Here is a 144,179-nt window from a genome sequence, read left to right on the forward strand (position 1 = left end):
CCACAAGGTTCTGTGCTTGGACCGATTCTATTTACCCTATATATGCTTCCTTTAGGAAATATTATTAGGAAACACTCTATAAACATTCATTGTTTTGCGGATGATACCCAATTATATCTATTGATCAAGCCAGATGAAACTAACCAGTTAGCTAAACTTCAAGCATGCCTTAAGGACATAAAGACCTGGATGACCTGAAATTTTTTGATGTTAAACTCTGACAAAACTGAAGTTATTGTACTTGGCCCCAAACACCTCTGAGACACATTATCTAAAGATATAGTTACTCTAGATGGTATTGCCCTGGCCTCCAGCACCACCGTAAGGAACCACAGAGTTATCTTTGATCAGGATTTATCCTTTGACTCCCTAATGAAACAAACTTCAAGGACTGTCTTCATTCACCTACCAAACATTGCAAAAATCAGGCACATACTGACTCAAAATGATGCCGAAAAACTAGTCAGTGCATTTGTTACTTCTAGGTTGGACTATTGCAATTCCTTATTATCTGGCTGCCTGAATAAGTCCCTTAAGGCTCTCCAGTTGATCCAGAATGCTGCAGTATGTGTACTGACAAGAAGTAGGAAAAGAGATCATATTTCTCCAATATTAGCTTCTCTGCACTGACTCCCTGTAAAATCCAGAATAGAATTTTAAATCCTTCTCCTCACCTACAAAGCTCTTAATGGTCAGGCACCATCATATCTTAAAGAGCTCATAATACCATATTACCCAACTAGAACACTGTGCTCCCAGAATGCAGGGTTACTTGAGTCTCCAAAAGTAGAATGGGAGCCAGAGCCTTCAGTTATCAAGCTCCTCTCCTGTGGAATCAGATACCAATTTGGGTTCGGGAGGCAGACCATCTCCACATTAAAGAGTAGGCTTAAGACTTTCCTCTCTGATAAAGGAAGTTTTTTTCTTGCCACTGTAGCCAAATGCTTGCTCATGGTGGGATTTGTTGGGTCTCTGTAAATAATATTATAAAGAGTACGGTCTAGACCTGCTTTATAGGAAAAGTGCAATGAGATAACCTCTGTTATGAATTGGCGCTATACAAATAAAATTGAATTTAATTAAATTAATGATAATAATAATAAAGACTAATAATAATATGATTAATAATAATATTTGTAGTAGGGGTTGTCGAGCAGGAACATGGGAGCAGTAGGTGGCCCTCAATCAGTGATCTAGACTCTACAGCTCCGGAGGCAGAAATACTGTACCTGCAAAAAGCAACAGGAAAGAGGAGAGAGATGAGAAAGCACAAAACTACGGGAGAGAGAAGATGTGTAGTTAGTAACAGGCATTAATGGAATAAGAATGCGTACAGATGAAGAGGGAGAGAAGGAGTACATCATGGGGAGTCTCCCGGGAGTCTAGAACTATAGCAGCATAACTAAGAGATGGTTCTGATCTGTGTTAGTTCAATCAACTCTGAGTATGTTCATTCTGAGTTAAGCATGTCCATAAGGACTATAAAAATCCATCATCAATGGAGCACTGATACTACGATTCACCATAGCAAACAGCAAGAAAAAGAGGTCGTCCTACTTCACCCAACTGGAATTAGAAGTTTTAATAACTGCTTATGGCGAGTATGAGCACATTTTCAGGAAAAAAAGCTACACAGCCACAGAGGCAAAGGAGAGAGAGTTGACGTGGGAGAAAATTGCTGCCAAAGGGACTGATATTTGGACAAAGCTTTACTTACCATGTTCAAATCTGTTGCTCACGGTACACTCACGATACATTTGTGCCGAGCCGGGCCACTTGGCTTCAACATTGGAAATCATGTGTTGCATCACATATGATGTTAAGGACCTTGCTCAAGGGCACCTCAGTGGTAATAGTAAGCGAGGTGCAAGTGCTGCTTTTTCACTTTTCCCACCCAGATTTATCCTGTTCAATCCAGGGATTGAACTGATGACCCCCCGGTCAAAAGCTTGCTTCTCAAACCTTTAGGACACTACTGCCAGCTGCTGGACCTCCTCCTGTCCCTCCAATTACTATCTAAAGCCTTAAGTCTTATGTTACAGTTGCTTATAGTTGCTTACGAATTTGTTACTTACATATTAAATTGTGAAACGTTAATGGTTATCAGTTTGTTAATTTATATTTTTCATACAGTATGTTTCAGTGTATAATAATTTTATATATATTAATAATATTTTCATAGTTTGAAGAAACATAAGCTATATTATTGATATTATACTGTACTGTATCAAGTCCAATACAGCCAAGAAATGAGAGAAAAGGAGTAGTATCTAGCAATTTGTTCAAGTCAAGTTTTGTTGTACAGCCCAATCTCAAATGTATCTTCACACAAACTCTACTGAACCACCGTATGAACTCTGTTTGCGGTCCCATTCTCAGCTATGGAGGGCTCTCCACATAAAGGGGAGGGTATAAACAAACAGGTTATCTGTTGAGCACTCTCACCTCTCTCCAACGTGAGGTTGTCAATAGAAACCTTCCTCCATCCAGCTGTTGTATTAACTGTATTATTGGCTGTAAAATAAAATCTTGCAACTGCACTATACATTTTATAATGGACATTTGTGTTGTGATATTTAAACAAATCATCTGCCAACAAACTGCCTTCCTCGCTGGTTTTTAATGGGACATACATTTGTGTGTCATCTGCAGAACAATGGTACTGGATTTTGTGTTTATTTATGATCTGTCCCAGTGGTAGCATATATATATACAGAACAACAAGGGGCCAAGGATGGACCCTTGGGGAACACTGAAGAGGAGGCATTACCACATTGACCACTGAGAAAGTCCTGTTTGATAAATAGGATTTGTGGGTCTGTCAGTGTGCCTGGCCAGCTGGCTAGCTAGCAACCCACACAGGCGCTAGCTTGCTGTCGCGGCAGTTTGTGGAGCTTCTCTCTGCTGCTTTGGTGCTACGGGAACAAAAACGTGAGCTGCCGTGGATGAGTTGCTCTCCTCGTGGGCCTGTCCAGTTCGTAGTGCCGGTTAGAATCATAGCTAGGCTAGCGTAGGGGGTATGTCTACAGATGACTCTTCTTCCAGTACAGACTGTGGTACCATCAGCTCATGTGAGGGAATCTAGTAACTAGTAACTGTACTGCAGCAGATCTGTAAAAAGGAATCCGCAATGTGAGGTGCAAATTGGACAAAATTCCACAAATAAATAGGAGCAAAGTCACACGAGGTCCACAAGCTGACAGGAAGCAATCTACAAATGTGAAAAACCCGTTTCACATGTAAAAATGGATCCACAAATGTGTAAATATCACTTTACATGTATTTGTTGTGGTAAAACTATTTACATTTGTAAAACCTATATCATTTTTATGTGAAATTTTTTTACAGAGTAAGTTTTTACAGAGTAAGTTATGCATATTTGCAAATCGCTCTCTATTTTTGTGGATATGACTTTACACAACACAAATAAAAAAATACATGTTCATGGGGGTCATGGTACACATGTGTGGATTGTCTTCTGTTACAGCTAATAAAGTCAAATAAAAACTTAGATAGATTGGAGACTGAGAGAGGGTGAAAGTCTGCTGTGGAGGCTGGGTGTTATAAACACCAGAAAGTCCCATAATTAAAAATAAATTAAAGCAGCAGACAAAAAGTCAACATGATATGTAGCTAAGTACAAGGAAACACATTAATATATGGATTTTCAAATTGGAAATTGAAACATTTTTAATGAAAGTTAAAGCCATATATGGTAATATCATATGGAAAGCTGCTGTGAAAGTTTGATGAAAAAGGTGTTTTGAGAAGAGACTTAAACGAAGACACTGACTCAGACAACTTAATTTCTTCGGGCAAGTTGTTCCAGAGCCTCGGTGCCCTGATAGCAAAAGCTGTGTCCCTCTTAGTTTTCATCCTGGACTCAGGAACAGACAGAAGACCCCTGCCCGAAGATCTCAAACTACTTGAAGGTTCAAAGCAGGTCTAGACCGTACTCTATATAATATATATTCCCCAGCGTTTTGATACGGACGGAATGAATAAGGAAATTAAACAGTGTGTCTGGCTCTGGAAGAGGGAGGAGACATAGAAAAACTCAGGGTTTGTTGAAGAAAACCTGCCAGCGAGCAGGCTAGGTCAGTTACCATGGTAGCCGATACAGAGTTTAAGTGACCTCTCTTTCTGGAACTGAAAACCCTGAGTTTCCCTCAGAGTTTTCAATAAACCTGAGACTTAAATGATCTAACATAAATTAGCTTGTACACCACTGCCACAGCTAGCCAACATAAACGTTAGCAAAGTGTGGGTAACACCAGTAAGTAAGCAAGCACAGCACACTCACCTGGAGATGACAATGAAGAACCCGATCCTGAATCACGACCTTTGGGTTAAATAAAGATGCTCCACCTTGTCTTTCACCTCCTGGTAGAAGCGAGCTTGTTTTCTCCTGTTGTACAATGACTCTTGTTCAGCCTTCTTCCAGCAGCTTACAGACTCTAGTTCCGTCAGCTCATGTGAGCTGCTGGTGTATCTAGTAACTGCACCTCAATTTACAGATTATTTTTGTAGGTCTGCTGTGGCATGAAATAAGAGGGAAGTCACAAATGTCATGTGGCACAAGCTGACAGGAAGCAATCCACAAATGTGCAAAACCCGTTGATCCATGTAAAAATGGATCCACAAATGCTTATATATATCACTTTGTGGATAGTGAGATATTTGTGTATTATGGTATATTTGTGGATTTTTTTTCTACAGATTGCTGCGGTACAAATTGGACAAAAATCCACAAACGTGCAAAACCCATTTTGTGTGTAAAAATGGATCCACAAATGTGTATAAATCACTTAACATGTATTTGTTGTGGTGAAACTGTTTACATTTGTAAAATCTATAACATTTTTATGAAATTAAAATACGTTTTTACGGAGTAAGTTATACATATTTGCAAATCGCTCCGTATTTTTATGACTTTACACAACACAAATTTTAAAATACATGTTTGTGGATAGTGAAATATTTGTGTATTATGGTACACATTTGTGGATTATCTTCTGTGGGTTACAAATAATAAAGTCCAATAAAAACTTTCATATCTCTGACCCCCATCTCCACCACCAACTGATGCACTCTGAGCTGCGCTGGACGATCTGTCCATTCTCTCTCTCCCTCCCTCTCTCACCGATTGTAGCTTTGTGTATATTTTGTGCGTCTGTCTCAGTTTGACTGCGGTCAAAGCAGACGTTGTGTTGTCATTGTCACTACGTTATCATGTTTTCCTAAACTTGGTGAACTCATAGAAATCTTTTGTCTTAAAATCAAGAGCTGAATACACGCAGACAAATGCAAATTCAATGAACAGAAGGTCATCGGTGTATTTTCCTTGTATGTTATTCCTACATCCAAATATTCTGAAACGTTGACAGACTTTGGCAGATCAGCCGGGTGCATTACCTCAGCTCAGCAGCCTCCAGAACCAAAGACCATCACTTTACCGTCAAACCTGATAGGAATACATGGAGAAAGTAAATCACTAGCTGTAATTCGAGGTAGGTTAACGGCGAGGTGAGAGTAAAATAAATATTGGCTAATGGCTACAGTTTCTGCAAGGTAACTGATAGGCTATAAAAGGTATACAGACTGATGGAAGAATGGACATTAAGTGTATGGGCAGCTATCCTGATCCATTTATTTGTGAGGACACTGAGGTCCACAATGACATTCATCCTGATACATTAAATTCAATTAAATTTTATTTATATAGTGCCAATTCATAACAGAAGTTATCTCATTGCACTAACCCTATTGAGCAGGTCTAGACCGTACTCTTATTTACAGAGACCCAGCAAATCCCACCATGAGCAAGCATTTGGCAACAGTGGCAAGGAAAAACTTCCTTTTAACAGGCAGAAACCTCGGGCAGAACCAGACTCAATGGTGGGTGGCCATCCGCTGCTGCCATGTTGGGTTTTGAGAGACAGAGAGAGAGACCCCTTTTCCTGGGGTCAGAAATGACACTTGCAGTGTGTGGTGCTTGTACTATCCTATTCCCTAAGGCACAACATGACTGCATGTGCCATGGAGGACTTCCTAAAACATTTTAGTACACTTTTACCATGTAACAACCTTTTGCCACAGTCTCTCCACCTATTCAGGAAGATTTTTGAAGCTCCATCTGATTCACTCATTCTGTAAAGAATGCAATGTCTATCTTCTAAAAGGAACCATAGAGTACCCAGAGTTTCGTTTAGGGTATGATGAACATGAAAACTTTGGAAAGGGGAACGAGAATCAACATACACAGCCCACATGTCGAAGTGTTCTTGGGCAAGACACTGAACCCCAAATTGCTCCCGAAGGCTGTGCCTTCGGTGTGTGTGAATGATTAGTTGCTTTCTTTGGATTGTTGAGCAGTAAGCGCCTGCCATCAGTGTATGAATGTGTGTGAATGTGATACAGTGCCTTGCGAAAGTATTCGGCCCCCTTGAACTTTGCGACCTTTTGCCACATTTCAGGCTTCAAACATAAAGATATGAAACTAATTTTTTGTGAAGAAACAACAAGTGGGACACAATCATGAAGTGGAACGAAATTTATTGGATATTTCAAACTTTAACAAATCAAAAACTGAGAAATTGGGCGTGCAAAATTATTCAGCCCCCTTAAGTTAATACTTTGTAGCGCCACCTTTTGCTGCGATTACAGCTGTAAGTCGCTTGGGGTATGTCTCTATCAGTTTTGCACATCGAGAGACTGAAATTTTTGCCAGGTCTGGACTTTGACATTCTAACACCTGGATGTTTATTTTTGAACCATTCCATTGTAGATTTTGCTTTATGTTTTGGATCATTGTCTTGTTGGAAGACAAATCTCCGTCCCAGTCTCAGGTCTTTTGCAGCCTCCATCAGGTTTTCTTCCAGAATGGTCCTGTATTTGGCTCCATCCATCTTCCCATCAATTTTAACCATCTTCCCTGTCCCTGCCGAAGAAAAGCAGGCCCAAACCATGATGCTGCCACCACCATGTTTGACAGTGGGGATGGTGTGTTCAGGGTGATGAGCTGTGTTGCTTTTACGCCAAACATAACATTTTGCATTGTTGCCAAAAACTTCAATTTTGGTTTCATCTGACCGGAGCACCTTCTTCCACATGTTTGGTGTGTCTCCCAGGTGGCTTGTGGCAAACTTTAAACGACACTTTTTATGAATATCTTTAAGAAATGGCTTTCTTCATGCCACTCTTCCATAAAGGCCAGATTTGTGCAGTATATGACTGATTGTTGTCCTATGAATAGAATCTCCCACCTCAGCTGTAGATCTCTGCAGTTCATCCAGAGTGATCATGGGCCTCTTGGCTGCATCTCTTCTCTTTGTATGAGCAGAAAGTTTAGAGGGACGGCCAGGTCTTGGTAGATTTGCAGTGGTCTGATACTCCTTCCATTTCAATATTATCGCTTGCACAGTGCTCCTTGGGATGTTTAAAGCTTGGGAAATCTTTTTGTATCCAAATCCGGCTTTAAACTTCTCCACAACAGTATCTCGGACCTGCCTGGTGTGTTCCTTGTTCTTCATGATGCTCTCTGCGCTTTAAACGGACCTCTGAGACTATCACAGTGCAGGTGCATTTATACAGAGACTTGATTACACACAGGTGGATTCTATTTATCATCATTAGTCATTTAGGTCAACATTGGATCATTCAGAGATCCTCACTGAACTTCTGGAGAGAGTTTGCTGCACTGAAAGTAAAGGGGCTGAATAATTTTGCACGCCCAATTTTTTGATTTGTTAAAAAAGTTTGAAATATTCAATAAATTTCGTTCCACTTCATGATTGTGTCCCACTTGTTGTTGATTCTTCACAAAAAATTACAGTTTCATATCTTTATGTTTGAAGACTGAAATGTGGCAAAAGGTCGCAAAGTTCAAGGGGGCCGAATACTTTCGCAAGGCACTGTATGTAGTGTGAAGCGCTTTGAGTAGTCGGATGACTAGAAAGGCAAAGTACAATCCATTTACCATTCCCTTGCAATATGTTTTGCGTTACAACGCAATATTTTGCGTTCTCTCGCAATACTTTTCTTCTTCCATTCCTTCTGAGTCATATGTCTACAGTATTTGTAATGGAAGGTAGTTTTTTTAATTTATGAATTTTTGTTTGTTGTGTTTTTAGTGTGCTGAAATTGTAATTGTATTTTATTGCAAACTGATTGTGAAAATGTATTGTAATTTTTTTGTGAACATTAAATTGTAGTTCAAACAAACCTGTATTAAATGTTTTAAACAGTTTGATTGTGATAGGTATGAATATATTTAAGAGATTAATCCTTAACAGGCAAACTCAAAGACATAGAATATATTCCAGAGTTTTTAGGAAAATCCCCTAAATTTGGTTCACAGTTATTTACAACCACCGCATGCATCCGATCAAAGATGAAGGAGATGCTTATAGTCTGTTCAAATCTTTAATTCTGATTACTGGAAGTGTGGTTTTGATTCATTCATGCACAGCCAACCAGCTACTCAAAACGACAAAGGAGCCACACTACAACCAGAGCTTGCACTACACCATACACTACACTGAATATCCCTCTAAGGTGATTATTTCTTATTGGTTAACAGAAAACATGAGGAGCCAATCACAGAATTTAATGCTGAAACTTCTGGAGCATAGCCAATTAGTTATTAAATAAGGAATAAGGGTCCTATTGGTAATTCTTGTAAAAATGAATAAAAGTCTTCTAAGATGTTTAAAATATACAGTGGTGTGATTTCTTATTTTTTTGCATGTTTGTCACACTTAAATGTTTCAGATCATCAAACTAATTTAAATATTAGTCAAAGATAACACAAGTAAACACAAAATGCAGTTTTTAAATGAAGGTTGTTATTATTATGGGAAAACAAAATCCAAACCTACATGGCCCTGTGTGAAAAAGTGATTGCCCCCTAAAACTAATAACTGGTTGGGCCACCCTTAGCAGCAACAACTGCAATCAAGCGTTTGCAAACACTTTTTCACACCACTGTATGTAAGATCCAATAGGGGGAAAAAAACAGATTTCCAATAGGACTGTGAAAATCCTACAAGAACCAAAATTTTTTCTTATAAAGGGCAGAAAAAAGCCTTATAGGATGTTTTGAAATGTATAGGATTCCTAAGGGATTTTTTTGGAACCAAAGAAATTTTTAGAAAACTTAATGGATTCTATTAGAAAAGATGAAAATGCTATAGGACTTTTTGACTAGGCCAAACGGTATAATTTTACTGACTAGGCAACTGTGCAAATAAACCCTTTTTTGACAGCATACTTTACTTAACGTGTTCGTGTCCTGAGATGTGCCGCACTTTGACTCAAAGTGCTCTTTCTATGAGAACTGTCAGTGATGGTTAGTATTTGAACTGAAAAAAGGAACGTTTATGGTGCGCTGTCTCTCAGCGGGCCATATCCTGTGCCCATCAGACTGGCACATACGGGTACTTTGCAAAACGTCCCCCTTTTGGGGGATAGAAAACCTAAGATTTAATAGATGGCAATGTAATATGACGTGTGTTTGGGTTACAATTTTGATAAGTTTGTATACAATCCTTTCATATTAAACAAGTCTTTGTTTTATAGACATGTCTAATAATGATTTTGTGACCTTGGTGCGCGTCCTGCATGCCTGCCAATTGCTATTGGCCCGAGTCTTTCTAGATGTGGGCCACATACATCATGCTCAACATGGTCCGATTTTGGTTATCCAGTACTTAGCCCCTGGATGTATCATTAGAACTGGATACTGGACCCCAAAATGGTTCCTATTCATTCCAATGAGAATTGCTCGCCTGGTGCATTCGCTAAAAATATTTTCTAGCTTTCGGGTTTACTCCCGCTGGCGCCACCCACAAGTTCCCACTCGGCCCATAGACTTGACATAGACATTATGATGACGTCACATAGAAAGAGTCATAATTGACCTTGTTTGCAGTTTGAGGTGTCCTGTCAACAGTTTTACAGACGTCTCTTTTATAATGATTATATAGGGTAAAATGCTTTATGGGCCACAAGGGGATTTTTCGTTGCACTAACATGAGTGGCCACTGGAAAAAATTGGAAGCAAGGCTGTATCCAGGTCTTATTATACATCCATGACTCAGCCGCACCTGTTACTCCAGCTACACTGCTAGCTGGGTTCTTCATACAAACAATATTTATGGGAGCTGGACTCCCCTGAAAGAGACATGAGCACCCCAGAAAGCTTCATTTGAGAAATTTAGGGAGAGTTCTAAAATATTGTTATTTGGTGCCACTGGTTTATTTCTGTATAAATTTATATTGTCCTGTATATTTAGGTTCCTGAAATAAATAAAAGGCTAACAGTAAAGCACTTGACAACGTGCATGTTTATTGAGCATAACAATTTCCGATCATTTGTGTCTAAGAAACACAATGCTGTCTATTCCTGCTGTGGCCATCCATGTGTGGGGGAGCATGCTCAAAATTGTCATGGGATGCAACCTGCAACCTAGGTCTGGTCTGTTTAACAAAGTAACGCAAACCATTGCCTGTCCACGGTGAATAATTTTTCTCTTTCTTTGTTATCCCAGGCTAAATCTGTATAAATTTAAATGTATTGATAGGATATTTTTGCATGTAGGCACGTGCATTCATGTATGTGTGTGCATGTACAGTACCCTCCCACCCCTCACCCCTGAAAATTAGGGCTCCCCTGAAAGTGCTGATTAATGAATTGTTCTTGCATTCAGACATGCATGAGATACTGTTAATTTTTCTTCATGTATGAACTAATGCTTTTTCTTATTTTATATTATCTGCTGTCAGTTGCCTTCAGAGAGGAGATGCATTTGTACCAAGAACTTATTTTACTGATGTGGTTTGTTGCTATTGCTGATGTCATGTTGTTCATTTTGTTGTTTCTGTACTGTAGCACTTACTGTATGTATTTTATGTATCAATATGAGTGCAACACAATAAGGTCAAGTCTCTTATAAATATGCAGTGGTTGCTTTATTCCAGTATTTTCTTTTTTACTACAATAGAAGAAAGTAATTAAGATTTATACCCTGTATATACATGATCATTCTTTGAGAAATTGTTGGAAAAAAGAGAAAATCCTACCAAATAAATCACATATCTCATTCAATAAGAATCCCGCTTCACAAAAAAGCATGATGATTTTGTTCCCATCACGTACCAGCTAACCACTATCAAAATCTACCAAAACCATGAGCTTGTCTGAATCTGAATCATCCTCACAAAATCACAAATGTATTGTTTGTTGACGTCACCACATGTGTTGGCTTAGTAAATTATAAAATGCAGTTGACCAATTGCTGAAGCACAAAAGTGTGTGTGTGTGTGTGTGTGTGTGTGTGTTAGAAGGGGTTGATGCGGAGTCCTGTTCCCAGAGGGGAGAAGGGGTTGACTTTTGCCCACATTAGAGCATCATTAAGGGAGATCGCTGATTTACCGTCCTCCAGCCAAAACACTGGACCCTGCACATTAACACAAAAGAGAATCATGAGATAAGTCACAAGTTGTCAAGACTAATAAAACAAAGAAACACACACCTGTATTCTGTGTCCAGTGAAACAGGACAGTTGAACATCTGAGTGGCTCGGCAGATTGGAGCCTGTCACATAATCAGCACCACACAAGACTAATGCAGCTGAGAGAGAGGAAACATGTTTTACTGGTTAATGATTGCACATAATATGTATTCACTATCATCAGGTTTCACCAAATAGATAGTCCATAAATATTTATGGAGCCTAGCATGATAATACTTCATTCTGCATCCTCTGCTCCTTCATTCATTTATCCCTCTAAGCCACACTCCATCCAATCAGAGAGCCACTTATACACACAGTAGCCAATCACTAATCAGCATACTCTTTATCACCCAAATTAGCTGCACCTGAGGTTCACTACCTCCAGCTCTTGATGCTGATGCCACAATCAGACCATCCCCAGTATCAACAACCCACCTAAGTCTGGGGTTTGTGTTGCAGATCCCAGATGAAGTCTACACCAAAATTTAAAATATGTTTCATGAGCAGTGTTCTTTTTCCATAAACTTCCCAGATGAACTATGTTTAGAGCTGATATTTTTACCAGAGCCTGTTGGCTGGATTCTCCTCTCAAGGCAGCTGAACTCTTCTCTTTGACACTCTGATGGAGGACTGTTTGAAAACAGACAGAGATACAGTTGTGATGCTGTGTACATGCACATAAGCAATGTACATGTATTATAGTGATAACAACAGTCACTGTTAGTGGAACTATGCCAGTGAATTTAAACATGGTAGTATGCACATAGATGTAGATCTATATTAAATGTGTGAGTGCTGGACATATTTCCACCTACAACAGAACATCCAGGAGGTTGGCAGCAAAGGCAATAATGCCTCAGACATCTATATTTGATTCCATTAATCGCCTGGGTCTCCCTCTATCCTTCTTTGGGAAAGGATGTAGAGATCAAAGTTCGGCCACAATGTTACTGCGACTCTCCTGTATACAAAGCCTACACGCTAACTCTGGCCATTTGAAGTCTCTTTCCCACACACAAGGTTCTTGTGCAATGAAGTCTGATAGTAGCCTGTCAAGATGCTCTAGCTTCATTGATATTAACAAAGCTGCACAACACTCTGAGCTCCTCCGTGGTGCACTTAACAAGATTTAAGCCATGTCTGCCTTCTCTCATAATGGGCAACGTGAGATCGCTGGTGAATAAAATGGACGAGCTAACAGCGTTAGCCCGGAGTCAGACGGAGTTCCGTGAGTGTAATTTGATGTGCTTCTCAGAGACATGGCTACACCAGGATATCCCGGACCATAACGTTTCCATCAACGGCTTTCAGACTGTTCGGGCCGACAGGGATCACACCGGGAGCGGTAAGCGGAAAGGCGGCGGGCTTGCTGTTCTGGTTAACAACAGATGGTGTAACCCTGGTCACATTACTATCTCACATGCCATAGTTGTGGCTGTTTACATCCCCCCCTCTGCTAACCCGGCATCGGCGTGCAACGCCATTCACACTGCCATAGCACAACTCCAGACTCAACACCCGAGTGCACTCATATTAATCTCGGGTGACTTCAACCATGTCAGTGTTTCAACAACACTGACTAATTTCACCCAGTATGTGAGTTGTCCTACTAGAGAGGAGAGGACACTAGAGGACGCATACAGCTCTTCCCCCCTCCCCCCCGGGTAGGTCAGACCACAACCTGGTTTACCTCAAACCCTGCTATGTGTCTCTGGTTAAAAGGCAGCCTGCAACCACAAGGACAGTGTAGAGATGGTGGGAGGAGGCCTATGAGACACTGCAGGAATGTTTTGAGGTGACAAACTGGGATGTACTCTGTGAGCCTCATGGAGAGGACATTGATGGGCTCACTGAGTGCATCACTGGCTACATTAACTTTTGTGTGGACTGCAATGTCCCAACTAAGATGGTCTATTGTTACCCGAATAACAAACCGTGGGTAACAAAGGACATCAAAGACACCCTGAATGCCAAGAGGAGGGCCTTTCCTGATGGTAATAGGAAGGAGGTGAGGGCAATCCAGGCCGACCTGAAGGTGAAGATCAGGGAGACTAAGGAGAAGTACAGGAGGAAGCTGGAGTGGAAACTCCAGCAGAACAACATGAGAGAGGTCTGGAGCGGCATGAAGAGCATCACTGGCTTCAGACCGACTGGCAGCAGAGGAGTTGAAGGTAGCTTGGACAGGGCCAATGAACTTAATCTGATTCGACACACCGGCTCCTGCTCATCCCCCCTCTAACCCAGCTGCTGTCGGCCCTCAAGCTCCTCTGAGTACTCTGCTCCCCCCTCTCCACCAGGCTAACGGCCCTCTTCAGACTGACGATCTTCCTGCTTAACCGCATCCACACTCACCTGGACAAGCAGGCAAGCACGGTGAGGATCATGTTTTTTTACTTCTCCAGTGCTTTCAACACCATCCGGCCTGCCCTGCTGGGTGAGAAGCTGGCAGCGATGCAGGTGGATGCCCCCCTTGTGTCCTGGATTGTGGACTACCTGACTGGCAGACCACAGCACGTGCGCCTGCAGCACTGTGTGTCGGACAGCGTGGTCAGCAACATTGGGGCCCCTCAGGAGACTGTCCTCTCTCCCTTCCTCTTCACCATCTACACCATGGACTTCAGCTACCACAAAGAGTCCTGCCACCTTCAGAAGTTTTCTGATGACTCTGCCGTGGTGGGTAGCGGACACCAACAGACTCAACAAACTGATCCGTAAGGCCAGTGACATTGTGGGGGTGGAGCTGGACTCTCTGGCGGTGGTGTCAGAGAGGAGGATGCTGGCCAAACTACATGCCATCTTGGACAGTCTCTCCCACCCACTCCATGACGTGCTGGTCAAACAAAGGAGTACCTTCAGCGGAAGACTCATCCCCCCAAAAAGCACCACAGAGCGCCAAGTCATTCCTGCCTGTGGCCATCAAACTCTTTAACTCCTCCCTCTAAGTGTTAGTCTGTATGACCCTAAGTCATTAAACTGGACATTGATCATTACATCTCTGCAATACTTGAAATAATTGTGCAATATCCTATGTTAATACTCCGCTGCAATATTCTAGTTTTTCCTATTTATTGATATTGATATTTATTCATACCTCTATTACTGCTGTGCAATTTCCACCGTCTCATAATAATCTTAATAGGCTACACTTAACTTGACAGTACATGCACTACTACTTATTATTTATGTTGTTACATTGTATTATTATACCGTATTATCATTATCAACTGGTAAACCCACTTTGTACTTCACACTTATTTTATTTTATACTTATACCCACCTGGTAATTTATTTTCTGACCTGTATTATAGTGTATTGGATTATATTTTTTGCTAGTATTTTCCTGTGTGCACTGACGTAAAGGTGAGCTGCTGTAACAAAGAGTTACCCTTTGGGGATCAATAAAGTATTTCTGATTCTGATTCTGAACATGAGGTTTGATCCAGTGTCTCCTCATCAACAAGTCCTTGATACCTCAAAAAGTTTATCTTCAGTCACCAGATCTGTCAGTCAGGCAGCAACATGACCATCTTCAGGGCAGGAATTATACCAAGGCCAAACGGCCAGTGCCAAGGATGCCCTGGAGTGTGGCCATAATGCTCCTTCTAAAATGAACTACCCACGGGCCAGTTTGGCATGCCCTGTTTTGAACTGGCCGTTGTGCCCTTAAAATTAAGTTGCAGATTTCCTCATTTAAAACTACATGCAACGCAGCAAATAAACTTGCATTTCCCAGTGTCTCTGTCATCACACTGGACATCAACAATAAACATTTACAGCTAACCTGCTAGCTAACATTAGCTAACAATTAAGGTTATGTGATAAGCACAAACAGCTAAACACTGTACTGTACTGTGTTAAGTATTAAAACACATGTTTTAAAGTTTACCAGGATATTGCTGCATAGTGTTAGCAAACTACGAACGTACATAGAGGTTATATCTTTTTCTGAGATCTGATGGGTTGCTACTTTTTCAGCGTGATGCCATGAAAGGAGCGCTCATATGGTATTTTTTCCCTGATAATGCTAACATTACATTGTGAATAACAAATACGTGTCGAAATCATAGAAATACACCTTGCTGTCAAAAAATCTTTTTCTTACGGTCTGCGCATATGTCTCTCCAAAACCAAACAGGAAGCAGCAAACCGGGTAGTTAGTCTGGTAACGGCCGAAAAACTCCTCAAATACTGTCTCACTCACACACACGCACAATAGACAGTAAATTAACAGTGTTAATAAGTCTGTGTTTAATTCGGTGTGTGTCTGATCCACCAACCATCTCATTCCCATGGTCTTTTCCCACTAAAATAGCGCAACTAACCAACTGGTAGCAAGTCATTTTTGTGACTGCTCCTATGAGCTCAGATTTAAATGCTAATTGTTGCAAGGGTGTTGAAACTTGTTCAGGTTAATTTTTATCTCCCTTAGCCTATTTATAGACTTTATTTCATTCATATTTCATTAAAATATAACAATACCAATTAACAATTGTTCACATTTTTAAAAAATCAGTCCGACAGCATTTTGTGGAAAAGTAAAAAATTCAGTGTACAGTTTAAATAAACTCAGTACTGTGTTTCAATACACTGAATCCTAATTGTTGATTGTATCCTGTTTTGTCTTCATAAGATCATAATTTCACTTGTTATTGCACCATTGGTTTTGGCCTTGGTGCCCTACATTTTGCCTGCGATGCCCCAATAAATATGTATTTATCAAAGGCCTTGCCCTAAAAATGACTTAATTCCAGGCCTGTCTCTTTGTCATCACTAAGGACAGCACATTCATCTCCCCAGAAGTCATTCAGCTGTTTTTCATGTATCTTAAGTCAGCTTAACTCTCTCCTCTCCTGTGTTGCCTTAGTAACTAGCCTCATCATGGCCAGCTGAGACTAGGCATGATTACAATGCAGAGTCATGACTGTGACTCATCACAGTCATGACCTCCTCAGTGTCCCTCTCTTCACCATCTGCCTCTTTAGCATCATTGCATCATTTCCAGTAGATAGATGAAGAGGACTCTATGTCACCATTTTCCTCTTTAAACCTCTTATCACACTTGGCCCAATGGGTATTAATTTGTATGTTTTTTACAATATTTTACTTCATGGTGTTGTTAATAACATTCAATTGTAATAACATTATCTTTGTGTGTCTGTGTGTGTGTCTGTTTAACCTACTTGCTGTTACTTTGTGTGCAGGCCCGCCAGGCATCCAGCTCCACAGACAGCTGCTCAATCTTCAGAGGAACACACACCTCCCTCCGCTTCAACAACTGACTGAGAAACAGAAACAAAAACACAGTATTTGGACTGACTTACAAAATGTTAATCCAATTTCAACCAGATTATGGCAATTATCTAGTAAAGAAATATTGAATAAGAAGCTTGACGTCAGACTTCAAATTATCATTGCAAAACAGAGAGCCCATTTGATGCCCTTGAATTAAATAATTATAGAATTAATTATAATGTGTGTATACACACACACACACACAGTTGTTTGTCTACCTGGTGTATTCGTAGAGTGCTGGTACAATGCTGGTGTACTGTCTTCTAATGGCCAGCAGACCTCCAATATAACCATGCAGGATCAACAGCTCACTGCGGGCACTACGCACACACACACACACACAGACCAGGATGATGATCAAGTGCAGAATAACAGCATAATAGAAAATAATTAAAATAAATATTAATACTAATACTAATACTAAAGTAATAAATGTTCTCACTCAGTCAACTTGGCCATGATGAGGCGATCAGTTCTGATGTAACTCATCAGGTCCAGGACTGGCTGAACACTATCCACCCTCCAATCAGATCCAGTAAGCTGTTCTGGAGTAAAATTAAATAGAGTTTCTGATTAATCAATGCTTTATAAAGACAGAATTTTTGATTATTTTCTTCAGTTTGACACTGGTTGCAATACACAAGTAAGAATTAAGAAGTTATAAATGTTTTAACTAACTTAGTAACTTTATTGGATATGCATATATCGCAGTAGTCAACAGCTTTGATGAATGTTTTGATTGTAATTCACTGCATTTTACATCCTATTAATCAGAAAGTGCAGATTTTTAGGGCCTTCATAAAGATTGGCTTGGAAACTGGTCATTCATAGATTAAACTTGTAACTGCACCAGCATGCAGGAGAACCATAAAATGGCTACATTTAACTATGAATATAGTATAATATTCATAATAAAAATAAAATATTGCGTCATTCAATGTGATAATACTATATGTGATAATAGTATTGGAAAAAACTTTTTTTTTCAATCACACCAACTAATGGCATGTCAGAATCTTACTTTTAGAACACTCAACATGCACATATTTAGTGGGGTTAGGAAAGTGAACAAGCAAAAGGGAAAATGGTATCAGTGCCAGTGAATGTCACCAGGTCCAATATTTTGGCTTGTTTTCTCTCTGAACTCCAAGCTACCATGTCAAATGCAAACATTTAAATATTGCCAACTGTTTCATGTTAAAGGTCATTTGAATGAAGTCATGTCATCATATTTAAAGACATTGCAGACATTATGTTAGGTAGTTAACCACACACACACAATGAAACTGAGTTATCAATACCTTTAACGTGATCTATCCCTATCCGAAGGGCATTCTCGGGTTCAGAGCTCAGCAGGTGGAATTTAACTGCTGAAAACAAATCTCCTTCACACATTGCTGCTTCTGCCAAGGCCTTACACTCCTCTAATGAAGGGAGACCACACTTGAATGACAAACAACACATAATCATAGTCATTATAATCATATCATCAATATCATCAATGTCCCTCCATTCCATTTAATCCAAAACATGTCTTAGATTTAACTTAATGATTGCCTACTCACTCTTTCATGTAATTGGTTGATTTCAGCGGCATTTCCTGGGTAAAATGCACACAGCTTAGCCAATAAAATGTGGTTGTCAGGAATCATTCGCAGTAGGTCAGCTGAGAGCTCCCTAAATATAAACACGGTGAAAATAAGTCCTGCTTTGCATGGACTAGACCTTAGAAGCAGCCACTTTAGGTGTGTTGTTGTGCACTGTAACCCTAGTTCTACAAGTACAGGTGGAACCCTCTAACTTTAGCTCCCTGCTCATCTACAATCACTGAAATTGATAAATGCAGAGGTGAATTTTGGCTGATTTATAAAGTCTAAGCTGAAAATAAGTTGCCGCTCATCCCTACTGACAGCTATATATGTAAAATTCTGTGCCCTGCTCCACAGACATGAGTGCCTATAGTGGTGGTCACCTGTGCTCAAAGAACTAGGGTTTCAATGCATAGCTTTCAAAATCAGGGGCATGTGTCATGATGCAAAGTCAAACATAGCCTGAAACCAGTTTTTACAGCTGGCTTAACAGAAAAACCAAATAATGGCAATCTCAGTTAACTTGTCACATGAAGATGGTTATCAGCTAGTTGGATATGAGCACATAGTGGGGTTTGCAACATGAAAAGATCAAGATCAAATTATTTAAAAGAAGAAAAAAGCAAATATAAGTACAACACTTAAAAGGACAAATTAGCATTACGATGCCAAAACTGGACCAGTATTATTTTGGATTACTTTCAAGATTCAAGAATAATAAAAAGTATACACTAACTGGACATGCATGGATGGAGACGTACCATGTAGGTGTGATCATGTACTTCCTGGCCAAGAGTTCAAGGCAGTACGCGGTGCTCTGATTGGCCGCCTCTCCTAGGACGATACCCACACATGCAGCCAACTCCAGCTCATTACCTCGGATCAGACTAGACATGGCTAACTAAAAACATAGCATACACACATTTCAGACACATTTTTAAAATCATTTTTTTATTATTATTATCACAATGCGTATACAAACAAATGCAAAAATAGTGTATATAACTAATAGTGACGGGCTAAGACTCTGGTGTGTACCTTGATGTTGTCCACAGCTAGGTGGCAGCATGCTGCCAGGACAGAGCATCCATCCTGGAAGTACCACTCAGCTAGTTCATTACATACCTTATGGAGGAGTCTGGCCAGAAAAAAAGCAAATAAAGCCAGGGATTGTGATCCAAACATATTAGCTCAGAAATATTCTGGGATTCATTTCAGAAAGCATTCAAATTAACCTAAAATTTATTAGCAAGGATGCCAAGCTTCTTTTGTTTTCTACAAGACTTTGAGTGAAGAGGTGTTGCTAATCACATTTCTAGGTATGATGCTCTTTTTTAGATACTATAATTGGTTGATCCATTTCTCCACATTACTTTTTTAGTCATTCAGAGAGCACACAAGGGAACATACTCAATAATCACACAAATATTAGGTTGTAAATATTATGTGTGATCCAGATTGAAGATTGGGATGGATACAGTGTATTTAGTCATATTTTGGCAAACATGAGTGTTCGGCGCATATGGATGGGCAAACGAGAAGTTGATTATGCTGCAGGACTTAAACTACACAGTAACTTCTGTGTGGTTTAAGTGGGCATTTTGACTTTTTCCACTGTGAAACCTAATCACTGTTGGAATTAATTGGAAATGACATAAAACCAAGCTGACTACAGCTTCTGTTCTCCTTGATTGAGAACTACAAATTTTTTGGATTGTGGTTGGATAATGTTTTGATAGTACAGCTTTCAATTTAATTTTTGTTTCTCATGACAGCCTTAATGCTGCAGTGTTTTTCCACGCTGAAAAGAATAACTTGTCAAAAGTAACCCCTAATAATATTGTTCATAAATTTACAGATCTGTATCTGTAACTGTGTATCAGATTTGTGCAGCTGATTTTGGTTAAAAGTTAGTTTCAAGTTCAGTTCAACTTATACAAGAAAGGTAAATCAATAACAGAACATTATCATTGGTGTGTGTGTGTGTGTGTGTTTGCTTTACCTCTGGTATTGCTGCCTGTTATCCACATTATTAGTGGTGTGGTTGACTGGGGAGCTTTGAGGTACACAAATGTTCCCTTCACACGCTCCCTAAAAATAAAGAATATTATTATGAATTATTTTTCATCATTTCTGATCAATATTACCACAACCATCAAAATGACTGTTCAAGTATTTCCTTACCTCTATGTCTTTGTCTCCCATTACTTATTTATCCACCCCTCCTCCTCATGCATCCATCTGGAACCATTTAAGATCTACCATTCATCCGCCCCTAAAGAAAACTACTCTGTTACCTGTCATCTCATTACTCCACCAGTGTCTTTATCCCGTCCCTCTCTGTACCTGTGCTATTATTAAGGCTTCTAGCAGTTGTCCTCTGCCAGTGAAGAAAGTTACAAGTTTTTTTATGTCTCCTGTGGCGATGCAGTATGGGATAGTGTCATCATTATCCTCAGCTATCAGCTGGTCAGCTCTCCTGCGACATGAGCACATTAAAATGACATATACAAATAACAGATTATACTTAAACATAAATAACATGCAACACATAAAGATTTATCATTTGTGTTTTTGTTGTGTTAATATAATCCCAGTTAAAATCAGACAGTAAGAATATAACAATACAAACACTGAAAGAGCTTTGACGTTTGCTTACGAACACTCCTGAAAAAAGAGACGTTCATGTGGACTGCATGGGTATCTGACTCTGTTGTACACCATTTGCAGCAAAAACATTCTGCATTTGTTACATTTATTGATTTTTTTATGATTTATTATCTAAAGTTATTAAGGGACTGATCTGCTGCATAATCAGCAGCTGTTGTTTTTTTTCTCTCCCTTTTTTCTCTCTTGCTTTAAAGTAAATTCTGAGCTACCCTTGCCACACAAAATCTATGTTACTGTAAAAGGTCTTCAGAGTAGAGTGTCCTTGGGGAAAATTTTGATTCACACAAATCAGTAACACTTTACAATACGGTACACAAAATAGTGAGTACTTACTATGGAACGAGTGAGAAACGAATCACGAACAAACTGATAATTAATGAATTGTTAATAAGTAGTTAGTGAATAACTCCGAATGGAGGACTATATAGTAGATAATGATGATTTACTAGAGAACTGACTGGGATATACTATATTAATAAATCATCAGGTAATGATTACTTCATAAATATCTGTGAAAAGATCATACTATCCACTTTCTTCATGAGTCGTTCCTGATTAACTCTGAACCAGCTGGTGAACGGCACAAAAGTAGTAATGACGCTAACGCTATAATGCTAACTGATGTCATGCTCAATTCAATTCAATTCAATTCAATTTTATTTATATAGCGCCAATTCATAACAGAAGTTATCTCATCGCGCTTTTCCTATAGAGCAGGTCTAGACCGAACTCTTTATAATATTAATTACAGAGACCCAACAAATCCCACCATGAGCAAGCATTTGGCGACAGTGGCAAGAAAAAACTTCCTTTTAACAGGCAGAAACCTCGGGCAGAACCAGACTCAATGGTGGGCCATCCACCGCTGCCGTGTTAGGTTTTGAGAGAGAGAGAGAGAGAGAGAGAGAGAGAGAGAGAGAGAGAGAGAGAGAGAGAGGGGGAGGGGTTTGGGGGAAGGGGATAGGGTTAGGGAGGCACATTGCAAAGACCACGTAGAATTTATTTTTTTTGTGGTGTTATTAAGGCAAGGGTTAAATCGATCGTACAAAATGATCTTGTTAATGTCGTCGCAGTGAGACAAAACGGGTTATTTTTCAGCGTTTTTTTCAGATGAAACGGGCAGGCACACTGAACTGCAGGCTGCAGAGACTAGTGTGTTTACCCCTGCGACCAGCAGCCCTCTTCCTATGTCTCCTGCTGAAACACACAAATGCTGTATTTTGCACATTTTTATTTCTGCAGATTAATATAAATAGTTGTGGAACCAAATGTGTGTATAGTGGCTGTTCTTGTATCTAAAAACAATGAAAGGAAATTACGCACACTGTCTCGCTTATTGCTGAAATGTTTAATTAATGGACAGGTAATAATTAAGTAATGATTCAGTACTCAGTAACCACTCAGTATGATGCATCACTTTACTTGAAGGGCCACAAAAACAGTAAGCGATCGTACGATAATGATATACTCAGTATGATGTGTCACCTTACTCGAAGGGACACAAAAACAGTAACTAATGTTGAAGTAATTAGTAATTAATGAGTCGTTTGTGCCATTCACTGGCTGGTTCAGAGTTAATCAGGAAAGACGAAGATGAAAAGAAAAGAAAGGAAGAAGAAAAGATGAAGAAAATGGTCAGTATGATCAATTCACAGATATTTATGAAGTAATCATTACCTGATGAGTCATTAATATAGTATATCCCAGTCAGTTCTCTAGTAAATCATCATTATCTATTATATAGTCCTCCATTCGGAGTTATTCACTAACTACTTATTAACAATTCATTAATTATCAGATTGTTTGTGACTCATTTCTCACTAATCATGGCTGCACTCTATTTAGGTGTGCCAGTTTCAGGGTGTGTGCATGCTGGCTCATTGGCTCTGCTTAATGGGACACTGAATGGAAAGTAGCCATCGTTAAAGGGATAGTTCGGGTTTTGTAAAAATCGGTTGTATGAGGTACTTATCGATAGTCAGTGTATTACCTACAGTATATGGGGTTTTTTGGGGGGTCACATTTCTGCAGCCTAATATTGCTTTTTGCACCTGCCGCGGTGTCCACAGCTCTTTTTATTTATTGTTGGTCATTTGTATTAAATTGTCTGAGTTTTGTCCTCTTTTCTGGTTAATTCTGGTTAATTTGGTTAACTATATAGAGGAAGGCCAGTGTATATTTCTAATTGATAATCAGTAGTATGCAGAGGCTGCAAAATCTGTCTATACATCAATGGAATTTATTGTTGGTTTGGACATAAGGGCTCGGTGGCCGTGATGTTGTTCTACTAGTGTTTTTGGATTGACATTTAATGCAATTGTAGCCTAAAGGTGTTCTTCAATTTAATAGTAGCATCATATATCATCAATAATTTCCAAAATATAACACAGTAACATTTACTCAGAGTACAATTTAACTGACTTACTTTTTACTTTTATCTAAGTAAATTTTACTAAAGTACTTTTACTAGATTAAAATTTCTTTAAAGTAACATTACTTTTACTTGAGTATAATATTCTAAAACTCTTTCCATCTCTGGCTACAATAGCTGCTAGACTCAGATACAGATTGAAGTACAGTATATGAGTCTGAATGGCAAGCCAGTGGCTAGCTATCTGGATAATTGCTCCTTCCTAGAACGTAAGGCATTGTGCTGAAATTTCCCTGACCATTATCAGGGACAGTGGCTAACACTATATCCATAAAAACATAGATTTCTGCACTGGGTTGCACCAGCTACATATAAGTTTGCTTCTAAGTTAGGGTGTAAAGTCGACGCTAGAGGCTTAGTAACTACTAGTTAGTTTGTAACTAAATCAGCAACTAAAATCAATTGCACCACAATTACTTGGGTAACTAGTTGGACATAAAGTCATAACTAAGGCAAGTGGCCAACCAAAGATAGAGTTCCATCATCATGGTTACCGTGCGCATTCGCTTTCTGGCTGGCATGAGCCACTTGGCATCGTAGCACATTGTAGTAAGTTAGATTGATATTGAAATATGATATCAATAAATTAGGTACTGGATTACTGTGTTGCAAAATGTGTTTTTTATGTTGAAAAACTGCAGTTTTACCATTAGTAAGTGTGTGTGTAGGGGGGCACCAAATCTTAATCTCGCCTAGGGCAACAAAATGGCTAGAGCCAGCCCTGCACAAAATATTTGCTGTATTTCACTTTTATTGTTATAAAGCTGAAAAAAACTAACTTAAACATGGCTTACCTCTGCATGAGTTTCTTCCAGTACTTCATGGAGACTCCTGGGGCCACAGATAATGCTTTCTCCCACTGAAAGAATGATAATAATTCTCACATTAGCTTAAGTTACATTTTCATTATAATAATTTTCTCTCTTTTCATTTCTGTCTTTTTCTGTGACCAAATATACTTCAAGCTATAATTGACTGGTTGACTCTCCATAACCTCTTCAAACTCCTCTACACTTGGCTTTTGTCTCTGCAGCTGCTGTATGCTGTATGTCTGGTATTCCTGTCTGCCCCTGCTGTAACTCTCCAGTCTGTCAGAACTCTACATGCCTATGCTATCTCATTTCAACTTCTGTCACCTCCACTTTCCACTTGCCAGCTCTTGGGTTTCCATTTTGCTGGCTTCACTGGCTCCATGATGGCAGAACAAAAATGGAGGTATAGCTATCAGTAACATGAGTGTTTTGACAACTGCTGTAAAACTTTGCTTGGTTTAGAGCTTTTGTTTTTAGTATAATACACTTTAATTTGCATTTGACATGGACAAAAGGACAAAAAAGGGACTAAGGTGGAGCCAGACAATGATTAAAGAACATGTTAAATACAACATTAAAATAAATTTAAATAAATATTAAAATGGTCAAAGTCATGGGCAGGATCAGTACCAACACAACTAATCGAGTGTTTGAGTCACATGCACAACATTAGAGAGAAATTACTACACTCACACCTGCACACATACACAGACACTCCGTACCTGTCCCAGCTCCACCATTAATTCACAGTATCGTTGAATCTGTCCCAGTCTCAGATGAATGTCTGCTGCTTCTTTAAGCCTCTCCTCTTTACTGGGAGCTCCAATACCTCCTCCAAATTTAGACATCTTGACTATAGTGAGTTCCTGGGCTTCAGACTGAAAGAAAATAGAACAAATGGAAGAGAAACAAAAGTGAAATGAAGTATAAGACACTTGTGAAACCCAAATACCTCCTGTCTGAAACATCTTAAATGGACTTTGGTTGAATAGAGCAGAAGAAAATTGAAAATATTAGGAAAGGAATTAGTACTCATGTAGTCTGTAAATAAAATGGATAGTTAGCGTGTGGATTAGGGTTAGCTAGAAAGCCAAATTCCATCTGCAGTTGCTGGGCAGGTAGTACAAAAAAGCAGGTTTGAATTATTATAAATATTAACTGTGAAGAGTCAGGATATTTATCCTAGAGATAGACATAAATGGCATGAGTGGATTTCCATTCAAATCGTGTGTTTTTTAAACAATGTGAACCAAATGCAGTCTGTATTTATTATCATAAGCTTTCATTCTATTTATTCAATGTATGTTCTGTAATTTCTGTATTTACTGTGCTTTTCCTTATTTCTGGCCAGGTTACTCTTCAAGAGGTTTTTTTTAGATTAGTGAGGCTTATCTGCATAAAGGTTTAATAAATAAATAAAAATCTAGTGACATGCATGTAGGGAAAAAGTAGTGTGTTGTCTCAATTCATAAATCTTATGATCATTCTACTCATGCCTTTTTGTGGTAGTGTCATAGTGTAGTTCTCTATTTATGCCTTCGTTGGTGCAGCTGTTTGTACTTGACTGTATAAATCATTAGTGGGATGAAAAACAAGCAGGCTAATAACATTGTTTACAAAGAGTGCGTATTTTCCTATTTAGGGGAAGAAATCGCTGCACTTAGTTAGTTCTCCTTGAGTGATTCAGGGACTCAGAGCTACTTACTGTTTTAAACTTGAGCAGGTGTTTCATGTGCATCACTCCCTTGCTGTAGCTGGCTGGTAGCAATGAGTCGTCCTGGCCGTTAATGACTGACACCAAGTCCCATAGGTTATTGCTGCCTCCTGGAGGCTGGGTCAGGATAAAGTACACACAAATATGTTCAGAAACACACAAACGCATGTGCAGAATGCACACTCACACAAAGAAAACAAATAAGAAACATTGATTAATTGATGGAAAACTGTGTTCAATGTAGTTGATTACATGTTGCCATATTTCCAAGCATTTCATTGATTTTTCTAGCAGTCTAAATGTGTATGTAATAATGCACCAATTTATGTGTCTGCTGTTGGGTGTTTTGCAGGATCTGTGAGACACAAGTTGGACCTATTAGATTGATTCTACAAGGTGCCGCAGCTTATTAAAGCATATTTAAATGTATGTATCATTCTGACATGTATATATCAATACTACAAATTGTATTCCACCATATGCAGGGAGCAATGAAATGAATGAAATAAATGAATTAAGCTTTACAGAGTGAAAATACACACAGTGAGTTGGAAAAAGTGGTTGGAAACACACTTGTACACTTTTTGCTAAGTATTTATTGTTAAAATTAAAACGGGAAATTCTTAATACATGCTTGTGTTTAAGTGTAATACCATAGAGCTCTTCTCTCTGACTATTAATCTCAAGAGAAATAAAAGGTGGGCCTCTATTTACATGCTATTTTTAGTAAAGAGAACCTGTATTAAGACCTTTTCTCTGTGTTTGATTTGCATTTCCTTTAAGTAAACATCAAATAAAGGGTGTGAAGGAGAGAGCCTTTTGTTGACTCACCTTCCAATTGTATTCCCAAGTCAAACAGTTAAAATGAGCTTCATGTAGAATCAACAAAGCTACACTTATGGTTAAAACCTAGTATATCTACATGAGTAGAGTAATGTCAGTTAACCTAATGAGAGTGTATGGGCACAATCTACATAAAGATAGTTTGTTCTTGGCTATGAAAGCTACCATACATGTGAACATTAAGAAAGCTGCTATCACTATGATATCAAATACATGTAACATTTTACAAGCTTTTGTAAATATAGCTAATCTGTCATTGCTTGGAAATTACAACACTTTTATCTGTAGGGATTTTTGAAGAAAAGACTGAAGTTCCACCTAAAGTCCAGAAGAGGGAGACAAAAGCTATGCTAATTATGCTCCCTCATTTCCTTACTGTCCTGCAGCCTCCGACACATTAATCAACCAAATAGTATAAAATATATAGCGTGCCAGCAGCAGAGAGAACCTTAACAAATGGTTTGCAAACAAGACATTCGGATATATTTCAGTTTTATACCTGCATTTGTAAACTGATTCCTTTGTAGTGAACTATAGAAGTAAAGTGTACATACAAACATACTACTTGTGTGTATACCTAATCTTAGGCAAAATCATTTCCTAGCTAGTGTTCCTAGTGTGTTGCGTACTGTGAGATGAAGTGCTGAAAATGCAGACACAGACAGAGCATGGAGAAACAGTCAACAACTGTGTCTACAAACATAAAGGTTCCCACTGATTTAGGTGCCATATCATTACATTACATCACCAATGATAAATAAGCATTCAAAATGTAGTTACCAAAAAGCACTCAGAGAACCAGCGTAGCTTCTTGGCCCTGATGTCTAAGCTCAGTTTATCCAACTCCTGCTTAATGTCTCGAGACACTTTACCACAGAGCAGCGGCAGTGAGCCAGGAACCATAGCTGTGTCTGCAAAGACACATAACCAGCATGGTTAAATGAGGTTTTACAACAGAACGGCTTAAAATAGAACAGATTAGGAGTCTGTTCTTACCTGTGTTTCCTATTATCTTTTCCAAAGGCTGGTCAGTAAGGATGTTTAGCAGCAGTGGAGAGATGAGGGGTGTGAGAGACCACAGCCTCACTGTACTGTCTCTGCTACAGCTGGCCATGGTGAACGGACGACTCTGATGACATGCTAAACCTACAGACACGCACAGTTTGGTAAATACGTGTCATAATAGAAAGAATGGGGTAGTATGGTTAGGCTATGGTTCCATCATCTATGTCGCTAAGCATGTAATAACAAAAGCAAATAAGCAAAATAACTGACTGCAATGTACCATGCCTTTCTAAAACCAATAAAAATTGTTTACTGTATGTTGCATACAATTTAAGTCTACAGCAGTTCATATTTATTTAACTTCAATCAACTTAATTTTGCGTAACTTTCATGCATTGCGTTTTCAGTGAATGACCTCATTCATTACACACTATACTTGACACCCATCATGTATCTGCAGTATTAATAGTCTAGTAGCTTGTTCTTCTTATGGTTCTGTCTTACCATAGACATCAGCTCCGTGGTCATAGACTGTATCTAGACAGGTGCCATCTCTTGTGTCCCACACTCTGATTGTATAATCCCAAGAACCTACAAAATAATACAACATTTTACTACTTAAATACAACACACTCTGACAGTATAATCCCTATAATATGAAGTTGCAGGTCTTCTCAGAAGTACTATATGAGTGGTAAACCTAAAACTTAAAAGTGAAATCATTATCATCATTCATTTGCTCCAAAAAACTTGCAGAGGAGACATGTATTTGCTGATATAGTTTTTCCCTTCAGCTGCCACTAGATGTTACTAAAGAGCCATATTTTTCTGTGAGCACCTTTAACATTACTGGTGGTGTCAGGAGGTGTCATAATAGTGTAACTTTTCAATAATTTTAATTCATCAGCTACTTATTTCCCTGTCAAATCTTACATGACATTTTAGAGTAGACAGTAGAGTATTGAACTAAATAATGTCGACTCAATCAAAATATTTTAGACTTGGACCCCATCTTCCATATCAATCAGTTGATGGTGATAAAAATCTTACTGAGAAGTTTCTTGACAGCAGAGGTACTTGCTTCTTGCTTGCCTCTGTACATATCTCTAATACAATTCCAAGGGGCCAGTTGGTACTCCAAGAATAAACCTCAAACCCACCAACTTTGTAAGGCATTGCTAAACTGGTGACAGCTGTCATGTCACTGAAAAGCTAAAATATCTAAATAAATATTGGCACAAACGTATGCTGGTTATATGATTAGACAGAGAGTCAATATGTTGAAACACACATTGCCTTGGTACTAATGTAGTGTATTTTTTAAATATGTTGGCCAGTTCAGACATACACTGACAAGCAAGAACACAAGTAGCTCAACAGTGTAGTCAATGATAACATATTGATCACAAAACGAAAAAATAAAAGAAGATAATTGGCAAATCAAACACTGCTTTAGTGACATTACCTGAAATGAGGAGGTACGGAACCTCTGTGTTCCACATCAAGCCTCTGACTGGAGCTGTATGACCACTCAGCACATTGATACACGCATCCTGTGTGTAGTCCCAAATACGAACAGTACTGCACAGACAAGACACACAGGGATTTCTCTTTGAATTCATTTGAAATGATTACTTACTTAATGGCCTAATCCTTGTTTTCTTCACCATATAAAATGCAAGTATATTCACATATGCAACTGTAGAGTTCAAATCATAAATGATAAATCATTATTTTGTGAGTTTATCAACAGATCATAATAAAAAGTAAAGGCCTGTTGTCTTGCTGTGCTAAACATTACTGATGTAAATACACCTTAACAGCATCTGAAATAATGAAATATCTTAGACTTGGTTGTTGTCTAAAGTTAGTCCCTGTAAAATACCTATCAATCAATTTCAAGAGTGATAGCAGGTTCTAATCGTGTGTTTTGAATTTTGGTGGTGGAGTGACACTTTTGAATCAGGGATTGGTAATTAAAGTTACCAATTCCATTTAGAGTTTTAAGAAGACACATAAATTACATATGTTTCATATTGGCCAATCAATCTCTACATGCTGTTAAAACACAATGTTCACATTTTGTAATTCACACATTTACTATATATGCATTAACTTAATATTCTTGTCTGTCTGTATTACCCCTAGCTCTCTGTGTCTGCACTCACCCATCATCTGATCCAGAACACAGTATTCCCTCTCTGAGTGGGGACCAGCGAACATGGAATACTTTAGCTAAGTGCCCAGTGAAGACCTTCAGAGGCTGATCAGAGCTGGTGGCCAGGTAGTACACACGGACATTTTTATCCTCACAGCCTGTTGCTATCATATCCCTAGAAAGAGAGAGAAAGAGGCAGGTCACTTAGCAACTACCAGATGACACAACACATTTATTTTTGACAGCATGCTAGAACATATTTTTGACAGTGCTAGAACATCATTATAGACATGGTTGGAACTGGTGTGATTTTGCATTGACAGTAATTTTGTACTTGGTCCACTCACACTAACTGTTCACTTCATGTGTGTCATGTGATACTCCTCTTGCTCTGTTCTAGGCTATCTCCCTCATATTTCCTCTCTGTTCTCCTCTCCCACATACACTTATCTCTTTCTCACAAAATCAAATTTGTTACAATTAAACAAAAGACAGAGGTGCTGACCACATTTTTTTACCTACGTTACCTGTTTTTGTTTTTTTTGCTTCACTTGTATTAGCCTTTTTTATAATCCTGCTTTGTTTTGTCTTGTAATTGTGTTTTAATATGTTGTTTTGGTTGAAAATAAGTTTGTTTTTTTAAAAGTGTTGTCTTTCAGGCCCAGATGTATATAAACTGTTCAAATAAGTGAAATAGGTAAAGCAATAATTAATAGGTCTGTCATATGTAGTCAGTTGCAGCATGAGGTGACTGTCTAATACATTGGTTACCCCACTGAAAAAAATGGTAGATAAATTGCGGTCTTACTTGTTGTTCTGGCTCCAATCACAACCAAACACAGCTGCAGGATGTTTGTACTTATGGAGGATTTTCCCATCAATGGTCCGGATAATACTGTTGTCAAAACAATATAAAACATGTAAGACTCTCTATGAAGGACAAATAATATGCTTTTTTCATAACAAAACAAACTCTTCTCAGAATAGAGGTCTATTAGGGAAGATGAGGACTTACCAGAATCCGTCTCCACTACAGGTAGCAATCCTCTTAGAATCCTTATGGCTCCATGATATACAGAATATACCATTCTTACCATGCTGAAGGAAGACAGAGAGGTCATCACTGCAGACACAATCATACCATTCGTCATTTTTAATAAGTTTGAGTCACATGTTTCACTAAAGGGTAGTTGGCAAGGATAGCATAACTAGTATGGAAACAACACGTGTTTTTTTCAAATTGTCAGTACAAAAAAAGGGGGAGATAGCAGCCATATTTTAACTTATTATTTGATGAAGCTAAGTGATACACAGGTGATTTTCTTACATAAATGATACACGGAATCACTTTTAAAGTTGTTTTGTACTGAAAGTCAAAGTAACCTCATTAAAGCGAGTGATTATCTTTCCTTTCCTGACATCCCAAATGAACGCTCCATTACGAGACGTCGCCCCTGCAATGCAGTTCAGGTCTCCTTCAAAACGCACACATAGACAGAAAGGTCATAACTTTCACATGAGCAACAGATGATACACTTTATTGAGATATTGCTGTTGGGATGGGACTAGAAGTCTTTTGTACTATATACCTGACCAGTTTGTGTATGTACTTGCCTTATGTGGGCTGGGATGTTTATGTTGTGTTTAGGTTGCATTCATGTATGTTTGAATCACCTACAGTGTTTTGTAAGTGATTTTACAAGTCATTCCTCAGTTCTTCCTGGTTGCACACACAGATTTGTGTGTGTAGTGTATGCGTGCTTGTGTGTGTGTGTATGTGTGGAGGTGGAGTTAATCTACCTGGAGCCCAGGACAGGGAGTAGACCACTCCTTCATTGCCGGGGGAGGTGTAAACAGCTGTTAGCGTGTTTGTGTCCCAGATTTTGATGGTTCCATCAAAACTAGCTGTGGCCAGCAGGTTGGGATCATCTGGCTTAAATTTACAGTCGAAGATAGTCTCTACATGACCCTGGAATACAATACAATATAAAAACAGAGAGAAATAGCAAAGAAATCATAAGTACACAGTACAAGGCATTTTCTTTTATTGGTTTGTTTATTCAGTTATGTGTAAGCATGTGCAGGCTGTTGACTTTACAAAGGATGTTATAGAATACCAAGTCTCGTAGGAAGTCCCACTTCTTGGCCCCCATGTCATAGAGTCCCACCCCTCCATCCATGAAACAGCACACAGCATGGCCTGGAGGCAGAGAGAAGGACCGGTTCTGTGTAAGGGTTGGGGGAGGTACCGCCTCACTAGTGGAACTGGTGTGCTGACTTTTACTGGGAGAACAGGAACTCTGAGCTGTAGAGAGAATGGAGAGAGTCAAAGAAAGGAGAAAATATCTGGTTTGTTATTGTAGAAATCTTAAAGAAGATAAAACTTACATTTCTTAGCAGTCAGTCTCAACCTTATTTCAGGGACAGTGTTGCTGAGCTAATCAAATGAAGCCTTACAAGAGCAGAAGTACTACTCCTCAGTGTTTGAATGGCTGCATCATACCCAGACATTTTAAAAAAACATTATCAGATTTTCAATCTCCTTGTTGTTCTTTGGTGGCTGACACACACACAGCTGTCCTTGAGAACCACAAATCTATTGGATGTGGATTTTGTGTCAAACTTACACTTGTAAGAATGTACTTTGGCACAAGATTTTGATACCAACCTGAAAATAGAACCCCAGCAACTGTTTATACCACATTTGTAAGTCCAAGAGGTTTTATTCTAAATTTTACCTTTCTTGGCAAGAGGGGAGTTGAGGACATGCAAAGCATGAAATCCGGTCTTTTTCAGTTTAAAGCTGTCCAAAGGAGTGGAGCGAGACACATTCCATACCCTCAACACTCCAACCTGGGAGTCTGAGAGACAGACAAAGACAAATCAGTTAAAACATTTCAAGGGTCTCTTCCATAATGCAAATGTGTTTAATATTTTTCTTGGTCAGTAAACTTGTCCTCTGGGCATGGGTGGTATTAATATGAACTCAATCTACTATCTTAAAGCCCTATAATACTAGGTAAGAATTATTGTGGTTTTAGGAAGCCAAATGTACTCATTAATATGCAAGTAAGAATGCATCTTTACATAGACAGATGGTACTGTGGCAACAACAGGTCCCACATACCAGCTGGCTGGTATGTTGGAGGTTGAAAGGCAAGTCTAACTTGTAGCGGTAAACAAATCAAGGCAGAAGGGAACCCAGATCATACACACATCCCACACAGAAATACACAGTCTTTACCTCCGGTGATGAACATGCCTGGTGCAGAGGGGACCCAGGCCAGACACTGAACTGATGCAGCAGCTGAGGGGAAGCAGAAGGACGTGATACAAGCCAAGGCCTCACTGTCCACCAGCCTGATACCATTATGGAGGTTAGACACTGTGACAGAGAGAATGTGTTTATCATTTAGTATCTGTAGTTGTAATTATAGTCAGAGATTTTGTAATAGCCAATAACTGAGTGGGTTACATAAATAGACCCAGATTAAGTGTTTTAATTACTAGCATGTGGTTTTATGGTACTAACTTGTAATTACTCAGCAAACACTGACAATAACTGTACCATACAATAAAAAGCTACTTTATTGTTATATTCTGTTTATTATTGTAAGTATTTTTTTCTCTTTTTAAATTCAAATCACTCCAGCTAACAAAATCTTGGTGATGTTGTTAATATTTTGTCCAACCTAGTAAATAGTCAGTTGACAAAAGGTCCCATTCCAAAGCACTGACTGGGTCCTCTTCATCTGTCCCCTCTAATGAATCTGGACGCAACACATGCTTCTGGCTTTTACTCCCTAAACAAGAGAGGACAATTAATGAGGATGTGTGTATTTGCAGGTACATGTCTCTGCTTATGGAACATGAAGAGAAGAGTAGGGTTAGACATGCATATGTTATTCAGTAGTTAGGCTCAGAGTATATGGCTCCAGGTAATGAATGTAAGTCAAAGAAATGTCCCAAGAAATGCACAAATGCATGTGTAGGAATATGTTTTAATTTAATTTTTAATGAGTTGAGTAAAACATCCGTACCTGGCTGAAAAATAGACAAACTTCCGTCTGTGTGTCCAAACACCAGTTTGCCCTTCTTGGTAGGGTGCCACCTGAAGAGACAGATATCAGACAGGAAGGAGTGGGCTTCTTTATGCACTGTGACCCCACGGTCAGGACCTCCATAGACCCAGATATACAGCGGACCACGCTGGGAGACAAACGCCACTCCGTCAGATGAGTTCCAGCACCAACTGACTGACGTAGGGACACCTGGGAAAGAAGAGGAGATATTGTGATACTTTATTGGAGGGGAGGACATTGCAAAAATCTAACCTTAAACACTCCAATGTGCCAATAAAACCTGGTGTAGATCATCCATCGACCTTTAGTATTGTCCAGTCTTGCTACAGCCTTTTGTTCTGCTACGTTCCATATGATGAGCAGATTATCAGCAGAGGCTGACGCAAACAGATCAGGGTTGTCGGGACACCAGCTGATGGCTGTTATGGTCTTCTTGTGTTCTGACATGATGGACCTCAACTTAAATTCATTGTACTGCTGGTCCAACTACAACAAGGAGACAGAGAGAGTGACAAGGAATTTTAAAAAGGGAACAGCTGATTTTGTCCTGTAATGGGTTAAACATAAATTCTGTGGTGACGTGATTTTATGAAATCTCTGTTCATTGAAAGATTTTGGAGGTTTAGTTCAGTGATTCAGTTCTGTCCAGAACTGTAGGCACCTCAAACAAAAGGACTTAACCAAGAAAGGCTGTAGCGTATTGTGTTTGAATGCTTTAAATAATTCTGTTTGAAGATATGCATTTTTATCCCATTACTGCATGTTACTAACTCGACATCTTCTCTCTCCCGTAGTTCTGTGCTTTCTCGTTTCTCTCCTCTCTCCTTCTGTCGCTTTCAGCAGGTATTTCTGCCTCCGGAGCTGCAGAGTCTGGATCTGTGGATGTGGGCCACCTGCTGCCCCCATGTTCCTGCTCGACAACTGCTACTACAGTTGTTGTTATTGGCTCTGTTACTGATGCTGACATTATTCTTTCTATAGCTGTCAATCCTATTATTACTAATTTATTAATATTAACACTACAATTACTATTCTACTATATTAAAAAATAATAATAATAATTCTACGTGGTCTTTGCATTGTGCCTCCCTAACCCTATCCCTTCCCCCAAACCCCTCCCCTCTCTCTCTTTCAAAACCTAACACGGCAGTGGCGGATGGCCTCCCACCATTGAGTCTGGTTCTGTCCAAGGTTTCTGCCTGTTAAAAGGAAGTTTTTTCTTGCCACTGTCGCCAAATGCTTGCTCATGGTGGGATTTGTTGGGTCTCTGTAATTAATATTATAAAGAGTACAGTCTAGACCTGCTCTATAGGAAAAGTGCAATGAGATAACTTCTGTTATGAATTAGCACTATATAAATAAAATTGAATTGAACTGAATTGCCCTATGTGATAGGATATTTCTACCTTCGGAGCTGCAGAGACTGGATCTGTGGTTGTGGGCCACTTGCTGTACCCGTGTTCCTGCTCGACAACTGCTACTACAGTTGTTGTTATTGGCTTTGTTACTATTACTGTCATTTTTATTCCTATAGCTGTCATTCCTATTGTTATTATTATTAATTTATTAATATTACCACTACAATTACATTATTAATATTTTTAAAAAATTCTAGGTGGTATTTGGATTGTGCCTCCTCTCTCTCTCTCTAGTAAGGTCTAGACCTGCTCTCTAGGAAAAGTGCAATGAGATAACTTCTGTTATGAATTGGCGCTATATAAATAAAATTGAATTGAATTTGGATACATCGCACTGTGTATAATTATATTGTACAAGGTTCGCAGTAGCCAGACCCAAACATTTTGGTTTATTGCCAATGGGTACCATGTGTATGTGTACACTGTATTAGGTCAACCATTCATAGTTTGTCAGTGACTTCACATTTCCCATGACAAGAGATGAACGTTAAGAGGTGAGTCAAACACTGTCAATAACAGTAAAATAACAAGAGGTACAATATGTGAGAGCTGCTCCAGCAGGTAACCACTAGCACATAATGCCATCTTATATTTAAGCATTCGCCACCCTCATGAATACACATACACACACACACACACAAAGTTCACCTGGTAGATGTATATAGCCAAAGTAGCACAGTAGGCGAAGCGGTCTGCACTAGCAGCACACACATCTTTATTCCAGGGCTGACAGCCTGCTGCCAGCAAGCCCACCTGCTTCACCTTGGCCATCCTCACCTAGAGACACACAAACACATGCAGACACTAACTATGTTATATTTAAGTAATTTTACAAATCCAAAGATTAATCTTTAATTTAGCTTTTAGTAATATGTTCTTTGTATTTTTATATTCTGTTCAATGTTATTAAGTGGCTATGACTTTGTAGACAAGCAAGCATTGAACTCAGATGTAAATGAATAAATGAATGGCAGTAATTTTGATTTTTGCAAATAACTTACTATTTCTAACAAGGTAACACTCACAACATACTAACATACTACGGAGATCCACAGGTTGAAGAGGATAAGATGATTAAAGAGAAAGAGACATGCAGAGAGGATTGAATTAATCTCTGCTGTGATTGGCTAAGACTGCTGCTTATCTACTGACTGAACTGACTAGTGACTCAGCGTACATTATGTCTGAATGGTGGTACTGTACTCATTGTAGCAACTACACATCCTCAAAACAAGAGTCTTAAAAAGACCCTTGTAGAAAATATAGGTTTTTTGTATTAATTAGTTATCTTTGTGATTTTCTCTTTGACTAAGACAATCGTTAAACCAATTCCTTTGTATCTGCAGGGTGTTTCTGAAGTATCTTCATTAAAGATGCTCTTAGAAATGATAAAATATTAATAAGTAAGAGTGTCTTAAACCTGAAGGAAGAACTGTGACCTTGATATATTTGTTCATTCCATTTCATTTTATAGACTTTTAAAATAAAAGGGGTTTTGAGGCATCATGAGTAATTATCTGTAAAGGGATGGTTCACCCAAATCTCAACTGAAAGAAGGGAAACAGGGGAGCCAGGATTTTCTATCAAAGATAATCTTCAAAAACCTGTTGACCAGTTAGCCTGTAACCTCTTCCTGTAAGGTGCAAATTGGCTGATTTACATATAAATTTCTCTGGCGGCCAAAATGCTACTGTCTTGATTTTTTTATTTCTGTTTCCATGTCTTTTTCCATTTTCTTGTAGGGTTTGAATTTAGTTCTTCTCTGATAGAGAATTTATAATGACCAAGAGACGTCTTACACAGGAGCACAGCTTCAGCCTCTTTATCAGTCAAAGAGCCTTATAATGAATTCAGTAATGCTATGTGTGAATAAACCAGCCTGTTAGGTTCTGCCTCTCTCTCTCTCACACGCACACACAGGCACACAGTCAGCACCTTGGACATAAGTAGGTGTGTAAATGGTTGGTGTCAGGGAAATGGCTACTTTCTCAGCAAAATCAAGCCAAGAAAATGGCTTATATTCAAAATCTGGCGGGCTCAATTATTTTCTTCTTTTGAACAATTAGATATTTTTCACAGCAGACATTTTGACTTACTATAGCAGGAAAAACACAGCTGGAACTACTAACTTTAACGATGGCTCTGTTGGGTAGGGTATGTGATTCTGGAGAAATCCAATACCATGACAAATACCATGATATAGAACGAACAAAGACACAAGTAAAATAACTAACGTTAGCTAGGTTGTGGGTTAGCAAACTGTCCCTACAGTTGCTGCTGTGAAGCTAACAGCCAGAGAGGACGAGACGGTTTCCCAGAGCCAGCACAGCAGCTCCAGACAGCGATGCTCACAACTCTCCTGCTGCTACAGCTAACATCACAACAACAGCACAGCTTGGCTAACTAGAAAGTCAGCTGAATGTGCGTGGGCAAGTCCTTTAACTTTACCTGACACACAAATCATAGCTGGAATGGCTGGAATAGTGTTGTGTGGCTCGGTCCGAGTCACTTTGTTCTTTTCCCATTTACAGAGCCAGGACCGTGTACAAACACCAAGTTTTTTTTCAGCACACACACACAGCTAGCGGATCCTGAGGAGATATTTGCTGAATTTGACAAAAAGACGTGTATTGTATTCGAATCGCATACCCCACCTTTAAATGTCCATCCCTGGACCACCTAAATGAAATACAGTCTTGCTACATCAGTGCTTTTCCTGCTTTGACATGTCGAAATGTCTGCCTTGCAAAAGGTCTATTAAAACTAAATGTGTTCCCTGGAGACCAATCAAGACATATTTCAAAGGGGTTATTCTCTAGGTAGTAGATTAGCTCACACTCACCCAGCAAAAACAGAATGAAACAGTATAAAGATACAGTCATGAAAAGACGTGTTGCTTGCTATTTTAAAATAACTTGTCTCTTAAAATTGTACACATACTCAGATAAGACAATAGTGTTGTCCAGCTCCTATGGTTAGTCATCATTAGCCTGACACAGGTCGCCAACTCGGGTGATTAAATTTCCGGTGACCACGGTTTGGTTAATTTTCAGGTGAAATTGGTGTTTAACACACTAAGCAAAATTTGGTTGAAAGGTGAAAGTTGTGTTACACGTCTACGTTACATGTAACCGTTGTTTCAACTGTATTTCACTGATTTATTTGAGTTCATAAAGGATCCGGTTTAAATCCATACGCCAGACACAGGCAAATCACTAGAACCGGGCGCACTTGGTGTTGATATAGACTAGACAACAGAAGAGGCATTCGCTTAGCACGAAACTGTTATTAACACAAAAACCTCGTTTCAGAAATGATAATAATAACACAATAGCCTAAAACAAATGCTCGTCTGAACCACCGTTAAATCAATAGGCTAAGCCTGTTTGTAAGCAACTAACTAGCTATTTTTATCACCCAAATTGTTGCCACCACTCGCTAATCAGAAGCGGTTTGGCGCTTAATTTATGTCTGTTTCCTATTATTTTTCAAGAATATGTAGATGACATCAACAGGTTTCAGCAATCCGTGTGGAAACTGTTTGTTATTGACACTTCGAGTGTCGCAGATGTGGTCCGTCAGAACACCACAGGGCGGTGGGTTGGTGATGACAAACATGCATTCAGCAGGATTGTACATCTGTGTTTTGTGTGCCATCGCTGTTGATTTATATTACCATGCTAGGCAGCTGATGTGTATCTGTGTTTTGATTCTTACCGTCAGATGTCAGCTGGCTCGTGCACAACGGACAGCTCCCAGGTGCTGAAATACTCCCTGCTCACCTTCCTCCGCGTGAGGTGGGCCGTAACTGCGGCAGTGATCGCTCCGTGGGAATAATCATTTTAGTCCGCTATTGGCTGTCCGTAGTGTCAGTAAGACCGATTCTGCTGTGTAAATGCAGAAATGTGTGAGTGTGAGTCTCCTCCACTACATCCATGGTTTCCTCTCATTACTCTGTTCAACATGATGTATGATTATATTAGTGTGATCCAGCCATGGTTAATTTCCCTGGATCAAGACTTTGTATCTGGAGCAGATTTATCCTTGAGTCGTATTTGTTATTTTGCAATGCAGTCAGAATATTTCAACCAATTTTCAATTTGAATAAACGTGTTGAAAAGCGTTGTAGAAAAGATCTTGTAACAAGAAAGAATAAGGCGGGTTGCTGCACTAATTCTTGAAACAAGTCAAATTACGTTGAAATATTGGCATTGGGATTTCTTTCACTCTTTATGATAAAATAAACATTTAAGCTAAGGACTCAATTCCAGACTAAAATTGGTTGATAAGAGTAAGATTTTTTTCACTGAACAATGAATGATATTCTATAAGTTCATCATATTTATTAAGAATAATCTATAAATGTATTGCAGTAAGAAGTACATAACTTCCTTCTGAAATGGAATGTGGTAGAAATATACTGTACAGAAGCAGAAAATGGACATACTCAAGTAAAGTACCTCAAAATTAAGTAAATGAATTTAACAGCCACTCCTGAGTCCAAGATAAGATACTTGTGTCATGATGACTTGTGACAACTTCAAAGTAATTGTTTCAGGATTTTCGACCCTTGCCTCAGTAAAAATAAAATAAAGTTAATAGAAGTCACCACACAGGATCTGGTGTCTTATTTGCGTCCTAAAACCTAGAGCATAACATATGAACATTTGCAGCATATCTGACCGATTATGCCCTTGAGCAAGTTTACCTGTATCATGTTACCATTAAGCAAGACGCTGTGCTTTAGACCTTATACATAGTATATAATGACCCGGTTAAGAAATGCCTCCCTCCCCAAGATATCCAAAATCCATAGTTAGAAACTATCACAAAAAAAAAAAATTAAGAGCCCACACACTATCAATATACAAAATTTTATTACAAAAAGAAAAATCGTTCTACATGAAAGTTTTCAAAGTTCCACATTAAAAATGGCTGCAAACATTTTTAATCAAACTACAGATAACCCCTGGTAGTAAAATGACAGTGAAGAAACAGCACCACTAAACCGAAAACATAAGCAGTGCCTCCAGAAACAATACATTTTTATTTTATTAAAAAAAAACAAAACAAAACAAAAAAAACGTTACTGATTTGCTGCTGTCCACTGCCTGTACAGGAGTTTCAGTCCATTGTATTATCACAGGAAATTCATATCTGGTTGCCAATTTACATAAACAAGGTTCTAAGATGTAACAAACCCAAATTCAGCAGAAAAAACAGTTTCTTAAAAAAAAATAATAATAATCATAAGGGGACTAAGTGACAAAATAAAAACTAAATCCCTGAATTTGAAAAAAGGAACACAGGTCTGGTATCCTACAGGAGGCAGACCAACAGGGACAGCAGGCTATACTGTTGTAATCACCCACACACACACAAAAAAATAAAAATAAAACGAACAGGAGTTAAGCTGAACAATGCATCGCAAAATTCACATCCTTTAACATATAAACCGCTTAATCGTCATCCTCATCATCTTCGTCATCCTCTTCCTCATCATCCTCATCCTCTTCATCATCATCATCATCGTCAACTGGTTCTGCTTTCTTGGCAGCGGGCCTGCCTGGGCCACCCTTCTTACCAGTATCACTCTTACCTGAACCACATCTGGCTCGATAGGCAGCAACATCCTACAAAGAGGGAAAATTGATATACCGCTTCATACCACATAACACTGTCAGAAGTTTTAATATACTAAAACCTTGGATATAGCAAGACTGTAGTTTAATGTTACTTGAATTTGTTGGCAACCATTTTTAGCCAGAGCTGGTTGGGTCTTTTTGTGGGATTTGTCAAATGTCAGACGTATCCTTTTAATGTACAGTCGCTTTGCCCTGCTGGTACTATGCAAAAATACCAGGCAACATACCTTCTCATATTTTTCCTTCAGTTTGGCAGCCTTGGCCTCATAGGGAGCCTTGTCTTTGGGACTCTGTGTAGACCACAACTCGCCAAGCTTCTTGGCAATGTCACCAATGGAGATACCAGGATTCTCTTCCTTGATCCTGGGACGGTGATCAGAGCAGAACACGAAGAACGCAGAACTGGAGAAAAAGGGGATGGGTTAATGCCAGAAAGCTTTCCTGCATAAAGTAGCTAGAATTCAAATCTGATAAAAACACTTTAACTTGTTTGTTTTTAAAACCCTACATGGGGCCAGTGTGGTGAAGTTTAAAGACTTACGGCGCCCTTTTGGGTGCATTGGGGTCCTTCTTCTTTTTGCCCTTCGCAGTACCTTTAGGAGGGACATACGTTTTCATCTCTCTGTCATAACGGACCTTGTCGTTCTTAGCCATCTCCTCGAACTTCACCTTCTCCTTGGCTGACATGGTCTACAAAGCAGAAACCAATGAGTTCAGTAAATGGCTCAAAATTCTGATTCTCCTAAAAATATTGTATACTTCCAGAAGTCTTCCTGTATCAAATACATACACTTGCATTTCAAGTTGCATTTATTGAGAATAAATGTGTAACATAACATGATACTCTTCCACATAAACAATGTCCTTTCAAGTACTTCATTCCCTTTGCACTTAACTATAGGAAAGTGCAAATGACCATGATAAGGACTGAAAGTATGGATGTATAATTAGAACTGGATACCAGACCCAAAAAACAGCACCTATTCATTCCTATGGGAACTGCTTGCCTAGCACATACAGCAAGCTCGGGTTTTACGGCTCACTGAATGAGCACTAGTGTTTCGACCAATTGCCCTGCCTCAGAGTACCCACTTGGCCCATATACTTCACACTGTGATAACGTCACAGATTTTTAAGTCATTTTTCTCAGCTTGAGGGACTTTTACAAACCTCCATGGAACAAAACTTAATAGAGAGTTAGAATTGACCTTGTTTGCAGTTCAAGGTGTCACGTCAGTTTTACAGAAGTATTTTATAATGATGGCCTATGGGGGAAAAAGCTTTTTAGGGACTCAGGAATTTTTTGTTGCAATACCATGAGTGGCCACTGGAATAAAATTGGAAGCAAACGCTGAGCGTTTTAATAATACACCCATGCACCCCATAGTTACATTAAAATAAATGCCACCCAGATAAAAAATTGCTGGTTCTGTTTCTTTACAGAGACAATTACAAATACATTTCAGTCAAACGCAAACCCTTAAATCTTAAGTTAAAAGAAACTGCCAACTCACCCTCCATCTCTCAGAGCATTTCTTGGAAAACTCTGCAAAGCTTACACTGGTCCCTGGGTGTTTCTTTTTGTGCTCTTCACGGCAGGTCGCAACAAAGAAAGCATAGGAGGAGGTTTTTCCTCTTGGCTTATTTGGGTCCTTTGTCATGGCTGCAATTGATCTAGAAATAATGACAAAAAACAAGACATGAAACGAGCAGTATAATGTAAAAAAGTTAGACCTAACCTTACTCTAGCTTGTATCAGCATAATAACCAAACTTAACACATACGTGTTTTCAGTTTAGTTCATGTCGCCCCAAGCAAATATTCAAACATTTTTCATCGTTGGTGTATTACAAGTAACGTTACTGTAGCACAAAATACGGCAAGCAGGTGCCCAAAAGTGTTTTAAGGCTCTAATCGGATTTCTGCTTCTCTGGGACAAAAAGACGCGACTCCATTTTGTATCTTCCCGCCTAAACTTAAATGCGCCAAAAGCTTAACCAGCAAAGTAACCTAATATCCATTACTTTAACTTCATACAACTGCCAGGCTGCCTTTAATTACAGTGCAACTAACCACGAGAGTGGGTCTAAACCAAATGGCGACTTCATTCAATCTTTAAATGTGAGAGCTACCGTCTTGTAGCAGGCTAAGCTACCAAACCAAATGGCGTTTGAACTGCATGTTGCGCACTAAGCACACAGCAGTAAACTAACACTACCTGTGTCACAGTATCGAAAGAGACCAAAAACTTCACCGTTTGTAGTTTGGATTAACTAGAATCCGACGGGTTTCCTCACATAGACATTGTGGAGACGTTGTGATTTGCGCTAAGTTAACATACAAAGGACTTAATTCATTAATAGGCTGTAGCTGGTAGATATGGACAAAAAGGACATTTGGTCATCGTAGACATTACACCAAAATACCGAAGAAAACACCGGTGACTTCTAAAACCAAATTAACTAAGTACAATTACAAAAACGGCGGCGCCTTACCTGTTCTCAACAAGACAAGTTGTAAACGACTGAATGAGGAAGAAAACGCAACTGTTTTGTCACTGTCTGCGAAGCCGAACTAACTTGACTAGAAGTACTTCCATGACTCCTCCCAGCCATCATTGGATTGGCCAGATTTATGTATTTAAATTTGAACGTAGGTCACAAGAAAGAGGCGTCCCTGTGATTGGTTGACTTCTGTGAGAGCAAGACATCATGTTTGTATGAGTTATCTGTATGCTGATTGGTTGAACTGGGCTTTTAAACATACGGCGCGAAAAGTCTTTTGTTTGCTCGGAGTCAAAATATGTTTATCTGTTGATGTGTTGGGGGTTTGAGTACGTTTTAGCCGTTTGTTTTCTAGATGAGACTGACAGTAGCAAAAACAACTATAGGACCGTATTGTATTTCGTTTCATTCAACAAACTGCATTACAAAGAGACAACTCAAACTGCCCTTGCTAGGTTAGGTCAAAACCAAAACTTAAATGACTATTTGTACTCGCATCTAATATTTGAGAAATTAGATTAATAATGACAACTACTATAAGTTAGCAGTTTTGACTGAATATACAATATCCCAATATAAAGTGCAATAGAAGACTGTGTGATGTACAAACTCATCATAGTCAAAAATAGGCCTGCCACCTTTTCATATTAAGACATACCAAATAAAGTATAGTATACTTTCTAAACCAAACCAAATATTAAAGCAATGAGCTCTTTTGAAAAAGTTCAGTTTTGCAAGGTACCTTGAAGCACTAAAACTGCATGGGAGCAATGACAGAAACATGTGCTGTTTTTTCTTCATAGGCAGGGACATGTACAATGTTAAAATAGCAGAAAAAAATAATTAATGTACACAACAATGTGTAGAGTTCTTCATCAATGAACTACATAATGTAACTTGTATAATTTACTGATGAATCAAGCAGCAACAGGTATAGGTTGCATAATATGTCTGGTAAAAACAAAAATTCACAATCATGTCCAAGAGCTTAATTTTGTCACCTGGCAATATTGATAGGTAGGCCTATTGTTCCACTTAGTGTTTTCTTTGCTGCACATTATTCATTTCCAGAGTTTGAAGATCTTTAGGTTTTCTTTAGGTTGTTTCTTTTCTTTTTCTTCACATCTTTTGCATTTAGATGATTAAATGAAGGGATCCTTGTTAATGGAGGAATTTTTCACTTTAGCTCAGCTTAATCCTGGTGGTAATTGTGACCGGTGTATACCATAAACTGAGAAGGCTGCATGCTGAATCAGCAGTAAAATAAGTTCAGTCTTGTGTTAATGCCTTAAAAAGTGAGAGGATGGATGCATGGAGGTTTGTGAGAGAATGGCCTATGCCAGTGCTGATCTATTTCTAAGCAGGTTTGTTTTGATAACATGGTAGTACATTCCTATTCTCTACAATCATAAGTGAATGAATCACCGTAGTGGTGCATGCTTAAAAAAGGTTTTAATCCTGCAACAAAGGACTAAAAGGACCTCTGCCGGCAAGTCTTCAATGGTAGGTGGTAGCAACACAAACCACAGACAGCCAACACATTAAATGTGAATGTAAACATTTTCATCAACGTACAGAAATTCCCTGTTAGTAAAATGACTTTCAAAACACATTTTAACATTTAAATAACGGGCAAATGCGGAACAAAGTCAACTTCAAATAAAATCACTAAAAAGAAAACAAAATAGATAAACCAAGTGCACCTATCTGTTCAATACAATCACCTGGTCCAAATGGAAGTCAGAAAGGAGTTTTGGAAGAAATGGCAGGATTGGTCACAGGAACATCATGCACCTTTAGACAGGAGCCTGGACAAGTTGAAGAATGCAAAAAGATTGTGTTGAGTGACTCCAATGGAGTCTTCTCCAGCATCCAGAGAACCAGCTCCAAATTCCTGTACTTATGAAGAATGTAACTGGGTGGGCACATATGTTAATGCTACAATAGGAACACAATTAAATTAAGTATTAATTATTAATTATCAAAATGGCTCATGGTTCCACACCAAATGAAAACTTGAAAAAAATCCTGCACAGCAAATTACTCCTCAGTGGGGTCATGCCAGATTTGCCTAACTAAAATAAAATGTTTATGAATTCTGAATATAGTTTTAGATTTTTTTATGTGGGTGCATCTCCACTACTGTTTTGGCAGAGTATACACAGACCTGATGCTCCTCTTTCATCGCTTTAGTTCGTACGACCTGTTTTAACCCCTTTTGGTAGACTGGTGTCTCATGGTTGATTGGCTGTGGTGATGGTCTCATTCAGTGTGATTACATGCACTTATGTAACCGTGTAACTACTGTCGGTAATCTGATGTAAATGAGAAACCCAGTTTCCTTAATTAGGGTAAGTAGTTGGAGTGGATTGTGTGTGATCTATCCATTGTCTTTAGGTCACCCATGCATATACAGTGGTGTGCAAAAGTGTTTGCCCCCTTCCTGATTTCTTATTTTTTTGCATGTTTGTCTCACTTAAATGTTTCAGATAATCAAACAAATTTAAATATTAGGCAAAGATATCACAAGTAAACACAAAATGCAGTTTTTAAATGAAGGTTGTTATTATTAAGGGAAAACAAATTCCAAACCTACATGGCCCTGTGTGAAAAAGTGATTGCCCCCTAAACCTAATAACTGGTTGGGCCACCCTTAGCAGCAACAACTGCAATCAAGCTTTTGCGATAACTTGCAGTGAGTCTTTTACAGCGCTGTGGAGGAATTTTGGCCGACTCATCTTTGCAGAATTGTTGTAATTCAGCCACATTGGAGTGGCTGAAATGAAGACTTTGGAGTGGCCTAGTCAAAGTCCTGACCTGAATCCTATTGAGATACTGTGGCATGACCTTAAAAAGGCAGTTCATGCTCGAAGACCCTCCAATGTGGCTGAATTACAACAATTGTGCAAAGATGAGTCGGCCAAAATTCCTCCACAGAGCTGTAAAAGACTCATTGAAAGTTATCGCAAACGCTTGATTGCAGTTGTTGCTGCTAAGGGTGGCCCAACCAGTCATTAGGTTTAGGGGGCAATCACTTTTTCACACAGGGCCATGTAGGTTTGGAATTTGGTTTCCCTCAATAACAACAACCTTCATTTAAAATCTGCATTTTGTGTTTACTTGTGTTATCTTGGCCTAATATTTAAATTTGTTTGATGATCTGAAACATTTAAGTGTGACAAACATGCAAAAAAATAAGAAATCAGGAAGGGGGCAACCACTTTTTCACACCACTGTGGTAGATGGGTTATTTTTCTGGAGGGCTTGAGGGTGGGTTTCAAAGAAAAACTTCAGCACCTTTGTTGGGGCTAATGGTTTGTTGCAAATCTATCCCCCACAAAGTTAAGCACTCCAAGTCAATACAACAACATTAACAACATAACAGCAGGCTATTCTACAACACCACAAAGTAAAGTAAAAGTAAAGCAACCATAGAGTCGAACCATTCACTTTTCTTATCTTATTCTTATCTAAAACGTCCTTAAGAAAAAACTAAACAATAAGCTACAGGAAGCCAGTAATAATACGTTTTTCAGGACACATTTTTGATACCGGTTTTAATCCTACATTATATCTAATGGTAAAAAATGAAAAAAAAAAGATGAGACAGTTAGATGAGAAGATCAATACCACTATCTTGTTAGGGCTGTACAGAGCTGGAGCAGCTGGTTACCTTAGCTTAGAATAAAGACTGGAAGCAGGGGGAAAAATGCTAACCTGGCAACAACTCTTAGTCTTACTAATTTGCACAGTGTAGCTAGTTAATCCGCACACAGTGTAAAAACAACAATTTTAAAAGTAATTACTCACTGTACGCAATTTCTTGTCGAACAACAGTTTACCCATCTGCTGAGAACTTTGTACAGAGCCAAGCTAACTATTTCCCCCTGTTTCCAGTCTCCTGGCTTTAACTCTATACTTATAAGTGTATTTCCCAAAATGTTTAACTATTTGTTTAAAGGAATAATGAAGAAAAACATACACTTAGTGGCCACTTTATTAGGTACAAATGTAAAATCTAATGCAATCCAATACAACAGCTCAGCCATAAATTTACCTTTAGTTAGAAATATTGTTCAGTTTTGATTGACACAGTCAGATAGGTGTTAATTCAACTATAAGTTTATTATTGAGGTTGTAGTTAGCAGTGATGCTGTATTGGACTGCATCATATTGAGAGGTGTTTCGGTTTTTCCAACCCCATTTACAAAGGGGGTAAAATATTAGAAATACATTTCAATATAATGCAGTCCAGTACAATGCTGCCACCATTCTCCATTGAATAGTCTGTCATAGGATTTGACCTATCTCTGAAATAAATTTTCCTCTATCTCTACTGTTAATGAAAAGCTTATAGGCTATGCATGTCCTTCTAGACACGCATGAAACCTATCCAAGACATCAATGCTCTTTTCTATCTCATTACAAATGGTAGTGTGTGATAGAGCTGGACAATATTTTAAGCTAAGACTAATCAGCCTTTGATAAATGCCAATAAATTTACACAAACCAGTACAAACCATTCTATAATTTAACATTATTGAGACTGTTCATTAGACATTCTTAGATATCCAACCTTTCAGTCACAATCAGGGCATACACATTTTTAGACAACGATGGAATTAAAATATATATCTACAGTCAAAATAATCAGATTCTGGCTAAATAGTATGGTACGGATGTACTGTTACACATATCAATGTTGTTTTTTCCTGCTTCCTAAACATAATGTGTAGAACTTTTCTTCACATATTCTCCAATTCCCAAACCAGAAAAGACATTGACATAGACAACAATGAAGTGCATGGTCAATTGGAAATGATTATTTATTTTTTTCTATTAAAACAACAAAAGTGAAATAAATGTTTCTTTGTGTTGAAATTACTGATAGAGATGAAAAATTCTGTCTTGCCTTAGGCCTATTTCACTATTTACCTCCATACCTCCACAATTTTTCTGGCATTTTAGATATGATGGATAGAATCAGTGCAATTCTCAAACAAGCTTTAGGTGCTCATTGATCATTCTTGAACTGTATTTAGCTTTAAAATGTCTGTTGTTAAGAATGCTGAACTGCATGGACTGTAAAAACCAAACATGGTCAGGTGTTGTACTGTCATTTTGGTCCAGGGAAAACTGCCTCAGCCCAGTCTGTAGTCAAAAGTGGCAGGGTCACATGCAGCATTTTTTTCTCTTAATACCACACTTTCCACTTCAGCTTGCAGGTCAATCAGTTCGATTTGTAGAGATCCAATATCTGCCCACTACGAGGTTTGCTTATCCTCCTCTAAAAATGTCATGAGAAGAAAGAGATTCAGAATGAAGATGAGTGGGAAGTTCCTATTCCTACATTGTCTGTATGAACTTCACATGAGAGAAAACCTCTCTCTCCCCAAATGTGTTGTTTCACACCTGGAAATTGTGTACAGTCCCTTTGGAGATCCGCCTTGCAAATGTCCATGTGCAGTCCAAGACTGGACAGCTGCTATCAAATCACATGCTGAGTTCTTCTTTCCTCCCTAGCTTTAAGTTGAGGTCACTAAGATGTGATGTGATGTCAACCATTAAGGTCATAATATCAAATTTTCTCTCATCTTACGAAAATATAACAAAATGTGTGACCTAGTGATATATGTATGTATATATGTTGTGACATGTGATAATACACTCCTTTACAATTTCTCTATCAGTAAACAGCTTTATATGTTGCCCCAGAATTCACTGTATCCTCATCTAAAACAGCTTTGCACGCTGTTGAGCTGTGAAGAAGAGGCTTTAGTTTCATGTTGACTCTAGACAAAGCTCGGTCAGACACAACGGAACATCGATGATCTAGGATTGGCGGTTGGCATAAACTGGTTTGTGACTGGATCGGGATGGCAACTCAGGTAGAAAATGATGAAGATGATATGGAGTTTGATGACTGGACTCCGGTTTATAGAGGAAGAGGGAGAGGTAAAGTAAAGATGAGACAAGAAGAGGGGGTAAGGGCATCTGCCAGCCAGAGCAGTAAAAGAAGCTTAGAGGAGAACAGTTCCGGGTTGTTTGCAGGAAGGTGGAGAGAGAGGAATTTAAAATAATACTTAAATTCAGGAGGGAAGATGAGCAGTCAAGATGTTAATGAACTAAATAATTCTGTTTGTGAAGCCATTCTAGGGGCAGCAAAGCAAATGATTCAAAGGAAAGGAGGTAAGCATAAAAGGAAAATTGTACCGTGGTGGACAAAGGAATGTGAAAATGTAATAAAATCACAAAATAAAGCTTTTAAAATGTTAAAAAGAACTCACAATTTTCAGAATCTTATTCAATATAAAAGGTTGCAAGCTAAGGTAAGGAAAACAATTAAGAATGCAAAGAAGCAGTTTTGGAGGAAGTTTTGTAACTCAGTAGGAAGAGAAACAGAAATTGCTAAAATATGGGGAATGATAAAAAGAATGAAAGGAGGTTAAAAGAGAATATGGATATCCAGTATTGATGGACAATGGAACTACAGCGGTGACAGACGAGCAGAAAGCAGAGATGTTGGCACAAACTTTTGTTAAAATTCACAGTTCTAATAATAATAGTGAAGAAGGGCAAAGACAATAGATGAAAATAAGGAACTATTACAGAAAGATGAAGATACCAATGATTTAACAAATATACCATTCACAAAGGCAGAACTGAATCGTGCTCTCAGGAAAACCAAGATGTCAACACCGGGGAAAGATCAGATATGTTACACCATGATAAATCATCTTAGTGAATCATCGAAGGACATCCTACTGGAACTATATAATAAGGTTTGGGAGAAGGGAAAATTGCCACAAGTCTGGAAAGAAGCTGTTGTAGTTCTGATACGTAAGGCCGGAAAAGATTGCATAAACCCAGGGAATTATAGGCCTATTGCCTTAACCTTCAATGTATGCAAAATAATGGAGAGAATGATAAATGTAAGGTTGACATATTATATGGAAAGCAAAGGCTATGATTTAAAATATCAGAGTGGATTCAGAAGAGGCAGAAATACCATGGACCCTGCTTTATGTTTAGAACATGCGCAGATTAATTGGGAGTAGCCATCTTTTTTGATATAGAGAAGGCTTATGATCTGATGTGGAAGGAAGGATTATTAATTAGCTAAGTAAATTAGGGGTTAAAGGCCTGATGTATAGGTGGATCAAAGACTTTTAATATGGAAGATCAATTCAGATAAAAATAAGTGTTATTCAGGAAATGTTTTTGTTGAAAATGAAACTCCTCAAGGGAGTATATTGAGTCCATTGTTATTTTCTATTATGATAAATGATGTTTTTCTGAATTTGGATGCTCTCTTTTTGCGGATGATGGGGCAATATGGAAAAGAGGTAGGAATTTGAAATTTAGTGTGAAGAAAATAAAGGAGGCTATTGTTAGACTAGAAGAATGGTCATTTAAGTGGGGATTTAAGTTCTCAGTAGAGAACAAAGACAATGTTCTTTACACGGAAAAGAAAGGACAGTAATTTAAAATTAAGAGTATATAATCAAGAATTGGAGAGAGTGAAACAATTAAAATTTCTGGGGTTGTGGTTTGATGAAAATCACATGGGCAGTACATATTCAGAAGGTAATTGACAAGTGTAAAAAAGTATTAAATGTAATGAGATGTCTGGTGGGAAGTGAATGGGGGCAGAGAGCTCAGCATTGAAAACCATCTACATAGGATTAATAAGATCAGTATTAGATTATGGGTGTGTAGCGTTTGGATCTGCAGCAAGTACATTTCTCAGAAAGCTAGACAACATTCAATATCAGGCTTTAAGACTATGTTCAGGTGCCATCAGAACAACCCCAACATCAGCATTACAATCAGAAATGGGAGAAATGCCACTGGAATTAAGGAGAGCACAGCTATCGTTAAATTACTAGGTTAATTTAAAAGGACATAAGGAAGATCATCCTAACGCAAGATACACTAAAACCCTGTTGGGAAAAGGAGAGGAGAGAAACAAAAAGTTTTGGATGGACAATTGAGCAGAAAGCAAGAGAACTAGGAATAACTGAAATAAACATTAGTCCATCAGTACCACTCCCAGTAATACACCCTTGGATACTCCCTGACCCGACTGTAGATCTCACATGGCTTGGTAAAAAGAACAAAGATAATACAGACATATATAGAAAGCATATACCACAGTTACGTGAAAATGTATACAGATGCTTCGAAGAACCTAGCTAACAAAATTGGTATTTCATTCATAGTTCCAGATTTCAACATTAAAATTGGGAAACGAATCAGTGATGGAGTATCGGTGTATACAGGGGAGATGCTGGCAATTTTGTTAGCATTGCAATAGGTGGAAGATGTGAGACCTTTGAGAGCAGTAATATGCTCTGATTCTAGCTCATCATTAATCAGCTTGAAGCACAGCCATTCAGACAGCAGGCTAAATATGACATTTGTATGGATACCAGCACATATAGGAATCAAAGGAAATGAAATAGCTGACAAGTATGCAAAGGAAGCCGCAGAAACGAATCACATTGACGGTACAGTACCCCTTAGTAAAATGGAAATGAAAACCATAGTTAAGGATAAGTTGAAAGAAAGGTGGGAAGAAGAGAGAACAGGAAGGTGGTTATACAACATTCAAAGGAAAGTAGGTGTGATGAGGAAAACAGGGAGAACCAGCAGAGAGGAAACAATAATATCCAGGCTACGGTTTGGGCACACATTATACAGGAAGATGTACATTCTGTGACCAAGAAGAAACTGTAGAACATGTTATGATTTACTGTCCAAAATATGATGCTGAGAGAAGAGAATTGACACTGAACCTTAAAGAAATAAAGATGAGGTTTGATTTACGAGATCTTTTACAAAGAAGTTCTAGAGAGAAGTGTTATATATTGTTGTTTCATTATCTTAGGAGAACAAATTTGATAGAAAGAATATAGATATGGTGTGATTAGTTATATAAGTTATTTATTTATTTATTGTTGTTTTGGATTTATCTCAGTTTATTTTCTTTTATTTAATTATTAGTGAAGGTATGGTTAGAGTCCGGATCCACACTCCATTCCAGTTGGTGGCGGTAACGCACCATAACGTTGATTGCCAACCGCCATAAAACATTAAGAAGAAGAAGAAGAAGAAGAAGAAGAAGAAGAAGACGACGACGACGACGAAGAAGAAGAAGAAGAAGAATCATCTACACACTCTGTAGCAGCAGGTGGCGGTATGCACCTTCCTTTTGCGATCCGTTAGTTAACACTAAAGAAGTAGAAGAAGCTAGTATCTTTAATAGTGGTAGGCTAGTTGTAGTTCTCAGCGGTTGCGCAGCTGGGTTATACCGTGGAGAACGGTAAATTGAAGAATACTGGAAGCAAAGCGAGAAAGACTGTGGATAAATACTGACTCATCACTGTACATTGGGAAAACATATAGGGACTGCGTCCGTAGACTTGGAGAACCTACAAAATGAGTGAAGCCGCTGTAGACTCAAGCACGCTCTGTCTCTTCGATGTTGATGGCACGCTCACGGCCGCGAGACAGGTAATTAATTAATGAATGAATGAATGTGTGTGTGAAACTAATGTTACACCTGACTCCAGCCATACAAACATCTGACAGTGCGTTATGGTCATAGTTATGTCAGTGCAACATCCGCTTCCACGTTGTTGTAGTTCTTCCGAGCGATAATGTGTTCCGCAGAAACTTTTACTTTGAAACACAGTTCCACCTTAAAACGTGTAGTCTGACTGCTATGACGAGCTAGACTGAGCACTCACTGGTATAATAGTAATAAATAATTCTGACGTGTTGTCATGAGCAAATTACTTTAGGCCTTTCTCATATCTCAGTTTGTACTGACCCTAACCCCCTAACATCTACACTGGCATGTGTGCGCATAGTCCACTTGTGCCAGAAAATGGAAAAGGACAAAGGACTTTATTAAGTGATTTTGGTGAAATGTTATCATATTTTACAGAGCAGATATTTTCTGGTTTTCCCTCTGATGTCCTCTGGCTGCTCTGCCTCAACTCTCTGTGATTTATGGAGTTTCTTGATGGACAGATCACCATAGCCAGGGCTGGACTGGGACAAACAATTGGCCCTGGTGTTTTCGGCCCAGACCAGCCTGAATTCTTTTATAAAGATTGACCTTGTCTTCGGCTTCAAAGAAAAACACAGACAACTTCTTACTGATTAAATGAAGACATTTATTTATAGCTAAATGTGTTATAACTGAATAAATGAAGGATTAATAAGGTATATGATAAAGAAAATAAACAAACAGATGAGTACAGATATGGAATGATGAATTAAAATGATTTAGCTATTAAGTTATTGACAGTAGTGAGGTGAGGTATATGATTTGGACTCAAAGACGTTAATGTAACGCTAGGGCAATTGACTTATATGGGAATTAATATATTTTATTTTACATCAACTCTTTATCACAGCAAAACTGTGGTTTAGTCTATTGTTTTGAAGCGCTGGCAAAGATGAGGCATTTCCGCAGGGGTGTGCAGGCCCTCGTCAGGGAGACTGGTGCCTCCATCCCGACCTGGTCACCCAGATTTGGAAATGGTTCGGCAGAGCAATAGTGGATCTCTTTGCTGTGCGCGGAAACGCGCAGTTCTCTGGTTCTCTCTGAGCGCACGAGACAACCCTCCACTGGGAGTCGCATTCGGGCATCGGCCGTGGCCCAGGATGCTCCTGTACGCCATCTTACCAGGCCCACTGATCCCTTGGTTCCTGGACTGAGTGCAAAAAGAGCGGCTATCAGCGATCCTGATGGCGCCGGAGCGCCTGGGTGCATAGTGATTTCTGTGCCTGTAGTGGCTGCTGTCAGGCCAGCCGTGGAGCCTCCCGTGGCGCAGGGACGCTCTCTCTCAAGCGGGGGGGACGATCAGGAATTACCCAGTAATAGGCCAGCACCTGCAGGTTTGGCCGCTGAAGGGAACGTTTAGAGAGGCTAGGTCTCTCTCAGGATGTTGTGTGCACTACCCAGGGCGTGAGAGCTGCATCTACCATCTACACAGCCAAATGGATGGCTTTCCAGCGTTGGTGTGTAGAAAAGAAGATGGAAAGAAGATGTCCCCTGTTTCACGTTCCTGTCTCAGGGATTTGGCTTTCAGCACAGTCAAAACTTATGCTGCTGCCATTTCATCCTGCCACGAGGGTTTCAGTGACAGATCGGGGTTTAGCCACCCTCTGATGAAACGCTTCCTGGGGGGGCGTATGGAGACACAGGCCAGTGTCACGTTCCCTAACCCCTCAGTGGGATTTAGCGGTGGTTTTACGCACACTGACTAATGCTCCCTTTGAACCTCTGGATCAGGTTCCACTTAAGTTTCTGTCAGCCAAGACAGCTTTGTGGCACCATCTTGTCTCAGGATCCAAGGAGATGGCAGCTCTGCTGTTTTGCACTCTAATCTGGCCTTTACACCTAAGAGCATCACTAGCTCCTTCAGATCGAGACTGATAACCTTGGATGGTTATCAGTCTGGCGTCCTCCTTCCAGCTCTGAAGAGGAAGCCACATCTCATCTCGTCTGCCGACGCGCTGTCTTGCTACGTTGCACGCACGGCCACCTTGCCGTTCTCAGCGTCTGTAGCGCACTACAGGGAACAATCTCAAGGTCGGCCTCTGTCTGCACAGCACCTGTCACACTGGTTCTGTGAAGCTGTTTCACAGGTGTATCACTCCTCTGGGATAGACCCTCTGGAGAGCATCAGAGTGCACTCCACCAGAGGGATTTCATCACATGATAGTGGAAGACATTGGCACTGCAGCTTCATGGTCTTCCCCGCTGTTTTTTCATTTGCTTCTATCTGCCCCGCTTCTCTATGACTTACTCTGTACTGAGTGTTTTATCAGAGTCATTCTTCTCAGGGATTCGGTTATGCGCTCTTCCTCCTGCCTGTCAGCGCACGGAGAGCTGCCCTTCTGTCCCTACTCTGCTCCTTGCTGGACTGTTACTGTGTGTAACCATCGTCTCTGCTTTGTTACAGCAGTAGGCTTTATTTATTCCCAGAACCCATCCCCTCATAGAGAATATTGGATATTCTACTATGCTATATTCTATATACTATTGCGCAAGACGCACTGGCTGGGCATGGAACACCTTTTATTTTGTCTGTGAAGTAGGATGTGTTTGTGCTTATGTTACCGGACGGACCCAGTGAGGCGCGAACCATATCCTGCTTCGCCCTAAATCCACTAGCGATAGCCTTAGAGAGCGAAGCCTATACGAAATAGAACGTTAGTTACGTATTGTAACTCCAGATTCTATGAGTTTAGGCGTAGCCCTCTAAGTTCTGGGCCTCATTGGCTCCTTAAATAGCTGATGAAAATTATTTTGGGAGCCGATTGTCCAGTCTCAGTCCAATTTATACACAGGGTGAGACCGAGGTGAGGCCCACACAACAGATGGGCATGGACTAAAGTTTTTTTCAGTGCTGCGCGTGCATGTGAGGGATAAACCCACTAGCAATAGCCTTACAGCCTCTTCATGTTTTTTGACTAGTGAATTTAAGTTTTCTGTGCAAAATATCACATAGTCAAACATCACTATGGCCATACAATCATGATTTGAGACCTAAAAATAGCACAGTGATTATAAAACATTCAGAGAAGAATTATTCAACCAACTATTTCCACAGATCATTCAACCGACTGGGGGACTGTGGCTTAGTGGTAGAGCGGGTCGGCGGTTCGATCCCGGCTTCCCCCAGCCCACATGTTGAAGTGTCCTTGGGCAAGACACTGAACCCCAAATTGCTCCCAAGGGCTGATGATTAGTTACTTTGATGAGCAGTTCTGCCATCGGTGTATGAATAGGGTGAATGTGATATGTAGTTGAAGCGCTTTGAGTAGTCAGAAAGACTAGAAAGGCGCTATATACGTACAGTCCATTTAACCAGTTAAATGAGACTTTTCAGTGACTTAATAAGCGGCATAAGGTTAAACAAAACAGTTTGCTAAAAACAGTATATTAGCTACAATATTATACAGATTCATAATGGTGATGGTTGCAGAGATTTCGGTCTGTTGGTCAGTAGGTGACAAAGCTGTCTATTACAACCTCTTGTTTACCTGGTTAACACCCTGAATACATAACTTCATACATACAAGTCCTCATTTCATGTCCTACAAAAATAGAATTTGGGTTACACATCAAGGAACATGTGCTGATTAATGTTAGCTGGATTACTAATTGGTTATGTAGCTAATTCACATTAATTTAGACTTGGGTTACACAAAAGAATATCACAGTTCTTTCACTTAGGAATGTACTTTCAACTTTTATGATAGGTGTCTGGCAAACCTTATCTCAGACCACATCAAGGGGTGAGAGAAGAAAGAGTGTTGATTTGCATATGTGTGAGAGACAGATAAGGGAGGAAAAGATATTGTCTTTAGTTTCTCCCTCAGTTAAACTAATCCAGAGAGTCAATTTATTGTCTTTTAAATTTTGCTTGCTAATAAGAGCAATCAGAATAACAGCGAATAAAAGTGACACAGATTAATAAAATAACAATAATGACATTTGCAAAACAATCATATGTAATAGTGTAATTGTTAATCATTGGTATTATACTATGAACAGCACCATTTTTGGACGAACTGTCACCACTGTTCATTCCAACAACACCCCCAAAAAATCGAAATTAGTTTCTATTATGCCTCAAAACCAGATCTCAATAAGTACAGTTTGTGGCTTGTTGTCCACTGAATTTCCAAGTTTACTGAGCATTTAAATTTAGTTTGGCTAAAAGATACAATTTCATTTTAAAAGTAATACAAACCTTAATAAAAATGATAAACGATTAAACTGTATTTAATTCCAAAAAGTCTGAACTTTTTTTTGTATCATATTCCCTCTAGAGTCATGGCAGGATGTGTAATTGCACAGCTAATTTTCATCTTTATATCCTAAAATCAACTGTTTTTCTTTCTAGATATTTAATTTTTGGCCATTGTATCAGTTTTCATTAGTTACCATAACGGTCTATAAAGGAGCTTATATTTATGTTAAATCATCCGTATCTCACATATCCGACGACCACCGACAGGTTTTTGATCGACAGATGTAAACTTCAGGATTACAAACTATTCCAAAGTTGAGCCTTTCTGCCATCAGTGCTTAAGATTCTCTAGATATGCTGGGATTGCGCTGTAAAGATGTACAGTAGATATCAGCAAAAGACACATAATAATAGACAGGTTGTTGACAGAATAACTAAAATGGGAGATTAAATAGGAATTTAGTTAGGATTTCACACACAGTGAAAAATCTACTTCATCAAATTACTGTGCAACATTTTTCTATCTCTCTGTGGTTCCTCCTCATGGACTGAAGGAAGAACTGAAGTAGGGCAAGTTGGCCCATAGATGGCGTTCACACCAAAATAGTGACATCAGTTACCCACAGCCACCCTGCGGTGACAACAATTCACAGCAGCTCTTAAAAACAACATTTCCAAATGGAGTGTCACGAACAGTCAACACCATCTGTAACACAAGACAGAAAAAGAGACGATTGTTTGAATGTTAGTTGTTGCCATATAAACAAAGCAATACATTTTCTTTTTATTAGACAACTATTTAGTTTTACTTTTTCCTCTTGTTGAAGCCACAGTCAGCGGTTGGATGCAACAGACAACACAACCTCTTTGAGTTTACCTATAGCCAGTAAATCCCACCAGACCCATAAGCTTTCACTGAATACATCTGCTATATGATATTTGTCTAATATCCTCTGTGGAAGTGAGTCCCAAATCTATAAAATATACTAACAATCTAAAGTAAACTCTGCACTAATGTTGAGAGTGCACTATTTTTGCAGTTAATATACACAGTGGTAAGTGTTTGCCCCTTCCTGATTATTTATTTTTTGGCATGTTTGTCACACTTAAATGTTTCAGATCATCAAACAAATTTAAATATTAGTCAAAGATAACACAAGTAAACACAAAATGCAGTTTTTAACACAGGGCCATGTAGGTTTGGATTTTGTTTTCCCTTTAAAAATAACAACCTTCATTTAAAAACTGCATTTTGTGTTTACTTGTGTTATCTTTGAATCCCATCATGTCAGTAAATGTAAGTTGTATATCTGTGTGTGTTTTCAGCGTGTGACTCCAGACATGGCAGAGTTCCTTGAGAAGTTGAGGACTCGGGTTCGAGTTGGTGTGGTAGGAGGGTCGGACCTCAGCAAGATCAAAGAGCAGCTGGGAGATGATGGTGAGACACACATCTGTACCTCTATAGCAGATCAATTATATATCTATCTCTCATGTATTTAACCAGCTTGACTCTCTGTTTTTCTGTGTTCAGTGATCCAGAAAGTGAACTACGTGTTTGCTGAGAATGGTCTTGTGGCCTATAGGAATGGACAATTTCTCTCTGTCCAGGTAAAATTGACTTCATGTGTCCAAAGCACACCTTTTTATATGAATGCTTTTAAGCCTGTATTGTCAAAGTCCTTGTTTGACAGATTAAGATGATTTGCCATCCTAATCTTGGTTTTGTAAACAAAAAAATACAAAGATAGCCTGAATATGATGACATTACTTCATGTGACAGGCCCCAGAAAGTTTACTTGTCTGTTTGCTATTATCAGTCCATCCAGGCACATATGGGAGAAGAGCTGCTACAAGATTTCATCAACTTCTGTCTCAACTACATGGCCAAGATCAAACTGCCTAAGAAGAGGTACAGACATATCAGTCATGATCCCATTATTAATATTTATTTGTTTTTTGGGTTAACAGTTCTGTAACTGATGTAATGGACATGGAGGGGTGCTGGGAAGCCGTAAAAGTTGTACAATATTTGAAAGTGTAGAATAATAATGGATAGTTATGATCTGGTTTAGCCTTATGGAGACTAAATTGCAATGTGTAATGTTTTACAGGGGGACATTCATTGAATTCCGTAATGGTATGTTGAACATCTCCCCTATTGGACGCAGCTGTACACAGGAAGAGAGGACAGAGTTCTATGAGCTAGATCAGGTAGCATACACACATTCACACTCAAGCCATTTCTTTGGTTTGAGTCAGAAAATGCATCACTTAAAGCTGCACAAATCAATATTTCTATATTAACAAAGGATGATCAAATAATTTTTGGGACTCCACAGACTAATTTATTCATTTGGGTGATCGTTAACTGAACTTTTGTTAGGAGACTGCATTCTCAATCTTAATTCTCAAGAATCCTGAGAGCCACTGAACGCAGCATTGGCCAGTCTGACCTGTGACCTGGATGTCACTAGGTCAATAAAAAGGTCAGCAATCATTTGTTCTGTCTCTTTCTCCTGGAATCCTTCACTGTGGCAGACAGCTGTGGCTGTGTTCCTCTCAGTGTGGTCTGCTCACCAGCAGACACCCACCTGAACTCTTTCCTCCTGGCATCACCTCCAGCACGCAACAGATGGTTGTCTGCTACCACCGCCATGTAATCTGCTTGGAGCAGAAACACGCAGCAGAACCAAAGTCTTTGTTGCAGAGATCTAGTAGGCTCTCGCGTCGCTGCAGTAAGATCAAAGTTTAGCGCCACAGCTGGCACACACAAAGCCTGCCAGCTAATTTCACATGCTAACAGGAGCACATAGCAAGTCAACGGTGTTAACTCTGTAAGGACAACCACAGACCGGCTTGGGTGGTGCCCCTGAGGACTTTATTCGTTAAAGTAATCGATTATCTTTTGATAATTCTGATGCCATAATTGCATCTACACAAGTGGGTGCCCCCCTTCTAACCATTGTAAATCCCAACAAAATGTAGTAGTGAACCCACAGAGAATCATCACCTGACTCAGCAGTTCTCCTTAGCTTTTTGGAGCGTGTTAGCATCTTTCAACTCTTTGTTTTGGTTTTATAGCCCTGCAAGTTTACTGTTTTGATTCACTCTCACCGCTCTCGACTAATTTCCAGCTGTAGCAGGTAGCTGCTTTCAGCTAAAAACCTCTCATTAACCCACTTTTCGCTCCCTGCTCAGCACCAAACAGCAAACACAATTAGATACTAGCTGGTGCACATAGTGGAGCATTTAGCAGCTAAAGAGACAGATGTTTTTCTCTGGAGTTGACGGAGACCAAAACAGAGCTAAAAGGAAAGTGAATATTGGACATGTCAGGTGGCCTGAAACTTGACTCCAAATGAATGCTCTTCCTGTGTGTCTGTTGGATGTGTAATTAGGCAACTGTTGGTTAAAATTTTTGTTAAATAATATATATATGATTTTCAGCTTGTTCTGCTGCCCCCCAGTGGCCAAAAAAATAATGAATGCAGCTTTATCTTTGCATGTCATTCACAGGATTGCAAGATTGTGATAGAATGTACATGTAAAATGGTATTTTTCTATTTAGCTTTGCTTATTACAATGTCACCTATAGGTGAATGTGCACATCCTCAAAATACAAATGTATTTGTATTAAACATTATTTTTTTATATTGAAAGCTAAATAGAAATTTCCAAAATCAACTGAAGTTCCTCTTTAATTGAAGCAGCAATAAAGAAATAATTGTGTCGGAGTAAAAAGATACGAAATACGGAAAATGACACCATCTGCAGGGCTGTGATTTAAATTAAATAATAATAAATAATAATAATAAATAATTTTTTTTTTTGCTCCCTACAGAAAGAGAAAATCAGGGAGAAATTTGTGTCTGTCTTAAAAGAAGAGTTCAAAGGAAGAGGACTGTCATTTTCAATTGGTGAGTCAACTGCATTCATGACAATTATAGACGGTGCAGTCCCTCATTCGTCCAGGAGTGCTCTATCGTAGAAAATCAGAATCAGAAAAGGTTTCAGTCATAGTCATCTGGACAGAATCAAGACGTTTCAGCTCCCATTCCCTGAGATTCAATCTTCCCAACGTTTACCACAGTGTATTAGCACCTTGGTCACGCCAATCATATGCTAATCAGGTACTGAACAGTGATGAAGGAGGTGCAGCCAGAAAACAATAGGCCTGATTACTGATTACTGGGCCATCATGGAAACAATTAGGTCAGTTTCAGGTGAAACTAGCTAATCAACAGATACTCAGGTAGACTCCTTCCTGAGGGCAGGGCTTATGTAACACAGAGTAGCTTAAATTTCTGAGTTCCCATTCCATTTTTTCACAATTGAGAATGACTTCCGGATGGGAGCCGAAATGTCTTGATTCTGAAAACAGTGTCCAGATGACTACGACTGAAACCTTTTCTACGACATGACAATTATACACTGTTTTGTGTTTAGAGTGAATCTGTTTCTGAAAGCAACACAGGTCCATTTAAATCTGTAGGGATCACATCATTGGCCAGCTAGCCATAAAACAAAATACTATTACAACTTCGTACAGAATGAGATATCAGGTCACTTGTGGCTGTTTCTTTGTCAGTGTGATGTAAATTCTCCACATCATCTCTTTCTGCCTCTTGGTCTTTGTTTTTCTGTAGGAGGGCAGATCAGCTTTGATGTTTTTCCTGATGGTTGGGATAAGAGATACTGTCTGGGGATTGTTGAGAAGGACAACTACTCAACCATTCACTTCTTTGGAGACAAGACCAAACCTGTAAGTATGCTAACTACTGCAGGAAAGCACAATAATGGCTGATGGCTGTGGAACGCACATGATTCTTTCAAAGGTAGATCAATAGAACTGCCAGGTAAAACCAGTGGTAAAAAGTCCAGACAGACAATCCGTCGAGATTACACATTAGGAAAATTGAGCCAAGAAATGGGTTATTTTTGAGTTAGCCTTGAATCATTTAGCTCACTCTACACTAACCCGGCAAAATTTGAAAACGCATCCCTTTCTCTCAGTTTTGGCTGTCCACCCTCGGTAAACTGGCATTTACAGATTTATCCTCTTTAAAAAAAATAAATAAATAAAAAAAAAAAAAAATTCTGCCTCATGTTTTAGTGTGGAGATTGAGTTGTTTCCTTATTGTTTGGGGGTTTCAGTGTGGATGGAGATCTTTACGAAAACAACCTGAAAACGCTAGTGTGGACACATTTTCTTACATACGCAAAAAGTATTTGCAGATTTAGCTGGCTTAGTCTGTTCTTTGTCAGACTTGCAGCTGATGTGTTAAATGGTATGTTACAGTTTTACTCATTCAATAATGAAAGTTTTCTCATTATTTGTGCATGTACTGTAGGTTTCTTGATTGTGGTTTTAAGAGCACAGTGTAGGACCCTTAAACCCCAACATTTTCTTCCCAACTTATTGCTGATGTTTTAAAACCATACAAACACATTTTAGAGTGCAATTAGATCATGTTAAAAAAATCGATGGCGTTATATTTGTGCCTCCATTCCTGAGCGAGCAATGGGAGATTTGTAGCACAGAAAAATGTATTTTGCAAGCACATCAATTATATTTTAAAGAGAAATTACATGCAAGCAAAGAAAAGTTTCATTTGAGCAAACAAAAATCTATTCTGTGCTCAATAAGTGTATTTGCATGTTTGCTATTATCCATAGTAATGTCCAATAATAACCCCTCTCACTAAGTTTTAGTATGAAGGTATTAGTGGAGCAAAGCAACTGAGCACCTGTGACAGTGGAATCTGTAGTTGTAGAAAATAGTCACATGTGTATCAGTAAATTTGAAATCATAGAGAAAAATAGAATAGGAATACTACAGATTTTTTTTTCTCTCCCACAAACACAAACTGTTACACCTTCTCACATTCTTTATTGTATGTGCACAAATCCTATGCTATGAATCACAAATTACGCTCACATTTTTGCTACAGTTGCTGCAATGAATATGGTGCAAAACACATTCACACACCCTTATCAAAAAATGTGAAGTCATGGACAATGAGAGTTGCACACCTGTAGAATATTTTCTGACCTATTTTTTTTTCTTGGACATTTTTTTAGCAGAAACAGTCAATAACTACAATCAGAATCAGAATCAGAAATACTTTATTGATCCCCGTAGGGAAACTCACAGTAGCTTGCCTTTATGTCAGTGCACACAGGAGAGACACTGTCCAAGATGGCGTGTAGTTTGGCCAGCATCCTCCTCTCTGACACCACCGCCAGAGAGTCCAGCTCCACCCCCACAATGTCACTGGCCTTACGGATCAGTTTATTGAGTCTGTTGGCGTCCGCTACCTTTAGCCTGCTGCCCCAGCATGCAACAGCATACAGAATAGCACTGGCCACCACAGACTCATAGAACATCTTCAGCATTGTCCGGCAGATGTTGAAGGACCTCAGCCTCCTCAGAAAATAGAGGCGGCTCTGGCCCTTCCTGTAAACAGCCTGAGTGTTCTTGGTCCAGTCCAGTTTGTTATCTAAGTGTACTCCCAGGTACTTGTAGTCCTCCACAATGTCCACACTGACCCCCTGGATGGAAACCGGGGTCACTGGTGCCTTGGCCCTCCGTAGATCCACAATCAACTCCTTTGACTTTGCCGCATTGAGCTGCAGATGGTTCTGCTCGCACCATGAAACAAAGTTACCCACCACAGCCCTGTACTCCATCTCATCACCACCGCTGATACATCCCACCACAGCAGAGTCATCAGAAAACTTCTGAAGGTGGCAGGACTCTGTGTGGTAGCTGAAGTCTGTGGTGTAGATGGTGAAGAGGAAGGGAGAGAGGAGAGTCCCCTGAGGGGCCCCAGTGTTGCTGACCACGCTGTCTGACACACAGTGCTGCAGGCGCACATGCTGTGGTCTGCCAGTCAGGTAGTCCACAATCCAGGACACAAGGGGGGCATCCACCTGCATCGCTGCCAGCTTCTCCCCCAGCAGGGCAGGCCGGATGGTGTTGAAAGCACTGGAGAAGTCAAAAAACATGATCCTCACGTGCCTGGCCTGTCCAGGTGGGTGTGGATGCGGTTCAGCAGGAAGATGATGGCGTCCTCAACTCCCAGCCGGGGCTGCTAGGCGAACTGAAGGGGGTGCAGGAGGGATCTGACCATGCCCCGCAGCTGTTCCAGCACTAGTCTCTCCAGGGTCTTCATTATGTGGGAGGTCAGTGCCAGGGAGTGGGGAGTCGTCGGTCTGGAGAGGGCCGTTAGCCTGATGGGGAGGGGGTAGCAGAGTACTCAGAGAAGCTTGAGGGCTGACAGCAGCTGAGTTAGAGGGGGGATGAGCAGGAGCCGGTGTGTCGAATCTGTTAAAGAACAGATTCAGTTTGTTGGCCCTGTCCAAGCTGCCTTCAACTCCTCTGCTGCCAGTCGGTCTGAAGCCAGTGATGGTCTTCATGCCGCTCCAGACTTCCCTCATGTTGTTCTGCTGGAGTTTCCGCTCCAGCTTCCTCCTGTACTTCTCCTTGGCTTCCCTGATTTTCACCTTCAGGTCAGCCTGGATTGCCCTCACCTTCTCCCTATTACCATCAGTAAAGGCCCTCCTCTTGGCATTCAGAATGTCCTTGATCTCCTTTGTTACCCACGGTTTGTTATTTGGGAAACAATGGACCATCTTGGTTGGGACATTGCAGTCCACACAGAAGTTAATGTAGCCAGTGATGCACTCAGTGAGCCCGTCAATGTCCCCTCCATGAGGCTCACAGAGTGCATCCCAATTTGTCACCTCAAAACATTCCTGCAGTGTTTCATAGGCCTCCCCTGACCATCTCCTCACTGTCCTTGTGGTCGCAGGCTACCTTTTAACCAGAGGCACATAGCAGGATTTGAGGTGAACCAGGTTGTGGTCTGACCTACCCAGAGAGGGGAAGAGCTGTATGCATCCTTCACGTTAGCATACAGCAGGTCCAGTGTCCTCTCCTCTCTAGTAGGACAACTCACATACTGAGTGAAATTAGTGTTGTTGAAACACTGACATGGTTGAAGTCACCCGAGATTAAAATGAGTGCACTCGGGTGTTGAGTCTGGAGTTGTGCAATGGCGGTGTGAATGGCGTTGCACGCCAATGCCAGGTTAGCAGAGGGGGGGATGTAAACAGCCACAACAATGGCATGTGAAAATTCACGTGGCAGATAATATGGCCGGAGTCCCACAGCTAACAGTTCAATGTCCGGGCTACAGATACTCTGCTTGATGGTAACGTGACCAGGGTTACACCATCTGTTGTTAACCAGAACAGCAAGCCCACCGCCTTTCCGCTTACCGCTCCCGGTGTGATCCCTGTCGGCCCGAACAGTCTGAAAGCCGTCGATGGAAACGTTATGATCCGGGATATCCTGGTGTAGCCATGTCTCTGAGAAGCACATCAAACTACACCATGAAACTCTGTTTGACTCTGGGCTAACGCCGTTAGCTCGTCCATTTTATTTGCCAGCGATCTCACGTTGCCCATGACGAGAGAAGGCAGACACGGCTTAAACGGCTTAAATCTCTTGTTCTTAAGTCTCTTTTGTCTGCACCCCTCTCTCTTCCCTCGCCACTTCGTTCTACCTCTACATCCTCGGTGTGTCCTCCTCCAGATCTCCGTGGGGACATCAGTTGTCCTGGGCACCATGCTGCTCGGCTTCCGTGCGATCAGCTGTTCCCTGGTGTAAACAATGCGGGCAAACAGCTGATCTGCAGCGGTGCCCTGACCGAGTAGCAGAAGAAGAAGTTCCACGGTGAAAAAAAGTACAAAAACACTTTCTACCCTCATTTTCGCAAAGAGCGTAGTTTAAATTACACTTACATACAAGTTCCTCAAGTTTGGAAGAAAAAAGGAAAGTTAAAAGTTGGAAAAAGTAAGACGACGAGATGGAGCTACGGCAACAGGCAGCATGCGGGCTGGCGCATGCGCACAACTGCTTAAATCTGCTGCTATGAATTTCAAAGCTGTTTTTTTTCTGCGTGTTCCCACTCACCACATATCTCAGTGAAATGTGGAGCAAAACTGATTTGTGAACCTGTAGAGCTAGAGGCGGGAACTGTTCAGAGATCAGAGAACCATTTTGGGTCCAATTTCTGGTTTTCAATGCCAATGAGCAGATGACGCTTGTATATTGAAGGACATCCTGTGAGAGAAAATGTGTTAAATAGTAGCTGATTATGATAACAGCAATATGAAGAGTTACTCACTTGATTCCTTGCTGACGTACTTGTTGTTCCAGTTATGTCCTGCAGCAAAGTGCATGGTTATACATCATTTGTAGAATGCAGACACATCCAAAACATTTCACATTTGGTCTTACTCTTACCTCTGGCATCTGTGACTGCATGCAGTCTCCTCATCACTATCACCCTGCAAATAGAAGAACACTGCAGTTGATAAAGCAAAAGAAGAAAGAACTGCATAAGATGTACAGTCTTTTAACAAAAAATCTAAATATTAGTCAAAGATAACACAAGTAAACACAAAATGCAGTTTTTAAATGAAGGTTGTTATTATTAAGGGAAAACAAAATCCAAACCTACATGGCCCTGTCTGAAAAAGTGAACCTAAACCTAATAACTGGTTGGGCCACCCTTAGCAGCAACAACTGCAATCAAGTGCTTGCGATAACTTGCAATGAGTCTTTTACAGCGCTGTGGAGGAATTTTGGCCCACTCATCTTTGCAGAATTGTTGTAATTCAGCCACATTGGAAGGTTTTCGAGCATGAACTGCCTTTTTAAGGTCACGTCACAGCATCTCAATAGGATTGAGGTCAGGACTTTGACTAGGCCACTCCAAAGTCTTCATTTTGTTCTTCTTCAGCCATTCAGAGGTGGACTTGCTGGTGTGTTTTGGATCATTGTCCTGCTGCAGAACCCAAGTTCGCTTCAGCTTGAGGTCACCAACAGATGGCCGGACATTCTCCTTCAAGAGTTTTTGGTAGACAGCAGAATTCATGGTTCCATTTATCACAGCAAGTCTTCCAGGTCCTGAAGCAGCAAAACAGACCCAGACCATCACACTACCACCACCATATTTCAATGTTCTTTTTCTGAAATGCGGTGTTACTTTTACGCCAGATGTAATGGGACACACACCTTCCAAAAAGTTCAGCTTTTGTCTTATCAGTCCACAGAGTATTTTCTCAAAAGTCTTGGGGATCATTAAGATGTTTTCTGGCAAAAATTAGATGAGCCTTAATGTTCTTTTTGTCTTGGAACTCATGCAAGCCATTTTTGCCCAGTCTCTTTCTTTTGGTGGAGTCATGAACATCAACCTTAACTGAGGCAAGTGAGGCTTGCAGTTCTTTGGATGTTGTTGTAGGGTCTTTTGTGACCTCTTGGATGAGTCGTCGCTGTTGGGATAATTTTGGTTGGCCGGCCACTCCTGGGAAGGTTCACCACTGTTCCATGTTTTCGCCATTTGTGGATACTGGCTCTCACTGTGGTTCACTGGAGTCCCAAAGCTTTAGAAATGGCTTTATAACATTTTCCAGACTGATGGATCTCAATGACTTTCTTTCTTATTTGTTCCTGAATATCTTTGGATCTCGGCATGATGTCTAGCTTTTGAAGATCTTTTGGTCTACTTCACTTTGTCAGGCAGGTCCTATTTAAGTGATTTCTTGATTGAGAACAGGTGTGGCAGTAATCAGGCCTGGGTGTGGCTGGAGAAATTTAACTCAGGTGTGATAAACCACAGTTATGTTTTAATAGGAGGGGCAATCACTTTTTCACACAGGGTCAGGCCATGTAGGTTTGGATTTTGTTTTCCCTTAATAATAACAACCTTCATTTAAAAACTGTATTTTGTGTTGTAGTGGCAATTTCTTCGGAATAAACACTTATAGCTGCGTAGTAGCTCTGGTTAGTCACTTTTCTGGCAGTAGTCAGTATAGTTGCATACCATGCGTTGTCTTCCAGCTGAGCTGGGATGTTGGGGAAGATGGATGCCACCTCCCTTTTGACCCCTCCTTCTTCTAGGGTTAGTTGTGATTCGAAGGTTTTTATTAGTGAGACTGATGACAGGACAATGATGACAGCGAGCAGCACTGTCTCCGTGGCCTCTCAGTCCGTCACCCCTCCATCGCCATCTTTCCCTGGTCTCAAGTGTCATCTTATCAGTTGTGTCACCTCTGCCTACCCCCTAAATTGGTGTGTCCGTGATGTTGGTTCAGGGGGGCAGCAGTTCTAGGTGGTCCCAGTGGAATTTCTGTGCTCAGAGAAACTCCCCCACGGGACCGCCACTCCCCTCCAATATGCACAAGGGGAGGAAGGTTCGGTTCACTCACTGATCTCGATCTCACTTGTCTGCTGGCCCCGGCTCGGGTACTCGTTTGCAGTGGGTGGCGTGGATCCACGTAGCTCTCTCTGCCACCTTTACAGCTATTTCAGTGGTGAGCAATATCTGGTAGGGACCATTCCATCAGTGAGCCCGCCAGTTCTTTCGTCTGAAATCCTTTACCACAATCCAATCACCAGGCTCCAAGTCATGCAGTTTCCTCTCTGCAGCCCTTGGAATGGCTTCCTTCACCTGTTTGTGAATATCAGAAAGCACAGAGGATAAGTTTGCGCAATAGCGTAGCATCTCATCCTCAGATTGGCTGATGTCAGGAAGTTGTCTTTTCATTGGCCCAATACCAGTGTTTAATGGTCTGCCAAATAGGATTTCAAAAGGGCTGAGACCCCCCCTGCTTCTTATCCTGGACCTCATGTACATCAGAACAATGGGCAGTGCTTTTGTTCAGGGCAACCCTGTCTCATCACAACACTTAGCAAGCTTGTTTTTCAGAGAACTGTTCTCCCTCTCCACGGCTCCTGCGCTGGCTCGGTGATAAGCACAATGATGTTTTAAATCAATACCAAAATACTCTCCTACACTCTTCAATGCTGCGCTCATGAAAGGTGTACCGTTATCACTGGAGATCTTATCTGGAATACCCCAGCGTGGGACGATATCTCGTATAAGACTCTTTGCTACTGCTGCTGAATCCTGTTTGGCTGTTGGGATGGCCTCTACCCATTTAGAGAACATGTCAACAATGACCAAACAATATTTCTTTCCCTCACTGGGTGTCAGCTCAATGAAATCCATCTGCAGATGTTCAAAGGGTCTCTCAGGAGGCACATGGGCTGCCTGTGGGATTTAAATACTTCTCCCCACATTATTGGTTGCACAAACAATGCATTTTTGGCAAAATTTTTGAGAGAAGTGCTGTGTTGACCCATGGTCTCGCCCATGGGTCAACACAGCATAATAATGGAACAGATACTTTGGTAAGCATGATTTGCCACTTGGTCCATACCACACTTTGTCTTTGATAGTGCAGCCTGCCTTTCAAGGTTGTTAGTGTGTGCTTCACATTTAAAAATGGCAATCTGCTTAGGCAACAGTACAGCATCCAAGAGTTCAGCAACCAGTGTGTGATGTGCAATGGGTTTGCCTGTGGATGTAAGGAAGTTTCTGTTTGCCCAGAGTTTTCCAAAGTCATGCGCCACTCCCCATGCATATCTGCTATCAGTGAAAATGTTCAGTTTGGTCATTAGCACATTTACATGCTTCCGTTAATGCAACTAACTCTGCTGCCTGTGCTGAGTAATTTGATGGGAGTGGTTTAGCCAGAATTGTTTCATACAATGTTGTTAGTGCAAACCCTGCAAGATTTCTACCAGTTGCTGGATCTCGTGATGCTGAACCATCAACAAACAGCTCCAGCTCTGGATTGATCAATGGTGTTTCCTGCAGATCTGGTCTGGGGGAGCAAGCCTCTGTTATCACTGCCACACAATCGTGAGGTTCACCGTCTGCCGCTGTAGGGAGGAGAGTTGCTGGGTTAAGCACTGCACATCTCTTAACAGTGATATTAGGCATTTCAAGCAATATGGTGTTGTATCTTAACCACCTGGCTGTTGAGAGATGTAATGTTTTCTGTTCAAGCAATATCATTGAGACAGCATGTGGAACCAACAGTGTCACGTGAGGCTATAACATCTTTCTCTGCAGCCGCCACAGCCTTCAGACAATTTGGCAGCCCAGCTGCTACAGGGTCAAGCTTGCTGGAAAAATAGCCCACTGGTCTCAGCCCACAGTCATGAACCCACCCCTCTCGTCAACAGTCTGTGTGAAAGGTCTGTTACTGTCAGGGAGACCAAGAGTTGGAGGTGTCTGGAGGGCCAGCTTTAAGTCCACAAAAGCCTTCTCTGCTTCTGGTGTCCAGTGGAGTTTGTCTTTTGCTGCAAGGCCTTACCCATGTACAATATCTGCAAGTGGGCCTTCAATCTGTGCATCCATTGTCTAAAGTACGATATCGTTCCTAAGACAGCCTGTTTCAGGGCTTTGGGATGAGCTGAATTGCCTGGGTTCTTTTGGGTGATAGGGACTTCCCCTCAGCTGAGATCACATGACCCAGTAATGTGACCTTTTCAGACACAAATTGCAGCTTGGACAAGCTAGCTTTGTGGCCATTTTCTGCAAGGTGATTGAGCAGAGCTATTGTGTCTTTTACACAAGCTTCTCTTGTTTTTGAGCAGATCATACGGTCATCTACATATTGTAGGAGCGCACTTCCTTCTGTCCATTTTAACATTTCCAAATTGTTTTTAACGCATCGTTGAAGATTGCAGGACTCTCCGAATACCCTTGGACAAGTCTGGCAAATGTAAAACTCTTACCTTCAAAAGAGAACGCAAACCAATACTGGCTGTCAGGATCCACTGGGATGCTGAAAAAAAGCGTTAGCCAGGTCAACAACTGAAAACCATTTACTCCCAGGTGGCACCTGTAGCATATTGTGTGTGGGTTGGGAACATTGGGTGCTTGTGCATGTACTGCTGCATTTACCGCCTGCAAGTCCTGCACGAATCTCCAATGTTGTGGCTCTCCGGCGTCCCGGAGTTTTCGTACGGGGAAAATAGGTGTCCGGACTGGAGATTTTGCACATGGAATAATCACTCCTGCTTTAAAAGAGAATCAAACACCGGTTTTATACAGTCAACAGCTTCCTTCTTCAAAGGATATTGATTCTGACACGCCCTGTATGAAGATTTTGGTGTGATTACTACAGGCTCAGCATCTTTGATTAATCCTACATCATACTTGTGTTGTGCCCACAAGCAGGATGGTACCTGATTTAACTCAGGAATTTCTAAGACGTCTTTCACAAAAATATTTTTGTCATGACTTATTTCATCATCTGATGTTACCATACTGACCATTAAAAACTCTGAACCTGGAAAGAGCTCAATGCTTCTTACCCCTGAAAGTCTTTTCCGGAATACTTGAAGTTGGTTGTGAAAATTCACACCTGAGTCTGATGTCTTTACCCAACCAGCAGCTTCCTCACAACGTCTAGTCCAAGGGCCCAAGCACTCCCATGTATCCTGCTTTGCTTTGACCAGGGGGACATGAGGATATGTGTTAGCGACCTGAAACAAAGCTTTACAAAGTGGATCATTGAAAGCTACTGAGACTGTGCCTTTTTATCATTCCAGTATAACCAGGTCAGCTTTAGTGTTTCTCTCTTTGTCTTGCCTGAACCATGTGTCCTCAAAATGTTTATCAACCCCAAGATGTACATGTGATATGCAGTGTGACTCTTGTGGCGACTTGATGTCTATTCGTGTATAGTTGTCTAGAAAGATAGCTTTGACCTCGGTAATCAGAGTGTTATTTACAGAGCCAGCAGCTGTGTGAGGCAGCTTCCATTGATAAGAGTACATCAGCTCCCTGCTACTGTGTTTAACATATTGTGATGCAGTGTCAGAAATTTTGGCTACAATGATGCCTTCGGGAGTGGAAATCAGGATAATTCCTAATCTTATCATCATATCTCTTCAGATAATATTGATTGGGCATCGTTTAGATAGCAAGAATGAATGTTTAAAGTGTTTCTCAATTTCTTCACTGCATGGTGTGGTACACCTTTCCACCAGGGGTATTCCTGAAACTCCTACTGTCCTCACAAATCTGCCACTCAAATTTGGAAGGACTGCAAATTCTGACACTCTGATGACAGAATCAGTCGCACCAGAATCCACAAGAAAAACAATATCTTTTCCAGCAACATTGTGTGTTCAGGCATGCGTTTGTATGCATCATGTGTATATTTGGTGTATATCTCTGCTGGGGTTTTATCATCAGTGTCTTGTGTGTGCTCAAGGTGAGAGATAGCCTCACTTCTGTGTGTGTGGCGGTGTCTCATGCAGGCAGTTGTCTGTGTGTTGTGTGTTCACATGCTCTTTTGTGTCAGTGTGGGTGCTCTTACGTAACTGATGTGAAGAATGCTCTGTTGTTTCCAGTTCAGTGTTCAAGCCAGCTCCTTCCCGACCTGGCGTCGACACCCCATCTAGTCAGTCAGCCTGCTCATGATTCTTGGGGCAATCTTTTGCCCAATGTCATGTCAATGTCATTTTGCTACATTTGAATCAAGCGTCACTCCTTCCTCGTCCTCTTCCCTTTCCTCCACGTCTTTGTCGGCCTTGGCCCCGGCCTCTGTTCTGATTCTCATACACCCTCAGCTGCGCCATCTGTAATCTGTCCATCAGCTGCGTACTTTTCTTCCTTTGCTCATCTTTGAGGAATTTTTCTGCACAGATGGCGTGTCTCTCTATGGTCTCCAGGTTACCATACTCCCAGGTCAGCATATGTCCATGGTATGAAAATCAGTTGTGAGGTCCCATCTCCTGTTGACACCTCCATCATCAATGCAATCACTTTTAAGGAGGTGCAGGAGTTTGATCTGGGCTGGAATTCTTTGTTGCTTCAAGTGCGATTAGGGCTGGAAAGGCAATTGGGGGTGATTGGGCCACCCCGATGTGATTTGTAGGCCTCTTTGGGTGTTGGAGTTGCAGGAATGAATGATGATCCTTGTCCTCCCATTGCCTCATCTGGGTATATTGAGGCCACAGTTGGTGGCTGAGGCTGTGCCTCTGCTGGTGCTGCTCGTTGTTGAGGCTAACTTCCTCTCGGGGGCCGAGTCCAGGTCCAGATCCAGCTTGGCACACTGTGGGACATACTGAGACACAGAGGTGTTTGGTGGATCTGTCCCTGCCTTATTTATTTTTTTATCACTGATATGTGCTTCTTGTTGCCAACAAGCATAAGCCTTCCAGTCTGCTTTAAATTGCTTATTTCTTTTCTTTTGAGTGCCTTGTTCTTTCTCTTCTAATTTGTCTCTTAATATCTCTGTCTGAGAGAGAGAGAAGCTGCCGGTTGATGGAAACCCAAATTCTTTTACCCAGATGTCCAGCTGGTCAATGCTGTGCTTACCATAATTGGGAATCATCAGAATCAGAATCACTTTATTGATCCCCGAAGGGAAACTCTTTGTTACAGCAGCTCGTCTTTACGTCAGTGCACACAGGAGAAAGTACTAGCAAAAAAATATATAGTACAATACACTATAAAAACTATAAAAAAACAGGTCAGAAAATAAATTATGTACCAAGTGGGTATAAGTATAAAATAAAACAAGTGTGAAGTACCAAGTGGGTTTACTGGTTGATGATGATAATACGGTATAAATGCAATGTAATAATATAAGTAATAAGTAGTATTGCAGCAGCAGTATGGAGGTATGAATAATAATGTAGTTTATATTAGGGGATTTCAACGTAGGTGATAGCAGATTTGATTTTTCATTCTCAGAAGTTTTGCTATTGTTAGAACCCTTATTTATTCTTTAACCCTGATTCCCCAACTACAATAACTTCAATTGATGTTTTAAAATGGCCTCTTTGTGTTTTTTAAAATATTTTGGCTGGATTCTTAGGAGCGCTTCTGCCACTGTTAAGAGGAAAGAAAAAAAGGACCTTGAAGCTGGCTGCTAGGGGAAAGACAGTTAGATAGTTTACAGACTCACTTGAAAATTAAAAAAAATTAACCCTTCAATGCCTCTAAGAGCAGGCTGTCTTATTGCCTTCCCAGATCATCCATTTGGCATTCACACCTTTTACTTACTCAGTTTTTTAATTATTTATTTTATATTATTTTATTTTTGTTTTGTTTGTTTTTTTCTTCACACATTCACTCCCCCCTTTTTAAAGATGAGTTCCAAACTACGAATCTTTAAATAACCCAAGATGGAACCTAATGAGTGAGGCAAGAGTGTGTAGAAAACAATTGCAGAAAAGAACCGGTCTGTAAGAAATACCGCTGTCTGACAGTGAAAATTTTGGCCAAATACTGCAATGATTCACACAGCGGTCCCAGACCTGCCCTGCTGACATGTCTGTCACGCACACCCCTCACAGTAGCGAGAATCGGTATACCCCAGGCCCCCTTGAATAAACTCACTAGAAAGAGAGTGCTGCCACAGCCACTAGGTTCACTGGATCACAGCGGTGAGCCTTGGACACTCAGGGCATCAGGCCCCCTCGTCTCTACCCTTCCTTGCCGGGGAGGTTGAGGTAAAGAGTCCCAGACTCTAGCCGTGCACGGTCTTAACCTGCTGCTCCGAGCGCGGAGCGGAATCACACACCTTACAGAATTAGGTTAGCCTACACCATAATTTTAAACATAAATCTATATTATCTAGCCTGCTGATATATATAATATATATATATAGCCACAGTCTTACTGTAGGCTAGTGATCTGAATGTTCATTTATTAACAAATACAAAATTAAACAATAAGTAGCCTTGTAAAACGTACACATTTAGTCTGTCTGCAATTTTTTGCCAAGCCATCTCCCTCGCCTTATTAATTGTGGCAGTATTGTCCTTTTTGGTGATGACTCCTTTCCTCATATAGTTCCATCAGCAGGATTTTTATGGAAGCAAAAAAGGGTCATTAATATTTTGAGCTTGTGAAATGATGTTCAGTCGACTGATGACAATTGACTGTTCTGGGCTGCTTATGTACTCCATGCGCGTGCTCAATGCTAGATTGTTTAAGCCTGGCTTGAGTTAATGTTGACTAGACATGGCTGAATTGTGTTAGTGCAACGGCTTGAGCCTTAAGTCATAATCTGCGTTATAACCGGGCTTTTTCAATTAAGCACAGATTTCATTATCTGTGTTGATGGAATACCCCCCTGCTCGCTGGCAGATTTTCTTCAACAAACCCTGAGTGCGTTCCAAATCGCATACTTATTCTATTTACTTGTTGTACCTACTGCAGCTGCCCTTACAAAGTACGCAATGCCTTTCCTCTTTCTTCTTACCCTCTGAGCCGGTGGGCACTTCTTGGGCTCTATGTTGTAATGTCCGGATTGGTGTAATCAATCCGGACACTGGTGGAAAGGCATGTCCAGAATGCACACTCAGCCTGTGGTTATCCTACTTGGGCTATCAACAAAGTTAAAAGAGCCAAAAAACAGGACAAAAGGGAAACAGAACCAAGAAGGAACGGTGTCTCCATTCCTTATGTATCTGGACTGTCTGAAAAACTACAAAGGATCTTTAGACAGCACGATGTTCCTGTCTTCTTTAAACCAGGCAACACAGAAACTCGTTCATCCCAAGGACAAGATGCCCACACAAAAACAGAGCAATGTAGTTTACTCAATTCAATGCAGTGAGGAAAACTGCAAAGAACGGTACATAGGTGAGACTAAACAGCCACTTAACAAAAGACTTTATCAGCACAGACGACACGCTAACTCAAGATTACAGAGCGCCGTGCATTTGTATCTAAAAGCTACAAACCACACATTTGAAGACAGTGAGGTGAAGATTCTTAGTAGAGAGAAGAGTTGGTTTGAACGGGGTGTCAAAGAAGCCATTTTTGTGAAAAAAGAGAACCCCTCTTTGAACAGAAATGGTGGTCTGAGATTCAATCTGCCCAACGTTTACCACAGTGTATTAGCACCTTGGTCACGCCAGTCATATGCTAATCAGGTACTGAACAGTGATGAGGGAGGTGCAGCCAGAAAACAATAGGCCTGATTACTGGGCCATCATGGAAACAGTTCGGTCAGTTTCAGGTGAAACTAGGCAGAGTAATCAACAGATACTTAGGTAGACTTCTTCCTGAGGGCAGGGCTTAAGTAATCACAGAGTAGCTTAAATTTCTTAGTTCCCGGTCTATTTTACACAATTGAGAATGACTTCCAGATGGGAGCCGAAACGTCTTGATTCTGAAAACAGTGTCCAGATGACTACGACTGATACCTTTTCTATGCTATTTTCAAAGTTATGTCTTTTTGTTGTCATAGGTTATGATTATTTTGTTCACTTAAACCATGCCTAGTCCTATTAGTCCTATCTATTCGACTGGTCACCAGTAGGCATATTACCCCCTTTCACAAATAGATCTCTTTTGCTGGCAGATGGTTTTTTGTTTTGTTTTGTTTTTTGTTTTTGTTTTGTTGTTTTCATGCAGAAATGCAGCTGCTGGCACTATGTTCTGTCTGCATGTGAAGCAGCCTTACATTTAACTTAATTAAATTTATTTTGTAACATATTTGCCAATTCTGTTTGTAAAGGTATACATTTTTACAAAACTTTATGATATGTGACCGTGTATAATCAGATAAAGGGCTGTCAACTCTGGAACGTAACCAACTGAAAACAAATTAATTCCTGATATAAAATCTTTTACAACAAAGATTAAGTGCTGGCTAAAAGCAAACCAGAGCTATACCCATTTGTAGCTAACTGTACTCTGAATACCAAGGTATATTGTTGTATTTGTATTTTACTGTATTTCCATATCTGTAATGCATTGTGGTTTGATGATACTGAAAGCTGTATATGCCTAGTTTGTTTACACTGTACATGTAAATGCCCAACTAGGGACAAGAGTTGAAAATTAACAATAGCTATAAACTCGCTGGGAAGTTTCATGCTCTGTATAGGAACTATGTTTAATTACATCGTCCCGAAAATCATATAATTGCAGTCCTAATATGTAGTGTCTTTGTATCTCAAACTGTAAATAAACCATGTATGAAATGAAGTGTAGCTGCTCTAGCACCACCCTAACAGTGTTAGCAGGATTGAGAATAGTTATGAAATATAAAACAGTTGTACCAATATAAAACAGCTAACAGGCAGAATAGGATTTTACGGGAATTCAAATAATCATGCTGTCATTTGTCATTGCGGCTTCTGTCGTCTGTCAATCAGCTGTCATCTGTCTGCGCTCTCTCGGCGGCTCACTCGATGTGACGTATCTTAAGCTGCGCAGAGGATTGTGGGTCAGAATAGCCAGAAAAGCATGCTGGCTTGCATACTGCAAAATGCAACCGGATGCAGTATGGTAGTATGGGTATTGGAATGTACAGCCTGTTTCTCCCATTCTCCTCCCTTTTACAGAGCCAGACGCGCCGTATCAAAGCGTGTATTGAAGCGTATTAATTAGCAGAGGTTTACGGTCAGAATCTAAATCCTGGTTGGATATTAGTTTGTTACTCAGGACTATCAGAAGTTACCGCTTTTATGTCAGTCATTTCTTTCAACAGCGATTTTTACCCTCACATTTAAATATTATACAGCATCAAATCGCCTTCAGCTCAGAATAAAACCTCTGAATGTACTTCTGTTCTATAACACTGTGACTCAAGACACACAAGACAGCTGTCAGTTTGTTAGAGCAGCTCCACTAAAATGTTTATTGCACATAATGTGTAATTTCAGTTTAAATTGTAAAAATCGGTATGAGGCTTTAGACACGTATGGGATCAATGAATCTCTATCACTCATGATGTGATTGGTAGTACTGATGGAACATAATTTCTACAATATTGGAGATTATATGTTAATATTTTTCAGTGAGCAGGATCATGCAGCTGCAGAATGCCACATAGAGCAAACAATTCAATTAAATTTTATTTATATAGCACCAATTCATAACAGAAGTTATCTCATTGCATGTTTCCTATAGAGCAGATCTAGATCGTACTCTTTATATTATTATTTACAGAGACCAAACAAATCCCACCATGAGCAAGCACTTGGCAACAGTGGTAATGAAAAACATCCTTTTAACAGGCATTTGGCTTTGTTACTATTATTTTCAAAATTATTCCTATGACTAATGACGTAAATACAGTAAGATTGTTATTCACGTCGGCGGTAACGACTCCTGATTACGCCAATCGGAGGTCACTAAAGTTAATGTTGAGTCGGTGTGTACATATCCAAAGACAATATCGGACTCCGTAGTTTTCTCTGGGCCCCTGCCAAGTGATGACATGTTTAGCCGCATGTCTTCATTCCGCTGCTGACTGTTGAGGTGGTGTCCAGCAAACGATGTGGGCTTTTAGATAATTGGCAGACTTTTTGGGGAAGACCTGGTCTTATTAGGAGAGACGCCATTCATCCCACTTTGGATGGAGCAGCTCTCATAGCCAGAAATCTGGCCGAGTTTATTAGTGGACCAAAACCATGACAACACGCCATTAGGCAAAAATTCTTACTCTAGATGTCTATCTGATATTGCTGTAGCTAAATTTAAGGAAGCGATCCCATCTGCATTTAATTCAATGTTATGTCTCAATATAACAGAGGACTCCTATGCAAATTGCAGCCCCTCCTAAATTGACTATCTAGTTGATAGTTGACTCGATTCTATTGCTCCTTTAAAAAAAGAAGATAATAAAACAAAGAAGGTTAGCTCCATGGTATAACCCCCAAAACCGCAAATTAAAGCAAACATCACAAAAACTTGAAAGGAAACTGCGTTCCAATAACCTGGAAGAATCTTGTTTAGTCTGGCAAGATAGTCTTAAAACATATAGGAAACCCCTCAGTTATGCTAGAGCAGCTTACTACTCATCATTAATAGAAGAAAATAAAAACAACCCCAGGTTTCTTTTCAGCACTATAGCCAGGCTGAGAGAGAATCACAGCTCTATTGAGCCATGTATTCCTATAGCCCTCAGTAGTAACGACTTCATGAGTTTCTTTAATGATAAAATTGTAAATATTAGAAAAAATTCACCAAGTCCGGCGACGATTAATTCATCTGTCATCATCATCAACCATTCATCATCAACCTGTCTCTTAGACCCCGTTCCAACTAGGCTGCTTAAAGACGTTTTACCCTTAGTTAGCATTTCTTTACTGGATATGATCAATCTGTCTTTATTAACAGGCTATGTACCACAATCCTTTTAAAGTACCTGTAATTAAACCGCTTCTTAAAAAGCCCACTCTTGATCCAGGGGTTTTAGCCAACTATAGACCTATATCTAACCTTCCCTTTCTCTCTAAGATCCTTGAGAAAGTAGTTGCCAATCAGTTGTGTGATTTTTCTAAATAACAATAGTTTATTTGACAGTGCCACTATTTGCAGATGGCCTCGTCTGAGCTAGTATGTAGAAAGCACCTGCTCAGTTTGGTTGTTTTTAGGACTTTTTTTCCCCCTCAGAAATTAAAGTAAATCCAGACACATGTATACTAAGGCAGCAGGGTTTGTTTGTGTATGAACTTGACCTTAGTAATCTGTGATTTAGAACTTCACAGTGTAACTAAACTAACTTCTATGTCTGTGTGTGTGTTTTTTGTTTTGTTACAGGGAGGAAACGACTATGAGATCTACTGTGACCCTCGGACCATCGGCCATGAAGTCTCCTGTCCAGAGGAAACACAACAGCTTTGTCAGCAGCTTTTCCTCTCATGAGAGAGAAGATGCCTAACAACTGTTGTGTTCCTGTAATTTTCACAAGACAGAGAGGACAGATGTCTAATAGAGGTCTTCTTCTTCTATTTGTCAAAATGTAACCCTGAGGTTTAATTACAAAAATAATGAATTTAATGCAGAAAGACCCAGTGTCATAGTGTTTTTGATAATGTCAAGGAAGGAGAGGGAAGAGTCACTGACAAATGAGACGAGGGATTCCTGGGTATTTTAGAGCTATCATTATCAAATGTGATAATAAAAGTAATGGTTTAAAAATGATCGGTTAACTTTTTTTTAATGAGATTCTAGCTTGTGTTATCAGCATTACCTCATTGTAAACATTGAGCCAAAACCCTTATAACTATCAACATTTTTCCATTTGCAGAGACTAATGCAGCATAGTTTTTCATCCACATGTAATTCCCATCATGTTTTTGATTGTGAAAACTAAATTCAACTGGAAATCTGTTTATGGTCTGAAATTGCTTGGATTTGTCATTCCATGTACTGCTGCTTTACTGTAATTAGACTGCAACTTGCTACATTCTGCTATTTTTCTAATTGAGACACTGAGCGCCTATTTTAATTCCTTGATGACCTCTATGAAAGACTTGTGCCAGGTGAGGAAAGTTGGCAAGAAAGGCGGAATTGTATGGGACGATTTGGCGTCTCACCATTCTCTTCCAGTCACAGTGGTTTACCGCCCATCCCAGAGTGCTGTCACTTTTCCTCCCACCTTACTCTCCATTTCTCAGCCTCATTGAGGAATTTGTTTCCTCATGGAGGTGGAAGGTTTATGACCACCAGCCTCATGATCAGATGTCTCTCCTGGGTCGAGGGTGTGGTTAAAACAGTGAGTGGCTTCATGTACACTCTGACAAAAGCCAATCAAATCTATTAATGAGATAAACGCAATACTAAGGCTATTATCATAGGGGGCACATCCAACTGCTTGAATCTGCTGAAATGTCTCAAATGCTGTTTTTTCGCTCAAATGACAAGTTCCACCCACTCTCACTTTTGCGCCACATATCTCAATGAAATATGGAGCAAAAGTGATTCGTGTACCAGGCATTGTTCAGAGATCAGAGAAACCTTTTGGCCAATCAAATGGGAAAAAAAAAACATTAGTTACTTACCGTAACTCCAGACTCACGCAGCCCTCTAAGGCTATTTATTGCTAGTGGGTTCATCCCTCACGCATGCGCAGCATTGAACTTTTGTACACGCCCACCTGCTGTGTGGGCCTCACCTTGTGTATAAATTTGACTGAGACTGGACAATTGGCTCCCAAAAGCAGCTTTTTCTTCAGCTATTTAAGGGGCCAGTGAGGCCCAGAATGTAGAGGGTAAGTACAGTGGTGTGCAAAACTGTTTGCCCCCTTCCTGATTTTTTTTTTTTTTTTTTGCATGTTTGTCATACTTGAATGTTTCAGATCATCAAACACATTTAAATATTAGTCAAAGATAACACAAGTAAGCACACAATGCAGTTTTTAAATGAAGGTTGTTATTATTAAGGGAAAACAAAATCCAAACCTACATGGCCCTGTGTGAAATAGTGATTGCCCCCTAAACCTAATAACTGGTTGGGCCACCCTTAGCAGCAACAACTGCAATCAAGCATTTGCGATAACTTGCAATGAGTCTTTTACAGCGCTGTGGAGGAATTTTGGCCCACTCATCTTTGCAGAATTGTTGTAATTCAGCCACATTGGAGGGTTTTCGAGCATGAACTGCCTTTTTAAGGTCACGCCACAGCATCTCAATAGGATTCAGGTCAGGACTTTGACTCATCATTAATAGAGGAAGGGGCAATATTATTAAAAAACACTCCATAAACTTTCACTGTTATGCAGATGATACCCAATTATATCCATCGATCAAGCCAGATGAAACTAATCAGGTAGCTAACATTCAAGCATGCCTTAAGGACATAAAAACCTGGATGACCTGCACTTTTCTGATGTTAAATTCGGACAAAACTGAAGTTAATGTACTTGGTCCCAAACACCTCAGAGACACGTTATCTAAAGATATAGTCACTCTAGATGGCATTTCCCCGGCCTCCAGCACCACTGTAAGGAACCTCAGAGTTATCTTTGATAAGGATTTGTCCTTTAACTCCCACATAAAACAAGGACTGCTTTTTTTTTTCTCGTCTCTTGCTATAGGCCTAGACTGCAGGGAGACTTCCCATGATGCACCTCTCTCCTTCTCTCCCTCTCCATCTGTATGCATTTTTATGCCATTACTGCATGTTACTAACTCAACATCTTCTCTCTCCAATAGTTTTATGCTTTCTCGTTTCTTTCCTCTCTCCTTCTGTCGCTTTCAGCAGGTATTTCTGCCTCCAGAGCTGCAGTCTGGATCTGTGATTGTGGGCCTCCTACTGCCCCCGTGTTCCTGCTCGATAACTGCTACTACAGTTTTTATTAGTCTTATTACTATTATTATCATTATTATTCCTATTATTCTAATTATTCCTATTATTATTTTATTAATATGAATTTTACCACTACCATTACATTATTATTATAATGTCAAAATTCTATGTGGAATTTGCATTGTGCTACTGTATACTCTCTTACCTCTTGCTCTCTCTCTCTCTCTCAACCCAACCAACCGGCAGCGGCAGATTTTCTAGCTAATCCAATGGAGGGGTTTAAATAGTTTATTTAGCTTAAGTAGTAGGAGAATATTCTCACCCCATAAAGGAACACTTCATCCTTCAGTTTATCACAGACATTCAAATTCAAAATCACAAAAATTGGAGATACATTTTGTCAGGAAGGGTATGAAATTTTGTAATCTGAAAAGTAACTAATGACTAAAGATACTAGTGGAGTAAAAAGTACAATATTTGCCTCAGATGTAGAGGAGCAGAAGTAGAAAGTTGTGTAAATACTCAAATAAGGTGCAAGTACCTTGAATTTGTACTTAAGTAAATGTACCTTTTTACATTCCACCACTGATGTCATAATATTAAAATTATTAGGTTCAGGGTTCCCTTGATAAAGATGCACGAAAAGGCTGTATGGGTTACATCTGTAGCTCTACTGTGCTAATAGTTTTCATTTCCAACAACAGGCAACAAAGTTGTCCTATGTTTATTTTCAGGCATGATATACAGTATATGATTTGGATTACTGTTATTAATATCCGTGGGGTAACGTAGATGCATGTACATGTAGCCTATTCCAGACCTTTCTCCACCTACAGTATGTTCAAACTGTTTGGTGTTGCACGTTCACTTGGTAGGCGCATGAGCACCAGTGCACATGCAGAGATGTCAACTGTAGTTAAAACTCCCCAAATAAACAAGCACACCCTTGATTTAATTACCCTGTCACATAAACTGTGTTCCTGCTCGACAACTGCTACTACAGTTATTGGCTCTGTTACTAATACTGACATTATTTTTCCTATAGCTGTCATTCCTATTATTATTAATTTGTTAACATTAACTCTACAATTACAATTCTATTTAAAAAAAATTCTAGGTGGTATTTGCATTGTGCCTCCCTCTCCCCCACCCCAAAAACCTCCCACCCTGAGTCTGGTTCTGCCAGAGGTTTCTGCCTTGCCACTGTTGCCAAATGCTTGCTCATGGTGGGATTTGTTGGGTCTCTGTCTCTCAGAATGAGATGTTTATCATGGGAGGGATAATGATGGGCCATTCTTTAGTTCATGGTGGCCCTCGTCTGACAGCCCAGCAGTTCTTCATGTGCTGTTAGGGGATACACCCCAGACAGCCACCATCACCCTAGAAGACATGGTGGACATAGAATCAGTGCAATGCAATCCATCAGTGACACAGTTTTCATTGTTTAATCTCTACTCCAGCACATTGTTTTCCAAATGAAGCTATGACAGATGTGAAAGTGCATAGTGTCAGCTTTAATTTGAGGATATTTAACTCCATAACTGTTATGCAACTGCAAGCAATGACAGGTTGATAAGCGCTCTTCCAGAGCGGGCGAGTCCGGTGTAGTCTGCGGTAACCAGTTGCGATGCTTGTAGTCACAGTCCGTGGAGAGCTGACTGGACTCAAGGCGGAGACGGTGGGTGTAGGTTCTGGTTTGGCTTGTGTAGCGTGGTAGGCAGAACAGGAAAGGTAGCTGGCATGTGTAGCAGGCAGGCAGAACAGGGAGGCAGCTTTGCAAACAAGGGAGAGAACACCGCAGGGAAGGGACCACCGGCAGGGAACGACCACAGTCCTCAGGCAGGCGGCAGGCAGCAGTCCAAAACAGAGAACAAGTCCAACGAGCAAATAAATCTGACAGGGAGCAGGCAAAAATACAAAAGTCCACAGTACAGGCAAGGTCCAAGGAAACAAAGAATTAGTCTAACAGAATTTACAGGTAACCAAATGCCAGAATGCGTGACACGGGAACAAAGAACAACCAAAATGCACATGACAAGGGCAACAACCCGACAATGGACAAAGGAAAAACCCCCGGAGTAAATACACTGAGGTAAGGGAGACAACGAGACACAGGTGCAAAATATCAAGGTGGGACCAACACTCTAAACTGGAGGGAAAGCAAACAAAGACAGGAAGTAAACCCACAAGACACACAAGGAGAGGAGAACACCTCAAAATAAAACAGGAAACAGGACAAAACCTCAAACTATGACAATAACAGGAGATCTGTGTAGGAATTGCAGCTCATTTTATACAAAGTCCATGTGTTTTATCTGACCAAAATTAATAGGACAATTTAATGTAATCTGAAAAAACGCCATCATATTTAGGACTTGGTTGCAAATGCTTTGCATTTAATTACTGCCTGAAGTGTGCAACCCACATTCAGGATCATTTGCTTGTTATCTTCCCTGGTAATGCTGTGCTGGGCATGTATTATAGCCTTCTTCAATTCCTAATTTTTTTGTTGTTCTGTTGGATTCAGGTCAGTTGATTGACTCTGGCAGTCTAGGACATGTCACATTTTTCTTGCTGGTCTGAGGGATCAGACCTACTACCATCCAGTCACAAGCCTGCTTCTCCAACATTAAGGCCACAGCTGCTCTGAATTTTTATGTCATTTCTCCATATCACTTGTTACTGAACTCTACAGGTTTTTTGTAGTGTTAACCAAAGTAATCTGACCATTTTGTTTGTGAGACTTACCAGTCATTTGCGTCATCTGGTGAAGCCTCTGAGGATATACTGGTGTAGTGTTGTCTTCATGTTCACTTTTACACATCTATACCTACATCCTGGAAAGTGATTGTTTCGAAAGTTTTCATTGAAAGTATCGCCTAATGTTTTGGTTATTTCTTTGGATCAATTTATTCTGGTTTTGGTATTGAAATGTCTTTGGTCCTCAAGTTGAAACAGCAACAAACTCCAAATGCAAATGCTCTAGACCTTTTGTTAGAATTATTGTGCATGAACTAATAATATGAAACACAACTAGCCAAACAGCCATCTGGCAATTGCCCACTTACTTTGGGTCACATAAAAGGAGAGAATGTGTTTTAAAAAGGGACATACTGTAATTCCTACACAGTTCACCAGATCTGAATGTAAATACCCTAAAATTAAAGCTTGACAGTTCTCCAGCACTTTAACCTCAAATCTACCGTTTCCTGCCAAATCCAATATGCTGCATTAAATAGACAAAACAACAGTAGTGTCAGTTTAATTTGGACTGCACTGTATTTACATGTGCTACATATTTACATACAATTTAGATGTAATGCTGATGGGTCTCATCTTGATTTAAAAGCTTTATGAAGATCGAGAATCAGACAAGAAGGGAGATGAATGCAAGAACCAATACAGTGCACTCACTGAGGATCAGAGGGCAGCTGTAAACGAGTGGGCACTGGCATGGGACCTCCCTGTATTAACAGTCTAATCTACTTCAGCATGCAGTAAGTCCAAAGGTCCAGCACTCTATCCATAAAGGATTTGGTCAGTTTGGCTTTGAAGTATTTCTCTAGTCTAACAGCAAATATTTTCATGTTTTAAACATGCACTGTCCTTTATTTGCATGTACACACAACACTCCAGGTTATTATTCCAGACCTGGTTGTTGCTTTTATATGACTGAAAAAGGCTTAGGGATGTAAGTAAGCCTTTTCCCACCATCTCCAGTGCAATAATTTATGAGTAAACTTGTGGAACACTCTCTCAAGCTCCATCATAAGACCACAATAATAGACTGTAATTACTTTATGTGACAGATATAAAGAGAGAAATTGCACACAGAATGACACACAGCAGTCATGCTTCAAACAGGAATCAAACAGAAAACACGGTCTTGACAGGAGAAAGACTAATTATTTTATCTCTCTTGGGGAATCATTGATTTGGTCACTGTTGGAATCTTAACCTGACACAGTGGCATCAGTTTTTCCATGTCAGTCAATGGCTGAATGCAGTGCTTAGGTATTCCGTGTAATTTTTTTCCAATAATAAGTCTTATCTTAGAGGTCATCTGACCATTTAAAACTGTGATATGTACCTCAGTCTCAATTATTTGTTCATGTTGCCTATTTGAGTACAACATAATGCATGTAGAAATATCAGTAATTGGGAGGTTTGTTCCTCTGCCATGTGAGAGCACTTGAGCATGAACTGATATAAGTGTCTTCTGCCCTACCTGTGAACTCACAGCAACATACGTATGTGCCCATTTAATACAAACATGTCAGACCCCATAGGAAAAAACATGTACATTATAGATGGCTTTTAACCTTAACATGTTTGTAAACTAGAACAATATTTGTCTACTGCAGTATGTAGTTGCTCAGTTATCTCAGTTTCCAGTCCTTTGAGAAATAATACTATTGTGTTTTGGTTCTTTTTACTTCAGTGTCCCAAGAGCAGCTGAAACAGCTTGTTAAGTTCTGGGTTAGATGGGAGATACCCATGGCTGACATGAAAGTGGTGGTGGTGCGAGCAGAACATCCACATGCTTCCGCACCCTTCGCTTTCCTGGTAATTACAACAAGCTATCATTTACAGAACTGCATCGCCACCAATGACAGTGGGTTTAGATTGTTATAGAGTACCCAGAGTAGTTCTACAGAGTAGTAGTAGACCTGATGAAAGAGAGTTATCTCTTTTAATGTTACGTTTTCCTTTGAATTGGACCTTTACATACATTCAAGTGTCAAATTTCCACAGCCTGTATAATTAAAATAATTTATACATGTTCAGTTTTCCAAAGTCAAGAGGGTGAAATGGTGGCTTGTTTAGTTTCATTTGACAGTAGCAGAAATGTGTTTTACAACATAATAAATGTAAAGAAAAACAAAAAACAAATATGAAGTTGTCTTTCCATGCATGTGTCCTTTTTATAAAACTATAAATGTTGAAGCATAACCTTGAACTAGAAAAGTGCATGCTAGCTGAAAGCTGCTGACAAGTGTTTACAGCTCCTCTCCCTTGACCACTTTGTTTTTAGTATTTGAGATTTTCAGCTAAGAATGAGACAAAGTGTGGAGATAGGTCTGGCTATGCGAGACTACAAATACTGTAAATGGAGTCACTTGCCTTCACCAAATTCTTTTCAGTCTGGTAGATCAGTGCAACAGTTTTGTCAGTTACAAGAAAACAGGAAACAACACAAAAGGTGTCTCTGGGATAATGATATTAGTCATAGTTGAATATTCTGTGTGTTTAAGACTTTATACTTAAACTGATATCTTAAAAAGTGCATAAAGTATAATAAAGTTGAACAAAAATAATAAAGTATTACAATTGGTGACCTGTTTAAACTCTGAATAATGTAAGATTGAGTGGGACTTTGTCGTCTCTGTTGTCATGACGGTAACATCACTAGGCTATGTTAGGTTAAAAAATAAAGTAATATATACAGTATATATACTGTATGTGTAATATAAAGACAGGGAACAGATTAAAGGAAAAACCAGATCAGATGCAGATGCCTTGGTGCACCAGGGCTCACTGAATGGTTTGGTGAGTTTGAAAATGATGTAAATAAAATGCTCCGGCCTTTACAGTCACCGATCTTAACCCAGTTTCAAACCTAAGGAAGATTTTGAACCAACGTGTAAAACAACGCTCTCCACCACCATCACCATTAGATTGTCAAAATTAGAAAAATAACAGCATCAATCTCTTGAGGAGCTACATTAGCATTAGTGACGGCTACGTCCAGTTAGCTAACGTTATAGTTCCCTCAAACAATGTAACGTTATAACGAAGATGTGTATGAGAGGGGATTTAGAAGTGGGCCAGGGTCTGACATAACCGATGGCCCGGGGCCAGTACAAGTTTATGCAGGGCAAATTGACTAAACAGTCACTTGTCCATCCGGGCCAATAGCGGACTGGTCCACTTATAAAAAGACAGTCGCTCTACTTTAAGAACGGAGTGGATGTGAGATCCCAATATATTACTGTTGGGACCACTGGCATTCCACTATTTGAATTCATTCATTTGTGGGACTTTAACTGAACTTTTGTTAGGAGACAGCATGCTCTTTTGTTCTGTAAACAAAGGAGAGCTATTGAACTCAGTCTCCCACAACCCTTCCCCCATGGACCCAGCCTCCAGCTACCATTGGTCAGTCCGACCTGTGACCTGTGATGTCACCAGGTCAATAAAAGGGTCAGCGGCCAGTGTTCTCTCTCTTTTCCTCTTGGCATCATCTACAGCACTGCTGCTCTGCAGCAGCTCTCCTCTAATTGTGATCTGCTTGGAGCAGACACAGATGAACTAAACTCTCTCACAGCACAAGGGCCTGCACAAGATTTCAGCAAGAAAACACTTCGACTAATGTTAGGTCCACACCACGCTAACACTAACGCTAGCTAACGTCAACTTTTACTGTAGCTGTGTCTAATGTCGAACACTGAGGGTTTTAATAGCATCCCTACAATGTACTGCACTGTACTCTTTGACTGGATTAAAATGTAAATATTTACCTTATGTCTTATAGTGTAAGGATTTTTACGCCAAGTGTTGCAATATAGGGCCCCTATAATTATTAAATGATGGGAGGAAAAGGGTTACCTAAAGCTAGCTAGCCATATCCTCAGATTACCATAGATAACGTTACATGAAACACCACCGCACAAAGTAACCTAAATCTGTAGCTAATGTATATTTATATATTTTTAAATGAATTCGTTACTCAAAACATACAAAAGATGTATCATTTGATATGACTGAGTCTCACTCCACTCAACCATGAAATATGCAGGTTGAGCAACGAACTGGCACACCACTGGAATGGAATGGAGGGGCGGAGAGGGAGTGCGTCATCTTGTGGCTGGATGTTATCAATGTTATCGCTAGCACCTTTGAATAAAGGTTGTATAAAAAATAATTAGGTCCTCCAGGACTCTGAGGTGTGCAGGAAAGATTGTGGCTGACCCCTCCCACCCTGGACACACATTGTTTCAGACACTCCCCTCCTGCAGGAGGCTGCGGTCCATCAGGACCAAAACCTCATGCCACAAAAAGTTTCTTTCCGTCTGCAGCCGGCCTCATCAACAAGGCCCGGGACCCCCACTGACACTGTTGCACATCCCTGCACAGTCATTAAAATAACAGTCACATTGTAGATATTCTTTATTATTTTATGGGTTTATATATTATTCTTTAATATCTTTTCAATTTTATATTTATGATTCTGCAGTACTTGATCCAAAACACACCAGCAAGTCCCACCTCTGAATGGCTGAAGATGAAAAAAATTAAGATTTAGGAGTGGCCTAGTCAAAGTCCTGACCTGAATCCTATTGAGCTGCTGTGGCATGACCTTAAAAAGGCGTTCATGCTCGAAAACCCTCCAATGTGGCTAAATTACAACAATTCTGCAAAGATGAGTGGGCCAAAATTCCTCCACAGCAAGTTATCGCAAACGCTTGATTGCAGTTGTTGCTGTTAAGGGTGGCCCAACCAGTTATTAGGTTTAGGGGGCAATCACTTTTTCACACAGGGCCATGTAGGTTTGGATTTTTTCCCTTAATAATAACAACCTTCATTTAAAAACTGCATTGTGTGTTTACTTGTGTTATCTTTGACTAATATTTAAATTTGTTTGATGATCTGAAACATTCAAGTGTGACAAACATGCAAAAAAAAAAAAAAAAAAAGAAATCAGGAAGTGGCAAACACTTTTTCACATTACTGTAAATAAAGGAATATGTTGTGGAGGAATGGTGTTCATCCCTCCAATGAAGTTCCACAGACTTGGCAAGGAGCACTGAAGATGTTCTGGAGGAATCCATACTGAATCCATACTAACACACTTCATGTTGATTTTTCTTTGGGTGACAAATTAAAGGAACTGTAAAGGCCGTAGAATTTTATTCACATCATTTTCATATTCACTAAAACATTCAGTGAGCCCTGGTGCACGGAAGCATCTGCATTTGATATGTTTATCCACACTCGATTCTATTGCCCCTCTAAAAAAGAAGATAATAAAACAAAAAAGGTTAGCTCCATGGTATAACCCCCAAACCCGCAAATTAAAGCCAACATTGTGAAAACTTGAAAGGAAATGGTGTTCTAACAACCTGGAAGAATCTTGTTTAGTCTGGCAAGATAGTCTTAAACAGAGAATCACAGCTCTATTGAGCCATGTATTCCTATAGCCCTTAGTAGTAACGACTTCATGAGCTTCTTTATGATAAAATCTTAGCTATTAGAGAAAAAAATCATCACGTCCTGCCCTCAACCAGTACCGATTTATCTTCAAACACAGGAACCTTAGAAACAGCTGTAAAACCTGATATATATTTTGACTGCTTTTCTCTTATTGAGCTTCTTCAACTAACAAATGATTTCTTCATCTATGCTATCAACCTGTCTCTTAAACCCCATCCCAACTAGGCTGCTTAAAGACGTTTTATACTTGGTTAGCACTTCTTTACTGGATAAGATCAATCTGTCTTTATTAACAGGCTATGTACCACAGTCTTTTAAAATAGCTGTAATTAAACTGCTTCTTAAAAAGCCCACTCTTGATCCACAGGTTTTAGCCAACTATAAACCTATATCTAACCTTATCTTTCTCTCTAAGGTCCTTAAGAAAGCAGTCGCCAATCAGTTGTGTGACTGTGCACAGAGACAGCACTGGTCAAAATTACAAATGACCTTATAATTGCATCAGACAATGGACTTGTCTCTGTACTTGTCTTGTTAGATCTTAGTGCTGCATTCGACACCATTGACCATCACATCCTATTACAGAGACTGGAACATGTAATTGGCATTAAAGGAACCGCACTAAGCTGGTTTAAATCCCATCTATCAGATTGATCTCAGTTTGTACATGTTAACGGTGAGTCCTCTGTGCACACCTAAGTTAGTCACGGAGTTCCAAAAGGTTCTCTGCTTGGACCGATTCTATTCACCTTATATATGCTTCTTTTGGGAAATATTATTAGGAAACACTCCATAAACTTTCATTGTTATACGGATGATACCCAATTATATCTATCGATCAAGCTAGATAAACTAATCAGCTAAATTTCGAGCATGCCTTAAGGACATAAAAACCTGGATGACCTGCAATTTTCTGCTGTTAAACTCTGACAAAACTGAAGTTATTGTACTTGGCCCCAAACACCTCCGAGACACATTATCTAAAGATATAGTTGCTCTAGATGGCATTGCCCTGGCCTCCAGCACCACCATAAGGAACCACAGAGTTATCTTTGATGAGGATTTATCCTTTAACTCCAACAAGAAAACAAACTTCAAGGACTGCCTTCTTTCACCTACGTAACATTGCAAAAATTATGCTGAAGAATTAGTTCCCTACATTTGTTACTTCTAGGCTGGATTATTACAATTCCATTTTATCAGGCTGCCCGAATAAGTTCCTTAAGAGTCTCCAGTTAATCCAGAATGCTGCGGCACGTGTACTGACAAGAACTAGGAAGAGAGATCATATTTCTCCAATATTAGCTTCTCTGCACTGGCTTCCTGTAAAATCCAGAATAGAATTTAAAATCCTTCTCCTCACCTACAAAACTCTTAATGGTCAGGCACCATCGTATCTTAAAGATCTCATAATACCTTATTACCCCATTAGAACACTGCGCTCCTAGAATGCAGGGTTACTTGTGGTTCCTAGAGTCTCCAAAAGTAGAACGGGAGCCAGAGCCTTTAGTTATCAAGCTCCTCTCCTGTGGAATCAGGTCCCAGTTTGGGTTTGGGAGGCAGACACCATCTCCACATTTAAGAGTAGGCTTAAGACTTTCCTCTTAGATAAAGCTTATAGTTAGGGCTGGCTTGGGTGAGTCCTGAACCATGCTGTTATGCTGCTATAGGCCTAGACTGCCGGGAGACTTCCCATGATGCACTGAGCTTCTCTCTCCTCCTCTCCATCTGTATGCATTTTTATCCCATTACTGCATGACACTAACTCGACATCTTCTCTCTCCTGTAGTTTTGTGCTTTCTCGTCTCTCTCCTCCCGTCGCTTTCAGCAGGTATTTCTGCCTCTGGAGCTGCCCCTGTGCTCCTGCTCGACGACTGCTATTACAATTGTTATTATTAGTCTTATTACTATTATTTTAATTATTATTCCTATCATTAATATTATTATTACTTTATTAATATTACCACTACCATTACATTATTATTTTAAAAATCTAAATGGAATTTGCATTGTGACCCCCCCAACCTAACCGGCTGCGGCGACCATGGACCCTAAGTCTGGTTCTGCTCGAGGTTTCTGCCTCTTAAAGAAAGTTTTTCCTTGCCACTGTCGCCAAGTGCTTGCTCATGGTGGGATTTGTTGGTTCTCTAAATAATATTATAAAGAGTATGGTCTAGACCCGCTCTATAGGAAAAGTGCAATGAGATAACTTCTGTTATAAATTGCCGCTATATAAATAAAATTGAATTGAAAAACTGTAAAACAAAAAACTAGTATGTCAGTGCAAATCAATCCAAAACAAATCCTTACAAATATTTCATGTGGACTGCCTAAATCATACATCCAAACCATGCCAATAAACAATTCTCACCAACAGCATCGCAAAACTCATATGACTGGATCAAGCAAAGCCAGCATTAGTAAACAAGCACCAATACATTGAAGCCCAAGGCACCCTGAATTAATAATTTATCCGTTTTGCATAAAACAAACCTGAAATGAAAATACAATACAGGATTTCTGTTTACTACAAGTCACGACACAGCTCCAGGGAAACACCAATAAATGACCTATTGCTCACTCACCAGAAAACACTATTAATATCTCATGTTAAGTGCATACTCATGATTTGATACTCACCTGTGAAGACCCACCCTGATCTGTTATTTTTCTAGAAGGTAAAACAGAAGAGAATATGAGGAATCAATGCTCATAATTTAGTATAAGGGTAACGTTATCTTTTGCCAACTAGCGAGAGATGATTGGAGATAACGTAACAGTGTAATTTGTTAGCTAGCTTAAGTTGCCCTTTGGAAAGCAGGAGTAGCTAACCTAACTAAGAAACGCTGATTACTAATGTAGCTGACAAGCACACATATTTAAACTATAAACAAAAGTATAATGGTGGGTGATATCAGAAAACATACCTTAAACATCAGGTGCCAGCTCATCTGCTGAGTCGAGAAGCGATAGGTCTGGCTAGGAAGAAAGCTGGGGATCGGAGGTAGGAGTTTTGTTTTTTGTTTCTCTGAGCAGTGCTTGCCCCTGGCTCTACAAGTTCACAAATCACTTTTGCTCCACATTTCAATGATATATGTGGTGCAAAAATTAGAGCATGCAGAACTTGTCATTTGAGCGAAAAAACAGCATTTGAGACTCTTAGCAGATTCAAACAGTACTTATTGACTTGTTTGTGCTAAAAAAAAATCCAAGAAAAATATTTCACAGGTGTGCAACTCTCATTGCATGAATTCACATACTGATTTGCAAATGTGCAAATTTTGTCCATGACTTCACATTTTATGATACGGGTGTATGAATGTGTTTTGCACCATATTCACTGCAGTAACTGTAGCCAAACTGTGAGCGTACATGTTTCTTAATTTGTGATTTGTAGAATAGGATTTGGGTACCTGCAAAGAAGAATTTGAGAAAGTATAACTGTTGTGATGGTGGGAGAGAAAAAAATTCTACAAGTAAGCAACTTCTAAAGCATTTTTCTCTGTGACTTCAAATTTACTGATGCATGACTATTTTCTACAACTACAAATTCCACAGGTGCAGGTTGTTTTGCTCCAATAATACCTCCATACTGCTGTAATACTGCTGTAGCTGAAATCAAGTCTTTAAGAGCGGTGAGAGTGAACCAAAACAGTAAAGTTGTGGGCCGGACAGCTAAACAATGAGCTGAATCTCACTATAAAGTTCGGTAAAGCAGAGGGGAGCTGCAGATTCAGGTGATAATTCTGTTTTTCTTTTTATTCCTGAAATATTATGTAACATCCTCTTAAAATTATGACTCTTTACTGACACTCATTACAAATTTTGAAAACTCATACCTTATTGTCAATTTATATAGGTTTTTTTGTAACAGAAGCTCAAACACACTGCTGTACTGCTAAACTCACTGAGATGGAGAAGGAAATCTTTTCTTTCCTACAAACAGTCTGAGCCCTTTCCATCTATTTCAACACAGCGATGTTTCTTCAAGGATAGAGACCACGCAAAGAATTTCTTACACTGTGGACACCAGTATGGTTTTTCTCCAGTGTGGATACGCAGGTGTTGGTTGTAACTCCCTGGCTGACTGAAGCCTTTACCACATTGGTCACACCAGTATGGTCTCTCACCAGTGTGGACACGAAGGTGTCTGATGTAGCTTCCTAGCCGACTGAAACTTTTCCCACATTGATCACACCAATTTGATTTCTCTCCAGTGTGGACACTCTGGTGCTGCTTGTAATTACTCGAGCGACTGAAACTTTTCCCACACTGTTCACACTGATATGGCTTCTCACCAGTGTGGATACGTAGGTGTTGGTTATAAGTACTAAACTGAGTGAATCTCTTCCCACAATAGTCACAGCAATAAGGTTTCTCTCCAGTGTGAGTACGCACATGATTCTTGTATGTGCTTAAACAACGGAAACTTTTCCCACATTTTTCACAGTGGTGTGGTTTCTCTCCAGTGTGGACACGCAGGTGTACTGTGAAATTACCCCACTGATTGAAACTCTTTTCACATTGGTCACACTGGTATGGTCCAGTGTGGTCTCTCAGGTGTTTTCTGTATGAACTCTGGTTGCTGAAATGCATCCCACACTGGTCGCAGCAGTATGGTGTTTCTTCGGTGTGGGTATGCAGGTGTAGCTTGTATGCATTTAGCTGGCTGAAACTGCTGCCACATTGTTCACAGTGGTACAGTTTCTCTGCGGTGTGAGTGAGTTCATGTCTTCTTAGTCTGCAAACCCGACTGAAAGATTTCCCACACTTGTGACACTGATGAGGTCTGCTCCTGTCTGTGTCTGTCTGTTTCAACTGAGAAAACAGAGAGAAATTAAGTTTCAGAGTGGAGGAATAGATCAAATACTGCTAGCCATATTCTGGTACTTTACATGTAAAACTATTAAGCAATGAACAATATACTGCAAATTCTCAGATAAATACTTTATTTACCTCAACTGCAGAGAGAACCAACCTTTAATTGACACAGGCCTTTCTTTTTTAATGTACCCAGTTTTCATTTAATTCCTTAACTAATTCCAATTGCTACTACTTAGCGTTTTTTTTTAAGCTGGTGTCAATGAAACTCAAAGTTTTCTGTACATGTGTACAAAGTAAAAGCCTTTAAGTGGCTTTAATTACATAATCCCTCCGTTTCCTGATAGGCTTTCAATATAAAATATCAAGCCTTCTGTGTCAGGGCTGAGCTGCTCCACACACACACACACACACACACACACACACACACACACACGGGGCGAACAGCAGAGCAGAGAGGCCGCGGTGGAGACAGTGAACTCGAAGATTAGCCTACTCGAGTTGATGACAGCTACGCTCGTTACTGTAAGTACGTGCAATAAAACCATTGCAACTAAAAAGCCAATACTTCAATCAATACACCTGTTCAACAAGCATAAACATGTAAACTTGTAAAAAGCGATATTTTAATCTGCTCTGTCCGCAGTGCCTCATCCACCGCAGCTTACACGAGCACAGCGCGCTAGCTCGGCTAATAGCGAATTCAGAATCAGAATCAGAAATACTTTATTGATCCCCGAAGGGAAACTCTTTGTTACAGCAGCTCGCCTTTACGTCAGTGCACACAGGAGAAAGTACTAGCAAAAAATATAATACACTATAAAACACTATAAAAACAGGTCAGAAAATAAATTAAGTACCAGGTGGGTATAAGTACAAGATAAAATAGTGTGAAGTACCAAGTGGGTTTACCGGTTGATGATGATAATACAGTATAATAATACAATGTAATAAAATAAGTAATAAGTAGTGGTGCATGTACTGTCGAGTTAAGTGTAGCTTATTGAGATTATTAAGATATTGCACAGCAGTAGTGGAGGTATATAATATCAATAAATAGGAAACACTAACATAGGAAAACTAAATATTGCACAGAAAAAAGAGTAGTACACAGAATATTGCATAATTATTCAAGTAAGGCAGAGATGTAATGATCAATGTCCAGTTTAATGACTTAGGGTCATATAGACTAACCCTTAGAGGGAGGAGTTAAAGAGTCTGATGGCCACAGGCAGGAATGACTTCCTGTGGCGCTCTGTGGTGCTTTTTGGTGGGATGAGTCTTCCGCTGAAGGTGCCCCATATTAGATAAATCGTTACTAACAATCTAAAACAAAAGCTGTCTGTATGTAGTAACTGTTTAGCTTAAAAGTTTGTCACAAATCTTAAAATTTGGCAAATTCTTGTAAACTTCATGGCTGTCCCGAATACCATTTTTTCCGGAGCTTCAGTAATAATCAACTACGTATATCAGGACCATGCATATGAACGTCTCGTAAGACAGCGGATATGAAATAATTTAATATTGCAGACATTTCGAGGAAGATGCTCTGCCATCAGATGGTCTTATCACAGAAGACGGCTGACTCTGATGAAATCCTACCACAACTTGTTTGCATTTGCCATACAAAGTCGACCAGTGATAGCCTGGCATCACCAGACTAATTCGCAAATGCATATTAGTCTGTAACCTCTCAGTTCATTTTCGATTTCCAAGGGGTATTACCAACGAGCGCAGACCAAAATGCCTCTCTATGCATTGGAAAGACCTACAACCAATCAGAGCAAAGAAATATGTTGAGTGATACATGCAAGTTGTGGCGGTGCTTGGTCCGTTTTCAACAGCAGAAAAAAAAAAGGCAGCCTGGTCACAAACTTTCTCAAATTACTGCTAAACAGTACAATAAAAGGTGTTTTTCAAAACATTTGAGGCGGGAAACATGCAGTAGCAGAATCTTGATTCATATTTGATCAGCACTGCCTAGTTTGATAGTTTGATCAGATTTTCGTGAGCCTGGTGCCTTGCGCAATATCAACCAGTCAGAGCAGCGAAACGTGTGACTTGTGACTTTTCAAATCTGAACTGGTAACCTCCTCTGTCAGTCATTGTATCAAACCCGCCCCATATTAGATAAATGGCTGTGATTGGCCTGACCAAATCCAGGACGGGTGGATATCTGTCTGAATGGGAGACGGGCTGGACGTATCTGCCAGAGAAAATGAAACATGAGCTCGGCAGATTGGTCTGGTTTCCAGGCTAGACCAGTGAGGTAAATGGGCCACAATTGCAAACATGCAAAAATCAAAAGTTTTGTCATTTTGGTAGCAAACATGCTACTAATTCACCAGTCATCAAAACTGGAAGACAAAACATTTTTTTAACCAATGAAAAGACAATGGTACACTTCCTGTGATTGGTTTGAAACGTGTTCACACCAGAAATGACCCACTCCAGAGTTCACTTGACAGTGGTCTGAGATCACCCCTTCAAGGCGGACCAGAGAGCAGTTGTTTGGTCAACACCAGAGTTCGAGTCCGGTGTTCACACTGACCCAAACGAACCAAGGGGTAAACGCGCCAGGGTTTGGTTGAACCGGACTAAACAAGGCTGGTGTGAACCCGCCCTGAGACAAACCAGCCCCTCCTCCCTCTACCAGCAGTACCAGGAGGGGAGAGTACAGGAGGAGAGACGGATACTGACTGATATCTGAGTTCTTCATTCTTACTGAACTTCACTCAGTATTTTGATGTCAGGAATATGATTTATTTTATTGTAATTTTAGATTTTTTCCCAGTGAAATATTGAGTTTATATGTTGACTTTGCTTTTGTAAACATTACTGTTGCTGCTCTAGAAACAACATTTAGTTAGCCTATAGATAAAATATTGAATTCAAATCCTTTTCTGAATTTTTATTTAGTAATGAAAAAGAACAGATAATAGTACTGATAAAGAACCGAACTGATAAGGAGTATCAATAAGAGTAGTAGTATCGATAAAATGCTAACAATGCCTATCCCTACATTATGCGTTGCATTTAGTACAAAGCACGGCTGGGAACAGTGCTTTTGTTGTCGGATCATCGACGTTCCAAACTGAAACGTTAAAAATGCACAATTTCTCCAAGAAACACATCCTGTGCCGTGACAGGTGCGTGGCTGGCAGAGCAGCACCCCTCCCTGCAGCGTTTCAGAGTCAGAAATGTTAATATAAATTAACACTGCTTATAATACAGCCAAAGAAGAGCTACCTTTTACAAAATGTATGTCAATTAAAAAACATTTATCTGCACCTTTACTCCTGTTTACAATTATATACATAAGGTAACGCTTAAAATGTATTATTGGGTGCACCTAAATGATAAAAGTTAGGGCCACCAATGTAAAACATTGGAGCCCTGAATAAGCAAAGCACATTTCTGAGGGGAGAGGGACTTTAACTGGACAGATGCTCAGAGAGAGATAAAGGCAGTTACTCAAAAAGATTGTTTTTTGACAGCTGCACACATTTTTGACAAATTTAATAAAGAATTGAGATATATATATATATATATATATATTGTTATTATTAAACCTACATGGCCCTGTGTGAAAAAGTGTTTGCCCCCTTCCTGATTTCTCATTTTTTGTCACACTTAAATGTTTCAGATCATCAAACAAATTTAAATATTACACACACCAGCTAGTCCCACCTCTGAATGGCTGAAGAAGAACAAAAGGAAGACTTTGGAGTGGCCTAGTCAAAGTCCTGACCTGAATCCTATTGAGATGCTGTGGCATGACCTTAAAAAGGCAGTTCATGCTTGAAAACTCTCCAATGTGACTGAATTACAACAATTCTGCAAAGATGAGTGGGTCAAAATTCCTCTACAGCGCTGTAAAAGACTCATTGCAAGTTATTGCAAACGCTTGATTGCAGTTGTTGCTGCTAAGGGTGGCCCAACCAGTTATTAGGTTTAGGGGGCAATCACTTTTTCACACAGGGCCATGTAGGTTTGGATTTTGTTTTCCCTTAATAATAACAACCTTCATTTATAAACTGCATTTTGTGTTTACTTGTGTTATCTTTGACTAATATTTAAATTTGTTTGATGATCTGAAACATTCAAGTATGAGAAACATGCAAAACAAAAAAGAAATCAGGAAGGGGGCAAACACTTTTTCACACCACTGTATGCTCTAGTCAGAATCTTTGTATATTGTATAATCCTAAATCTCACACATTTAGAAGAGCTCAAAGCTGACCTCCAAATTGTATTCCACTAAGAAGCAGTCAAGGATATATTGAGGTCATGTTGCCAAGCCAGCTGGATAGAAGAATATGCATCAGGGGCAGCCCTAACATTAAGCAAACTGATTTTTAAGTTGCTGAAATAGAAAGATTTTATCGCTAGATATGTCCGACTGTTGTGATGCCAAGTCTCCGTCATGAGGATGGGGTTACACCACATGGGACAGGATGGAAGAGAGAGCCCCTTGAAGCTAAATCTCCTGCGCAGCTGCTTCACAATAGAGCATGAAAGCCTAATAATAATCTTCTCCAATAAGAGTGGTGTTCTGACAGTACCATAACGATGCCAAGGATATGTTCTTATTTTCAGATATGATGTCTTCTCCGGCCATTCCCAGCTGGTCTATCAGAGAGTCGGGTTTGTAGGCCCAATTCAATGGATATTTTGCACCCGGATCTGGGTGTAATTAATTTCTTGTAAACAATTCTGGGCTTTTTGTTATTCCTTAGGAATCGAATAAAAAAGGGATTTAATGTCTCTGAACCAGTTTTGAGGAATTTTAAGAGGAATAGATGCAATGATATGAGTAACTCTTGGTAGAACATTCAATTTTAGTATTTCTGTTCTGCCCCATAGAGACAGTGGTAGGCTATCCATCTGTTGATGTCATCCTTGATGGCCTGGAGGATGCCAGGGCCATTAATGCTTTAGATTTTAGTAATAGGAGATATGATGTTGATTCCCAAGTACTTCATTCCATTTTTTTCCCAAATAAAAGTGGTGCCCGATAAATCAGATTTAAATGTTTAAGAGTTGAGTGGAATTGCCTCACTCTTGTTCCACTTGATCTTGTATCAAGAGAAACTGCCACATAAATAAACCAAATTAAGAACTGCAGGTATGGAGGATGCTGGCAAAGGTAAGGTAAGCAAAATGTCATCAGCATACATATTCAATTTAAAATTGTGTCCATGGAAGTTCACACAGTGTATGTCACCACTGAAGCGGAGTGGACATGCTAATGGTTCGAGGGCAACAATGAAGAGCAGGGGGCTGACCAGGAAACCCTGGCTAACGCCTCGTGGTAGAGGGAAGGGTTTTGAGACTAATCCATTAGTTCTGGACAATGGGGCACTGGAGAGCTTTTACCAAGCTAGTGAACCAATTTTAACATAAATAAATAAATAAATAAATAAGGCCATTTTATCTGGTCAAAGGCTTTTTCAGCATCTAATGATGCTGCAATGACTGGAGACTTACTGGTACTAGCTTCTAGCATCTGAAAAACCCTCCGCATATTATTTGAGGACAGACGTCCTGGGATAAAACCTACTTGGTCTAGATGCACTATAGATGGGACTACCTTCTCCAAACAGAGTGCCAGAATCTTAGCCAGGACCGATAATCACAATTTAACAAACTTGAAGAACAGTGACTACCCATTAGAACTGGATCTTTACCTGGTTTTGGTAACAAAGAGATAATGGGCCTGTACATAGAGGGAGGCATGGATTCAGATTTCAATATTACATTAAATAACAACACTAAGTATAGAGAAAGCTGCTCTTTAAAGCACTCGATTCCTAGGCCGTCGTCCCCTGGAGTTTTTCCCAAGGCCATCTTCATGATGGCAGTCTCAATCTCAGCCTGTGTAACAGGGGCATCAAGTACGTAACTATCAACTGAACTGACTCTCAGAAGGCTGAAGTCTTCAAAGAAACTGTCCAATTCAGCTTAATTTACATTATTTACTGCACCATAGAGTTTGGAGTAATAATTTTTAAAAGATTGATTAATTATAGCTGCGTCACATTGTAACATACCATTCTCGTCTCTAAAAGCATATAGTTAGGGCTGGCTTGGGTGAGCCCTGAACCATCCCTTAGTTATGCTGCTATAGGCCTAGACTGCTGGGAGACTTCCCATGATGCACCTCTTTCCTCTCTCCTCCTCTCTCTGTATGCATTTTTATCCCATTACTGCATGTTACTAACTCGACATCTTCTCTCTCCTGTAGTTTTGTGCTTTCTCGTCTCTCTCCTATCTCCTTCTGTCGCTTTCAGCAGGTATTTCTGCCTCCGGCGCTGCAGAGTCTGGATCTGTGATTGTGGGCCACCTGCTGCCCCTGTGTTTCTGCTCGACAACTGCAGTATTGCCCTTGTTACTATCATTATTATTCCGATGACTATCATTCCATTCAATTATTATTATTACTTTATTAATATTACCACTACCATTATATTATTACTAGTTTAAAATTCTAGGTGGAATTTGCATTGTGCTTCCCTCTACCCCACCCCCCACCATCCTCTCTCAATGAGATAACTTCTGTTATGAATTGGCGCTATATAAATAAAACTGAATTGAATTGCTGGAATAGTTTGTGTATTTTCTATTTGCTTTAATCTCTGAGCTAGCATCCTCCCTGCCTTGTCTCCCATTTCAAAATACAATCTATGCAGACAGAAGAGCAAATCTCTTCAAGCCTCTGCAAGTCTGCCCTAGCATCTCAGACCAAGGTTGGATGGCTGCTCCTCTATGCTCTTGGGTTTAATGTTTAATTGGGGTTTTACCTCACCACACTTTCTTTTCTCTGCTGAGGATAAGCTAATGAACCAGCCCTTGCAGGTAGATTCAAGGGCCTCCCAGACTGTGGCCACATATAATACAGAATCTATCTAGTCTCCACTGTCTAGATTTGCAGGGGTTGGCCAAAGAGATAACATTCTCCAAGTCGATCAGAAGAACTTTGGGAGGTGCTTTTACAGGTCCTTTTCAGCATCTTTGGGCAAAGTGTATGAGGGAGCCTGGGTAAACGATACCGAACCGTGACCTTGGCTTTGTGAAGCAGCTTCTTCACGTTGTTGTATTGGGTGCGTCTCCTCGACTCCTCTGCAGAAAAGTCTTGCTATACTGAGAAGCGCTGGCCATCCCAGGCTAGCTGTTTTTTAGTGGCTGCTCTGATGATGTCTTGTTTGTCTCTCCACCACAATAGGCGTAGGATGATGGGTCAGGGAAGCTGGTCAGGATTAGGCATTGATCTTCGTGTGCGATGTGCATGATCTATCTCTGAGGCCAGCTGGTCGTTCTAGTATGTAGCATAGAATCTTGTCCAACACAGTATAGATATCACCTGCCTCAATACCTTCTTTCAGCCCCACAAGCCTTAAATTGTTACGACGGCTTCTGTTCTCCATGTCATCCATTTTATGCTGTAGAGTCTGAATGTGCTTGATAGTTTTGAATAGCTCAGTGGTGGAGCTCTCTACCTTGTCCTCCAGCTCTCCAGTTCAGCGTTCCGCGTTACTTAATCTGTTCAGCACAGTTGAACAATGTTTCTGACCCATTTAGGGGTGTCTGCCAGCTCATCCTCGTTGTCCACCTGTTGTTGCTCTATTATTTTCCTTTGACCAACACCTGTTGGTCTGAAACAGATTTCCAAACATCATTGTTGCCAATTCAATTCAATTTTACTTATATAGCGCCAATTCATAACAGAAGTTATCTCATTGCGCTTTTCCTATACAGCAGGTCTAGACCGCATTCTTTATAACAAACCAAACAATAAAGGAACAAAAAACAGAGAAAAGTACAGCCCCCTCGACTTCTTCCACCGCAACACAGTCATCGATTAAGGACACTCTTTATCACTGCTGACTTGTTGCAGTTCCACCTAGTTTGGTGACTCCACTGACTGTGCTGCGGTAAGCGTATTGTCTCATTTCTGGTTGCTGGTGTGTTACAGGTAGCATATATTTGATGCTCTAGCTCGTCACAGTTAATTTTGTTCGATTCTTCATTATATAGTGACTAACTATCTGCTATACATTTAAACGTACACTAGTTCTGCTCAAGCACTCATAGCTATCTCCTTCTTTTAGCGACTTTCTCGCTAATCCCACAGTTTACATGCTATTCAGTTTTGCTAGCTACCGTTCTTTAGCTTAACAGCTAGCAATGGCTTCTCTCTCTCCCTCTCACTCTCCTGCTCGGTGTGTCAAATGTTTAGCTATTCCTCTGCCTCCTTTAGTGATAATGGTACATGTAATGAATGTAGTTTATTTGTAGCATTGGAGGCGAGGCTTAGTGAATTGAAAACGCGGTTCCGCACCATGGAAACTCAATCATTAGCTGCTGTAATTAGCCGTCCGAAGGTAGCTGTCCAAAGGAAGCATAGCCCTAAGCAGAAGCCCACGGTTCACCACCAACCTGTTCACGTTTCCAACAAGTTCTCCCCACTCAGCGACACACCCGCTGAGAAACCAATTCTGATTATTGGCAGCTCCATTTTGAGAAACGTGAAGTTAGCGACACCAGCGACCATAGTCAAATGTATTCCTGGGGCCAGGGCGGGCGACGTTGAATCCTATTTAAAATTGCTGGCTAAGGTGAAACGTAAATACAGTAAGATTGTTCACGTCGGCGGTAATGATTCCCAATCAGAGGTCACTAAAGTAAATGTTGAGTCGGTGTGTACATGTGGAACTTTTGTCTCCCTCTTCTGGTCTCACAATTGAGAATGACTTCCGGATGGGAGCCGAAACGTCTTGATTCTGAAAACAGTGTCCAGATGACTACGACTGAAACCTTTTCTACGATAGAACACTCCTCGACGAATGAGGGACTACACCGTCTTACTTTGACCAACTCCTGCAAATCTAGACCGTGGCGACTAAATACATAAATTTTGGGTTTTTTTGTGTTAAATTTAGATTCTGTATTGAGGTGTAGACCAGTTTGAGCATGCATGTCGCCATGTTACCAGCTAAACCAAGATTGTTTGAGTCGTTTTGCTTCTTGCTGTTTCTGGTAATTCATTTGGTTTTAGTAATTACCGAGTGTTTAGACAAGTTACCCAAGTCCGACAATCAAATCTGTGTCCACTAGGTACATTTAGAGCAAATCAAGAAATGCTGGGAGCCGATTTGGCGTGTAGCATGTCATCTTCACCTGTCAGCTCATGTGACTGATGCTATTAAACAATAGTATTTGAATTTAAATATACTTCCATGGTGCTGATTCTACATTAATTATGTGATTTTACATTTTAATATCCATTATTACAACCTTCAATATTGAGTAGAAAAAAAGCGATGGAACGTGATTAATTACAGCGAATTGTGCGATTAATTAGTTGGGGGTTTTTTTTTATAACAGGATGAAATTGTACCAGCGGGCATGGGAACATCAAGTTTACCTCTCCTATTGAGTGAGAGAAATTAACCTTTTGCTTTGACAATATTTTCAAGCTTGACCAAATAAAATCAGTGCAGCTGTTTTAACAAGCAGTTTCCCCGTTATCACTTGCTGCTTTTCTTGCTTTCTCAACACACTGTGACTGTACGGCTTAGCTGTCACTCAGAGATGCTGTTTTACCCACATACTGTACATGATTAGAAAACACACAGCATAAGATTGAATGCAGTTTACTGCTAATAGCTTGGTATTAGATAACACACCTGCACACACTTCTGTAGTAAAATAAAAATAAATCAGCAAATGACAGAGCCTAGGGGTGACCACCACAGACAGCCTGGCACAGTGGTGAGTGAGACATTAGTCCATTGTATTCATGGAACTGATGCTGGGGAATGTGCATTATGCTGAATGTATCATGTGAAAGCAGCTGAAAAGCATCCTAGGTGGTGCTGCAGCTGAGCAAATGAGTGAACTGAAAAGGCACTGCAGCATGTGGTGGCTAGGCATTAATCTATGATGGCCATGGTCATGACAAAATACTGGATAATGTCAATTTCTGTTTGATCTCACCTCCTCTGAAGAACTCATTTCACCGCTGTATTTGTGAAAGTCAATGTCCTCCAAATGCTTTTCTTCCCATCAGCACATTTCAGCTCTGAAATCATCAAACAAAAACAGACTGATCAGAGCAGGAACACCCACTAAAACAGCAATAATGCTGCAGCTAAAAATAATTGTAGCAGGGTTGCAACAATGTCCCCCTTTAAACATAAAATGTCCCATCACTACAACCTCCCTGTGCCCGGTTGTCCACAATAAAACCAGAGGCATATCAAAGCTGTTAGCAGGCTTCTCATTTTTAGATTTTATAAGCTGTATTAACATTTATTTTGTGAGTTAACCAAACTACCAAATGAACAATTACCTAGTAAATGTGCATCATAAAGATGTATTATCTTCTTTGGGTTTGGAGAAAATAATTTACTAAAAAGTAAACCTCATCTACTTGCTAAGATCTGGGACCCTTTCAAAACATACTGGGTCGATCAACATTGACACCCTTTTTCTGTCCACTTTATGTTAAGTATTTAGCAATTTTATTTTATTGTTTTAATTTTTTTATTACTTATTTTCTGAATTTAATTGTTCATTTATATATTCTTTTTTAGGTACACCTGTACAATCTAATGCGATTCAATCCAACTGTTCTGCCATAAAGTAGGGCTGGGTGATTAATCAAATTTTATTTTCAATTACGATTTTGACTTCCAACAATTATGAAAACAAGTTAACTGAGATAAAACGATTATTGTGCAGCATGTCGTTTCGCAATGTCATTCTCATTTTGTCCTGCATTATAAATCCAGCACACCCCTTTCCTTTACGGTGGTGCGCTTTCACCCCTCCCTAAAACCCCAAACTCACTCTCATCCAGGCAGTGGCATGTTTAGTTAAGCTCGAACCAGGATGACAGAGAGAGTGCCTTTTGTCAACAAAACAGGTAAAATGAATTCAGTTGTTTGGAAAAACTTTGGTTTCAAGGAGTCCGACAAGGAATAAAAAGAAATACTGTGCAAGATTTGTTACACAGTGGTGTCTGCTCCACAAGGAATTTGTTCAATTATTTGAAATTCAATCAGAAAGTGGTCTATGACCAATTCAATTCAATTTTACTTATATAGCGCCAATTCATAACAGAAGTTATCTCATTGCGCTTTTCCTATATAGCAGGTCTAGACCGCATTCTTTATAACAAACCAAACAATAAAGGAACAAAAAACAGAGAAAAGTACAGCCCCCTCGACTTCTTCCACCGCAACACAGTCATCGATTAAGGACATTCTTTATCACTGCTGACTTGTTGCAGTTCCACCTAGTTTGGTGACTCCACTGACTGCTGCGGTAAGCGTATTGTCTCATTTCTGGTTGCTGGTGTGTTACAGGTAGCATATATTTGCTGCTCTAGCTCATCACAGTTAATTTTGTTCGATTCTTCATTATAGTGACTAACTATCTGCTTTAGTGATAATGGCACATGTAATAAATGTAGTTTATTTGTAGCATTGGAGGCGAGGCTTAGTGAATTGGAAACGCGGTTCCGCACCATGGAAACTCAATCATTAGCTGCTGTAATTAGCCGTCCGAAGGTAGCTGTCCAAAGGAAGCATAGCCCTAAGCAGAAGCCCACGGTTCACCACCAACCTGTTCACGTTTCCAACAAGTTCTCCCCACTCAGCGACACACCCGCTGAGAAACCAATTCTGATTATTGGCAGCTCCATTTTGAGAAACGTGAAGTTAGCGACACCAGCGACCATAGTCAAATGTATTCCTGGGGCCAGAGCGGGCGACGTTGAATCCTATTTAAAATTGCTGGCTAAGGTGAAACGTAAATACAGTAAGATTGTTCACGTCGGCAGTAATGATTCCCAATCGGAGGTCACTAAAGTAAATGTTGAGTCGGTGTGTACATATGCAAAGACAATGTCGGACTCTGTAGTTTTCTCTGGGCCCCTGCCAAACCTGACCAGTGATGACATGTTTAGCCGCATGTCTTCTTTCCGCCGCTGACTGTCGAGGTGTGTGAGAATTAATAATTTAAATGAAGGTTGCTTGCCTATTATATTAATACCATGTTGAAACTTCTGTACACACATACACACACACAGGACACGAGGCTTAACAATTCAAAGTGTTGTCCTGCAGACTTGCTGACTGCAGGGAAAAGTTGATTAGCTGTTGCAAACAGGCTTACATTTATACAAAGAAACAGGGAGATCAGAAAGAACATCATGTACTGAGGACAGTATGTATTGTGACATGACCATGACAGGAAAAGTATCAGTTGTGGGGAACGAAGCAGAGAGTTTAGCAGGTTACAAACTGAGGGAGTGTAGGATTCCTCCCCAAGGGCGCTGTCCCCCCCCCAGAATGGTGGAATCGTGTGCCAATAGGCTGGACCAGCCTGTGCACCACCGAAGGGAGAGCTAAGCCTAAACCTCAGCTCCTCCCCACCTCTGTAGAAACCTATCAGATAGTTGCACATTCTTATTTAAAACTCTGTGTAATGTTAAGAAGAGCACTCTTTCCTACGATGTTGACTACAGATTAACAGGTTGCTGACTGTGGTTTTCTGAATAGAAAAGATCCTTGTACAAGATATGTTTTGATTCTCCAATGTTTTAATAAATGCCAAATTAAGGAATAGCTTCTCTCCAGACTTTTCTTTTGCAAATAAACGAACACGCTGACAGGTGGTGTCCAGCAAACGATGTGGGCTTTGTAGATAATTGGCGGACTTTCAGGGGAAGACCTGGTCTGATTAGGAGAGACAGTGTTCATCGTACTTTGGATGGAGCAGCTCTCATATCTAGAAATCTGAGTTTATTACTGGATCTAAACCATGACAACTCAGAGTTGAGACCAGGAGGCAGAGTTGCAGTCCTACACACTTCTCTGCGCTTCCAGAGCAGTTACCCAACCAAAACTCCTTAGTGAGGGTGTCTGCCCCCCGACCACTTAAATTAATAAAACCAAAAGTTAACGGAAGAGGAGTTATACATACAAACCTAAACAAAATTACCACAGCTGAAATAGCACAACAAAATAGGAGAATTTAATGTGGACTCTTAAACATCAGATCTCTGTCATCTAAAGCTGTACTGGTGAACGAATTAATATCAGAGTATCATATTGACTTATTCTGTCTTACTGAAACCTGGCTGGGTCATGAAGAATATGTTAGCCTAATTGAATCCACTCTGCCCAGTCATATTAATACTCACATTCCTCAAGGCACCGGCCGAGGAGGTCGAGTTGCAGCCATCTTCGACTCAAGCCTATTGATCAACCCTAAACCTAAACTAAATTATAACTCATTCAAAAGCCTTGTTCTTAGTCTTTCACACCCAACCTGGAAAACACGACAGCCAATTCTATTTGTTATAGTGTGCCGCGCTCCTGGACCTTATTCTGAGTTTTTCTCAAGTTTGGTCCTTAAAACAGATAGTCATTATTGTAGGTGATTTCAATATTTATGTGGATGTTGGTAATGATAGCCTTAGTACTGTGTTTATCTCATTATTAGATTCACTTGGCTTTGTCAGAGTGTACATAAACTCAATCATTGTTTTGACCACACCCTCGACCTCGTTCTGGTATATGGCATTGAAATTGAACATTTAAAAGCCTTTCCACAGAATCCTTTATCGAACCATTATTAAATAACTTTTGAACTATTACTGGACTACACGCCATTAGGCAAAAACTCCTATTCTAGATGTCTCTCCCTTCATCCAGGGGTTTCAGCCAACTATAGACCTATATCTAACCTTCCCTTTCTTTCTAAGATCCTTAAGAAAGCAGTCGCCAATCAGTTGTGTGACTTTCTAAATAACAATAGTTTATTTGAGGATTTTCAGTCAGGATTTAGAGTGCATCATAGCACAGAGACAGCACTGGTGAAAATTACAAATTACCTTTTAATTGCATTAGATAATGGACTTGTCTCTGTACTTGTCTTGTTAGATCTTAGTGCTGCATTTGACACCATTGACCATCACATTCTATTATAGAGACTGGAACATTCAGTTGGTATTAAAGGAACTGCACTAAGCTGGTTTAAATCCCATCTATCAGATTGATCTCAGTTTGTACATGTTAACGGTGAGTCCTCTGTGCACGCCAAAGTTAGTCACAGAGTTCCACAAGGTTCTGTGCTTGGACCGATTCTATTCACCTTACATTTGCTTTTTTTTGGCAATATTATTAGAAAACACTCCATAAACATTCATTGCTATGCGGATGGGAGGCAAGCTTGAAGCTAAACTTCAAGCCTGCCTGAAGGACAAAAAATCTGGATGACCTGCAATATTCTGATGTTCAAAACTTTAGTTTTTATACTTGGCCCCAAACACCTCTGAGACACATTATCTAAAGATATAGTTGCTCTAGATAGCATTGATTAGGATTTATCCTTTAACTCCCACATGAAACAAACTTCAAGGACTGCCTTCTTTCACCTACGTAACATTGCAAAAGTCAGGCACATCCGGTCTAAAAATGATGCCGAAAAACTAGTGCATGCATTTGTTACTTCTAGGCTGGATTATTGCAATTCCTTATTATCAGGCTGCCCAAATAAGTCCCTTAAGACTCTCCAGTTGATCCAGAATCCTGCGGCACGTGTACAAACAAGAACTAGGAAAAGTGATCATATTTCTCCAATATTAGCTTCGCTACCCCCCCCCAAAGCTCTTATTGGTCAGGCACCATTGTATCTTAAAGAGCTCATCATACCTTATTACCTGACTAGAACACTGCGCTCCCAGGATGCAGGGTTACTTGTGGTTCCTAGAGTCTCCAAAAGTAGATTGGGAGCCAGAGCCTTCAGTTATCAAGCTCCTCTCTTGTGGAATCAGATCCCAGTTTGGGTTCAGAAGGCAGACACCATCTCCACATTTAAGAGTAGGCTTAAGACTTTCCTCTTTGATAAAGCATATAGTTAGGGCTGGCTTAGGTGAGTCCTGAACCATCCCTTAGTTATGCTGCTATAGGCTTAGACTATCAGAATCAGAAATACTTTATTGATCCCAGAGGGGAAACTCTTTTGTTACAGCTGTTCACTATCACGTCAGTGCACACAGGAATAGAAGTTCTAAGCAATCAAATATAATACACTATAATACAGGCAAGATCAGGATTTGTCCTTTAACTCCCACATAAAACAAGGACTGCCTAGACTGCCGGGAGACTTCCCATGGTGCACCTCTCTCCCTCTCCATCTGTATGCATTTTTATCCCATTACAGCATGTAACTAACTTGACATCTTCTCTTTTTGTGCTTTCTCATCTCTCTCCTCTCTTCTTCTGTCGCTTTCAGCAGGTATTTCTAGCTCCGGCGCTGCAGAGTCTGGATCTGTGGTTGTGAACCGTCTGCTGCCCCTGTGTTCCTGCTCGACAACTGCTACTACAGTTATTATTGGCTTTGTTACTATTATTGTCATTACTCCTATGACTATCATCCCTAGTATTATTACTTTATTAATATTAACACTACAATTACATTATTGCTATTTTAAAATTATAGGTAGAATTTGCACCCCATCCCCTTCATTGAGTCTGGTTCTGTCCGAGGTTTCTGCTTCTTAAAAGAGAAGTTTTTTCTTGCCACTGTCGCCAAATGCTTGCTCATGGTGGGATTTGTTGGGTCTCTGTAAATAATATTATAAAGAGTACGGTCTGGACCTGCTCTATAGGAAAAGTGCAATGAGATAACTGTTAAGAATTGACGCTATATAAATAAAATTGAATTGAACTACTCTAAGTGCGATAAAGCCTTCACAAGTAAAAAGCCAGTAAGAGTAATTTATCAAAACACCTGTTCAACAAGCATAATCTTGCAACTGTTATGACCAAAGTCTCCCATCAACAGTATATTTACACAACAAAAGCAAGCTTGTTACCGTGTGTTCACACAGAACACAAAGCGAATTTTCGCCTCGTATTACTTGTGCGAGTTTGACCGCAGGATCATTGAACCCATGAACCCAAAATAAACTAATTTTGCTGCGAGTTTGGATCAATCAGGGCTATGCTATGCTAGCTTGGTTCATAGTAAAGTACAACTGATAGCTGGAATCAAGTAACAGACAGAATTTACCAAACAGTCCGACTTCCTCGCTTACTTTTCTGCAAGCAATCTCCTTTTTTGTCCGGTCTCTAAATATGAAGTAGTATCAAAGAGCTCTGCGTGACCACAGACGGCTACGATAACGACAGTGGAGGTCGACACCTCCGTAGCACGCTACTGCAGACAGGTTCAGGAGAAGCGAGTGAAGATGAATCCACTTTTTAATCCCAAAAGTTAAAAAAAAAAAACTCTTAGCTCTAATCCTGCTAGTAAACGGCTCCGGATCAGAGCAGAATCCGGTGTCACTCCGGGTGTTCATTAGAGTCAGTGTTTTGATGTCAAGAATATTTATTTTATTTTGAATTTTACATTTGTTTCTGGGGAGATATTAGATACACTGATATGGAATTTCAGGGCCGATATCGATAACCGATACTGTGTGTTGTGGCTGATATGATAACCGATAAGATTACTCTTAGAAAAGCAAAAATGTGAAGATGACAATAAATATATTTTCAGATTTTATATTTTGAGTTTATTTTCTAATGCACACCAATATTTAGAGAGTCTTCATCATCCCTAGAATACAGAATACATTTACAATCCAGTTTTTTTCAACTCAGAAACATTGCAAAAATCAGACCATTATTATTGGCTTTTGATTTAGAACATATCATTCACGCCTTCATTTTTTCCCATCTTGACTTCTGCAATGCCCTTTTCACTTGCGTTAGTCAAACTGCCCTGGAACGTCTTCAGCTTGTACAAAATGCAGCAGCTAGGCTTTTAACTAGGACTGGCCGTAGATCACTCCTATTTGCACATTTTAGAGTGGCCTTTTATTGTGACCAGTCCAAGGCGTCATAATCATGCTGTTTAATCAGCATCTTGATATGCCACACCTGTCAGGTGGATGGATTCTCTTGGCAAACGAGAAGTGCCCAATAAAACGGATTGTAACAAATTTATGAACAAAATTTGAGAGAAATAAACCTTTTGTGTGCATTGAAGAAGTCTTAGATCTTTTCTTCAGCTCATGAAAAATGGAAACAAATGAAAAATGGAAACAAAAACAAAAGTTTAAATACATTAAAATTTTTGTTGAGTGCATGTATGTTGTGTTTGTATGTAGAGCAGACTAAAAATGCTTTCTACTAAATACATCTGTCTGAATTGGCAGACTATTTTTCTATGGTTTTGAACCTCAAAGCTCCAATGTAATCATTTCTAAAATTCTAAACTAAAATAAGATTTAACACAAACATATTACATGTCAAATAGATTGCTAAATGAAGGATATAAATTATACTATGTACTACTTTGAACGGTGCAGCAGGGATATGGTAAAGTTGCCATAGATAGATAGAGCCATACCTGCTGATTCAGATCTTGGCTGCAGTCCAAAGTGTAGTGTAGTCAGGTCAATCTGCCAAAAGAAAACAGATAATGCAAAGTAAACTTGATGTCAAAGTGTCTCTGCAGCGCTCTGAAGCAATCAAAGTGTCAATGAGTAGGCTATAAGATAAGGTGTCCATAGGGGTTGCCCTGTCTGTGTCCACACCCTCTTCAGTCATTTTCTTTATCAATGAGAAAACTCAACCATCTCTTTAGAGGAGACAAGGCACTGTCGAAGCTTCCTTAAGGGCTCCCTTATTTTGGAAAATACACTGGAAATAATTTCTTGGAGCCTTACACTAAACTGAGGACATGAGGAGCATCCAGAAAGATCTCCAATGAGGCACTGTTTCAACTGTTGAAAAACAGAAAAAGAAAAATTCAGTCCAACACACAACCATTATTGCTTTGATTCAAAACTCACTCACTAAATGGACAAAAATATGTGTCGCACATCCCATCCATACGACTGACAGGCATCTGCCTCATTTGACTGCACTACATTCATTTCAGCACCTTTTTACAACGGAGCCCGCTAAGGCCTTGTTCAGACCACTCACGCGGGTCCCGTGAAATATGACAGCTAGTAGCTTGGAAAATAGCGCTTTGTGGTAGAGATAGTCATCTATTCCTATAAAAGGTACAAGACGGGTGTGTAGTTTATTAGAATAGTTTAAACCCTCCAGCCAGTCTCTATCAAAAACAATGACAGCATTGGAAAACCTGTACTTTACGAGTGTAAGATTGACACACATACTGAATTACGTCCCTTCAGTTAACATTACTAAAGGCCTTTGAACTGCATTCCAAAAAGCTAAGACAGGAGGAAACTTGCTGTCACTTTGACAGCTAGCTATATAGGCCAAAGTTGTTTTTTAATGCAAAAAGTGATATTTGCGGATGAATAGACACAAAACAACAATAGCACATTACAGAAACAAATAAGCTGCATGTTTTGTGCACTATAGCCTCTACAGAGCTGTTTCATTTGAATTAGCAATCCTATTTTGAAAGTGCTTCTAATGTCTTTTTTTTTCTTTCTTTCTTTTTTTGAGTGTGGTTTGGGTTTGAGGGTGTGACAAAAAAGTGACAAACATAAGACATCATGGACAGACATACAGACAATAACAAAGCAGTTCCAATGATGAATGTCAGAATCAGAATCAGAATCAGAAATACTTTATTGATCCCCGTAGGGAAACTCTTTGTTTGATTTTTCTTTTTCTGTTTTTCAACAGTTGAAACAGTGCCTCATTGTGATGATATGATAAAAGGAAGTAAGCAGAGATTAGGTTAGATTAAGTTGGGTATGTGTTGATAATGTGTGTGTGTGTGTGTGTGTGTGTGTGTGTGTGTGTGTGTGTGTGTGTGTGTGTGTGTTTGGATGTTAGTATGAGGGAGTGCATCTGTGTTTAATGATCAGGTTAGTGTGTAGAGTAAGGCACGTGTGGCCGAGAAAAAAAAGAGGGACATAGTGTTAATAAATGATGATGTTACGACGATAGAATAATAATAATAATAATAATAATAATTATATATAACAATATGATAATATAATAATCACTATATACAGTACAATATAATAACCATTATTCTTTTTTCCTTTTTTGTTAGTTTAGTTTTAAGTTTTTGTTTTTTTTCCCTCTTGAAGAGGAAGGGAGATAGGTAGGTGTTCATTCCTTTAGGGATCATTGTAACTGATAATAATAATAATAATAGTAAAATACCATGAAACTGTGATATTTAGTGAAACGGTATTGTACCGTGAAAATCTCTAACCCTATACGCAACGTGACATTATCCAGCAAGCCGCTGTGTTGACCAATCATATACACGCAAGCAAACATTCCTGGTAGATTACTTTGTGATGTGAACGTTGTAGTTCTACTGTTTATCTCCCATATCGGTTCAACTGATCCTGCAGAAACAACGCAATGTCCAGCAGATCGGAATGGGCTTTCCGTCTGAACAATAGCAAAGTCCTGAGGTGCCTGCGCAAAGTCAACAAACTAATAACAATACCATTTAAATTACTTAAGGCCTAGGTTTGGTCTCAACTTTGGTAGGCACACAACCATATGATTTCTGTAAGCCCACAGCTAGGCAAGTGGCGTTTGTGCTGTATGGTCAAATTTAAATTAGGGGGTGGTGTGCAGGTGTGGCGCTGTCCACAGTACTGAAACTGAGCAGAGTAGGGCGACAGACAGGCCAACAGCTGTCACTTAGCTCGGTTTCTTAGCCTGCTTGCTTTGCATGGTTGTAAATATAACTTTTGGCCCTGATTCCATTTCCCCCCCATTGTAGCAGCACTCCACAGACAGAAGGGAAACACCGTGAAGGGACAGTCAACGAGAGAGAGAGAGCTGTTTCTAACCCCCTTCGCTTTTCCAGCAGTCGGTTCTGCTCGAGGTTTCTGCCTCTTAAAGGAAGTTTTTCCTTGCCACTGTGGCCAAGTGCTTGCTCATGGTGGGATTTGTTGGCTCTCTGTAAATAATATTATAAAGAGTACGGTCTAGACCTGCTCTATAGAAAAATGCAATGAGATTTTTCTGGTCTCGAGAAGCTGCAGCATTTATTAACTGACACACTGTAACCTACACTGTACATTTACTGCCAGACTGACAACTTACTGCTGATCTTTTCCTCTGCTCCATACACCACACTCGCTACGCACATATGTGGTTGTTTTATTAGCCTACAACAAGGAGACAAGCTTTTACTGCACTTCTGAGCTCGGTCTTAGAATGATCTGTTCTGCCCGACCTGGTAAATTGTGCAGCCGTAGCGCAGCTAGGTAGAAGACACACCAAATTGTAAATGCATGGTAGGCTACAGACACCAGAATGATCGAATATGACTTCACTCCAAACATAATGCGAACGAGTTTGCTCAAATATTGGTAGGGACAATTCTGTCCTCCAAAAGGGACATGTCCCTACCATCCATTTGCAAACCTACGCCCTTGATATTACTTAAAGACAGGAGTATCTCCCAATGTCTCAAACCCAAACCAAAATAAAACTGTATTGAACCAAACAGGCGGGATGTTTGCGTCCATGAAATAGAGCTAAACGAGCGCTTCTCGCAGGATTTTGAGGTATCTCGTTAATTCAGAAAAATAGAGCAGGATTTTTTTTTGTGAATGCATTACGCTTCCATATATTTCTCCTTACTATTTGTCAAACATCTTGACAATCATCTCTTTATTAAAAACCTGCATTATTCTTTATTTATACAGTGTACAGATCAGTCAAACTATATTTGGACTTCATTGCTCAGATGCTGAATACACATGAGCCATTTCTACTGACAGAATCCGTTACATTTACATCCGTTTTTTATAGTTATTTGCGTCTGCATTTATTGATTTTCTTTTTGTAAATTCATTATTTAGTAATCCAGATTACAATGAGAATGTCTTTGACTTTGTATAATTATTTATTAGCCCAAATGTATGGACGCACAGGGATTTTCAGACTGACTTAATGAAAATGACAACATTCAATTAAAATGTGTTTACTGCTGAACAACAGACTCTCCTCCTCTCCCTGACTATAATATTTATGATACCGATTAAAAGGGGAAATAAAGCTGATTCTGATTCTTCTGATTCTACACTGTGTGGTGCGCTCACTTTATGTCTGATGTTACTGATATTCCTGTAGATTAAAAATTCATTCACGTTTCTTTTCTCAACCAAAATCTTAATTCCAGTCTGCTGTTATTACACCCGATACATACATATGCCCCACATCGACATTTCGCGTGATTTTCTTGTAATATCGCGATCATTTAATCCAGTCTCGGATTTTTACGAGTGGAATAACGCTCATCTTAATAATAATAATAATAATAATAATAATAATAATCAGTACATCTGGTCCGAGGTCAGTTGTGCAGTTTGTGCACCCTCACGGCGACATGGCGTCAGTCTGGGACAAACACGTCTTGTGGTGTGAGCAGAACAGCAAAGACCTGTAGACTGCACGTGGCTTAAGGCTCGGCTCATTAATACACAACTTTCAACTATATAGCTCATATTGTAACACGTGTGTAAGTTTTGTCAAAAATAACACATTGTTAACAGACTAAATCCGAAGAACATCCACGTACCTCTTTACAACAAACAACCAGGCTCACCTAGCACGGGGCTAACTTAACACAGTAGCGGCCTAGCATAAGTTAGCAGTGAGGAGCCGCTACACTCAGGACTATCACTTACTGCTGCCAGGCTAATCCACACAACACAAACCAGTGGAACAGGTAACCTTTTCTCTTCGTCTGTCTCTCTTTAGCTAGTATTGTTGCCAAGTCCTTCTTCTTCTTCTTCTTCTTCTTCTTCTTCTTCTTCTTCTTTGATGTTTTACGGCATTGCTGCCACCTTCAGGTTTTATTCTCCCTTGTGTCCATTAATGTTACAGCTGTCTTTCCAGTCCAGTCTTTCTTAAAAAACTAAATAACCGTTTGCTCCCTGGACCACTGTCTCCACACTCTGATAGACTTGATAGATCTACTGTCTCCGCCTCATGGCACAGATCTGAAAGACCTGCTGGATGTTTTCCTGTGATTCAATTCAGTTTGATTTATACAGCGCCAGTTCATAACAGAAATTATCTCACTGCACTTTTCCTACAGAGCAGGTCTAGACCGAACTCTTTATAATATTAATTACAGAGAGCCAACAAATCCCATGAATGATGATTGAAGTGTACTGTTAAGGCTGCTGTGCCCAGTTCTCTGCTTGCTTATTATTAATTGCTCTTTCTGTTTTGTTCCTCTCCTTCTTAACACATCTGCTCTGCTTTGGATTGAGTGTAAATGTCTCCCCTTTATTGTGTCATCCCCGTGCCGTTGATTTACCTTTCTGCACACTGCCTTTCCCCTCTGATTTTGATCATTTAATGTTGATTTCAACATTTCCTTTTTTTACTGCTTCTTTTGCCAGTTTGTCTGCTCTCGTTTCCCAGGACACCTGAATGTGCTGGGACCCACATGAAGGTGATGTTTTTCTTGCCTAACTATTCTCCAGTTATTAAACAAGATTTCATAAAGCAGATCCTGATGACTTCTGGCTGCATCTGTCTTGATGCTTGCAAGGGCCGACGCAGAATCACTACATATTAAAATCTTGCTGCAACTAACCTGTTCAGTCCATTCTAATACCATCAACACGGCAAACAATTCAGCAGTGTTCACATTCAAACAATCAGATCCTGCTAAATCCCACCTGCTAACACAGCAGCTGTGGATCCTTTGATCCATATGTGAAAATCTGAACACTGTCTTTATATTCACGGTCCCTATAACTCTAGTATTCACTGGTTAAATCTTATTACTGTGGTTAATCTTAAGTAATTCCAGGTCTACACATGGATTTTCTAATTGGCCACACCACTGTTGCACAAAACTCTTTATCATATACTTCATACCTTTTGCCATTTGCTCTCCTGTCCAGCCAAAGCAGCTTTCTTTATGTGTCCTCTCTTTTTTTAAATAAATCTTTATTAAGTTTCAACAAGTTCAATACAAAATTACAAAACAAAAGCACAACATAAATACTTCAATACATATCATACATGAAAATGAAACATAATACAAAGTGGTAAAAGTGGTTGCTAATATGAAGGGCCAAGCAATAAAGTGCACAGAGAGATAAGATCTTAAAAGTCCAGTATCTTCCAGGGAAGTACAAGTCTTTTATCTATAGTTCTCCTCCTTTGGAGGTCAGTCAGCTCATGTTTCACAACCATGTCACTGTCAATGACAGTCTGATTTTAAACCATCTTTTACGGCGGTTGACATCCTTGCCAAGCCCCCAGGAAGTGCGTTGGGCTTTGAAGCCAATTTGACACAATGTAATTACAATTAGTGTAATTACAACTTCTGGGTCTGTCACATGATGCACACTGGCCCAAAAATACTTTTCCCCATAGATTTACATTCAGAATCAGAATCAGCTTTATTGCCAAGCAGGTTTACACAAACAAGGAATTTGCTTTGGTATTTTGGTGCAAACACAGTAAACGTAGTAGAAATATAAAGAAAGATAAAGCAAGTGCTGCAGGTCAAGAAGCATAAATATAAATTTGACAATAAGATATTAAAGAATATAAAAAATATTTCAAGAAAATAATAAAGAATATGTATGAAAATAATTAAGAATATCTACAATATGGTGCAAAGCGCCCGCCTCCTCCTCCTTCACATCGGGACCTGGCCAACAGGTTTGACATCCTGGAAGGGATTGAAGGGACGCTCCCATTTTCCAGCGGTCAAGTCTTCCTCCTCCTCTCGCTGCAAGTTACTGAAAGAGGCTGTGATCAGGAGAAGCTCTGGAGGTCTCATTCATCCTGAGACAGTAGAGAACACCTCTGCTAAGAAGGACACCACCCCCTCGCCACAGCAGTCCCCGGCCACGACTATCCCAGGGACAGCTGATGGAACTCAGCGGTCTCCGCGATCATCGACTCTGCCTCCTCTCATCCCCCCAACTACGCTGATAGTCCACAGTAGAGAATAGTGGAGAGTGGAGATTCCATAGTAAGGAATATCCGCTTCATTAATGCGGTCACACACTGCTTTCCCGGAGCTATGCTAAGCTCCACAGACTTCTGGCTGCACTCCCAACGACTATCACGAAAATCATGGTCCATGTCAGCAACAATGACACCGCCCGTCAGCAATCGGAGCTGACAAAAGCAGACTTCATCCATCTCTTTGACCTGCTCAACAGCACCGGAAAGCACGCTTTCATTTCGGGTCTAATTCCTACACTGGGTCGTGGAATTGGCCGTTTTAGCAGGATCCTCGTCCTTCATACCTGGCTCCAGTCTGTCTGCAGCACCCAGGACACTGGTTTTATTCACAATTTTAACTTATTCTGGGATCGTTCCTCCTTGTTTGCACGAGATGGTCTTCACCCAAACAAGTCAGGTAGTCGCATGCTGGCGGCTAACCTGCAGCACGCTGTACTGTCCTCCTCAAGTAACTGACTATTTACATCATCTGTTTCCCCTCGCTCTTCTTCTTTCTCTTCTCTGCCCACCATAAACAGCCACGACCCTCTGCTGTCACTACCTCCCCCTTGTGGACTGATCATAGTGCTGCTATCTGGAGCCCGGATCCCTCTAGTGCCACTTTTAAAATTTCTGTGGTAATTTCGGATAGGTCCTTAGTGCGAAACAGACACAGCCGACACAGCAATAATAATAACTTAATAAAGATCCGGGCCAGAACCTCCAGTCTCAACCTCAAATCTGGCGCAGCACAGACTTTTTATGATGGCTTTTCTCAATGTAAGATCCCTCTCTAACAAAACGTTTATTTTAAATGATTTTATCTCTTTTACTGATTTAGATTTTATGTTTTTAACTGAATCCTGGTTACGTCCTGGTGATCATAGTCAGCTGGCTGAATTGTGTCTCCAGATTATGACTGCTTTAGCTGCCTTAAGGTCTGTGGTCGAGGTGGGGGCTTTGTTACTGTCTATAGGAAGCATTTTAAGTGTAACCTCATAGCTTGCAATGATTTTTTCTCCTTTGAAGTGCACGTTTAAACTTGGTGGCCCCCTCCCGGTCATATTTGCTATTATTTAACGCCCCTCTAAACCAGCTGGCTCCTTGTTGGAACTCCCTGAGTTTTTATCCAGTCTTGTTTTAAATTATGACAGAATTGTTCTTTGTGGTGATTTTAATATTCATGTTGATGACTTCTCTAATGCCCTTGCTGCTGATTTTTTAAATATCACTAACTCTTTTAACTTTCAACAACATGTGTCTGGCCAAACTCATTCCCGTGGCCACACCTTAGACCTAGTCTTTAGCCTGGGCCTGAAAACTCCATCTGTGGAAATCAGGGACATGTTTGTATCTGATCAAATTCTGTACACTGTTAAATTCTCACTTCATTCATACATGAATATGCTATGAATATATTATCAAACATAATAACAAAAGAAAACATAAAACAAAAAACATCAAAATGTACGAGGGAAATGTAAACTTAGAAATGTACTATACAACTTGTTTATCTTTATTACAAAGTATTTTTCAGATTATTTAATAGCTTTCTTATTCATTGCATCGTCAATCTATTAAATTTTGATAAATCAACAGAGCAACTTCAACCCAGAACTCTTGAGAATAAGTACATTCATAGAGTAAGTGAGAAATGGATTCAGTTTCAGTTTTACAGAAAGAACATACTGGAGACATATCTGCTTTAAATGTATGTAATAATTTATTACAAGGTAGTATCTATGTAATATCGTCATGTGAACTTCTTTTATTTTATATGGAATGAGGAATTTATTAGGGTCTGACCTTCTCTGCTAAGATTTCTGGAAAAGTTAGTTTCTATAAAATAGTCTGATCTGAGGTCAGTATTTTTCTGATATGATGATTATTAAACATATATTTATACCCTTATGCTGAACAAAGGCTTCACATCCATAAAGGCTGCCTATATCAGTAAGTACATCTAAAACAAAGATTACACCCTTATCAATCCATTCTTTTACTTGTTTCTAGACAATACATGCTGATTGTTCCATATTATGCATGAACGTGGAGAAAAATTATGTTTGAGAGCAATCATCCAGCTTTTTAAACTGGAAGTTAGTTGGCTCAGCCCAGCCCCGAGCTCGCAGAGGGAGGCAGGATTAAAGGAAACGCTAGTGCCCTTGCTCCTGTGGGGCCACACAATGCAGAAGCTATGCTGACCATCCGGGTCATTTTATACCCGGAAATCAAACTTTTTTTGGCTTCATGCGCCACTGAGCAGCTTTCATAGGAATGAGCGGAGCCCATTTCAACATTGTATCAAGGACTGAACGTTAATGATAAGCACTCAGCGAAATATAAAAGAGAGAAATGGAAAAGAGCTTAATATTGAAATTTCAGGTAATGATGCACGAACGTCAGATGGATCACGTCTTTGTTATCATCCGGTCCCTCTTTCAAAAGGACCCGCAGAATCAAGATTCCAGGCCTACCTCAGCTCCTCCCACTGGCTCCTTCAGGCAGTGGCAAACTGCACTTCATTGAACGGCCACTTGAGGCTCCAAAAGCAAGTCAGTCCCCATAGAGCCCCATGTTAAAATGCTACAGCAGAAATAAACATGTTCACAGCCTGGTACAAAACACGGTTTTGTTGTCTATAGCTAATTTCCCCCCTCATGCCAACTGTGAGGGGGGGGGAATTTTATATAACTTACCCGTTTAAATTATATTAAGTCTTAAAGTTATGCATAATTAAGGACGTGGCCGCTATGAGTGACAGATGGGTGCCCTATCAGGTGGCTTGCTACTAAATGGTTTCAACAACCAGGCTTTATTGAGCCTGCCTCAGCTCCACCTCTTTGCCCATTTTTGGATTAGCCAGACTCAGGGACTGCAAAGATGGTGACGGCTGGAGCCACCGGAGCCCCCCACTTTGAGCTTCACAACGGCTCTTCAGAAACCTATGGGTGACGTCACGGACACTACGTCCATTTTTTTATCAGGGTACATCCCAAGTCTCTTATTTAATATTTCCTTGCCCTTCACTTGAACCAGAAGTCGTTCCTGTCCACCATCTTGAAGGCCGTCCCAAGTCTCCTATTTGTGCTCAGAGGAGCGAGGCGGGATCTCTGGGGAGCGATGAGCGAGGACACACGAGGGCAGCCTTCACAGTGTCTGTTACTGGCCGACACGCCACATTTTTGGATATCAGTTATCGATTAGATGTTTTGATTGGAGCTTCATAACATGAGTGAAGACAGATAACAGATTAAACTCAAGTGTATCACTCCCAAGTTTAATATTTTATTTGTTTTCACTCTAGTTAAAAATCTGTTAATTGTAGGTCTGAACAACAAAAGGACCACAAAGATTTTTCTTTTCATTCAATTTAGTTTTATTTATATAGCGCCAATTCATAACAGAAGTTCTCTCATTGCACTTTTCCTATAGAGCAGGTCTAGACCGTACTCTTTATAATATTATTTACAGAGACCCTACAAATCCCACTGTGAGCAAGCACTTGGCGACAGTGGCAAGGAAAAACTTCTCTTTTAAGAAGCAGAAATCTCGGGCAGAACCTATAGGCTTTCTTGTTGGTGTTCTTATTCATAACTTTAATATCTATTAATGTAGGTTAAGAATTAAGAAAGATTCTTTTGTTGTGCTGGAATATATAAATTGTGGGATTGGTACCTTTCCTAAGTAGGGGAGACTGTCTGTCTCAGGCATAATTTATGTTAGAATATTCTAACCAGCAGCAAATGAAATGTTAAGGTCTCAGCTATAAATAAATGCGTTTTAATGTACACAAATGTTTTCTTAAATTAGGTGAACATTTAATAGAATATCTGCCCATTTTTAAGCAATTCATCAGTAGAAATGTCTAATTATTTTTGCCATTGGCCATTCCAAAATAATAATTAACAATATAAACATCGTCTTTAATCTTTCAGAATTGTTTTTAATCTCTCAAAATACCACAATAAAATATACATTAACAGTTACAAGTTCATGAACAAGAAAACTATCGTTAAAACATTTGTCATTAAAAAAGTTGTCATTGAAAAATTGTTAAAATCGTTAAAAAAATGTAGGATTTGAGAAAAATATTTAAACGTAACACTAATGAAGCTAATAAAAAACCATTACAATGTAGTTTGTACAACGCACATTGTCCCTGTAATGTGACAATGTGCATTTAAAAAATAAATTAAAAAAATAAAATTTAAAAAAAAATTTCTACATGGTCTTGCACCCCCCCTCTCAAAACCTAATATACTGTATTTCTCCTTGTCTCTCTCCCTTTCTGTTTCTGTGTTTTTGTGTGTGTTTGTATCTCTTCCTAAAAAGTTTGAATCTGTTTAGAAGTTATGTGTGTTTTGTTACAGGCCACTCCCACACCTTTTAGGTCAGTTGGCATGAGCACAAACACACATCTTAACACAAACCTCCATGCCAAATTTCAGCCCCCAAGGGCAAAAACTGTGGACACCTAAGGGTGGGGAAATTTCTGTGGACCGACCAACCGACCAGCCAACCAACCAACCGACAGAGCGAGCTATAGAGATGCTGGTTGCAGCTAAAAAGGAGCATCTTGGCCTGCAGTTAATTATGCCCTAACTGATTTGAGGTATCTACAGTTTTTAAAATTTGCATAAAGAATATGATATAATCAAGTGCATTTGTTGTTGTTCATTGATTTCTTACACTGAGTAAAATAAAACCTTTAAAAAGCCAAGTTAGTTCAAATATAGGCTGATTTAATGACCCTCAGCTTTAAAGCTTTAGGCCTCAAACTAAATAGACGTGAAAAAAGCAGTGAAATCTCAGTTTTTTCACAAACAGAATGAAGAAAACAACTTCCTGATTCATAGTCTGATTTGTGTTATGCCACGCACATTTTTTGCCCTTGTAGTGCCCACTAGTGGTCGATTTGAAGGAAACTTTCAGGTTCTTATGTGGACATATTAGGGAAGTTTTGTGATGTTTGGCCGAATGGTTGTTGACTTTGGTCTATTTATGTGCTGAGCCACGCCCCTTTTGAAGTTCATTGGTCAATATCTTGAAAACTAAATATCAACAGGCTTTATACAACTTTTGATGAGCTTCGTCCAATGATGATCCACCAAACATTTGGTAGCAATTGGACCTACAGTATAGGAGGATGTGTTTTTCAAAAAATTCAAAATGGCGGAAAATCTGGTTAGGCGGACTTTAGAGGTCCAGGAAGGCCTTTTTGTAGAGAACATGGAGCTGGACTTTTGAGAGGAATTTCAAGACAAAATTGCATTTTTGGAACTTAATTACAGCGCCACCATGTGGCCGACTGGGCTCATATTTCTGCGGAAGCACACATTTCCAGTTATTGGGCCAAGTTTTGTTTCAGCTCATTCCTGCTCACGGAGCCGAAGCGGCGTAAGACAAACCGACGCAGAGTTTTATACATTTCTATTCTTTCACCATTTCTACAATCTAAAGAAAAGTTCATCATTTTCTATCTGAATGCTCAATGTAGGTAGCATTTAGGTTTTAGCTAGTTGCACTATTAGTTTATTTCCTGTCCTTTCATTTGTTATTTGTCTTTTTTTCATTTTTTACACATCAAGAAAATAAATAAATAAATCACACACTGTGGTGAGGGGTGCAAAGCATTTTGTCTCAAACTGCTGGACCATGTTACACAAGATATTCATTTAATTTATATTTTGTTACAAATGAATAAGAAGTTCTCCACATGAATACTTTTATCAAAATGTTTGATAAATGTTTTTTCAAACACGCAGAACCTTGAAAACAATAAGGAAACATGAGATCAAGTTACCTTAAAATCTGTTGTGCAAAATTCCAAAACACAAGCAAGTAGGATGGACATTCACCCACTGCACGCAGGCAACACTCAAGCCTAACTTCACTGACGCTTGTTGGCCACAGCTGAGTTGCATGTGGCTGGGCATCTTCCACCATTTAATATTTAGTACACCTGATTCAATCTTTAAATCTGTTTTGAGGCAAAACAAAAAAAATCCCTCTTATCTCAAGGTCCACTTACTAGGTTTTACCAGAGCTTTCAACCACATCTCACTGGGGCCACAGTCTTCATCAGCAGACTCTGCTCAGTTTGGTGACCTTAAGATGCAGTTTACTGTTTTTTTTTCTTTTTTGTCTGCTACTTTTCCCAAAGTAAATACGGAACTTTCACGCTGGACACATTTAGTGTTTCTCCCAGAATTTTATTATTTAAGTCAGGGTGGAAACAGCACGAAAACTCTGCACCGACACCCAGGATAATAACAATAATCCACAATAATGTATACTTGTGTAGGACATCAGAATCAGAATCAATCCAGGATGAAGTCTGCAATCTACCATCAGTGTACAGCACTGAAACTGTCACAGCATGACTCAGTCTCCTTGCTTTTTAGTTCAGTGGGACTGTGCAGACCCAACCACATGGTCCTCACTGGATGATCACAGACTGGACTGTGCTGAGACAGCTGGACTGTTGTACACTCATCACACTGACAGCCAGTGTAGTATTCATCATTCTACAATAAATATGGAATCCAAACATTGACATGGTAAAAATCTGAAACATATCAAAGTATATTCATCATATCAGAAGAGGATGACACTGACACCAGGGGAAATGTGTTGGTAATGTTTTGTTTGAAATAAAAGATGCATCGGCAAACCCAAATCCAATCCTGAAGCACATCCATCACAGCTGAGTCTGTCTTCTTACAGTATGTACAGTATGGACGTATGTGTGTGTGAGAGAGGTTATGCTGGTATGTGCTAACTGTCCACTCAGTGTGTGTGTGTGTGTGTGTGTGTGTGTGTGTGTGGGGTGTCTATCGGTAGAGGTAATCAGCTTGTATGTTGGCAGCTATCTCTGCTTCCCACTTGTCTCCGTTGTTGAGGAGCTTCTCCTTGTTGTAGAGCAGTTCTTCGTGGGTTTCAGTGGAAAACTCAAAGTTAGGACCCTGAAGAAAGTAGGAAAGAGAGACGAGTGCAAGAGAGAAGAGAAGGATCAGAGGTGAGGGAAGGATTAAAAGGAAAAGAGATGGATCAAAGAAATAAGAAAGAAGAAAGGACAGCAGTAAAGATGAGGATCATCACATTCAAAATCACAGTTAACTGTCACCAAAAGCTTTCTGAAGCACTGAACAAGCAATTGTGCAAAAGTGATCAAAATGGCGACATCCGCTTGGCAAGCACTGGTATTGCATTTGATGGATTAAATGCAAGACCATGTTGTGAAAGTCAGTTGGAAAACAAACGTACCAACAATCATGTGATTTTGGACATGAAAAACTGAATTTGCTTTATGTCTAAACACGTTGAGGACCTGCAGACAGCCTGTGTGTCTGAGCTTGCACTGTGCTGTAGCACAGGATCACACACACACCTCTACGATGGCGTCCACAGGACACGCTTCCTGACAGAAGCCGCAGTAGATGCATTTGGTCATGTCGATGTCGTAGCGAGTCGTCCTCCTGCTGCCGTCAGCACGAGTCTCTGCTTCGATAGTGATGGCCTGGACACACAAATTGTTTGAGATGAAGAGACACACAGAGAGCTGTACCTCCGTTTTTTCTCTGCTCTGTTATCTGGTATTTAGATTGACTAGAAATGCCTACATTTATTCACAACTGACATCAAGTGTATATAATCATACATTTCAGCTGCTATTCACAGTAAAGACAGTTACTAATGGTTTAAAGATACAGCCAAAGTAGTTTTGTCTGGCTGTGTGTGTGTGTGTGTGTGTGTACCTGGGCAGGGCAGATAGCTTCACACAGCTTGCAGGCGATGCAGCGCTCCTCTCCTGAAGGATACCTGGTTTATCATTACAAAGACTTTGTTAAGGTTTCATCTAGAGTGCTGTTACTGCGCCAAGGGCCCCCTTTCATATTATACAACTGAAAGTTGAGCTTTGGTCACTATTAACTGACCTGCTAAGTCACTCCATTAAAGTTTACTCCAAATGCAGGTTTGAGGGGCTTTCAGACAGTTAGCGCTCTCCGCTGCAGCCCAGACGTCTATGTTCTGTATTTTGAAGGGGCGGCAGCAGGGCATTACTCCACTCCACTTTTTCTTTTGCCATTTTGCTTTTACGTGATTTCAATGCTGTTTTCAATCTATGAAATAAAACTGAAACTGATACAGCTTCTAAAATCTAAATCTAAAATGCCTTTCCGTTGGGCAGAGTTAGAAAAAGAAGCAGTGAGTGAAAGCATAAGGGTTAGACGCTCAAAGAGAACCAGTTGATACGGCGCTGTTGTCCGAGCTCGTCTGAAATCAAAGTGTGTACAGTTGTTGTGAACGGCCACACTGGAAGGTGGAGTGAACATCTGGCCATCACAGAAAGGGGGGAGAAGTGATATCGTTTAAATATTCAGATAACGGCCTCTCCTGGAAGACATTTATAGTGTTGCACTCACAGCCCCCCATTTCTGATTGGGGGTGTGTGTGTGTGTGTGTGTGTGTGTGTGCGGTGCACAGTTATTCACATTCTAACTTCTGAGTGCTTGTTGGTTTGGAGTCCGTTTGACTGGCGTCAGACTCCATGTCATGTATTTTCAACACAAAAGCGTCTGCATTGTGACACACAACCCAGTGAGCTCATCCTCACCTGCGCAGGGCGTGTTCTCCTCTGAAGCGAGGCGACAGCGGCCCCTTCTCAAACGGGTAGTTGATGGTGGCGGGCTCTCTGAACAGGTAGCTCATTGTCATGCCCAGACCTGACATCACGACACAGTCAGTCACGTTTGAATGAGAAAGAACATTTCTCAAGCTCTCACATGCAGATCACATGAACAAAGAACATTTTCCAGCTCCAGTGGTGGAGACCCATCTGGTTACATTCCCCGTGTAAATGCAATAACCTCCTACTGAAAACAATAATGAACTTGTGACTGCAAAATACACTGCGATAATCTTCAAATGATTCCAGGAAAAACTAAGAATAAAGACAAATCCTTATTTGTGTCAGCAGTGCTGAGCAGGACAGCACCACTGAAACATCAAAGCAGTCCTTTTCTCTAGGCTGTTGCTTTCATTATTTTTGGTATGACTACTAGTAAAAAAAAAATGAATTCCAGATGAATTGTTGGTTGAAAGAAAAGTCCGATTAGTCCCTGTGTTACTGATCTGTAGTTTCAGAGCTACACAGCTGTGTGTGTGTGTGTGTGTGTGTGTGTGTGTGTGTGTGTGTGTGTGTGTGTGTGTGTGTGTGTGTGTGTGTGTGTGTGTATGTGAAGCTCCGCTGACCTCTGAAGAGCTCTGTCCACAGCAGCGTCTGAGCAGCTCGGTCTGTGATGGACTTCATGTCTGTAGGGATCTCCTGGGCATTCACATACTCTGCACACACAAACCCAACCAGGTGAGAGCTGGATTCAACATATGACCGCTCATAATCTTCTCATATCATCATCACCGTCTCATACTCATCTCAATAAGCTCCATTTAACTTGACGGGACTCATTATTGCACTGTTACTTATTACTTTTATTATTCTATTGTATTTCACCGTACATACTTCTCAACCTCGAAATCCACTTTGTACTTAACTTATCTTGCCTGGATTGTATGTTTTGCTCAGTGCTTCTGTTCCTGTGTGACTGACTGACAGCGAGCTGCTGGAACAAGAGTTTCCCCTCGAGGATCAATAAAGCGTTTCTGGTTCTGACTAACTGTATGTGTGAAATGTGAACATTTAGAACGTGTACATCACAGAAGATTAAATCACTTTCATGAATCGTTCAAAGTCATTCCTCTTTTTCACTCATACATATTTTTTAACATTACAAAACCACCCAGGTGTTTTTCATGCTTCATTGTGTTTTTTACATTTGTCCACTGCAGGCTGCTTTGTCCAAAACAGGGAACGCCATCCTATTAGCTGTGTCCCACCACCCATTTTAGAGAACTCCAGGACGCATGCGCCCAAAGTGCGACTAAACATTTTCATTGGCCGCACTGCTGCACCTGAAATTTAGCAGGTCTGATTAAAAAATTATGTATACAATTATTTTTTAATAAACACCAACTGGGTGTGCAGTTGTGATGCTCGGATTAGATCTGATGTACACATAAATAACCCCCCCACCACCCACCCAAACAAATTATTTTCTCTGATTTAGAGACTGGCACCGGCATGGACACACCACCCCTCCTCTACCGGCCCCTGTACGCTATATTACCGCTGAAATTATGGTGCAAGCTTTCCAGGTGATTTCTTTAACGTGTGTTGTATTGATGCACGAGTGTTTTCTTTTTAAACGTTTCCATGGCGCAGTAATCGTGGGACATTTAAGCAGCAAACTTGACAGAACAGAGGAAACAGAATCAAACGTTTAGCTTCTGAAATACATCTTTAGACAGCTGTGGTGGAGCTCGGGATTTATCTGCTTTACTCCCGTTTCACTGTGAACCTGGACTGCGTGTGAGGAACACAGAACATTAATTAACCTGACCGATCCTGACGGCGGGTCGGAGATTGAAATAATCAGTGTTAATCATGACCCAGCCTGCCCGATCCGCAGATTATCAGCAGGCCCCCCGGATGTAACTTAGATCCGCGCATCATTACTGGGAACAGCGCTTATGCTGTCGGAGCACGGACTCAAACATTGGAGACGTGACTAGCTAACTCAGGAGTATTTCTCTCCATTATCTGTCGGTCTGTAACGTTAAGCAACACAATGTTAGCAGTGAGAAACGCTCTCTGCCTCGGCTCCAGGTTATCCATACCCATGGTGGCAAAGGAGAGGATGCGCTGGGGCTTTGATCCCGACGAGCAGGTAATGTTACAGGTTAGCAGCACTGGCTAGCTAACCAGCAGCACAAAGTTCACTTAGTTTTCTGTGCAGATAAGCAGCTGGCAGTGAGCCCCGTCTCTGGGCGCAACATAGTGTTTTTCCTGCATGCCTCTATGACATGTAACGTTAGACAGCCAATCACCAGCATTATTAGATCTTGGTACAAGCATGCTGCATGCTTATTGGCGCACTGACGCTGATGAGACTTACTCCTTAGGTATTGAAATTTGGTACTGAATGACAAGGCATTTTTTGATACTCGATGGTATCAAAGGAATTTGGTCGCTGCCATAAAAGTATCGAAGTTCGGTACCCAGCCCTAACTGTGACACTTCAATAAATGAAAAGATATTAACAGAATGTAAGATAGAACTATTTGTTATGTTGATATTTTCTCTCAGAGTCTATCTTTTTGGCTTAGTAAACCCATACTTCAGTAACCCCCAACATAGCCGGCTAGCTAACTGGCGACAACTGTTTGCTGGCTAATGTTACTGCTAAGGTCAAATTTAAACTCAACAGAATAATGTAGAATAATACAATGTTGAACTAAAAGGCGTGAAGGAATCGCTGCGAAAGAATTAGGATGTTTGTGGAACTGTAACGTTCGTTGCGTTGTTGAAGGCTCGCAGTATAGGGCTAAAACTTGGTGGCCACAGGGGGCCACCTACACGGGGTATTTTGTAGCCACGGGCTATCGGGCCAAGGTTAATGTCGGACCATGGTATGTAAATGTTGTTAATTTCAAAAGTTTAAATGTTGGATACAATATCTCAATGAATGTAGCATGGGGGTTTCCAGTTTCCACATTCCACTTGTGTAAGTTGCATACTGGACCCCACTTGGCTTCAAATTATTTGTGATTTCATAAATCCTGCTAGTACCAGGTACTAGGTACCAGGTGTTAAACTGAGATTTAAGGTCAGCACAGACGAATGTGAAAAGCTCAACAAGCAACAAGAGGACAAACAGAGTTTTGACCGGAGGGGGGCTTTAAGAGTAAGGCTGAGGATGGAAATAAGTGTAGGAATTATTACGTGTACATGTCTTTTTAAATACACTTGGCTTTTTCAACTTGTTCACTAGTACAGAGGGAGTGTTTCTGCTTTTTTGTCTCACAGTGAACAAACCATTATGAACATGTCATTCAGTTAAAAAAAGTTTAAGTTTGTGCAGTCAGAGCAGAGAGAAGTGGACAGTAGAGGAGAAAAGTAGTTTGTGCCTGATGAGGTCTTTCTGACCTAAATGTTGCATTTATTATTTATTGAGCCCAAAGATAGCTGGCACTAATCTCGCTTCGTAGTGCAGGCCCCCGAAAGCCCTGCGAGCCGAGATGCGTCAATGACAACAATACAACACAATGAGCTGTATTTGTGTGTTGTAGTGGTACTTACTGAATCCTTCCCTTTGTGTGGATACACTGAAGGACCTCACTAGATTCTGCCTGGCCACAAACGTGCCTGAAGGTAAAGATAAATGAAAAAGTGCATTATCATTAAGATCGCTATACTGGAGACATCCATTGCACATATATCCCAATTTTTTGTGTTTTTCCCCTAATTTTCTTTATTTATATAGCGCCAATTCATAACAGAAGTTATCTCATTCCACTTATCATATAGAGCAGGCCTAGACCGTACTCTTTATAATATTATTTACAGAGACCCAACAACTTAAGGATACTACACAAGTAACTGATGTGTGGTCTATCGTAGAAAGGTTTCAGTCGTAGTCATCTGGACACTGTTTTCAGAATCAAGATGTTTCGGCTCCCATCCGGAAGTCATTCTGTGCCTAGTTTCACCAAACAGGTGAACAGCAGACACTCAGGAAGACTCCTCCCTGAGGGCGGGGCTTAAGCAACACAGAGTAGCTTAAATTTCTGAGTTCTCAGACCATTTTCACAATTGAGAAAGACTTCCGGATGGGAGCCGAAAACGTCTTGATTCTGAAAACAGTGTCCAGATGACTATGACTGAAACCTTTTCTACGATGGAACACTGCTGGACGAATGAGGGATGACACCGTGTGCTTAATAGCATGTTATTATGACAACTTCTTGTGTTTGACCTGCTGAGAGCAGGCAGATACTTTTTTTTTTTATCTGACATGGCTCATATTATTGACACACCTATCTGATTGACATTTTACAACTTTTGTTATGTCATTTAGAAATTATATCTATTTTTTACTCATTGTTTAATTACTGCCATGCCAGTTGCACTCAGATAATAGAGAAGTTGGAGCTTGTTGGCACCACAGAAGTACAGTGATGAGTAGCTGAAACAGCGAAACAACTGACAAGTCTTTTGTCAGACCAGATGAGTGTCGCGGAACTTTGTGATGAACGTGACAATAACCAAATACTAACAAGCCCTTCGGCCACATGTACAGAATCAAAACTATGTATGAATTCAGTGTAAAGTGTATGCACGCCACGTAACTAGACGCACAAGAAATCAAACATGTGGCTATTAGTCAAATTTTCTAGTTTAACAGTTTTTAAAAGTCGTAATAGCTGGACTAGAGTATTGTATTAATCTATTTGTACTCAAATTACTAGTATTATTAAGTGCAGCTAAATATGTTTCTGTTCCTATGGCTGAGAAATCTTACCTGGCCTTGACACGGAGTAAAGTAAACGCAACGTTGCAGCCATCACGTCTTCGAAGCTGAAACCAGACACGATAACAATGAGAAACAGTTTTTTAAAAATAGCAGCTGCATCAATGCATTATCGGCGGATGATCCCGAAGCTCCGGAGCTTGTTTCACTCCTGTGAAGCGCACTGTTTCAATACACTGCATAGGAGCTTGTGTCAAATCAAGACTATCATGTGACTGATGACGTCCGAAGCTTCAAACGTCACCGGTGCTTCGGAAAGCGCTTCATTCACTCTGACAGTTTTGAACACTTATGGAGCTCAAAGCGCCAAGAAAATACTATTTTCTTTCTCCCGATAGTTCCCACATGAAACTGCTCACAACAAATCTGGGGATTATCCTGCGGACCCGGGTCACGATCTCTGGAAACAGATGTTGCTGCTGAGTTTTTCAGATGTATTTTCTTGGCGCTCTGAGCTTCACAAGCCGAGGGCCACGTAGTCCCGTTATATTCAAACATGCAGACATCTCCAAAGCTCTGCAGCTCACACCCAAACTATCCAGATGATGAACAGCTGTACAGGTGAGAGGAGGAATACGTATTTTGGGTTTTGGGGTGAACTGTCCCTTTAACATCAGCGCCGTGTGGCGGTGCTTCGGTTCCGGTCTTGAAGGGCTACTATAAGTTTAAAAAGCCACCAGATGTCACTGTGTTTGCTGAGTTTGAAGCCCCGAAACTCGGAATCTTTTTCGGCACAAACAGAAAGAAAGCCCCAAAGCCTCATACGGCTTCAACCGCCCATCACTGGCATTACAGTATATTTAGCCTAACATCTGAAGCAAAACTTGGTCTGCACGTGTTAGTAACGTTTAACGAACCCCTCGCTACTCCCAGTTTTCTAGCAAGGTTGATTCTGAAAATACTAAAAATGTGACATTGCGACGTTTTAGATTGTAATACGAGCACTATTACGGACTTTTAGCGTTACTGTAACGTTAGGTTCTGAGTTTAAACCTGCTACGCAACGCCAAAACAATTACTGAATACCGACAATGACGAACCTGAACTGTTGTGCACGATGATGTAACTAACGTTACTGTTTCGCAGCTGCTAACGTTAACTTTGCGTTACAAAGTCATATACAGAGGCACAGCTAACTAACTTCATGACTTCAACGTTACCACTGATTTTAATTCTTAGCCTAAGCTAACTCTGACTTAACGCTAGCACTTACCGTTATTACTGAGCTTGACATTGTTTAGCTAGCCAACAGTTGCTTGCAAAGCACACAACCCAAATACCCTTCTGACTACTCGACTTCGCAGCACACCACAGATCACACAATAGACGGTAGCTTGGTTTGTGAAAAGTAAAGGTTTATTGCTAAACTAAGCTAGCACTGATTAGTAAAGTATCCAGGTTAGAGCTCATGAGTTACTGTCAAGGACTTTTGCACAAAGGTCGCATAAGGGGAATTAAGGGTAATTGTAATCCTTTCAAGATCAGATATGAATGATAATGAATTAATTATTTGATGTGACGTAAAGGCATTTCATAAGAAGTAAGAATTCATGAATTTAAATGATTTTAAACTCACCGAAATACGCTATTTGGCCTTCTGAACCAGAACAGCGGACTATTTGCGGAACGAACCTTGCGTGTACAGGAAGTCACACAACGTGATAACGTCATGGGTGCGTCCCAAGTCTCTTATTTTTTATCTCTGCAGACCGGAGACTTTGAGAGGGCGTGGGAACTGTCAATCATGTTTGAATTTGGCCATTTGGAGACTTACAATCCGCTGACAGTCAAAAAACTAGTGATGGGATTTATGGCTCTTTGAGGTGATCCGGATCTTCGCGATCCGTTCCTTTCAAAGAACCGTTCAAAAGAGCGGCTCTTTTGGCTCTTTTTAAATATTTAGTCAGTTTTAAGAAGCCAGCTTGGGGGCATCTCAGTTTATCCTGGAAATAATCACTGGGAGGAATGATGAGGTGAGATTTGTAGTCAAATAATTAAAACTCGGATATCACACACCAATATCTGAGTTTGAATTATTCTGAAATATTGATTATTACCTCATTTGTCATGTGTGGACTATATTCCATAGGGTTGCACAAATCCCTCTGCTTAGACAGTGACATCACTATTTTGGATTTACCTTTAGTACAAAGTGTGTGTGTGTGTGTAAAGCTACGTTGACTTATGTTATTCATACAATACCTACTCACAAATAAACATCAAAAACAAAGCCGGCTGCAATGAATTTCTGTGCAAAACAGCTTTTACTACAAACACTTCCACACAAGAACATTGTTATCACACAAGAACATTTTGATAGAAAACAAAAAATATTTAAAGTAGATAAAATTAGAATAAATAAAATGGAAATGTCTACATACTACATACTATTACTGCTGTAAACTTTGTTTTGTAAACTTTTTAAAAGAACAAGTTTTAAATGAACACAAAATGCAATGTAAATAAATACAAAGCAGTTCCTTACTTTATGGCTTTTTCTGCCTCTCTTTTTTGTCCTTGGGCAAATTTGCATTAAGGAAGACAAGAGCTCTGACCTTTTTGGGCTTAAGGCGACTTCTCCTCTCTGAGATTATCTGTCCAGTTTTCGAGAATATTCTCTCAGAGGGAACTGATGTCGCCACAACACAAAGCTTCTTGGCCATCAGCTTGCTAAGCCTGGGGTAAACAGGGGCTCGACTCTCCCACCACTTGAGGGGATCCTCATGTGTTGGAAGAAGAGGCTCCTCCAGGTAGGCTCGCACCTCCATGACAGCATCAGCGGTTGGATTCCTGGCTTCCACTGTTCCAGCTACCTGCTCATAGGGGTGGGAGATATAACAATGGGAGATACCATTTTTATGTGATTAGAGTAGATTAAATTATATTCAACTTTTGTCATTACACAGTGTAAGAGAACAGAGTAATGAAATGCAGTTTAGCATTTAATTAGAAGTGACAATAGTAGATTTCCATATGTACAGTATGTGCAGTATGTACAGATTAAATGCAGTGATTTACAGCTATTGGAAGTTTTAGACTGAGATATCAAATATCTAAAAAAATGTGACTTATTGTTGCCACCCTTACTTCCTCATGGAAATAGCTCCAAACTATTGATCCAGCACCACTGCCTGCTCCTTCCAGTCCTTCCACAGCTGGTTGCTGTTGGATGGGTTTGCCACTGCTAATTCTTGCTGCTGCAGTTGACAGCCTTTGAAATGTCTCATCTGCTGTTCTGCCATCAGAGAAGGCCATCCTCTTAAAACGCGGGTCAAGTGCAGCAGCCTCTGCTAGTATGTGGTTGGCATGAATCCTGTGGAATCGCAATGACATACTCGCACACAGACTGTCGATCACACCTTGCGCTACCGCTGTTGCAGTTTTTCGCCGGAAATCAGCTGTGGCTCTTTGAAGTCCCTTGGCCAGCACTATGACCTTCGAGGCTGTCAAGTAGCTGGTGAAAAAAAGAAAAAAAACTTTAATGTTACAATTTTAAAGCTGAAACAATGATAAATATTACAATGTATTAAACAGATATCTATTGTGGTATCAAATATCCATAATTTTTTATCAGGAAATTGGCATGCAGGATACAGAAATCTACTGACAATGATATATACTCCAGTGTATTACACAGATTTCTAATATGGTATAAAATATATGCACTGAGTTCCACAGTGACTTCCTCAAATGGTTGCAAGATTGTGCACATTTCTTGCACTGTGGTCCATTCCTCCTGGGACAGGTGGCGGACAGGTGCATTGGTGACGGCCAGGGTGGAGATTATAGCATTTTTACTGACAATAAAGCTTTTCAACATGTAGTAGGTGGAATTCCACCTTGTAGGACAATCCTGTTTTGGTCGGAGCTCCTCCATCTTCATTTGTAGTTGAGTCTCCTTCAGTTTTTGTGCCCCCACGGTGCTTCTGTGAAAGTATTCCACTGTCTCTTTCACCTTATCAATGATGGGCTTTGAAGCTTGCAGGGCATCTCTTACCACCAGGTTAATAGTATGGGCCAGGCATGGTAGGTGCATCCATCCAATGGTTTGTATAGCCTTAGTAACATTTGCCGTATTATCGGTTAGGCAGCACACTACTTTCTTGTCCACCCCCCACTCTGCTGCAACACTAAGCAGCTGTTGTGCAATGTTGTCTGCTGTGTGCCGCTCACTGAATTCAAAACAGTCCAGGAGACAGGAGGCCACACGGAAATCCTCGATAAAATGGCAGGTTACAGACATATATGATGCTGTCGTTCTTGAAGTCCAACAGTCTGTGGTTAAACAGACAGCTGGTACTTTTGACACCCTTCTCTTCAAAGATGCTGTCTCCTGTCATACATATCCGTGACCTTCTGGGCTAGTGCCTTCCTACTTGGAGGAATGTAGGAGGGGTTGAGCGCCTGTGAATATTTTTTGAATCTTGTGTCCTCCACTATTGAGAAAGGCTGGAAGTCAGTGGCTATCATCTTTGCCAGCTCTTCGTCTATCTTCTCCTGTCTTAATGGGGTCAAGACAGGAGGTAAATATTGACTGATGGATGTCTGCTTTCTTTTTGGTCGTGCCTGGCCAGGCAATGTGGGCCCAGTGGGGTCAGAGGCTGCTGTGGCTGCAGCTGCACTTGATGTGGAGGCAGAGGAGGCAATGGACACATCAGTGTCACTGTTGTTGTCTGAGTCTGGCTCTGCTCTCAAACCCGTGACCTGCAGTGTTGGGTGTTGAGTCTTCAAATGCCTGTGTAAATTATTTGTTGACCCAGACATAAATGAAATGACTTTTTGACAAATGCTGCATTTAGCTTTACTGTTTTCTTCGCGAGAAAAATGCACCCAAATGCTGCTCCTTTTCCTCTGGCTCATTTTCAGATGTGTCACGTGTGTGTCTTCTTCCTTTCGAAGTCCGAACGACCCGCTATTACTGACGTTGGCACTGAGACAGAGAGGCAATCGCACGTGGGTTTTTTTTGTTTTTTTTTAACTGGAGTAAGCATGTGACGGCAGCGTGCACACGTCATGGCTCCGCTCCTACCCAATGACAGAGGAACGCAGGGTTTTTTTCCACTGGAGTACTCACGTGAAGGATGCGTGCACAACTAATAAATAATATCATCACGCTATAAAGGGTTGGCCTGCGCTGGGTGTGCCCCTCCCCCTATAACTGTTCTGTCTCGCGGAGGAGCTCATTTGTGTGCATCTGTGTGAAACACGCATAGGAAAAAACAACGACAGAAAGAACGGCTCCCCTCCAGCCGCGACTCGGCTCCCATCGTTCATGTTTATGAGCCGTTCAAAAGAATCGGTTCGTTCGCGAACGTCACAACTCTACAAAAAACTAATTTCACCAATACGCCACCTGACCTAGCTGTCAATCAGTTTTTAATTCGGCTAGTCATAGTTCTCATAGGCGAGATCAAGTTTAGAGGGAAGAGTGGCGAAGTTTGCTTGGAGGAAAATGAACAGGAGTCGGAATCGAGTAGCGGGTAAATACAAACAACTGTATCGTGAATGTAATAATCGTGGATTTTGGGAGTGAGGACGAAGGATGGGACCATGGAGGTATGGAGTGGCAGAATGTGGCGTTCAAAAGGAAGAAAAAGAAAAATGGAAATAGTGGTAATTTAAGCAGTTCGAGGTCAGAATCTGATGAAATGGCAAAGAGAGCTAGGGCATATCTGAAAACCAAAACAAGGACCGGAAAGTCATAATTGAGTTTGTTGATCATTTCCATCTCATATCGGTGGCTAAAGCTCTGGAAGAGGATGTAGGCAAAGTACTTGAATAACAAGCGTATACTTGTACATGCAGTGAGTCAAGAACAACAAAACGCTGAAAATGACTACACTGGATGTACAAATAAAAACCCATGAACCTGGCTCAGCTGCTTGATACAGGGGAGTCATATCTGGAATACCACTGTCTCTCTCAATTCATTTCAATTTTATTTATATAGCGTCAATTCATAACACCTCATTGCACCTTTCCTATAGAGCAGGTCTAGACCATACTCTTTATAATATTATTTACAGAGACCCAACAAATCCCACCATGAGCAATCATTTCATGACAGTGGCAAGGAAAAACTTCCTTTAAGAGGCAGAAACCTTGTGCAGAACCAGACTCAATGGTGGGCGGCCATCTGCTGCTGCCTTGTTAGGTTTTGATAGAGAGAGGCAGAGAGACAGAGAAAGAGGTGGATTTTACAGGGAGCCAGTGCAAAGAAGCTAATATTGGAGAAATATGATCACTTTTCCTAGTTCTTGTCAGTACACCTGCCACAGCATTCTGGATCAACTGGAGAGTCTTAAGGGACTTATTCGGGCAGCCTGATCATAAGGAATTGCAATATTCCAACCTAGAAGTAACAAATGCATGTACAAATTTTTCGGCATCATTTTGAGACAGGGTGTGCCTGATTTTTGCAATGTTACGTAGGTGAAAGAAGGCAGTCCTTGAAGTTTCTTTCATGTGGGAGTTAAAGGATAAATCCTGATCAAAGATAACTCAAAAGAGGTTCCTTACGGTGCTGCTGGAGGCCAGGGCAATGCCATCTAGAGTAACTATATCTTTAGATAATGTGTCTTGGCGGAGTCTTAGAATCGGTCCAAGCACAGAACCTTGTGGAACTCCGTAACTAACTTTGGTGTGCATATGATAGGATGGTCAATGGTGTCGAACGCAGCACTAAGATCTAACAAGACAAGTACAGAGACAAGTCCATTGTCTGATGCAATTAAAAGGTCATTTGTAATTTTCACCAGTGCTAAGACGGTGTAGTCCCTCATTCGTCCATGAGTGTTCTATCGTAGAAAAGGTTTCAGTCGTAGTCATCTGGACACTGTTTTCAGAATCAAGACGTTTCGGCTCCCATCCGGAAGTCATTCTCAATTGTGAAAAAATTGGACGGGAACTGGAAATTTAAGCTACTCTGAGTTACATAAGCCCTGCCAGAGAGAGATAAACAATACCTTCTGCCACTTTTTAATTGAAGGATGATGGATGGTGACCTTTGTCCTTTGATTAACCCCGGATGTCTCTCCCACCCCCCGGAAGTGCGTCACGTCGGAAGTGCGTCATGCCGGAAGTGCGTGGCCTTATGCGTGGACCAATGAGCGTGAGGCAGGCGTGGTTAGCAGGAGCCAATGAGCGTGAAGCATGCGTGGTGAGCAGGAGCGAATGGGAGTAAAGTAGGCGTGGGAATGAAAAACCCTGTAAATTAAATAATATGATTAAATAATTCAATCATTTAAGTGAAATCAATAGTATCAAAAGTATAAAAATAATTGACAAATTTACCATCTGTAAAATCTAATCTTTCAGGAGCAAAAGACACGTCCTTCTCTGTTGTCTGTCCGGTGCAGAGTAAGGTGTGAATGAATTCGAAAGATGTGGGAGGGTAGGCGGAGTTTGCGTGAACCAAAGGGAGGGTTAGCCAATGGGAAAATAGGTTAGGAGGAGCTTGCGGCGAAAAAATAAAATAAAAGCAGAATATTTCTGGTCTGAACCATCAAACAAGATGAAACAGTTGAAGATGATCAGCCAGACGCCGGTGATTATCAAAATGCGACACTAGGGGGCGCACCCAAGAAACAGGTGTTGTATTTGGCTCGGATCCAGACACCTCCCCCCAGCACGCTTCAGGAGGAATGGGATTTAGAAAATGGAGGCGTGTGGGGATATGCGTTCAATTATGAAGTCAACAAACTTTGTTTTTACCAGCTGGAGAAAGGAGAAACGTTTGGACCCCTCACTCCGAAAGCAACGCTTACGTCAGTGGATTGGTCTGTGCTGAATCTGGTGGTGTCAAACAACCTCAGAGCAAATGAAGGAAAGGAACCTGCGACAAAAGACAAACAGACGCAAACGTTGGTGCGGGTTAAACAGGAATTTCCACCGGCACTCGCCCAGAAAAAAATTGTAACCTGCAGCATTTGGGAGACGAAAAGCTCGGGCTCCGGCAGATGGTTCTACTGCACAAGCCGTCAGGTGGTCGAAGGAGATGAACACTCGGACGAATTTGTCTTGGAATATTTCAATACCGAATGCAGCGTGTTCCAGACATCATTACGGCTGCCCCTCAAGGTGTGGATGAAAATGATGATTGAAAAAGCAGAAAAACTGAAGGATCTCTTCCTAAGAAGTCAGACATTGAGAGACATTCTGATGATAAGAAAGACTCTGTTCACAGAAGACACCGCCCCCGACTCCTCCTCTGACTCCGCCCCCTAATTCATTCCGCTTGAAACGGGTACCCCTGCAACTTCAAATCATGTCTGTTCCTCTTCTACCGCAACCAGAAAGCACAGATTCATCTCCGATTCTGAGAAAAGCCATGTCTCTCCCTTGTATCCTGCGACCCGGGAGCCCTACCCTTGATACGACACCCCCACCTTCACCGCCGGGGACCCCTGACTGGATTCTGCCTCCCCCAATCACCATCTCCCTCCCCTGACTGGCCCTCTTCTTCTTCTTCGGTATCCTCAACTCCAAGCGCCTCACCACCCCCCTCTCCCAAGGAAGAGGACAAACCTGACGGGGTGCTCGCTGACCTATTTCTGAACACGGTGAGAGCCGTGGTGGTTTGCCTGTTGAGCAAGGTTCTGACCGTGTACAGATCTGAAATCTGTAACGGCTGTCAAATTGCCAGCTACAGCACGAATGTCTGTTTGAGATGCCAGATTATTTCTTCCATCAGCACTATAACGAGTTGACGAAGCGGCTTTGGACGGATCGTTTCATCAAAGCCATTCAATGGGCGCTTCAGGCATGCCATATCCACGTGTCTGCATACAGAGTCCATGGCGCTTCTGAGGCCTTTCTTCATAACCTCAAAAAGACAAGACGCATCGGAGAGAAATTGGAGAAGATGTACGACGCTCTGATCGGTCAAGACGAGAAAAAGATTGAACTGATGAACAATGTGGCGGACTTTTGGAAGGGGATTGAGTAATTAAAAAAAAAATATATATATAAAATGGGTAACTTTTGCAGAAAATTTCAAAATTATGTAGAGGAACGTGTAATCGTTAACCAGTTAATCATTGTTTTAGATCAGGTGATTAAAAACAGAGTCACCCATGTTGCGGATGACAATGTTTTTTACTTTAGACGAAGTCGCAAGACTAGAAAAGATTTTGGATGTTGTTCGAAATGTTGAAAATTGGGAACAGTTAGTAAGTGACACATTGCTAACGGTAAACAAATGCTCTGTATCTGATACCTTTTGTAAAATTATTAAAGAGATGACTAAAGATTCTTGCATGAAAATGTCTCATCTGTTTACTCTTTACACTTTATTTGTAGACGTTATGAGTTATTGTGTACAAAACAACATGTATCTGAATACCTGGAATGAATTGAGAACATTACACGATGATATTTACCAAATGTATGGAATCAATGTGTTGAAGTTAACCTCCTGTACTTTGAGAAATGCTGTGTGTGTTTATAATCAATAAAAAACGATTTAAAGAAGCTTGTGTCTCATTGTTTGTTTTCAAAAACCCTAGAGAAGGGCAACCAGAAACATGACTGAAAAACGTGTCATGAAAAAAGTGTATTATAAGCCCTCACATCCTGGTAGTTTTGGGGGAGTGGAACGACTACGCAGAGCCGTGCAGGATGAAATGGGGAAAAAAGTCAACGTAGAACGGGTCAAAGATTTTTTATCAGAACAGGACTCGTATACTCTGCATAAACCGGCCAGGATACATTTTGTCAGAAATAGAGTGTTTGTACCACAACCTCTAAATCAGTTCCAGGCAGACCTTTGTGATATGCAGGCCTTAACTGAACACAATGACGGGTACAATTATTTACTCACGGTCATAGATGTATTTTCAAAACGGGCTTATGCCAGAGCTTTGAAGACAAAAACAGGGGCTGAGGTCTCTAAGGCCTTTGACTCTATCTATCTAAAGAAAGTCGGATCCCTGAAAAGTTACAAATGGACGTAGGCAAAGAGTTCTTTAACAAAAGCTTTGAGGGGTTGATGAAGAAACGAGGAATTAATCATTTTGCAACAGCCAGTGAACTGAAAGCGTCTGTTATTGAAAGATTTAACCGCATGTTGAAAACACGAATGTGGAGGTATTTTACAGCTACAAACAGCCGTAGGTACGTGGACGTCTTACAGGAATTGCTCGACAGCTACAATAACAGTTATCATAAAAGTATAAAAATGACGCCTATGCAGGTGACGTCAGAAAAAGTCTCTCGAGTGTTTGAAAACCTGTACGGAACATTTCCCATACGCGACAAAAACAAATTAAAGATGAATTTTAAGGATGGGGATTTGGTGAGAATATCCAAACTGAGAGGAGTGTTTGATAAAAAATATCAACAGAGTTTTACCGACGAATTGTTCACAGTAACCGAATGTATACCTCGCCAACCCCCTGTGTACAAACTGAAAGATTATGACGGAGAACCTATCCAAGGCTCGTTTTACGAAGCAGAGTTGCAAAAAGTCAAGGTCGGTAAAGACAAAGCGTTTCAAGTTGAAGAAATTCTGAACAAGTGTGTTGTAAGGGGTAAAAAACAAATGCTGGTGCCTTTCGCAGTGAATTTAAAAATAACACAAGCTCCAGCTACCACGTCGATTTAGCGCAGCATATTGATTTAGAAGGCCCGTGGGAGGTAGCTCTGACAGAGATTTCATACCCCCACACCTGGTTTAACATTTCTAGGGAGGATGCTTATTTTGAATGGAGGAATAAACCAAAAGATGATGATGATGATGCTTCAAAGAGCGAGGTGTTCACCCGTCAGGGTTTTAGAGCAGGTTATTATCACGATCTGGAACAGCTCAAGACAGAGCTGAACGCCTTTCTTAGAAAAATTAACTCTGATATTTATTTAAGGTTTAGCTCCATTCAAAAGAGATTTGAATTTCAGGCAGGAGGTCAATATCATTTACGATTTTACCCCCCTCTGGCTTACATCATGGGGGTTAACCCGGGAGAATGGGTTATTTTCAATGAAAGGATGGCTCCATATCCGGCTGATATAAAGGGAGGATTTTACCATATGTATTGTTATAGTGATGTGGTACGACATCAGCTGGTTGGTGACGCTTACGCTCCGCTCTTGAGAACGATCGCTATAGAAGGAACGTACGGGGACGTCATCACGCAGTATTTTAATCCACCCTGCTACCTACCGGTGGTCAAGCAGCACATCGAAAACATCCACATTGAGATAAAGACGGATCAAAATAAACCTATAAATTTCACCTTTGGGAAGACTATCGTGAAACTCCATTTTAGACCTTCCAAAAAAAATCCTCTGTGACAAAAACAAAATGATGCATCAGAGACACGATCCTCACCGTTTTGTGAGTTATTATGAG

At 40.3% G+C, this 144,179-nt stretch overlaps 6 protein-coding genes across 24 annotated transcripts; 1 reads left to right on the top strand and 5 right to left on the bottom strand.

Annotated features, from left to right (window-relative positions):
- Positions 1-10,952: 10,952 nt before the first annotated feature.
- On the bottom strand, positions 10,953-39,449 carry wdr17 (WD repeat domain 17). Of its 2 annotated transcripts, XM_044185555.1 has the most exons (32): positions 39,248-39,449; positions 36,179-36,307; positions 34,415-34,598; positions 34,071-34,301; positions 33,723-33,833; positions 33,275-33,415; positions 32,769-32,891; positions 32,148-32,335; positions 31,831-31,999; positions 31,414-31,505; positions 31,046-31,128; positions 30,839-30,925; positions 30,041-30,205; positions 29,338-29,453; positions 28,377-28,463; positions 27,864-28,013; positions 27,648-27,778; positions 26,016-26,141; positions 25,033-25,188; positions 24,293-24,357; positions 20,744-20,876; positions 20,400-20,488; positions 19,436-19,535; positions 19,159-19,298; positions 18,374-18,485; positions 18,110-18,251; positions 17,251-17,353; positions 17,027-17,128; positions 16,697-16,795; positions 12,079-12,146; positions 11,535-11,632; positions 10,953-11,459 (listed from the first exon to the last, which is right to left on the bottom strand). In XM_044185555.1, the coding sequence occupies exons 2-32, from the start codon at positions 36,299-36,301 to the stop codon at positions 11,340-11,342; spliced, it is 3,834 nt and encodes a 1,277-aa protein (XP_044041490.1). In that variant the 5' UTR covers positions 36,302-36,307; positions 39,248-39,449; the 3' UTR covers positions 10,953-11,339. The 2 variants fall into 2 exon arrangements, with proteins under 2 accessions (XP_044041490.1, XP_044041498.1); XM_044185563.1 differs by lacking the exon at positions 36,179-36,307 and having other exon boundaries at positions 39,248-39,448.
- A 941-nt stretch (positions 39,450-40,390) lies between these two features.
- hmgb2a (high mobility group box 2a) lies at positions 40,391-43,825 on the bottom strand. Of its 2 annotated transcripts, none has more exons than XM_044186199.1 (5): positions 43,671-43,825; positions 42,690-42,849; positions 41,717-41,865; positions 41,403-41,577; positions 40,391-41,163 (listed from the first exon to the last, which is right to left on the bottom strand). In XM_044186199.1, the coding sequence occupies exons 2-5, from the start codon at positions 42,834-42,836 to the stop codon at positions 40,990-40,992; spliced, it is 645 nt and encodes a 214-aa protein (XP_044042134.1). In that variant the 5' UTR covers positions 42,837-42,849; positions 43,671-43,825; the 3' UTR covers positions 40,391-40,989. The 2 variants fall into 2 exon arrangements, with proteins under 2 accessions (XP_044042134.1, XP_044042141.1); XM_044186206.1 differs by lacking the exon at positions 43,671-43,825 and adding an exon at positions 43,430-43,454.
- Positions 43,826-52,814: 8,989 nt separating this feature from the next.
- pmm2 (phosphomannomutase 2) lies at positions 52,815-80,478 on the top strand. The gene is made up of 8 exons (XM_044186172.1): positions 52,815-53,195; positions 58,784-58,895; positions 58,989-59,065; positions 59,275-59,366; positions 59,569-59,668; positions 61,299-61,374; positions 62,104-62,219; positions 79,906-80,478. Exons 1-8 carry the CDS (start codon positions 53,121-53,123, stop codon positions 80,008-80,010), a joined length of 753 nt encoding a protein of 250 aa, XP_044042107.1. The 5' UTR covers positions 52,815-53,120; the 3' UTR covers positions 80,011-80,478.
- LOC122871116 (zinc finger protein 239-like) lies at positions 53,427-117,385 on the bottom strand. 16 transcript variants are annotated; one of them, XM_044185776.1, is made up of 13 exons: positions 117,153-117,385; positions 113,183-113,239; positions 112,864-112,915; positions 105,430-105,514; positions 94,629-95,427; positions 71,700-73,459; positions 71,287-71,399; positions 71,118-71,167; positions 70,116-70,256; positions 68,353-68,979; positions 66,771-66,814; positions 66,652-66,690; positions 53,427-58,163 (listed from the first exon to the last, which is right to left on the bottom strand). In XM_044185776.1, exons 4-6 carry the CDS (start codon positions 105,445-105,447, stop codon positions 73,161-73,163), a joined length of 1,116 nt encoding a protein of 371 aa, XP_044041711.1. In that variant the 5' UTR covers positions 105,448-105,514; positions 112,864-112,915; positions 113,183-113,239; positions 117,153-117,385; the 3' UTR covers positions 53,427-58,163; positions 66,652-66,690; positions 66,771-66,814; positions 68,353-68,979; positions 70,116-70,256; positions 71,118-71,167; positions 71,287-71,399; positions 71,700-73,160. The 16 variants fall into 16 exon arrangements, with proteins under 16 accessions (XP_044041711.1, XP_044041802.1, XP_044041763.1 ...); XM_044185867.1 differs by having other exon boundaries at positions 117,107-117,385; XM_044185828.1 differs by lacking the exon at positions 113,183-113,239 and having other exon boundaries at positions 71,700-71,833; positions 72,710-73,459; positions 116,998-117,385.
- An 8,208-nt stretch (positions 117,386-125,593) lies between these two features.
- ndufs8a (NADH:ubiquinone oxidoreductase core subunit S8a) lies at positions 125,594-134,545 on the bottom strand. The gene is made up of 8 exons (XM_044186186.1): positions 134,409-134,545; positions 132,824-132,879; positions 131,602-131,667; positions 128,658-128,747; positions 128,020-128,128; positions 127,160-127,223; positions 126,793-126,921; positions 125,594-126,367 (listed from the first exon to the last, which is right to left on the bottom strand). The coding sequence occupies exons 1-8, from the start codon at positions 134,501-134,503 to the stop codon at positions 126,236-126,238; spliced, it is 741 nt and encodes a 246-aa protein (XP_044042121.1). The 5' UTR covers positions 134,504-134,545; the 3' UTR covers positions 125,594-126,235.
- Positions 134,546-135,077: 532 nt separating this feature from the next.
- Positions 135,078-136,738, bottom strand: LOC122871295 (E3 SUMO-protein ligase ZBED1-like). Of its 2 annotated transcripts, none has more exons than XM_044186240.1 (2): positions 135,920-136,738; positions 135,078-135,645 (listed from the first exon to the last, which is right to left on the bottom strand). In XM_044186240.1, the coding sequence occupies exons 1-2, from the start codon at positions 136,163-136,165 to the stop codon at positions 135,319-135,321; spliced, it is 573 nt and encodes a 190-aa protein (XP_044042175.1). In that variant the 5' UTR covers positions 136,166-136,738; the 3' UTR covers positions 135,078-135,318. The 2 variants fall into 2 exon arrangements, with proteins under 2 accessions (XP_044042175.1, XP_044042165.1); XM_044186230.1 differs by having other exon boundaries at positions 135,078-135,648.
- Between the last annotated feature and the right edge of the window lie 7,441 nt (positions 136,739-144,179).

This window comes from Siniperca chuatsi, linkage group LG3, assembly GCF_020085105.1.
Source record: "Siniperca chuatsi isolate FFG_IHB_CAS linkage group LG3, ASM2008510v1, whole genome shotgun sequence".
Classification (NCBI taxonomy): domain Eukaryota; kingdom Metazoa; phylum Chordata; class Actinopteri; order Centrarchiformes; family Sinipercidae; genus Siniperca; species Siniperca chuatsi.

Coding starts and splice junctions, on each gene's coding strand:
- wdr17 (XM_044185555.1), bottom strand. CDS start 36,301: ATGGCCAAGGTGAAGCAGGTGGGCTTGCTGGCAGCAGGCTGTCAGCCC. Junction 30,206..30,838: donor GATTGGAGCCAGAACAACAA/GTAAGACCGCAA, acceptor CTCTCTTTCTAG/GGATATGATAGCAACAGGCT. Junction 27,779..27,863: donor AAAGATAATAGGAAACACAG/GTAAGAACAGAC, acceptor GTGTCTTTGCAG/ACACAGCTATGGTTCCTGGC.
- hmgb2a (XM_044186199.1), bottom strand. CDS start 42,836: ATGACAAAGGACCCAAATAAGCCAAGAGGAAAAACCTCCTCCTATGCT. Junction 41,578..41,716: donor AATGCACCCAAAAGGGCGCC/GTAAGTCTTTAA, acceptor CTTTTTCTCCAG/TTCTGCGTTCTTCGTGTTCT. Junction 41,164..41,402: donor TGAAGGAAAAATATGAGAAG/GTATGTTGCCTG, acceptor CCCTCTTTGTAG/GATGTTGCTGCCTATCGAGC.
- pmm2 (XM_044186172.1), top strand. CDS start 53,121: ATGAGTGAAGCCGCTGTAGACTCAAGCACGCTCTGTCTCTTCGATGTT. Junction 53,196..58,783: donor CGCTCACGGCCGCGAGACAG/GTAATTAATTAA, acceptor GTGTGTTTTCAG/CGTGTGACTCCAGACATGGC. Junction 61,375..62,103: donor AGGACTGTCATTTTCAATTG/GTGAGTCAACTG, acceptor GTTTTTCTGTAG/GAGGGCAGATCAGCTTTGAT.
- LOC122871116 (XM_044185820.1), bottom strand. Junction 73,460..94,628: donor ACCATACTGGTGTCCACAGT/GTAAGAAATTCT, acceptor TCTGTGTCTCAG/TATGTCCCACAGTGTGCCAA.
- ndufs8a (XM_044186186.1), bottom strand. CDS start 134,503: ATGACGTTATCACGTTGTGTGACTTCCTGTACACGCAAGGTTCGTTCC. Junction 132,880..134,408: donor AGGCCAAATAGCGTATTTCG/GTGAGTTTAAAA, acceptor GTCTGGTTTCAG/CTTCGAAGACGTGATGGCTG. Junction 128,748..131,601: donor CACACAAAGGGAAGGATTCA/GTAAGTACCACT, acceptor TTGTGTGTGCAG/AGTATGTGAATGCCCAGGAG.
- LOC122871295 (XM_044186230.1), bottom strand. CDS start 136,165: ATGTCATTGCGATTCCACAGGATTCATGCCAACCACATACTAGCAGAG. Junction 135,649..135,919: donor GGAGCTATTTCCATGAGGAA/GTAAGGGTGGCA, acceptor CACCCCTATGAG/CAGGTAGCTGGAACAGTGGA.